Here is a 132,996-nt window from a genome sequence, read left to right as displayed (position 1 = left end):
GGCTGGGGGCTCGCTGCTCGCCCGGCCTGAGCAGGGCTGTGGCGGCAGGGGCCCTGCCCGGCCGGCTCTAGCATTGCTCGGGGTAAAAGGCACGCAGGAGAGGCTCTGGCCACGTCCAGCTGGCTATACAGCAGGTCCCCTGTCATTTAGCGCTGTCCCCTTCCTAAATGTCGCTGCACAGCTGTTTTCTGTGGGTGTTCGCCGGGGCGTTCAAGAGTCTCTCCCAAACTTTCCTGCTAGTGGGCTTGGGATCGCCTCTTATCCCATACACTTTCATTTAGAAGAGTCCTTTTCAGAAACTTTTCAAGATGGTAGCTATGTAAATTCACATTTTTATTTACACATAGTCCCTTTAAACATGCTATTTACACAAACTCCTCAGCAACCTTCAAAATCTGGTACAATTATCTGTAAATGTTCGATTGTACAGCAGTGAAAGTTTACACTGATAGTGCCCTCATTTGTATACCTCGAGGAGACGAAAATTGTTCATTTGCCTTAAAGACCTCGCTCTTAAACCTACATGAACCATTAAAAATTGCCGCCTTCAGACTGTCTTATGTTAAATCTCACATTCAGATTAGGGTTTCTGTTACAAAGATAGCATTGTACCTCCAGATCTTCAGGATTTAACAAGCTATAGGCCTCACAGCAGACCACAGGTATGCAATACAGTGCTAGGTGTGTGTAATGCTGATAAAGTTGTAAAATAAAAAGCTATACGACAATAGTCATAGAATCATTAAGGTTGGAAAAGACCTCCAAGGTCAGCTGGTCCAACCATCCTCCTACCACCAATATTACCCACTAAATCCTGTCCCTAAGCACCACGTCCAACCTTTTTGGCTCTCTTCTGTTTTGTTCTTTGTTGTGCACTGTGTTGTGCCAAGTAAAGTCAGTCCCTAAGTGTACGGTGGGTCTTAAGAAAACGATTTACGTCTATACTTTATCTACCCCATCTACCTCGTAGATGAGCTGCAGTCAGCATCTTAAATTGCATTCTGCAAAATCTTCCATCAGTAATTTTTATTTTATCTTTCAACATTCATGCAGGTCAGATGCATTATGCCTCTTGCTCTCCAGGCAACAGTGAGTAATATCGAGGCAATTCTTTCAATACTGAAGTGTAATAGCCTGGTCTTACTTTTCTTTTTTTTCTTTCAGCTGAACTATTGTTTGTGGAGGAAAACATTATCCATAGTCTGGCATGTCAGTACTACCATAAGGACAACTTTTAAGTCTCCACACTCAAATTTATGTGTTTTGACTGCTGCATTGCCCTTGTAGCCTCTGCCCAGGTATCCCCTCATCCTAGGGACACCTCCACTAAAATCAATACCTCAGTGGGCACTGTCCCAAAATATTTTTATTGCATACAAAATTTATGTTTGCCACTGTTGTGCATAAAATCAGGTAAAACTCATCCTTATGTTGGACAATGTGGACGTGACTAAATCACATACACAAATCTGTGACAGGAATATGGTTGTTTCAGTCTGTTTAGGAGGTCAGTCAACACTTAATAACGATGTAATTAAGGTCTCCTCCGTTCTGTGCATTGCCTAATAGATTGTTGCCAGGAAATTTGATGCACATATACCCACATGTGGTATATGTGGCTCCTACAGACCAAAGTTTTCTGTTCTTACATTCATTGATTGGTATCATGGTGCCTGAATAGTTCAACTGTTTTAAACAGGATCATCTGGGGAGTATGGCATCAAATAAGAAAAAAGGTATCAGCCTGAGCTTGTCTACATACCACCGTAAACCAGGATTTACAGCATCCTTTGAGAGCTGTGTTCATACACCTCAGTTCCTTACAGCAAAGTCTCTAGTGGACTGCTGTGCTGGTTTTAGTCCATTAGGAACATCAGCAACATCACCTCTAGGTAAGCTTCATCATCACAGTAATCCTGCGGTTGCAGCTGTGCTCCAGACTTTTTGGCAGGTCTCCGCCTGCCTTCCCACGCCGTTCTGCACTAAACCCTCTTTGTGTTCTCCGTAAGCGGCACCTGGACGTTACCTCTGTTTCAAGGCCACCACATGCATTGCAACCTGTTCACTTAGCAAAACTATCTTTGTTCTATCCCTGCTTTCTTCCTACTTGCCATATTTTTATCTGGTCCGACGCAGAGGTCTTAGATTTGATTGCTGTCTGAGAGGCCCCGCTCAAGGCAGGAACAATGACGTGCAAGGCGATGGCCAGGTGGGATCACAACAAAGGCATCAAAGTCTTAACACGAAAGCTACGAGATGGCACTTAGAGATGGCAGTGGACAAAATCTAGTCATTCTACTGAGTTCAGCCATAGCTGGAGGGATGCAGGAGGATTTTTGGTATTAAATGCTAATAAACAGGTGCATTTGCACACAGTCACAGTGACTCACAGGATTGATATGGATCAGCCTGCTCCATTCTTTTTGCCAGCCAGTCTTCTCTCATTGACAAGTTCAGATTGCCAGAAGCATCATCAAGTAGTCCATTCAGCAATTTTATAATTTCCTTTGTTACGTAAGCCATTGTTACCATGTGAAACGATACACACTTCATGTTTATTCTTATTCCCAGAACTGAATAATGTTATGTTAGGCAAATGCCAAGTGTTATTTTCATGCCTTGCTCTGTCTCTGAGCTCTTGGTGTTAGCATTGTTCGCTCCTCATCAGTAACACCGAAGAGCTTCTACCCTCTGTCCAGACCTTTTTTTGTGTTGTTCAGCTCTGTTTTGAGTAGCTCTTTGTGTTGCCGAAAACAGCATTTTGAGATTTTTCACTGATCTAACATGCCCTTATTGGACTGATTCTGACACAGAAATGCCTCACAATTGCTTATGCTTACAACAAACTGGAAAATCTAACAAATCCTTACCTCAATATGTGGTGTCTTTATACAACTTCCCTTGCATGCTCAAATTTTCTACCACATTAATCCAGAACACAGTAGTAATTTGACTAGCATTCAGAATAAACTTGCAGCAGCTAGCACAGTCCTTATCACCTTCCTTTCTTTCTTCTTTCTTCCCATTTAAGTTAAGACCTCTCATCACCATGCTTTCAAAATGGCAACCCATCCTGAGCCTATTGCCAGCTTCTGACAGTGGCCGGATTGCCTTGTGCCCACCTGTGTCAGTATTGAGACGTCCCCACACCCTGGGATTCCAGAAAATGTGCCCTGTTGCCAACATCACCTAAAAGACAACTAAGTGTTCTGCAACAAAATCCTGAAGAATGTGTCATATTTTGACTCAAAAAGGAATTTGTTTGAATCTCCATTTTGTTGGAGGTGCTAACAATTGTGACACATTTGTCTATTAGTACCAGTTTTGCAGAGGTGTTGTATATCAGAGAAAATGTCAAAACTGCCACTTTTCATTGTGCAAATGCAGAAACCAACATTACCCTTTCCAATAGACAAAAGTGTAGCAAGAGTAAAAGCTCTTTTGTGATACTTGCAGGGTGCAGGAGTTGTTCCTTTCTGTACAGCACATCTTGGCTTTTAGGGCATGGTACATTTAAAAAGTGTCAGAGATGGATAAGACTAGGAATTTTATCCACAGAGGGGCTTTCTCATGTCCTTCACATCTAAATAGGATGCTTTCCCCTTCTAGCTGTTCATGAGACAAGAAAGTGCCATTCTAGTAGGAACTAAGCAGGTTTCCCCTTATTCTTCATAAGAAGGTAGTTCATTACTCTTTGCAGGTGCACATCATGGTTATGACTTTCAATCCTATAATTGCTTGAAGTAGCTAAGTGATCACTGGTCTGTTCTCATCACTCCCCATCACGTCCCCATAAATATTTAAACAAGCAAATATCCTAGTGCCAGGACTCACCTTGTGCCAGAAGTGCCTGAAAAAGTTCTGGAGAATAGCAGGCAAGCTGTGTCTGAGGCATGTGAAATTTGACCTCCTCTCATGCAAAATTAATCTTGTCTAGCCCTATGAGGAGTTATTTGAACATCGAAACTGCAAACATGCAGGTGGATGCTCTATCTTGTCAACAGCCTGTTGGCCACTACTAGAAACACTACCTATGGACGATTTCCTCAGGCAGAGTTCTAAAGTGCAAAGGGTGAAAGACTGGGTACAGTGTTATGGCATTCAAGCTTGGTAGAAAATATTTCTATTCTGGATTTGTACAATCGTACCAAATCTTTTGACAAAGCTCTCCTTCTGTTCTCTTCTTGATAGAGAAACAGAATGCCGAAACTATGTTTGATTAAATCTTGATTACACTCAATACATTATGCCTGTAGGCATCACATAGGCTAGAAAGTGAGTCTTTGTGAGTAAAAATATGCTAAGTATCTTGGCTTCATTTGAATTGGGCAGCTAGACATATGAAATATGAATTAGGCATGGCTAGGCATACGCAAGAAAAAGGATATATCTGTTTTAGGAAGCTATACCTGAATGTATTTATTTTTACTCTTGTTCTGGAAAAATCAGGAGACTTCTACTTTCTTCTCCAGGAAAACAGGCTCTTCTATAAATATTCGATCCTAAAACATCCCTTGAGAGATGTGCTTGAGTGATAAATGGCTCTATCATGCTGCACACTGTGCTCTGCAATTTTGAAAGCCTAGTAGTTTGGCAAGTAAGTGTAACCTGCTTGCCATATCTCCTTAGGCTCTCCTGCTGCTGAAAGTGCTGAATTATTAACAATATACTAATACAGCCAATTTGTATAATCTGAACAATCTCCTACATAGATAATAAATTGCTTACTAGCAGAGCCTCAGAGCCTCAGCTAACTGGCCAGTAATCACAGTGGGGCTGGGGCTGGCAAGACCCTCTGAAGGCCGCCAGGCCCAAGCCCTGCCCCAGCAGGGCCACCCAGCGCAGGCTGCCCAGGCCCATCTCCAGGCGGCTTTTGGAGATCCCCAAGGAGGAGACCCCACAGCCTCTCTGGGCAGCCTGTGCCAGGGCTCCTCACCCGCACAGCACAGAAGTGCTCCTGGTGCTCAGGGGGAGCCTCCTGTGGGCCTGTTTGTGCCCAGTGCCTCTTGTCCTAGCACTGGGCACCACTGAGAAAAGCCTGGCTATGTCTTCTTTAATGCCCCCCTTCAGATATTTATACTCGTTGATGAGATTATTAATGTATGATAAAATAAAATGAGTTTATCAATGATGAGATTATGAATGTAACATCTATCTTAGTAACAATACTTGTCTCCAGAATTTCCCAGACTGGCAAAAGTCTAAGTGAATGGCCCTCCAAGAGGATGAGAACAACTTCATTGTAAATTTTGATTACTGTGGAAAATAAACAGCTAGTTGATTGTTATTGATCTCATTTTACAGGGTTTGACAAATTGTGTAGGAAATCTGGAGATATTTTTCGAAAGGCTATGTAGGCAGCCAGTTCACCACAACATGGGGAAACCTGAGTGAAGGAGGCAGAAAAGGCTGCATAGCTGAAAGAGATTCAGACGTAAGTGCAGAATGAGGTCAGGTAATGCCAATACTGGGAGCTGTATTTTCCAAGAATAAGCAAACTCGGGCTGGTGAGGACAAAACTTGCCATTGGGCAAGTTTTAGTGCCTCATGGACTCTGGCTAGTAACAATGGGAAGCTCTAAGGGAAAGCGTGCTGGCTCCAACAGTTGATCCCTCTCACAACAGCTCTGCATCTACCAGATTAATGATTACAGTGGGGCCAGGCCACATTGTGGCAGAACGTAAGTCTGACAGCTCACAAGCATGCCTATTCAAGAAGGAGCTGGATGGGGATGATATGGAAAGGGGTGCTTATCTGGTTGACTGTTAGGCTGCTGGCCAAAGGCAAAGAGGAGAAAGACTCCAAAATGCTTGAAATCAAAAGACACAGAGTAGTTGTCAGCTGCTTCAAGATTATCTCAAGCTGTACCCCCAAGATAGGAAAAATCCAAGGCAGATATGCTAGCAGAATCAGCATCACAGTAGTCAGGTCAGGCACAAGTCACCACTTGCACTATTGTAACGACAGGTTTCTTAATATACTGGACTGTCTTTCCCTGTGTGTTTGTTATTTTAGTGGGGAGTATATTTCATTCTATAAAGAAGGCTATTCATGCTAATATTATTTGCGTATTCCCCGTTCCTCATCCTTCTCCAGTTGTGTGCTATTGACGACAAATTCCAAATTTGGGCAATAGAATAGGTAGGATGATTTATTGTGGCCTGGTTATTACGTCCATACAAAGCAGGGACATCTAGCAGGCCAAAGCAGTGTCTGCAAATACCATCTACAAACACATCTACTAAATGTGGAGTATTAGAGCATTTTTTCAAAAGCAGCTTAGATAGTAAGTACATTGCATGACCTCTAGTGGTATTAAGCCCAGGCGCTGTCAAAGTCACTCACAGCAATCTGACACAAGTGGGGAAAAGCCACACTTACAGAAGCACTGTGTGTAAGTTTATTCTGACGTATCCTGCCTTACTGTCAGGCTTATGCCGGCCCAAATGTTGTCCCACAGCCAGGATAGGATTGAGAAAAGATTTTAATTCAGCAGAAATTCCAAACACTCAGCAGAGCAAATGTCTTGCAGCAATGCTTTTGTTGTCAACTAATTACACAGAGTCATTGATCTTCCCTGCTGTTGTCTTCATGCAGAGAAATATGAAACCCGCAACACCAGTGCAAGAAGGAATGGCAAGGAGTACCGGGAGGTAAAGCCTCCAGCGTTTTCTCTGCAGTGACTCAGGAGGTTAAGGATAAATATCATTCTCTTTTAACGCTGGCAGAAGAATAATGTTCTATTTTCCCTGTTTTTGTGGGTCCTATCGGGGCCCTGTTCACTCAAGGAGGAAAAGCAGGACTTCCACTTCGAGGGTCCAAAGTCTCTACAGCAAAAGCAGAAGGTTAGGAATGGCTCCCTGCCTGGGATATGGACATTGGCAGCAGAGAGAAGTAGGATCAGGGCTGCCAGAAAGAAGCTACTGACACAAAGATAAGTTGGAAATGGAAGCAAACGTGGCAGCAGAAGTCGGTGAACATGACTGTGTGATTAGGAAACCACACTTTCTCACAGGACTGCCGGGAGAAGATCAGCCTTTTCAGAGGCAGTAGCTGGCGCAGTCTCGGCAGGGCAGCAAGCAGACTGCGGGACGCCCCAGACAGACAAGTTATGTTCCGTAGAGTGCTGGGCTGGTTCCCATGGCCTCCCTTCTCATCCATCATATTCTGCAGCCTCTGAGTCACGATGAACGTGCAGTGAGTCAGTCACCAACAGCAGAAGGTATCCCGGTGCTCTGTCACGGCTGGAAGAGATGTAGGCACTTCAACAAGGTGCAGGTGCACGTTATGGAAGACATGGGGTGTTTTATTTGCACTACAATTTGGTGTCACTCACATACTGGGGTTTGGAGCCTTTCTCTTGTGCACTGCTATTACGTTCAGGGCAATCGGCTGTTTTCTTGATGTTTTCTAATTATTTGCTTGTTATTTTCTGTGATTTGCTGTGTAGTTCTTTGGTGTGTAAATAGCTACGAAATAGAGAGAGGAACTTCAAAGCAAATAGTTTTTAAATGAAATCATTTTAAGTAGGTGATGTACAAAATTGATCACGGACCAGTTTAATCCAGAAAATTAACATTGTGTTTGCCTTATCTTACAAAACTATTCCAACTCTTTTCATATGCCTAAATAAAACTTTTTAATGGATTTGTTTCAAAGTACAATACAGGGTTATTTACCTGGCATATTTATCTCTCTCTCTATATATATCACCTTCATAATTAACAAGCAAGTGTAATTTAGCCAGTTGTTTGAAGCTCAGTTGTTATAGCAAGCACCTCTTTAATGTGTGTGAGCTGGTTGGGCTCAGCTGTTTTTCAGATGTAAGCTCCTGCTGGCAGGGACTGTAGTTTCAGTTATGTACAGCACCTGTAACATACAGGGTACTGCTAGAAATAAAGAACGATAAGCAGTTCTGCATAAAAGTGTGATTCACCTGAAACAGCTTTGGAAGGTCAGCTTTAGGCAGCTGAATTTTGATGCCTAAGTCTGTGTTCCTCACCCTAGGCTGGCTTTATAATCAACACAGAAAAACGGGTAGTTGAGATGGGTCGGATTAGCTACCCCAAAAAGTGCCTATCCGAGGAGATGAGTTTGCCATCGCCAAAGTTTTCCTCCACTGACTTTATTATAAGGAGATTGCTTTGGATGACAAACTCAAACTGACTTGCATATCTAGCTAGTAGACCTAGGGCCAAGGAAACCTACCCATGGATCTAGTTTGGTAGAGGAGGACCCCAGTTAAGTACTGCCATTTCCAAAAGAAATGTGCTTTTTGGTAGTTCACCTGTACTGAAAACATGCAATCTCTCAGAGGCGTAGAGCAGAGACAAATTTTTCCTCAACTGAGGCAAAACAGAGACAATCAATAGGCTGTTTTGCTGGGGATATAGAGCCTACCGAATACTTCTGAAACACATAAAGTATGAGTCCCAAAGTGAGCCATTCTTATTGGACTTTGGTTACTCTTTTATTTATTTGGCCTTGTCCCCATGCCTCTCTCATTTACAATTTTTTTACAGAGGTTACTGCAGTTGGAGTGACTTCTGAATGCCTAGAAAGAGAGGGGCAGAAACTCAGCAAAACAGCACAGGGTTGAATGAAGGGAGACTTCATTTGCATTAACTCAAAGACATTTTCCATTTTCCCCTTGCTCATCGGCCAGCCGTGCACCAGGTTCTCGTGACGTGACTGTGCTGCCCTTCTTCTGACCTTTAAGTCAAGAGCCATCAGCCTACATTATTTGTAGGTTACCTAGCGTGTGCATACCCCTGCATATGGTCACAGAATTCCTTTGGGATTTCACTTTACAGTATTAAAATCTGCATTTCTACCTCTCTGAACTGAATGGAAGGTCTTTCCGCCTCAGATTTGTCTAATGTGTACCTCTCTCTGGTGAGTGAGTCTGTTTTGCAAGAGAACATATGTTTCATTCCACCCCAGTTTTTCCCGATCTGACCATTTTAATTTATTGATTTCTGTGCGGGACATTTTTGCTCCTTCCGTGCAAAATACATGATTTGAAAACCAGGCTTAGTGCAACAAGCCTTCCTAATACGCAAGCAAGCTTTAGAGTTTAAACTCTTCCAATTAATAATTACTTTGATATTTTCCTTCCACCTGCTGTCTCTGCAGAATCCCTTGCTATTTTGTGCTATCAACAGCTTAACTAATTTATTCCTCGGAGCCTCGCAGTGACGTAGCAGTATTTCCAAAAACAGTGTCTGGAATGTTTATTACACATTCTGCTGACAGACAGGAAGGGAAGAAAAGGCAAAACAAATGGAATCCTGCATTTGTTGACTTTAACAGCAGGAGTTTTTTTAATTTTAATTTTTATTTTTTACAGTTAACACGGAATATTAAAATGTGTAGTTTAGATCTGATTCACTGGCTCAGTATGGTGCTGATGAGCTTCAATAAAAACCTTGACCTGATACCCTAAAGCACGTGGGGAATGTTCAGGGATACAGATCCTGTGTAATTCCCTAAAGTTATGTAGGCAGCGTCCAGCACACCTACAGCCCTTGCGTAGATTTTGCCAGGATTTCACCATGGTTGCAGATAAGTGATGTCTCGTACATTTTTGCAGGAGATCCCACTTTTCTCACTTTTTGCCAGTCTCCCTGGGAACATCAGCCAGCCACTGTTCTCACCCACGAAGACAATAGGCACCACAGATAAAGCCACCCCCAGAAATTAACTGCTTGAAATGGGAAGAGCATCAATAGACCATGCAACAATGTAAAATAAGACTTCAGCTAGACAAATTCTAATGAATTGTGCAAAAGCAAATTAACATGTTGGTACCTCTAACCACCCGCCTTTGATGGTCTGCTGCACCAGAATTAGGAGAATGAGTGTGTACACCAGGCCTCAGCAATCCCTCTCCTGTGCCGTGGCAGCGGCTTGAAACAACAGTGGAAGAGGGTTGATACAATGTCAGATAACAAACAACCCCCGAATACCCCCAAAACAAAACAAAACAAAACAAAACAAAGAAAATCAACTCAGAACCACAAATAGGACTCCTATTTTTCTACAGTTAAAAAGTCATCTGGGCTCTGAAATGATAACATCATAGAACCATGGAATAGCCCAGGTTGGAAAAGACCTCGAAGATCATCAGGTCCAACTTTTTTTGGGGAAAGGGGAGCCTATATGAGACTATGGAGCACCTTGTCCAATCACACCTTGAAAACCTCCAGTGATGGAGACTCTACCACATCTGCAGGGAGGTTGTTCCAGTTATTGATTGTCCTCACTGTACAAAAAACCAAAACAAACAAACAAAAACCCTATTACTATATCAAGGTGAAACCACTCGCAGTGCAACCCGTAACCATTGCCCGTTGTCTTCTCCATGTGTCTCCCTGAAGAGCGAGCCTCTGTCCTCCTCGTAAAGCTGCCCTTTACACACTGGAATGCTGTGACAAGGTTGCCCCTGAGCCCTCTCTTGTCCAGGATGAAAAATAAGATGATAAGTGGTAAGAGAAAGCAACCCTTACTCAGTGTATTTCTGGCTTTCCTTTTCCGCATTAGGACTGTAGTGGAATGAAACTTCCCAGGAGCCTCCACTGGGAGCAGTGCTCCACAGAGCACCCCTAAGATTAGGAGCTCGAGACCAGGATAAAGCACACGGAGAAGCAGCCGGAGACAGATGCTGGCAAGTGATCTTGTCATTTTTAACTAGGACACAGAGGGCACTGGTGCACCTAGAACAAAAAAAGTCCCTGACCTAAGCTTAGGGAAGAAAGTAAGGGCTCCTGGGCTATGCTTCTGCAAGCTGTTAAAGCTCATCTTAAATTCAACCGCGTGCCCAGCTTTTTGCTCTTGCTTAAATCCCACTGAAATCTGTAGGTTTTGGCGCGTGCATACATGCCTTGCTGAATCAGCACTGTAGCTTGTTATCTGAATTGCTGCCCTATTAAACAGAAACCACACAAGGTACTCTCCATAAACTTTATTGTCGTTACATTGCATCTGCACGTAACATTACACTGAGGAGCCTTGCCTGCCTCAGCGAGGTGCTCAGGTGGAACTCAGGCTCCTCTGGTATGTCAGTTAGGCAACTCCCAGGTTGTGGCGGCTCGCTTCTTATCACAAAAAAGGATCTAGGATCTAGGCTCTTGTGTAACAGCTATGAAACTGCAATTGCTAAACAAGAATATGCTTTACAGACAAAAACTTAATTTTGCTCTGTTTGAGAAAGTGCAGTCAAAACATTAGCAGCCCTGAAGCAGACTGTGACCCCTCTCAGCTGCAGAGTTTCTGCCACAGAAACAGCTTGCAGCAAAATTCAGATTAATATGTTGTTGGTTTTTTTTTGTGTCATACATTCTGCTGTCCTAATATTAGGATGCATACTTCAGCTGTATAGGATATATTAAATGATGGCCTACTTTCACATAATTCTTTCATTCATTTGGCCGGCAGTATTTAATTTATGCTTTTAAATTTAGGGGGCCACTTAGATCTTCAGTAAAAAAAAAAAAAAAAACTTCTGAAATGACTTGTAAATAGTATACTCCCTGTCTGTGTCTAATGTACTGCGCAGAACTCTGCTCATCTTTGCCCCAAACACCAGCAATAGAGAAAGGGTTGCGGACACGGTGTAATTTCTTACCAGGAAGTTAATTTAGGTTGGGAATATCAGAAAGGCAATGTCTGAACAAACAAGTTAGCAAAAATGAACCATTCAGTTCAGTATTTGTGCTTTTCCTTGTCGTAGTACGTCAGTTCACAGTGACCTGGGACACAGCCACATGGGTGCATTGTCCCTACCTAACTAACCCCAGCATTACAGCTGTGTACCACACCTACCAGACTCATTGCTGAGGACAGCTACAAACAGCACATTCCCTCGTTGTCCAACACCGTTGTGGTCCAACAAAGTTACTGATGACCAGGGCTGGATTCTGTATGCACGGAGATGCTACAAAGCCATATATTGCTTGAAGAACAGGAGGAAGTTAGTCCAAAATCAGCAGTAACAATGCAAAATAAATTCTAGTACTTTTTATCACAAAATTAGCCATATTATTTGTTCATCTTGGTCTCGAGTCCCAGACCAACTTCTGTTGGTGTTCAGTCTGGCAAGAGACCCTGGCATTAGGGAATCTGCAAGGAGAAACGAAAAAAGGCCAGTGTGATGCGATCCCAGACTATGCGATGGTTTCTGTGTGAGATTACTCAGTATATGTCATCTGCTTCTGTGAAAAAAAAAGAGTGTCTGTTTAGACACAAATGCACAGATGTCTAATTAAAATGGTTGTTTCTCACATTCATCAGTTACCCAACACAGTTTACCACGTCTGTACAAACATTTGTGCATAGGTGGTGGGGGATGCAGATAAGCAGCTGGAGGCAAGGGATGCTTTCTGGTAACAGCTCTGTCATAACCGTGTATCAAAACATAGTCTCAGAGAGTGAGCCCAGCAGTAAATATCCTTCTCTTCCTTTCTGTTGAATACATAAAGAATTGCCCCTCTCATGTAATTTATCTCACCCGTAATTCACAATTTCATATGAGTGTAGGTGAATCTAATCTTAACTAGGAATGCTTTTCAAAGCATAGTCTAGATAAGCGGCCAGTATGTCAAATACAGGACTTGTAACCCTTCCTGACAGAAAACATGAGCTGAGCTTTTAGGAGGTAGCAGTAGTAAAGTTCTTTTGTTCTGTCTTCTTGACTTTCATGTCTTACAGACGATATTTTCAAGGTCTTCTCTATAACCAACAGGATTAAAAACCTGCGTTTTAAACAAGACACTCTCCAGATTTTGTCACAAGGATACGGTTTCAAGAGCTTTAAGGCACACACACGCAGAATACAATGAGCCTCATTAATAATGAGGTTGCGAAAGCTGGGCTCTGTGTGTTTCGGCAAGCTTCCAGCAGCACAGAGAGAGCCCGATCCTGCCCGGTGTTAGGGGAAGTGCAGATGTGCGCACTGGGAGCTTTCACTTCCTCGTGCTACCTGTTGAAGGCCTGGGCAGATTTCCAGGTCCCGGTGTTTACTGAGAACAAGCTCCCTCCCTGCTCCTTCGAGGTGATGCACTGGGGTGCCAAACGAGAAGAAGGAGGGGAAGGCAGCATCCCCTTACACGCAGACGAGCAGGCACTGCAACGCTGTGCGGGGATAAAAGCTAGCACAGAAGGTACAGGTATGCCAAGTCTCCTTCACCAAATCCTTTTTAATACATAACCTTTACAATGAAAATGTCTTATTTTCCAGTTACCTAGAAACTACTGTCTGGGGATCAGAAAGCTCCGTATTAGAGTGTAATTAGGTATATTTCACAACATCCCCAGGAGGCAAGTCACTAATTACAGCAGTTTGTTGAAATTAAAGTAAGTATAATAATGGTCGGTAGTGACTATGATATTATTGCAATCTTATATTACTACACTTCGGGCTATGATTGTATCAAATCTCACAAGCCAAGAGGGTTGGGTCTGGCTGGCGTGTGAATAGAGAAGGAAGAACGGAACCAGGCATTTTCAATTTCTTAAGAAGTCACGTGCTCGTAAGTCACAAGTCATATTAATTTGGTCTGGAACAAATATTCTGGTGCTTTGGTGTCAGGAAACACCCTGGGGCTTTAGAGGTTGTTTTATGACGGAGAGATAAAACCTAAGGCCTGTCTCGATCAGCTTTAACCATATAGGAAACCAGATTTTTTTATGGGACTGATGATTTTGCAAGGCAAGTGTATTGGTTTTGACACCGCTGAAAAATCCCAGCTCAGAAACTTGCATCTGCGGTAATGTAAAAAGTAAGCGTGAAAGGTACTTTCTCCTGCTGCATTTAACAACCTTTGTGAAATGTTACTGGCATTAGCGGTGAGGTATTCCCCCTGCAGAGCTGGCTGCACCTCGGCGCAGTAAGAAGCCGTCTCTTTACACACAGGGACCATGAAGGCCGCGGTTACGACAGACAATCCATTGATGTGAGGTAACCACCTTCTGGTAATGCGTTTTTAGGCTTTGTGTTGATTAATTAAATGGTGTTTTAGCTTTTAAGAGGAACGTATCAAATGCTGTTGCTCCTTCCACCTAGAAGTGACTACCGCACCTCAGACAGGCACGCAGAAAGGGGGAGCCGGCCGCCGCGCGCGCTCGCTTCGGGAGACGGGGGCGGGCACGCGCGCGGGGGAAGCCGGAAGCGGGGCGGGGCGCGGGCACGGCGCTGCGCTGGCGCGCGCGCTCCCGATACTCCCCCCCCCCCGCCCACTCCGCGGGCAGGGCCGGGCGGCGCCAGCGGGCGCGCGCCGGGGCGGTTGGGGCGCGCGGCGGCGGCGTTGGCCGTTAGCGGCGGCCGTTACCGGTTGCCGTGGAGGCGGCGGCGGCTTAGCGGCGGCCATGGGCTGCTTCTTCTCCAAGCGCAGGAAGGCGGCGCAGGGCGGGCAGCAGCAGCAGCAAGCGGCGGGAGCCGACGGGGAGCCGGCGTCCGGCGAGGAGAAGGCGCCGCGGTACAGCTGGGACCAGCGGGCCAAGGTGCGGGGCCCCGGGGCGCGGCTCAGGCGGGTGCCGGTCCCGGTCCCGGTCCCTGCCGTCGCCGAGTGGCTCCGGGCTCGCCTCGGGCTCCCCTCAGGGCTTAGCTCGCCTCCGGCACCTGTTGGAGGGGCGAAACTTGCCGTGTGCTGCGGCTGGCAGCCGTGTGTCTTCTTCCTGAGGGGTTTGCTTGGGGGCTTGGGTTTGCTTCCTATTTTATTTTTTATTTTATTTTATTGGTGTTTTCTTCTTAAATGCCCCCGGGGCTATAGAAGCATCCCAGCAGTCCGCTGTGGAGGGCTGGGGGAAGGCAGCTCCTTCCCGGCACTGTTTCCTGACCTCTTGAAGCCTCAGCACCTAAGTCCCGCATTCAGCACGCTTCGTCCCGGGTTTCATTTCCTAAATGCCCTGCCGTCATAATCCTCCTCGTTCTCTGGTAGCCTCTGCGTGGGCAAGGAGAAAACGGGGCAGAACTTAAACTTAATTCGTGTGGTTTTGAGCAGACAAAATTCCCAAACCTTTAGGCCATGTTTTACAAGTATAAGAAAGAAAATGTGTGAGCTTATTTGAATGCTCAGCTTGCTTGCTTGCTTGTTTTTTTAACTTGGCTGGGTGCTCTAGGGTGTCCCTTAAGTCTTTCAAGTAGATTAAGACAAGCTCTGGTGGAGATGCGCACAAGAGCGTGCGCGTGCCCCAGAGGAATCAGCTCCTCGAGGACGAAGGTTGATCTGTGCTGGGCTTGTTGCTCCGACTTGCTGTCGGACTGTTCTTACAGTGAGAGCGCTGTACTGAAACCGTGTTTTACAGTGAGCAGGATGAATCCCTGTGCAAAAGGATATTGCTAACTGAGCACTTGAAACGGTATCGTTTAACCGTAGAGCAAGTTGATCGGGTAAAGCTTAGCTCATATGAGATTTCTTTTACCTCATCTGCTTACGTGGCACTAACTTCTAAAACTGTAACAGGAGGAAAATCAGGACTTAGAAACACTTGATTTGGAGAACAACCAACCTCCTGGCTAAGGAGGTGACTGTTAACGTGCTGGAAGTAGGTGCGAGTTAACAGACTGGGTTATTACAGCATGAAAAAGCTATCTCTGGGGTGGGAAAAAGCGTGTAATATATTGCGTATATAGCAACTTCCTCTTTGTATAAAAGACTCTGAGAAACGGGAAGAATCCATGAGTTTGGGCTGTTCTGCTGAACTGTGGAAGCCGTCAAATTATCTGCTTAATTTGGTACAATGCAGCCCAAGAACAGCTGTTGGATGTCCCAGCCCACTTCTCTTGCTTTCTGCAGCTCACTGCAGCCGTTGGGATTTTAAGTGTTTACTTGGCACATCGAAGCAGGAGGGCAGTGCTGAGACACTTGGTCTTAGGTGAAGGAATAGTGAGCGCTTACTGCGCTTAATTTGTTCATCCTAGTTTGTATGCAGTGACACTAAGTCAGTGTTAATGTATTAGCTTTAGGTATTCTCTCTGGTATGTTTTCTGTTGCTGTCTTTAATATTTGTGATGCATCAGAAAACATACTTACTCATTTGTATGCAAAGTTAGATTGAAGTCAGTTGGAAAACTTGTGGTATTAAGATTCCTTCTTGTTCATCAACTGCATCAAATTTGTGTTCTGAACCCTGAACGCATCCACAAGCAAACCTCTTGACAGAGTTGTCTTTTGATGTTCGTTTCCTGTTACTTTTAATAATGTGTTGGGTAGGGGATGTTCTAATTTCAGGCTATCGTACGCAGTGATGCAGTTTTGGTTACGTAGCGCAGTTCTGCAGGTGGAGCTGGGAATTGTCTACAGTTCTTACAAGATACCCTCTGTGTTCTTACAGATGGGTAACTCTTGCTGCTCAGATGCTCCAGTTGTCTTCCTGTAAATGAACGCCAGACTGGCATGCTTACGGTAGGCAGAGCAGTGTAGGCACATGCGTGTGCATGCTCCTTTGCTCCTTTGTTCAAGGATGGGAAAAGAGGTGACAACTGGCTGGCAGCTATGCTGGCAGGAGCTCTGAACTTGAGGCGTTCCTCCAGCAAAACTGCTTCTTCTGCATCTGAAGCAAGGCATCTTTATTGTGTTCTGGTGTTAAAAGATCACTGGTGGTACTGACTGGTAGTGTAGACCTAGCCAAAGAGTATTGAGATAAAGTCTTTGTGACTGTATGACTCCCGTGTAATAGTCCTGAAAATGGACCATCTCACAGAAAACTAAATGTGAAATACTATAAGATGCTGATAAATGAATTAAAGTTAAGGAAAGTAAATGGTGGTGCTTGAGGCTACTCAGCGTTCAGCTGTGATTTCACCTGGAACATAAGATTGCACTTCTGTTCTCAGTCTCCCTGTTCCTCTCCTACCTTACGGCATTTTGCGTGACCGAACAGTGTTATGTGCAGGACCAGAATGATAACTCACAGCAGTAACAGAATGTGGGTGCACGCAGAGAGGAACTGGGGTTGTGTGTCTTGAGGTGGCTGATAAAGCCGTGAGCTGTGATCTTCTTTGCAGGAGAAGAAACACAAAAAGCTGCATAGTGGTTTGTTTTCTTTTTCTGCTGTTTTTCATCTTCAAAGAAATAGGATTAGATGAATTAGGATTGCAGTGACGTTCAAAGTTTAAAGGGACTTTCCTTTCAGAATTTTTTTCCCTTTTTGAAGGAACAAGTTAAGATTTTGTTTCATGTCAATTGATTTGCAGATAAACTGCTTTACTTGATAGGGAACATGTAACAGTCATTACTATCAGGCTGTGATAGCTGTGTTCAAACTTTAAACAACAACAACAACAAAAAACCAGAACTTTAACTTCCTACATAAATCGTAGTCTTCTGCTAGTTACTTTATGTTTGAGGATTTTGCTGGAGTGGTCTGAGCTGATGCATCTCCCTTAAGCTTCTCAGTGCACCAGAAAAACTACTGTATTTCTCAAAATGTAGTCTACCAATTGAGAAACAGGCAACAGGTTAATATTAAACAACATTTTAAGTTAAGTCTGATAAAAGTGTGTAGGAGCTCTTTATTTCTTCCTCTTTTTCTATCTGTGGTATTTGATAACAGTTTGTTGTTCAGAAAAGTATGAGAATGACCATTTACTGCTATTATTGGCATGCTGAAAAAGGGGGAAGATTATGAAGAACAAAAGGAAATGTGGCTTTGCGTTGTACTGGTCATGTTTAAAGTCAAGGTGTGTAGGAGATACTCCAAGATTAAAAACTGCGTGCTAATGACTAGATTCTGCGTGTGTTGTACCTCTTTCCACCTTTTCTTGCAGCCTATGAATCTAGACATCCGCCAGAGGTGAGTAACTGCAACAAACCCATTCTCCAGAGGATGTTGCAATTCAGTGCTGAAGGGCACCAATCCCATATAAGTATGAATGCGCAGAAGCGTATAGGCCCGGAATGCACTTTCCTTATTTCCTTTCTGTTAATTCCCCTACTGACAAAACTAGTACGTAAAGCTTCTTAAGTCCATGCACCCACCCCGTACCTGCAGTTTTTAATGTCACCATGTCAGCAGCCAACTCTTATATACCCTCAAGTGCAGACAGGTCTGTAGCTGAAATACTGTCTGTTATGATTTAGAGAGATAGGGAATGATTTTTTGAAAACAATATTTAAAAAAACTTTTGTGTCAGTGGCTTAGAAAGACTTTAAAATTGTTTGCTTTGCAGGCTAGAGACAAGGAACTAGGGGATAACCACAATCCATTAAGAACTGCAGTGCCTCTTTGTATTTGCAGTGGCATATTATTGCTGACTAAGACTCCTTTTTTGATCGACCAGGTGAAAAAGTCTTGTTAGCGCATGAACTAATACCAGAAAGAAGCTGTTGGGAACCTTGGTGATTCTAGGGACAGCTTCCATGGGAAACTGTGAGGGTCTAGGACTTCTTGGTCTTTTTCCAAATGGGAGCTGCCAGGTCGTGGTGCCAGTAAGCTGAGTGATGCTGGGTGATGGTGGCTGAAGAGATGTACTTCATCTGCAGCTTTCGTGTCTGGCCTTTGGCCTTCTTGCAAGGCAAGTGTTTGCAGGAAGCAAAGCTGCTTAATACATCTTTTACTTGCTGTAGGAGAACTAGCTGAGTTCAAAGCAACCATGACAAAGTTTTGCTTGCCTTCACTTCCCTCCTTTCTTTGTGCTTTAAAATCTTCACTCTTACAATTTGTTCTCCAGTCCTTTGTAATGGACTTATCACTGATGCTGTTTCCAACAACCAAAGATGAGATGTCCGCTTCTTCTGTTAAGGGGGAAAAACTAGCAGGGATTTTTTTTTTTTATCATCATATCTGGTTATTTAGGTTACTATATGAAGCAATTCCTGAACCTATGTGTAGCACTTTGATTAGAAGGTTTCAACTCTTGAGCTCTGCCTGTATCTATCAATGCAAAACTGTCTCTCTAAATTCAGATGAAAGCATTAAGAGTAGTTTTAAAGTTGCAACTATAAATACTGTCATTGTTTGGACTTACACCAGGTTGGAAAAAGGAGTTAAAAAAAAATTACGTCTATTAAGGGATGGGGAATAAAACTTGTGTCTGGGTGAGATGGGTAGAATTGGGCAGGGTTCTCTGAAGCTTTGTCCAAATGTGAATGATAGGTAGATGAGTTACCAACCTGTTGATTTTTCTATTGCTGACCTGCCACATGCTCAAGATTTTGCAACAAAAATTCACCAAATGAGTAGGCAGAGAATCTAAGTAGCCCTGGTTATCAGTGTATGAATCTTCAAACGTTATCTTTTGTTGCTTTGTATTTCCTGGTCTGCTTTGTTTGCTTAAGCAATTAGTGCAGTCTGTCTCGGGGGAAGAAAGGTGGATGTACTGATGTAGCATTAACCTGTTGATGGTATCTGTAGACTTCAGTACTGTTAAGCATGAAACTCAGCGGTAAGTGTGTGTGCATCCTTAAAATTATAGTTCTGCTTTGATGCTTGTTTCTTTGAGGTGTTTCTGTTAACCAGGGGAAGTGAAATATTCAGATGCGCTACAGCTGCTCGGGTTACTGTCTGCTCTGAAGGCCAATAACCTGGTGTGGCAGGGAGAGTGCTGAGGTCTATCTTGTTCGGTCCCTCTAGTGCCTATGGCTGTGTTAGTCAATAAATACTCTTGCTCCATAAAAGGAAAACTCAAGGCAAAATTAAAGGAAATTGACAAACTCCCTAGAGTGGTGAACAAACTGAGAAGTAAGAGTTGCGTCACTGCACAACTCTTCATTCACATCAGGGAAATAAAATTGAGCTCCTGAATCAATACAGATTATCGTTAAACACAAATACTCCTCTTTTTCTCAAGTGCTCTCTCCGAGCATCTCTGAGACTCTGTAACATGTGGGTTAGCAGACTAACCAGTGTTTTTCACGTAGGCCTAAATAAAATTGCAAGGTGAAGGTGAAGTTTCACACATGTCTGCAAAGACCTCAGTGTAGGACAAACTAGTGCTGCTTCAGAGGCTTTTAGAAGAGACTGATTTAGGACACAAGTAGTTGCTAAGTCTCAGAAAAGCTGCAAGTTCCGGAAACTTTGAACTTCCCCTTCCTAAGAGAAGTAACTGTTCCTCTGAACCCTGTTTCCAAGGCACTGTGTCTGTCTCCCAAGTTTATAAATACAGACGTGTGCGCGCGTATACACAAAGGTGCGTGCATGTATGTACTAGGAGACGCATGGGAAGAATCTGTCTAACAGCAACTTTGATACTTAAATTCTCTCAATGGTTTGAGAGTCCCTGGTGGATCAAGTAAGTACCGTTACATGAGGCTTGTTTAAGATCTTAGAGGGTTTGACTCCAAATCATACAGCTGGGTCTCCATGCAGTGCTGCTTATTATTTGAGCCTCCCAGTCCTGTGACTCTTCCTGGATGTGTACTAGTGATACTGAATATGGCTGAGGGGAAGATTCTGGGTTGCGTTCATGGAGAAGATTCATCAGCTGCAAACTTAGTCTCGTGTCAGGAAGTCGGATATGATGTATATCAAAGCGCAGTTGGTCAGTTAATCTACACTTAGAGCTTCCAGTAGCTATTCTGGACAAAACCTGCATAGAGGGAGCTGTTTTACTGAACGTCTGACGCAAGCCCATCCTGGTTTGTGGTTTTAGAGACTAGAGACCTTTTTCTGGTCTCTCATCTTGTGTGAGTTTGAAATACTGGGGGGGAGGAATTTCATCCAAATTGAGCTATCCGGGAGCTGTTGTAATGCAGTAACCCCGCTTACAGTGCACAAGCTTGAAGGCCTTCAGACTGAATGAAGTGGGAGGCTTGTGAAGTGATCCGGTGTTAGACTAGTTCAGGTACTCGCATGCTTCCAACTGCTATGTTAATAAGCTTGCACCAGAGGGCAGAGTAGAATCTGCTCTGGGAAGCATCATTGCCGTGACTGTCAAGTAACCCAGCTCGGATTCCTTCAGTGTTATGGCAGCAGCTGCTGTGCTAGCCGTGCTGCATCACATGCCATCCCTTGTGCAGCGCAGCTTCGGTCAGTGCCACGGCTCCCCTCGAGTGTCCCTGCCAGGCGGAAGAATGCTGGGGCGTGGAGGAGGAGAGGTCTGCAAACGTGACCGGAACGCCAGCACTGCCAGCGCGTGCTTGTTACTCATAGCTAACACAGTCATGTAGCTGTTGGTAGCACAAAAATCCCAGGGCCGTTAGCGCAAGATAATGCTGTGGCATGGATAAGCAAGCTCTTTGTTGTTTGCAAACATCATGAAGGGGAGATACTGCTTGGAGGTAGCAAGGTTTCCTTGCCATGTGTCGAGGTGTGGTAACTAAGACCAAGAGAGCTGCTTGAAATACTATCTCTTCCTAGCCTTATGAATCTTTAAGTACGTTGGCCAATTCATTTATTACTGTTATTACCGGAATACCCAGGACAATTGTTCTTGTTGGAACGGTTTAGATCTCTCAGGGAAAGCTCTCTTTTTTCCCCCCCATTTCCTTATTAGAGAACAAGCTGAGTTGTGGTGGGTTTTATTTATTTAATTATTTTGCAATATCTCAAGTTTTGTTTCAGTTCTTTGTTGTACCTCAATAATGTGTGTTCCAGTAACTTACCTAAACAGTTTCCTCCAATCTTTCATCACTCTGATAACCTGTCAGGATATTCTTCAAAGAACAGTTATCCTGTACAGTTCTGTAATATCTTGGCTAATCCAAACCAGTTAACATCTGGAATGATAATACTCTCTGTATGTGAAAACTTTCACTTTTTTTTTTTCTCCTTCCTTCTTCAGATTGACCCAAAAGATTACACTTTTTCTGGACTTAAAGATGAAACTGTGGGTCGACTGCCTGGAAAAGTAGCAGGGCAACAGTTTGTCATTCAGGACTGCGAGAACTGTAGCATCTACATATTTGACCATTCTGCTACAATCACTATTGATGACTGTGTAAACTGCCAAATCTTTTTAGGACCAATAAAAGGCAGCGTGTTTTTCCGCGATTGCAAAGATTGCAAATGCATAGTAGCCTGCCAACAGTTTCGCACTCGGGACTGCAGAAAGCTGGAGGTATTCTTGTGTTGTGCTACCCAGCCCATTATTGAGTCCTCCACAGGTATGAAATTTGGTTGTTTCCAGTACTATTACCCTGAGCTTGCTTTACAATTTAAAGATGCTGGACTGAGTATCTTCAATAACACGTGGAGCAACATCCATGACTTTACCCCTGTGTCAGGAGAAAATAACTGGGGCCTTTTGCCTGAGAATGCTGTGGTTCAGGATTATGTTCCTCTGCCCAGCTCTGAAGAGCTGAAAGCTGTCAGAATTTCTACAGATGCTATGAGGAGCATAATACCAATAACTCGAGGGCGGAGACAGAAAAGCAGCGAGGAATCGTGTTTGGCCGTGTTTTTTGCTGGTGACTATACAACTGCAAATGCCAGAAAGTTAATTGATGAGGTAAGTGACCTTCTTCTGTGTTCAGCTTTATGAATTTCTAATTGAACTTTCCTCTGGATAGCTGTGGTGCTTACTGAAGGGAGAATGGTGAGATTCTGCATGTCTACTAACCATACTAATCAACTGCACTTCTTAAAACCTTATAGCAAGGTAAGAGAATGGAGCTCATCTGATCGAACAGTTATTTTACAGCTGACATCCTGTGGTTGGCACATCTGTCCTTTAATAGTTCCAACGTATTTTTCCAGCACAGCACACCAAACCTACGCTCTGAGGAAAACGTGTAGTTCATTTGGTGAACTTGGCCAAATGTAAACGATTGGCAATGCTTGTGAAAGGGAGATAGCCTTGATAGCTCTGACTTCTGGGGCAATAAGCTAATAAGTTAATTGGCTATCTGTCCTGAAAGCTTTGGCAGTGCTAACAGAGCTAAAAATAACATGTTAAATTTTAACCCCTCTCTATTCCTTCCACAACTCAGTGTTGGATTATTTTTTTTCTGGAAAGGGCGGTGAGTGTTTGTCACAGCTGGTCAGCTGTCTTTGATTACTTAAATAGCTGGTGCTGTCTCTTTTCCTGTCAGGCAGGAGCTCCTAAGCTTGGCTGAGTTTGGGCTTTGCTGGGCTAAAATCTGGGAGTGGCTGGCTGCTTTTAGTGCTCTGGAGTGCCAGGGATGACAGAGCAGAGCCAGTAACTGAGCTACAGCTTGAGAGAGGTATCTGCAAAAGCTGCTGATCCCAGTGGTGTGTGAGCAACAAAACAACTGATGGAGCTCCTTGCCTTGTTTTTTTTAACTACAAAGGAAAAAAAAACAAAAACTCTAGGGTGTTTCCATGCCTCCCCCAGTTAGATTTTCATGGAACTGAGCTACCAACAGCTACTTGAGTTAAGGGAGATATTTTTGGGTATTTTTTCTGAAGAAGGATCGCCTACAGTAGAGAGGGTATTAGAAGTGTTCTCCTGTGTTTGTCCCCTTTAAAAATAATAGTTAAGGAGATTCTGAAAAACTAGTTTAGACAAATGCTATGGCAATCTTACTGCCCTGTAGACTAATTAATGATTTGGAAGTACAAATATACTTGTTTCTTCTTCACGTGTCTTTAGTTTCATACTGAATCTGAAGTAAAAAGCTGTGTGTGTTCGAAAGTTTGTAACCTTTTTTCTCCAAAATGGAAAACTGAGCAGTGGATAGATGAGTGTTTGAGCTAATACTTGTCTGAACTATTGCAGACTAATGAGAACTAACTGCTTGACTCCAGATGCTTGAATGCTTTTAACTCCTATTAGTTTCAGCTTGTGAGGGATTGTGGGGGAGAAAAAACACACAACCTGAGCCATAACATAAAACACAAATTCACGTTTACCCCTCTAGGTGCACTAGGGCAGAGGAGTAAATCTGGATGAATGGAATGAAAATAAACAGAAATGTAGAAAAAGCAAATGATCTTTGAAAGGAGCAAAAAGGGTCCCTTTGCTCTGTGGCTTAATGCATATGGGTCTATTCCAGTGTAGTTTGGATACTCAAGCTGGACTGTATGCTTTAGAAACATTTTTAACTTTATCTGTTAATAGATGACTGGCAAAGGCTTTCAGCTGGTACAGACCAAAGAAGTTCCAATGAAAGCAGAGGATGCTCAGAGAGTTTTCCGTCAGTCTGCATCAGAATTCATTCCACTGCTTGAAAAAGGTGAGATTATGCATTGTTTTGTTTCTCTTCTTGATATAGAAATCAGCTGGCAGTGGAGCATTCTGGAGAAGGAAAGAGAAATCTGCATTGTAAAGCCAGTTGAGGTGAACTTTGGAAGCCTCAGACAGGCCCTGATCCAGTCAAAACTGAAAGCATCAGAAATGAACAAATCCACGTATACTTCGTGGCTCTGCCCCTCCTCTAGTGGCCCAACTGCATAGCTCAGGAGCTGGGGTGCCAGCAGATCTGTTTGGGGTGGTCAGCAAAGGCTTGTGTTTCTATAATCAAAATATTTTGGCTTATCGCAATAGAGGTGAGCCACCTAGAAGTTCAGTGTTTCTGTACACACATTTAAGCAGATCAGTGTAGATGTCTGTAAAGCAGGCAAGTGTTAAATTCCTGTTTATAAACGGTGTACTGTCAGAGTACTTCAGAAGCTTTTTTGTTGATTTGTCTGTAATTGGTTTTTGTCTGTTCCTGTAGAAGTGCTGACATCTTGCCATCTGTTATATGCTGAAGCTCAGTACATGCTCCCAAACATAGCAGCAACATGCGTTTTTTTCATAATAATATGAGGTCCATGGTGCTCGTTGCAAGAATAGGACAAAAGTTACACTTTTTAGATGACAGTCTCGTTAAAGGGCTAGTTTGCACCCATGTGGGAAGAAATAACACGCTCAAAATGAAAGAAGAGAAAGGGGATCTGGAAATAGGGGGGTGAGAACAAGTCTGAAAGTCAGGCCGTTTGCTATCTTGGTACTGAGGTAAAAATGCCTGAATGACTCAGTCGTCCTCCAGATGTCTGTGAAATGGCTCACTATTTGAGCAGTATAGTCTGACTCACTTCCATGATGCCCTCCACTCTTTAGCATTTCTGTGCCATTGCTGCCTTTCAAGAAATAAAACTGGAAACCTGCTAGAGCCTCTGCAAAAATGAGCATGGAGCTGCGGATATTTTCTTTTCAGATAACGCTGTGCTTTGAAGTTATGGTTAAGTGTTTTTATTTTTTATCCTGTATTATGGCTGCTCAAACAACAACAAAAAAAATCAAATGGTTATTGCAAGTTTCACAGTTCCTTAAGGGATGAGAAATCTAGTGTTTTAATGCTTAAAAGTGGCATTGATTCTAGATGAACCTGTCTTCTAGGTCCAGTAGTTGCTTTGGAGTTCAATGGAGATGGTGCTGTGGAAGCATGTCAAAGCACTGTAAATGATGTTTTTAATGGAACCAAGGTAAGCTGGTGTGTTGATTCATTAGCAGAAAATGTTACAGGACATCTAAGATACTTTGTGGTCGAGCTGCAGTTTTGACATACTGAATGTTCTTTTTATGTTTCTGTACAGTAAAATCCAAGTATCCCAGTTGTGAGGTTTTTGTTTCTTTGTTTTACTCAAAACTCAAGTTTGCTTGTAGGGGAGGAGAAAAATTGCCCCTAGGAAAGAGTACTAAATTCCCATATCTACTAAGGAATAGAGTATTTCCACCTAAAACTGTTATTCCACATAGTAGTAAAAACAAATTTTATAAATGTAGTAGGGTAAAGCTCTCCTCCAAGTCTTACACTGAAGTCTGCTTTGTCATGTCCTACTTTATTAAACCCTGACAAAGATACGATGGTATTTCAGCTTCTCTCAAGATTTACTTTTGCTGTGAATGATATTGCAGAATGCAATCCTTCAAATATACTTTGCTTTTTTCTTCTGTCAACTTGTTTTACTGTAGCTTCTTCATACCATACTTCCTTTTTGGTTGCTGTCCCCATTCCTTTCAATGGCAGTGGATTTGAGAAAGTGTCTGGTAACAATTAGAGCGCTGCAAGGAAGCAGCGTTACTGATAATAGGAAAGGGACAAACCCTTTGCTTCCAAGCTGCTCAAAGAAGACTAGAATGTCCTTGGGACATACAGTGTCCATACAGCTCCTTGCTATCTTTCAGTTCCTCTCAAAAGAATTGCTCAGGAAACTAGACTGCCCAGATTCTGGAAAACAGTCTTCTAATAAGTCATAGACATCTGAAATGCAGCTAATGCTTTTGTTTTGGATTTACTATTGCATCAGCAAAACCCTGATGTGTTTGGAGAGTGCAAGAACTACAGTCTGGACAGTGCTATTGCTGATTGTTTCTTGCTACCCAGAAGTCTCTGCAAGTTTTACCATAAAATTCACCTCTTTAACTGGGAGCTTACAGTGGCTTTTTTTGGGTATAGTTAACACATTCTTTTCATACAGAACAAGGCTGATAGTGGGTGGGTAATTAACTTATTCTTCTAGATCTCGGTTTCTCTATTCAGAGGCTGAAGTGATATTAATTATTAGAACATATAAGAATTTATACTTTCCTCACTAAAATGACTGGCATCTGTTGTCATAATGCAGTGAATGCCGGGATCTGAGATGCACCCAGGAAACTCAGACTATGCACTTCCTGCTGTGAAGCAATCATTGTTCTTGAAGGTTACAAATGTGGAATTACTTCTAGCTCGTGGGTTCAAAACTTCTCTTTACAGCCTGGCTCCACAGTAAAGTCTGCCTAACTTTCCAAGCACTTGTTACAATGAATTAAGAATCAAGACTTTGGGCTTCCTGGGAATTAACTATCCTTTATTTAGATAAAAACTTAACCCCAAAACATCTGATCAATGCTGCATTTTTTTATGGATCTCTAGATACTTAAATATCGTGACTACACATTTTTAGGAATCACAGAATCATGGAATGGCTTGGGTTGGAAGGGACCTCAGTCATCTAACTCCAACCCCCCTCACCATAGGCAGGGACGCCACCCACTAGATGAGGTTGCCCAGGGCCCCATCCAGCCTGGCCTTGAATGCCTCCAGGGATGGGTCATGTACAATTTCTCTGGGCAACCTGCTCCAGTGCCTCACCACCTGAAGAATTTCCTCCTAACATCTAATCTAAATCTCCCCTCTTTTAGTTTAAAACCATTACCCCTCGTCCTGTCAATACCTGATTGAGCAAAGAGTCGCTCTCCGTCTTTTTTATAAGTCCCGTTCAAGTACTGAAAGTTTGCAAAGAGGTCACCCCAGAGCCTTCTCTTCTGTAGGCTGAGCAGCCCCAGCTCTCTCAGCCTATATTTGTAGGAAATGTATTTCTTTCTTAGGACATAATTTACAAGTAATTTAGGGAGTAACAAACTTCAGACTTAATACTACCACAAGTTTCAGGAATGCTCTATAAAATTTTTTCACCTCATTGCTGGTTGCCTTTATCATTTGGGCAGTCTGAGAGCTGTTACAGTACTCAGAAAGAAGTGTAGGTACCCTTGGTCACAAAGCAATGACAAAAACTCTTCGGAAGATATCTTATCTTGTAAGACTTAGTGGGAAGCCGGTCTGATTTTTAAGCAGGTAGTTACATTTGCATTTGAAAGCCACAGTTAAAAATTACTGACTTCATCCACTAATAAACTTAATTTTACCAGACATTTGTTTCTGAAATAAATCTGATAAACCTCATGAGATAGGGTAGAAAAGTTCATCAGCAATAGCACAACCGGAGCTTTTAGAGCTGCTTGGTAGACACAATGTGTTACAAGGAGATCTCTATGCTATATATGCCTAAGTGGAGTTCCACTCTGTGTGGACTAGGTAGATCTGCACTGTTTACCTCTGGCATTCTTTCTGGTGTGATCTTCTGCCTTTATTATTATTATTATTTTGCATTTTTTTCAGTACTGTTCATTTGCCTTGTAACTTATAAGGTCTTCTGCAAAATGTAAATTGCAATATCCTGGTAGGTAAGGATACTGAAAGAACATGCTCAGTTCTTAGGGCCGTGGTACAAATTGCTGTTGCACCACCAAACTGCCAAATAATTAGCAGATATTGTGTCCCTTCAAACAGGAGTCTACTGCACCTCCAAGCAGTAGTCTAGGAAACTGCTTGCTTTGTGATGAAATAGGTTTTTTTTTTTTTTTTAAGTTGTTGTTCTGAAACCAGAAATTGGCTGGACAAAAGGATATACATCTTAGTACATGTTAAAAGTAAACCAATTTAAGGACTTGTCATAGTTTATGTTGATAGGGTACTCTGAGCTAAAGCAGAAAAACAGCACTGTATGAGTGTGATTATCTGGAATAATTCGACATTTCTATAATTATCCATTTCTACATTTCCAGTGCACTTCAGAATAGCTCTTTATAAAATGAAAATATAATTGTTTAAAAAAAAATCTGAAGAAGAAGCAGCTGTAAGTTTTTTGGGAATATAATGCAAGGGAGTTTTTCTTACAAACTTTGGTTCTGTGGAATGGAAGTTTAATGGTAGCCTGAGGTTTTGTCATCCCTGTCGTGTTCACTCTCTCCCTACTCCCATCCCTGCAGACAGAGTTTGACTTTACCAAGCAAAATACATCTAACCATATACTAGCTGAAGCTGTGACTCCTGAATAATTTCATCTAAACTTTTGACTCCTGTCAATGTAAGGCTGGGGTTTCTGCAGCTCGCGTGATTGCTAGGAACAGGTCACAGTAACAAGGGGCACGTCAGGGCTCAAAGGATTCAAAGGCTGTTCTAACACATAGTGGAAACCAAGCAATTTGTGCCTCTTATGAAAAGAAAAAAAAAAAGAATCATGACTGGCTCTGAATGAGCAAAAACTACTTGAACTTGTTACTAGTGATGCATAACTATTCCCTTGTTTAATAAAATAGGTTTTTGTGTCGGAGAGCAAGGCATCAGCGTCTCAAGATGTAGACAATTTCTACAACTTTGCTGAAATGCAGATGGGAATGTGAAGTTTAACGCACAAATGCTCACGTATGGTTTGCCTCAACACTTGGATGTCACTTGGCTTGAACACTGCAGTAGTATCAGAGAATTTTTGTCGTTTGGTTTTGTATTTCTCATATATTCCTTTTCTAAAGCTCTTGGAAGTTTTAATACCACATTACCTGAACTGGAGTAAATTTCATACCTCCTTGTGTGCATTATGTTTGAAGCCAGCTCCAGAAGCCATGGAACTTTTGTACTAGTTTTTACAGTGATTTCTAAACTCTTATTGACATTTGAATGTTTCTTGTCAACATCTAATAGGAAGACATTTGACAAGTGCAATGCTGATACGCATTTGATGCATTAATAATTGTGAACTTTAACTCAGACACAGTTTAGGGAGTATAGTTCTGTGACACTCGTTGTTCAAAACTTTCCCGCGTGCAAATTTGCCTTCACTGGGGGGCAGAGAGGAAGCTGTAGTTGACTTTTTTCTGAAAGCTTAGTCTGGAATGGTTCTTCGTGTATATCATGCTTTCAGAAGCAGTGTGTGACTTAAAATGTTTATCTGCTTTATTCTGCTTTGGCGTCTTTTTTTTTTTTTTGAATGAAATTGCTTGCAGGAACATTGAAGCTGAGAGTTGTCATACCGGCAAGCTGGTGAGTGAGCACTTGCTAGACTCTTCTGCTCTGAGGTGAGTACTGAGCGTGAGCGCCCAGCTGGAGATGCAGAGGTCTAAGGTCCATTCAGGGTCTTTGGAGATACTGCTGCCTCTGGTAGTCCCACGTCACATGTGGGATGTACCTGAGGTGCCTTTGGACTCTGAGTAATGACCTTCTGGCACCGTTGTTGTTTGCTCTAAGGGACGTACAACAACCTGGAGCCACAGAAGAGCTCTGATGGCATTAAGAGTATTTTCTTTGCTAAGCCACAAGAGCAGGGTTTTACAGAAAAGTTCAGTAGTAGTACTGAAAAATTGGCTGTGAAGTACTACACTGTGCTGTAGGGTTTACTTCAGATTAATTCTAAAAACAGACTGAAGAAGTGCTACTAACATATAAGATGTGTTTGAATAGCGATCAGTAAGGATGCTTATTTCTTTAGAGTGCATATTAGAGTGCATATCTATGCTGATATTAAATACATGATTAATTCCTTTGGGCATATTTGATCCTCACCGAATTTCATACGGGAACTTAAAGGTTACGTCCAGGTTTACAAGCCCTCTGTAATTCTTGAACAGGTTGAGCATACAAATGCACAAAACCAAATTTATTAATTAAAATTGTGGTTTGCCAATATATGTAGCCTTTACAATCCATTGAGCACATGCTGGCTGTGCTGAGGTGCTAAAGCAGTAATGTCCTCATTACGGTCATCTGTCCAAAAACCAGAGCTTGAGACTCATTTTCAGTTCAGATGCACAATTCATCAGTTTCACAGGTCTAGAGTTCCAAAAGTGGGTGGCTGAGAATACACCTCTTGCTAACCTTTTTTTAGAATTAGCACGTGAAAGAACCTGTTCTCCTGAAATTCATAGTTCTGTCGTGCCCAGGAGATGTTCCGGGCTGTCATTTTGTCACTGCTAGGCAAATGCATACCCTTAGTTTAAACTAGATATCAAGAATCTGTCCTTAGGACCTCTTACTAGCAGTATGCATAGATTAAATAAGGAAGAATGTCTCCTGAAGTCACTAAACCATTAGCATACTGAAGGTCAGAAAAACGTCGCTTCTGTGAAATGTTTTTATTTGACAGAGTGAAATAAAATTAAACTGCCACCTAAATCTGACTGGTGGAAGAAATTGCCGCTTATTTGCACTTAGCCAGCTAGATTTTTTTTTTTATATATATAATGTGTGAGGAGAGGCTGTGAAATCAGCTGCAAATCTTTGGATCTGTCCACAAAGCACTAGCACGGTTTGTCAGTGAATACTGCTGGAATTACTCTGGATACATGATGTAAATACATTTTTCTGATATGGACAGAGTTGTGTAATGTACTTCAAAACTGTCATTGTGTAATTTCTCTTAGTAGTACATGTATTGGACCGTCTTGATCTCTAACCTTTCACATACAATATTTCTAAACTCATATGCTGACACATAATTATGTATATGTTACAGTTTATTTTTTGTATTTTCAACCTGATCTGGAAGCGAAGTGCGAAATTGATTTTTGTGACTACTTTTGATGAAGGACAGGATGATTGATTGAAAATTAATCTAGGCTTGAAATAGTGAAAACCTTTTTTTACATGCTGGGGAAGAGCAGGGTATTGCTTTTTTTTGTGTTGCTACTATGCTAAGCAACATAAAGGGTTTTTAATTTTTAAAAACCTAAATAATGAAGGAGTTTCTCAATCCAATTATTTATCTTTTGAATTCAATTTCTTTTTAGCAGTTGTTAAGAACACTTCTAGCCTAAATAAGAGTTCACCAGGTATTGTATGCATTACAGAATGGTACATGCTTCATGTAGTCTTTGTATGTTTTATGTCTATCTTTTTGTGTAATTTGCATTGCACCGTGAATGTAATTCATAATAAACATTGCAAATCTAAACTCTGGATTCTGGAAGACTTTCTTAAATCGCAAGCCATTGCAAAATATAATTAAATATTAAAACAGAATTCCATGTTTAAACAGGGACTTTAAGTTGTCAGATACTCACAGCTAATTGAAAATAAGCATCAAACTCTGTAGTCATCCATCCACCAAAAAAGATGCATTTTTGACAGCAGTGCAGTCATCCATCCTCCAACCCAGTAAATTTTTGACAGCAGGGATTCTTCCCCAGAGTCACTGAAGATATGATTAACTTTACATTGCAGTTTTCCTGGTAGAATATGCAGGAAGATATTCTTATATCAAGTTGTAGAGTTACAAGTACAGAGATTCAAGGATGAAGACTGTTAAAGCACTTTTTCCTGCTCTGTCACTCTGTGTGCGCGTTTGTTTTGGTCTTGCTTGTTTGTTTTGTTTTAACATGTAGGAGTTTTGTCCTTTTTAACTGTGCTTACCTCTTTGGGTCCTAGATGGATGCTAGCAATGTATGCACGTGAAAAACAGATTGTGGTGTTTATAATAGTAGAATTGCTTGTTTAGAATCTAATTCCTTTGTGTGTTCTACTTAAGATCTAAGGACTCCTGAAAGCAGGTAAACGTTTAATAAATTTCCAATCTCAGCTTTAAACTGGTCAAAAATGAGAATTTTCCTGCTAGAGCTAGTCTAGAGTAACTTTCACAAAGCATAAATGTGTGCTAAGAACATGAAGTACTGTATCAGTATAATCTTCTGTTGAAGTGATTGGGTTCAACTGTGAAGCTTAAAAGAATAAAAGCTTCTGATTTGCACTCGGCTGTTGTACAATTTTACAGTTTAAATAAAATCTTACACCCCAATTAGATTTGAATTGCTTGCTAATATTTTTTTAATGTATTATCTAAGTAATAGTAAAGCTTAAATATTTTCATAATTTTTACCAGTCGCATCCTCAAATACTAACCAGCAGAAGCTTTGTATCTGTGCCCAGTTGCTAGGAAGTCACCCACTTTCCTTTGTCCTATCTAGATAAGTCATGCATAAAATGCATGTATTTAAGAGTAATCCACATACCAGGCTGCACTTACATAACTGGGACAAATTTTTTCCATTCCAAAAAGGAGCTTGAAACTTTGTGTCACAAAATATGTGCTTCAGTCATTCTGACTAATAGGGGCAAAAATGAGTTTTACTGACTTATGCTTCAGAGAGAACTGTAGCTGAATATCTTCTTGTCTTAAATGCTGGCTTTTAAGCATTTAGGCTTTATTCATGCAGCATTCAACTTTCTGTGCATATTCAAATCAGCGTTGCTGATAATATCTTGTAGAAGTTGTCAATTTCCTAGGCTTTTTTCCTAAAGATTTAATAAAAGCTGGAGTGAAGTGAATCTTTTAAGATCTGGAAGCAACCCAGGTGCCTGCCTGAGTAGTTCCTAAACTCTATTAATTCCTGTTTAGCTCCTTGTTGGCTCTTTTGTATTTCTATGCCTTTTTTTCCCCCCCAATTAATAAGTGAGCCTTCTGAATCCATAATGGTGATTGACATAAGTCTTTGGAGGTCTGCAGGAATAGCTCTTCCAAGGCATGTTTAAACCTGGTCTAAAACATCTAAATTCTAGTCTGACTGTATTAAAAGCTACGAATAAGTGCTGATCGTAAGTGTTGCCTCTAGTAAGCGTGTATTTGAGAAGGACGGTGCAAGCGGGCTGCAGCACCATTACACTGAGTGCTCTAATACTGCGTTTTTGCTCCCGTGTTTGTTGAAAAGCAGTTCGGTGGTGGTCCACGCAGTTCCCTCGGTGTCTCAGAACTTGCAATAGGAGCTGTAGCAGTTTGCTGAGGGTAAGTTTCTGAAAATAACAGCTTGCTGCATTGCCAGACTGGCGGTTTTTCTTAAAACCGTCTAGGCTGAGCCCTGCCTCTGTAGGTTGAACAATGCACCCATTCGATATGGAAGACTTGAGAAGCATCAAATCTGGTAAAACCAGTGCGTACAGGAGGCTTCACTGAACGGCTGGGAGTTATGGTCATCTTGGTGCCCATTTAGATAGAAGAATGCTTTTTACTGCCTTTATCAGGATGCGTGACTGCCATAAGACTGTTGCTGGCTATGTTTGTGGTCATGCAGTCTTCCTGATGCGTATGTAATCACTGCTGGTTCTGAGTAAGAGAGGGGAAAAAAAGAGGGGAAGTGAGACACTTTTTTAAAAGCTCTTAAGTTTTCTGAGCGCACAAAAAAATGCAACTGCTCATTCCTTTATTTTTTTACGCGTCCAGTGATGATCTCTGGCTATGTACGACTTCATGGCTGGAGCATCTGAGGTCCTTCCCAGAAGGTATTGCACAATGTGACCAGCATCGGTCAAGCACAAGTCATCCTTTTTCCAATTGCACAAGGCTTTACCGTTGCTAGTGCTGTGAAGGGTCTAATGAGATCTTCCAAATACATGTGGAGTTCCCTCAAACCATTCTGATAAAAAACACTATAGGAAGCTTGTCCTAAAAGCATCACGCGAAGCTGGTGGGTGAAGAAACTTAAGGTTAGGTTAAGGGGTTCTTGAGCAGTGTTTAAACAAGCGTTTGGTGTTGCCAAACTGCAAAGGCTAAAAGCAATGTGCTGTTACAAATTCCACCAAAACGCTGAGCCTAAACTTAAGGCTAACCGCCTCTGCGCTACTAGGAGCTCAAAGGACTCGGTGCTTGGATGACAGTGGTACGTATCTCTCTGCTCTGCCAACTTCACTTTCTCATGAGTATTGTGGTGATAAAGTCATGTGAGAATCTGTGCTTTCATTTTTAGGAAGTTTTGTTCTCGTGGTGATGAAGAAAACTCAAAAAGGTAGTTTTCTGGTTGTTTTTTTAAGCCATTAAGCGTGTGTCTCAAAAATAAAATTGAAACAACCTTTTTCTTTTGGGGGGAAGGGTGAATAGGCAGTTGACTTGTGATTTCTGAGCACTAAAGGGAGTGGCAGCCTTACTTCCTCCTATGCCCATGGATGCTAACCGCTGTAGGGAGATCGTCCGAACGCTAGCGTATATGGCAACGTCGAGGCATCCGGCTTTCCAGCTCTTCTAGGTAAGAGATGCAGTGCTTTTCCTCACTAATACAACCATCAGTTTTGTTATTTGACTCTTTTTTGGCGGGTAGGTACTTGCATGCATTTAAGGTACAGACCCGTAATACTGATAGGTTTTGAAAGCTGCTGGCAGTTCTCTCCATTCTACGCTACTGTCTCAGAAGGAGAGAGATAAATAGTTTTCCTCCCTACGCGCAAAACTTTGAACTTGTCAGATCCTGGGAAGTGAAGCTGGCACACACATTTTGCTCTAAAGAGAGTAGATGCTGCACGGTTGTGGTAGTACTTTTTAGATTCTTTTTGTCTGAATGTGCTGACCTTTTTATGTGGGAAGACCTTTTCCCCTGTTCCTGAAGTCCCTGCTTAAAAACCACTTCAGGTACTTCTTTCAAAAGGGCTCTGCAAATTAAATGGAAGGGCTGTGCTATGACCCGAGGGCATCTTTTGATAGCTGCCCCAACAGGTGCTAAAGGCTTGGATGCAGTGTTAGAGGTAAAGATGATCTTTTGAAGCTCCGAGCGTTCTTTGCTCCTTTTTCTAATAGTGCCTATCAGAAAGGAACACCTTTAGTCACAAGAGGATTTTGAGACAGCTAATGATCCTTAGATGAGACTCTACTTTGCATTTTTTTTTTTCACGCAGAAGAATGAAAGTTACTCCACAGCGATAATTAGCTCTCTTGTTTGCAGGTGGGTGTTTGTGCTTTACTGTAACACTTCAGTAATTTTGTTCATTGTGAAAAGAAAATAAGGGAGGTAAGCTTTTTTCTGTCTCTTGCCAGTAGCTGTCAGTGCTTGCTCTCATTTCAAGGACGTGATATCAAGGCTTCATCAACGGTATCTGATCTACCGATGAATCAGGTTTTATGCAGCATCTGCAGGTTTCAAAGAAAGGAGGAATGGCAGGCTTTGGTATCGGTGTCTTTATTCCTTACCGGGGATAGCTAGGACTGCTGTCCGGGGAGGCTTCCACGTGCAGGCCGGGAATGCTGCACAGACTTGGAGGTAAGGGGTATGCGTTAAATAACCTTGCTTCCCCCCACAACTCCTTCATGATACTGTGACCCGTTTGCTTTTCACTGCTCTGGCATCTGATCAGAGAGACCAGATTTTTGCAGGAAAAAATATTTTCTGTTGAAACTTACTGAAATACTTCTAGGTATTTCAATTATAGATGCTGCTTTTGTGGCTCCAGTCCACATTAAACTCCAAGTGACCCAATTTCTCAGATGTTAAACATTACTTCAGTGTAACTTTCTTAATACACTAATATACTGTGGGCAGCCTTCGTACAGCTGCATAGTGACTCGGTTCAACTCGAGTATGGCGTATACGTACACATTATTTCATCCTGACCATAGCTCTTGTATCCCTAGCTTCCAGAGCATTCCTCCCGTGGGAGGACTTCATGTTTGTGCTATATTTTATCAACACGTTAACATCTGGCTTTGCAAATTCTTCATATTCTCTAGGTGCGCACGAGCATCTGTAGTTCATCCTTTCTCAGGAAAATGTGGAAACTGCGTTGCATATGTTTTTAAAAAGAGCAACAGTGTACAATCTGCTTCCTATTTATTCATTGTGCTGCATTTTCCTATAGAATTGTATAGCAAATGTAAATACAATTCTGTGAAAACTCTTATCAAATGGTAGATAGCTTGCTAGAAGTTATGCAGGATGAGATAATGAAAAATGTATGTGCACGTAAAAGCGTTTACTGAAATTAGTAGCTCTGCTGACTTTCTGCCACAGGTTTTCCCACGTCACACATCTTCTGGCACTCAGCCCCTGTGTACTGTAGAAGCAAAGATTGGGATGTCGTCCTCTCCTGACATGCGACAGCCAGTGCAGGAGTGTGTGTGTGATCCCGGGCATGCAAAATGAAGATAGCTGCCCCACACCTTTCCTGGCTTGGGCTGCATCTGCTCCGGGTGAAGTCCCTCATATAGAAAGCAATCTGGCAGAAAAGTCATCTCAGGAAGGTTTCTTTCTTCCTTGGCTTTCAAAATGACTGATGCTTTAAATACACTCAGAAGATTTCATGGACACACGCGCACACAAATTGTTTTTAATCCAAATGAATATATTCTGAAAATATTCAGTTTAACTGTTAAATATTCATGATGATAAATATTCAGCTCAGTTTAACTTGATCAGATTTTAAATTCCTTTTACGACTAGGAAACGGGTCTTTTTCTATTATCCAGAGACTTGATTTTATTGTTCTGAATTCTCTTACTTCTGGACTTCAGATCTCTTGCCTAAAAATCAGTACTGCCTGCCCTGACACCAAGACCCTCCGGTTTGACACAGAGGATTCCACAAGTGTGGGGGGGGGGGTTGGGGGGGGGGGATTCTTGGCGTTTGACTTGACATTGTGGTTTTCTGAAGCTGCTCAGAGAAGGCTCGGAGTGTTTTCCTGGCAAGTATATATTAATGAACAGAAGGCAAATGAGGTGATCGCTGGTGCGTGAAGGAAGTCATACGTGTCAGCATCGCTGGTTGCTGTCTAACTGCATTTGTAGAAAGTTACATTCTGCATTACCCACAGGAATACTAACCAGCTAGTCAAAAGAAAAGCAACGTGTTTTTTTTCTGCAGCAGGTGGCAGTTCCACGGAAGCCCCTGCCAGCGGTGTTTTACGGTCAGAAGCTGACACGGCCTCAGCGAAAGCTGACTTGTGCAAGTAGCGGAGAAGCGAGCGGCTGAGGGTTACCGAGCAGACGTTGTTGCATCGTGCTCGGGAACTGGGGGGGAGAAGTAGCTTGGTGCCCACTGGGGCTGACGGTGGGTGCTGAGACGGGGTCGAGCTACGCAGACGCCCCGGCCAGCAGCAGTGCCTCCTCCTCTGTTCCGCTCTGTGCCCTCTCCTCTCTTGGCTGCTGAGGGAGAACGCTGTAGAGGAGCAGCGCAGCCCTGCCAGGCCTGCTCGGCGCTGCTCCTGCTCACGCTCTTACCTCTTCACCTCAGGGCTGCGGGAGCCCAGCCTGGGCTCCCTGCCCCGCCGCAGGGCTCCGGCTGCCCCCGGGCAGCTGCCGGCACGCCGGGGCCGAGCCGGGGCCGCGCCGCGCTTGCCGCAGCCGGCGCTCGGTGGAGCGGGCCCGCCGCTCCTCCGCGCGTCCGCCTCCTCCCCGCCGCTCCCCGGCCGGGCGGCGAGGGAGGAAGGAAGGGGAAGAGGCGGAGCCTGCGGCCGGCCGGGCGCCGCGGGGCCGACAATAGGGCCCTTGTGCGGCCGGGGGAGGAGCGGCGGCGGGCGGCGGGCGCGCAGGGCGGGAGCCGCCGCCGGCCGCCACAGGGCCCGGCGGGCGGGGGCGATGCGCGGCGGCGCGGGGCGGCAGCGCCGGGAGCAGCGCCGGGAGCGGCCGCGCCGGCCCTGACGCCGGCCAGCGGGGCCGAGCCGGAGCCGTGCCGGAGCCGGAGCCGTGCCGGCGGCGGGAGGTGAGCGCGGCCCCGGCCGCACGGAGGCGGGGCGGGGGGCGGCCGCCGCGCCGGGCCTGTGCGCGGGGGAGGCGCCGGGCCTGCGGCGGGAGGGAGGGAGGGGAGGAGGCGGCGGCGTTTGGCGCCAAGGCCGCCGCCGAGGAGGAGGAGGAGGAGGAGGAGGAGGAGGGGAGGAAGCAGCGGGTGCGGGGTGCGCGGTGCAGCCGCCCGCCCGCAGGGAAAAGTTGCGGCGGCCCCGGCCCGGCCCCGCCGCGGGGCCGCCCCGAGCGTGCCGACCCCTCCCCTGCCCTCCCCTCCCCTCCGCCTCGCCGGGGGGGGCCCGGGCCGGGGCTCGGCGGCGGCGGCGGCCCCGTCTGGGCGCCCTTTTGTTCGGCGCCGAGCGGCGGGGCGGGGTGTGGCGTGCGGGGCGCTGCGGGGCCGCGCGGCGCGGTGCGGTGCGGTGCGGAGCGGTGCGGAGCCGCCGGGCCGGGCACGGGCCGGGCACTGCCGCCGCCGCCAGCACCGGGCGGAGCGCCCGAGCCGCGCCGAGCCGCGCCGCGGAACTTGCTAGAACTGAGTTCGGCCGCCGCGACGCCTCCGCCCGCGCGGCCCGAGCCGCAGCGCCACGCCGCCGAGGTAAGGCAAGGCGCGGCCCCGCCGTGCCCGCGCGGCCTCACGCGGGGGGAGCCGGCCCGGGGGCTGCCCCGCGGCGCCGGCGGATCCCTCCCCCCCCCGCCCCTTTTCTTCCTAACGCTCTGTATTTTGCGGGAGAGCCGCGGGCGCCTCGCCTGCAAGCCGCGTGTCCCAGCCCTCGGGGGAGGGGACCCCCCTCCTGCCGGGCGGTCCCGCTGCTGGCGCGCCAGGAGCCGTGGAGGTGCCCTGCCTCGGGGGCCCTTCCGCCGACACCAAAACGCGAGGGCACCGGCGCGGCGCCTCGGCGCACCGAACCTCTTATCCGCGGCCAAGTTCCTCCCTCGGGCCGGCGCTGGTCCCGGAGCATCTCCGCACACCTGCGCGCCCGGACGGGGCGAGCGCCAGCCTCGGCCGGAGCCGGCCTGGGGACGCGGGAGATGGAAGGGTTCAGGGGGGTGCCGCCGCCTGACGGAGGGCTCCCCAGCGGGGCGGCGGAAAGGCCTCCGTCACCTGCGCTCCCCAAAGGGCGAAAACGCCGCTTCAGGTCTCTCTGGTGGAGAAGGTGCCTTTTCGAATGCGAAGCGAGTTGGTGCGCCGAGGGGCTGGAGCGCTGTTTGTTTGTTTGTTTGTTGTAAACTGAACTTCTGACCTCCTTCCAGGCTAGACGTGACACGCTCTGCTCTTAAGGCCAAAGAGGAGCGGAATAAAGCTCTCTTCCGAGGAGGCTGGCTTTGTATGCGGGGAAAGGCACCAACATAATTGCAGCTGCTTCTGTTTTACCTGTCATTCATTTGATGCGTCCTCCATCTAGGTTCCGTGCGCAGAACTGGCCTCCCTCCCTTCCCCCCAGCGGAAAAATTTCCCCTGGCTTGGGTCAGCCAGCACAACGTTTTTAGGGTTTTATTTATCTCACGTACACGCGGCAGGTACGTGCAAAGGTTTGTCAAAGAGCGGGAGCACGTGCTGTGGTGTTGCTTACTGGCAGGGATGCATCTTTGTTTGGGAGCTCACTAAAATTATGAAAACCCACTGTGAACGTAAAAGTCTGGCTGGAGGACCTCAGCCCAGTGCTGGGGTAAACCCAGCTTTCCTCTCCTACAGTTCTGCAGGCGTCCTTTCCACGGCCGAAATTCGGGAAGTTGTCACCTCGGATTCACTGGGACACCTGAGACTGCTGCGGGCTTTTTGGTTTCGTGTGGCTTTTGTAGAGGTGGCTGGTTCTTTCGTGGAAAACTTCGAAATAACAAAACAAAACCGTTTGGCAGCACCTGAGTTATTTTTTTACCTGTACGTCTTTATATAAGGACACATCGCGTTGTGCGTGATAGCTACCGGGTGCCGAGTGCTGCAGAGCACGTACCCACAGAGCCTGCTGGAGCCCGTGCGTGGGTTTTGTCAGCCAGGGGCCTGGTCCTTGGGTGGCATGAACGCGGGCGCGCGAGGCCGTGGTGGGCGCCGCTGGCTTGGTAAGGCTGCTGGCGAGAAGCCAGGCGGGACCCCGCGCGGGCTGCCGTGAGTTGGAGTCGAAATCCCGAAGGCGTTTGCTCCCCGTGCTCTCTTGAGGTGGCTGTTCCAGCCTCCGAAATCTGTTCCGGAAGGTCGTGCCCCAGAGGGCGAGGAGCACGGCGTAGCGTCCGTGCATTTTCCGTTAGCTCAGCGAGAGCTGGGCTGTATCCAGGGCGAGAACACGTACCTGTTCTTGTAGCGCCTCTTTCGTGATCCCTAGGCGAAAATGCGATGCCAGCAGCTGTTCGTGCGGCGCGACTTTCTCCTTGAATCCTTGGATGTCGGTGTGCGGGGGCTGCTGCCTGAGCAGCCTTGATGGTGCAGTGTTTTTTTGCCCACTTTTCGGGCCAGTTTGCTAATTAAGAATATTGTATTCAACCAAAGTTTAAAAGCTAATGTTTTATTATCCTTTGCTATCGTTTTCTCATGTTTTTTTTATATAACCAAAACCTTACCTTTCTATCTAGATGAGCGGTGTCACTGCTTCTTGGCTGACGTGCCCTGCATCTCGGACCAAGCAAGGCTTGCTTCGTGCGCTGCAGGCCAAAATGGGCTGAGTCAAAACTTGCTGCTCAGTCACGCGAACTTACGCTCTTCCCACTCCCACTGCTTTTGGGGGAGCTGTGGGCAAGGGAATTCAGCGTCTTGGGAATTTCTGGAAAGGGAAACAGCTCCTGTGAGATTGTGTGGCATTTCTCTTTGTTTTGTGAAGGTTTGAAGTGCTTATAACTCTGGAGGCTTCGTGTAATTGGAGGCATAAAAGCGATTTTGACATACTTTACTTAAAATGGAAACTAACAAGTTAATAATAGCTCTTATCGGAGGTATTTATGTAATGGAAGCCAGCAGATGCTGTTCGCATCCTGAAAGGCTGCCGGGTGTATGAAGTGTTGTGCGGGGGCTCGGTCAGGTGTTGTGCAGGTGGAAGATGGGGCAGGGCAGAGCGAGATGGGGCTGCCACCTCCGGGGAGCCAGGCAGCTGCGTGGCTTTCTGCACTTCAGCACAAGGCTGCGTTGAGCTTCGTGTTGCTCTTTTACAGGAGTCACCTCCCCTCTTTTCAAATACGCTCCTCGCTTTAAAATGACTCTTGTTTGTGTTTGTAGTCCAGGGCCGCGGAGATCTATTTGCTATTAGGGGTCGCAGAGATTTATTACTTATAAACTGCATTTATAAGTACTACTTTTGCAGACGCTTCGAGGGATTTCAGCCGGAGGACGTTAGCCAGCGCAAAGCCCTGCGAAGCGCAGCGTGGCAGCCCAGGTACCGGCTCGTGCGGAGCGATGCCAGGCCCCCGTGCGTCGCTCGTCGCCCTCCCACCCCTCTGTAATTGCCCAGAGCCTCCCTGTTGCCCTGGGCCGCTCGCTCGTTCACGTTCGCTTACTTTCGAGTCGCCCTTCTCCAGGCAGCACCTGCGCTTACGGCGTTTGTGGATCCTGTTGCAGCGTGTGGGAGATGGAGAATGTGGGGGCTGGCATGCCCTGGGACAGGCTCTCGCCTGGATGGGGGGCACTGAAGTGCTCACCTTCGCTCTTTCAGCTGCATCTAAAACTTGGGAGCGCTGTCATTTCTTACGCTGCACTTGTGGGGCGTCTTGCTTATCGAACTGCAGGCTGAGCGTAATGCTTCGTGTCGTTAATGCCTCCGCGTGTTTTAATTAGAGCTGTAGGGAGATGTTAAAAAACAGGTTTATGCACATGCCCGACTGGTTGCTGAAATGAATAAGCTTGTCACACGGTCTGGAGGGGGGTTGTGTATTATTTGGCTACTCTACTGCTGTCCGGGCCTGGTTTTTTTTTTTTCCTCCATTTTTCTTCCTTTCTCTCTTAAAAAGGCGGCCCAAGCGTGTGGTGAGGAGCTGCAGCACCTGACCCGCTGCGAGTCCCGTCCCAGCCGGCCGTGTGTGCTTACGGGGCCCCGGGGCTGGCCGCGGGCGGCTCCCGCTGTGCCGTTCTGCGGCACGGGGCCGAGGAGGGCTGCTGCACAGCTCCGGGCCCCGAGCCGCCTTGCTTTTACCTGCAGCACGGTACTGGGCAAGCAGAGCTCTTCGTGCAGGCGAAATACCTGACATATCTTCAAGTCTTAGACAAAACACTTTTTTTTTTTTCTTTCTAACATAAAGATGTTGCTGTTAGATTGACACAGCTGTTGGGTTGATGCAGGGACACGAGCGCTTGAAAATCACAGCCGAACTCAGAGCTTTCCTTCCTGCCGCTCTAAAATTGCGAGTGTTTTGAACAGGCCAGGCAATTTTTAAATAATGCTTGCTTTAAAGACCGCTAAGATATTGAGAAAATTACTATTTGCAGTGCACTAAATATTTAAAGTCTTGTTGATGTATAGCAGAATGAATTGGCAGTATTTTCTTTCTACTGCCGCACAGGAAGTCTTAGGTCTTGAGCTGCTGTGTACAAAGCATATAGGAGAAGCATGCACCCTGACAGGGGAGGAGAGAAATGTCCCTAGTGGGATTACTTGTGGTTTTTAATTCTCTTCATTGTTCTGCTTTTAACTGCTTGCATTTCTTTAATATTCTTCAAGTGTTGATTTGCAGGCCTTGGTATTGAAGCGGCTGTGGGGGACTCGTCGTTTGAAGTAGGGCCATATCCCACGCAGGTTCGGGCTCTCATGGAGAAAACCTCACGCAGCCAAAACACGCCGTATGCCAGCGAGTTGTGGAAATGCAGGGGAAAGCGGTCAGCTAGGCAATCGTAGGGTGAGGGGGCCCTTGCAGAAGGGCGCAGGAGTCATGCGTCTCCTGCCCCTGTTAGCACTCGCAGAGGAACGAGGGTGACAAATCTGCACTCCCGTGCCTGCCTTGATGCAAATAGGCTCTTCTCCCTGCAGGTAATGGACTGAGGGGAAGTAGCGATAGCAGGTGATCATTTGCAGTGAAAGGTAAACCTTGTTAAGTGTTGTTTGATAGCAAGGAGAAAATGCTCGCTTCTAGCGCAGAAAATAGTTTTCTGTGTTTGCCACGGATGCCGACCGGCATTGTGACAAGGGAAGGATGGCCGGTCGTCAGCGGTGCTGCGCGTTGGTAGCCTTAACCTCGTTTGGGGGAGTCCTAGCTACTCTTCAGTATCAGCTTAATTCAAGAGCGGCTGTGTTCCTCTGAAAAAAATCAAATTGACTGTCATTTAAGCAGCTGAAAGGCAGATACTTAAACCTGATAATGAAGTTGCAGTCTTCCTTATGTTAACAACATAATCATTTCCAGCGTAGCATGAAATGAGCAATCTTAAGAAGTAAGTGAAGCATTTTGCCAGACAAATTTGGACTTGCAGTTCTGTAGCAGAATGTGCTGAGAGTGAGGGAGGAACTGAAAGGCTGATGTTAATACAAGGTGCGTATTTATGAACAGTGTTGTAATGGCCATTGGCATACAGAGGAAGGAAAATTCACTCCTGCTTAATGGTATTGATTCTTCTCTGGAAATTATTTTTGCTGAATGCTTTGTCCCTGTTGCAGAAATTAATTTTCTGTGCTTTCTTTGGTTAGTGCTGCTTCATTGTTTTTGGGCAAAGAAATGAAAGAGGTGAAAACTTGTGGGATGAAATAATTCCAAATTTCCGATACAAATAAAAATAAGGCAAGCTGGTTTTGGGTATTCTTTGCAACTGGTATCCATTCTTTTTTTATTTTTTTTTAATTATTATGATCTCATACTATACTTTTCCAGTGATATTTTATGTAAATTTTGAAAGCTTTTCTTTATTTGGGCATTTTTCATGATGAAGTATGAAAAGTGCCCAAATACGAGTATGCTGAAGTTGGTAGTAAGTGTGATATATTTTTGATCGAAATACTTTTTTTTTAATACAGCTAGAGAATGCTTAGTTTACTTGCAGTGGGAATTGAAAGACTTTGGCAGTGGCTGTCAGGTTACATCCATGTACGCTGCTGCAGTTTTGATGGAGACCTGGCTTGCTCTAAGCACAGCTATGCAGAGGTGAAATAACTGGAAAAGCCGTTGTCAAATATAAAGTCTCTGGTCTGAGATCAGTGAAGGAGGATGAGGTTAGAAATTAGTTTATGTACCAGTACTTAGTACTCTCTTGTCTTCTGTTGCTGAGAGCTGAGTATACAGGGTTCTTTGCTAAATCTGACATGTGGGTTTTCATTTTTCATCCTCTACAAATGTCAGAAAACTTCAGAGAAGGCAGGACGTAAGTTATCAGAAAGCTTGCACTCCTGACAAACAGCGTGGTATCAGTCGGAGCCCATGACTCCCATTACTGGGATTAATCTGGCTTAAGTGCTCTTGGATCCTTTGCCCGGTGTCTTCTGTGTGCATGTTCTAGGTCAGAGCCTCTGTATGTAACAGAAGCTGCCGGGTGCAACAGCAAATGGGTGTGTGTGAACTCAGACTGGCGGCTAATAGCTTTTGCAGGTGCCACTTCATTCTCTTTTTAAGGTTATTGGAATCAATTTGTTTTGTGTGTTTGCTTCTGCATGCTTGACTTCAGCATTTCAAACAGTCCACTTGAGGTATGAATGGGTTAAGAGTTGAAAAAAGGTCTGAAGTAAATTAAAAAGGGGAAAAAAGCCTCGAGTGCACACAACAACTCGAATGTGATTTATAGTTCCTCCTTATCTCTTCCAGCCATGTCTTTGATGCCTTTGTACTCGGTCTTTGGCTGGCCCCCCTTGTCTTTGCCTTGACTTCCCCAACTTTTTCCTTGTTGCTGTAGAAAACAGGCATTTCTCGTGAGTGTCTCACAATTTTCATGGGACCCTATAAATCAGCTAGGTCACATTAAATTTGTCTCCTGTACCAAACTCCAGACAGAACGGACTTCCAGATTATTTGTAGTCAGCCTGAAAATATTTTTGGCAAACCTCCGGGGATTTTTTTTGAATAAGATCTGTGTAGGTTTGGTGGGTCTGATAGAAGATGGTGTTTCCCCTCACTGGTGTTTTTATGTGAGAAGGTATTTGTGTGTGTTTACATATGGATTTATAAAAGGATCATCCACTGAAAAATCAAGTTGTATTTTTTAAAATTCATGGAAAGTAAAACATGTTATAAAATGTGGTTTTTTTTTTTTAGTGAACACTTGCGTTAATTAGTATTTTGCTAATGTATTTCACACAAACTTCTGTGGTCTTATGCCTGTACATATGTGTGTTTTGCTTGGTTAAGCAAGTTGAATCTGTGTTTGACTTAAAACACACATCAGTATCATTTACTTTGCACAGATAATGTGTAGTCTTCAAAAGAGAAAAAGAAACTTAATGTATCAAGAGGAGCCGCTGGAAAAACAGGACAGTGGGAAAGCATTGACTTAGCTGAGAAACTTTCAAAACACTTCAAAGTGACTTCAGATGTGCTTGTTCTCAAAGCCTTTTCTACCAATTTTCTGCCCTATGGTTTTTTTTTTGTCAAAATGCTTCTTTCTTTCCTCTTTGAAATCACTTTAGGGAACATATTTTACTCTCCTTCTAGGAAAGTTACCAGCTTTTCTAACAACTTGGAGGCGTCATGCTAGAGCAGTTATGTTATGGTGGTCGAGCTGGTCATATACATTTGATTTTGAAGAAACAGCATTGGTGACGGCCCTTGCACAAGTTGAGCTTGCTTCGCTCCCTTACCCGGCTTCTTTGGCCGTAGTGAAACATCTCCAGATCTTTTGGAGGTGTTAGGCCACGTCAGGGTGCTCTGTGCCACCTCTTCATAGTCTTTTAGGGGCGTGTGGAGATTCAGTCAGCCAGAGTTGAGAGTTCAGCTGCACGACGGTAATCCTCAGAGGACGAAAAGCTCCGCTCCCCTGTTTACCCTCTCTGTGGAGAAACTGACAGGATTATGTCAGTAAGAACAGATTTTTGTGCTTCAGGTAGGCAGGAGTGCCAGAAGACTCTCAGGGAGTAAACCTACTGACAGAATTTGCTTTTTCTTTCTGCCTTTGGGTCACCGGTGGAGTCCGGCGGGCGCAGCACCGAGGACCTCGGGGTGCCTGTGGCACGGAGGCGGCTGGGGCTGAGGGCGGCCTTCGGCCCTGCTGCGCCCCTGGCGTAGCCCTTCAAAGCCTAAAAAACCTCAAAAGCCTCGCCTCCACGAAGGTGACAGCTTTGGAAAGCAGGAGTCTTGCTAAAAAGGAAAAAAAAAAATCAATAAATTGTAAAAATCTCGGCGTTTTTAGATGGTTTTGTTGAAGGCCCTGTTTTTCCTTTTGTCAGGCAGCTCTCCTGGCAGCAGGTGCTTAAGAGGAGTCGTCCTCCTGCGTTACAACTCGATCTTGACACCCTCCCCCCCGGCATGCCTGCATCTGGAGATTTTGAGAAGAAATAAATACAGTTTTCTCCCACGGGAGTTCGGCTAACAAATTCATTAGATAAATGTCTTGCTGATTGCTGGCTTCGTTCTGGCACTGACTTTAATGCCTGTTGACTCCACTGAGGCCACGTTTTCCCTGCTTGTTTCTCAGAACTTGTCATTTGTTTTGTCTGACTGAGCGGGAATGGCTTTGGAAAAGAAACCTGTGTCGACTAACAAGTCTTTTTTCATAGCATTTAAAAAAAAAAAAAGGAAGAAAAGAAAAAAAACACAGGCAAACAACCCCCAACCCTTTCTGACGATTTAGGATCATCTTCAAGGAAGAATTAATTTTTGGTCGCTGCTTTGGAATTTGCAGCCACAAAGGATGAAGTTGATTAAGCCTTGTTTAGCACGCTTTCTGGTCTGCTGCTTCGGTAATTGTCTCTTGATTGTGCTCCAGCCCTGTCTGTGCCGTCCCAGTGCACAGCTTGGGTGCTCTATTTATTCGTGGGGTTTCTTTGCGGGGGGAGGAGGTCTGAACGCCGACGTGATGGCTAGATGGCTGACCGAGGGGGAATGGGGGCCTTTCCTTATAGCACCTCACAAATGCCCATGTCATGAGTTTGATGAGGGGTGTGGAAAATACTCTAGATCGCTGTGGTGAGCAAGTGAAGTCAGCACTATTATTTGTCTCTCACCCTTCCTTCTCCGGGAACCGACTGTCATTCGGTTAAATATGGCTAAACCTTTGGATGTGAGGTGAGCTGTTTACCTGGATGATGTTTCGGTGGGTGCTGAGACCACCTTCAAGACCAAGAAGAAGTAATTGTTTTTTCCTAGGCGTTTAATACACTAAATTAGATCTAGCTCGGTGTGAGTAGCTCAGTGGACTAACAAAAATAACATGCAGCAACTGGTAAGCGTCAGGTGCTGACAGCTTTCTTTTGGTGTAAGCTTAGTTCTTGGGGAGCTTAGTAAGATGAAAGGTATTCACCATATCCAAACTGTTTTACATACTCGGACTCTAGCGTCCTTGTACCCAGAGCTCTTGAAGAAACTTGGGAGCATACGCGCTGTAGTCTCTGTGAACCTGGGAGTTACACAGTGGTGAGCACTACAGCTAAGCTTATCCAGAACGCTTTCTTGACAACTGCCAACCAGCTGTGAGTTAGCTTTCCTACTGTAATCCAGAGATAACTTATTCTTGATCTACCCGTCAATCAGTGACCATCTCGCACATAAGTGGTGGAAGCTAGCGGGCGTGAAGTCGAGGAGAGGCTCGTGCTGGCCGTGGGTGATCTGTGGCTGGCTGTGGGTGATCTGTGCAGGCAGTGGCAGAGCCCTGCAAGGGCGAGGGGTTGGGGTTTGGTGGCTGGAGGTGGGTCTGAGTCTCTGTGGATGAGGGAGGAGGGCTGGGAAGGTGAGCTGCAGGAGGAGGGATGGGCTCTGCAGGTGTGGTAGCTGCCAAGGCCTTTCGTGATGCTGAATTGGGTGCGTGAGGTGAGGAGAGGAGGAAGAAGGGTCCTGGTGCAGATCTGATCCCCAGAGGCATCTGTTCACAGGGCTGCAAATCAGCACTTGAATCCAAGCGAGGGGAGAGAGATCTGACGTGCTTCTCTCTTCAGCGTGTGAACTGGCTGTCCTCAGTATGCTGGGTACTTTGAGTCCTAGTGTTCAGACCTTTTCATTTGCTTCATGGGGAGTTAGAGCCTGATGGGTTTTGTTTTCTTGTTACGGAGCCAGAGATTGAATTTGAAAGCACTGAATTGCGCAGGTCAGTATCACTGCAGTCCTAAATCTAAATCTGGCCCTCGGTCTCTTACATTGCCAGTGTCTGGAGGATCCAGCAAGAAGCAGTGATGCTGCTTTTAGCGTTTGTGACTCTCTAGTGTTTGTTGTGGGGTCATGAGACTTTCTGCAGAGTGTATGAGAACAGCGTGGCTGTGCCATCAAAAACATAACATCTGTTACCGTGTTTTAGAAGTTCTCACACTTGGTGAACTGTTCCATTTTTTTTATTTTAAGATCTCTGCTAAAGATGTCCATAACTGTGCACAAATATAGTTGCCTTAAATAATGGAAATTAGCTATGGGAAAAGATGCTTCTAGGTCATCTAGATTATTGCTTCTGCAGTGTTCGCTTGTCTCCCTTCAGAATATGAGATGAAATAGCACTGCCGTCACCCTGCTTTAGGAAATGCACATAAAAGTCCCTCTATTTAGCACAGGATGAGCAAGTCGAATGAGGTGGGTTGATGGTTAAAGCCCAACTTGTCCCATTTGTTTTCTTGCCCTCGGGCCGGTTTGAGAAACGCGGAGCTGGAGGATGTTCTCTTGGCAGCGTAGGCACCAGCGCTCTTGTCCAATCTTTGTTTCAGCGTCAGGAGCGGCAGCTTCCATTCCTCCCCTTGGGGATGCAGACCAATAGCTCTTACTGTCAAGAAGCTTCCTTAATGCTATGCCGAAATTATTTGTTTCTTTGGTTTCATCCCGTTGCGTCTGATCTCTCGCAGACTCGTTCCTTTGTTTCACCCGTGTTAACATCCTGCCACTATATGAAGAATGTAAATGACTTAAACGCCCACCTTAGGGTGCACGTAATGTCGAATCCCGTGTGTATTTTGATCTTGGTGGCCTTCCCCTGCAAGGCAGTTATTTCAGCCCTTGACTCTTTTTTTTTTCTTTGCTTGTATATGCTAATTACATTGTGAAACAAGTAATTTCAAGCAATAAATGAGAAGTTTTGAGCATTTTGCAGAATGGCTGGCGTTATACACACGCCAAATAACTGCTCCGTTGGGTCACCATCCGAGCGCCCGGGGGCCCAGGGCTTCAGAGCAATTCATAAATGGGGTTGATGGTACTGGTTAGTCGTCTTATGAAACCTATCATTCTAGACATCCCGTTGCATTGTTCATCCAAAATGGGCTAAGCCGCTGTGGGAAATTGTTTTCCCAGCAAATTCTAATTGGTTGCTGAGAGTTACGGAGTTGCTGGTTGTAATTAGCAGTAGGCTCGCCGCTGCGTGAAGGTGCAACGAAACGTTTCTGCGAGGGTGTGAGGAAGTGAAGGTGCCAGAGAGTCGCAGGCTTTATTAGATGCTTTCTGCATCTCTGAGCTTCCTTAAGGTGAAGTGGACTATCTTTAGGTTTTTACAACGAGGTTGTGGATTTATACCAGATGATTTTCATGGTTTTCAATGTGGAAAAGGAATTTGCATGGTTTTTGATGTGGAAAAGGGGTAAAAATCGAGCAGCTTCTGAATGTTCATTGTAGTTAGACTCTTAGAAGCTCAGGAAGAAGCATCAGATTGCAGTTTAAAACAATCAAAAGTTCAACTCTGTTATGACTACCGAGTAAGGATTCAAAATACTTTTGTCAAAGCTTGGTGACTTTGTCTTTTCTACTTTGTGTCCCTGTAGGATAAATATAGCCTGGAAGCATCTTCTCAGTTACCCCAAAACTTTATCCGGTGTATATCTGGGTTCTTATTCTTCTAATGATTCTTTCCCCTTGTAGTTATGAGGGGAAAAAGTACCATTGCCTTTCTGCTTCATATTATCATTGATCTGTAACCTTGAAAACAACTGGCTTTATTTTCAGTGCTACCTTGGTAGCATAAAAATCTCGATCTGCCTTTTCTAAGGTGCCTGTGTAATGCTATTGGTAGTCTATGGGGAGCTGGTTACATGTGTTAAATATCCGAGGCTGTCTAAAAAATTGGAAATAATAAAATGGTTTTCTAATAACTTTCCCGGCTCAGCAGCTGTTATATCTGTGGGATTATTTATTGTGAATGAAGCATCACAGGACCAACTTTCTAATATGCAGTCTTGCAAGTCATTTGTGAGGTGGGAATTGCACGTTAGGTGATAGAAGTTATCAGACAACGCATGCTATCAGAAGCAGCTGAGAAGATGTGGATTAAATGAAAGTGTTCACAGGAATGTCAGCAGCTGCTTAGAAAACTGGGAGGATGGTTACTAATTAATTTTTAAACTAGACAAGTGAATTTAGTGAAGTTTAACAGTGGTCTCTCCTAGGTCCAGTATTAACTAATTGATGGTGTGGATGGAGGAGTAAGGATTATACTCATTAAATATCCAGCTAAAACTGGATGGAGCTACACGTCTGTTTGGGAAGATGCCTTGCATTTTACAGGTATCTTGACAAACTAGAGAAACAGTCTGGAAAAAGAAGTTGGATGGAGTGCAGTAGGGGCCAAAGAGGCTGACAAAGCTGCAGTGGCTGTTTACCAGCAGAACAGGAGGCAGCAGGACCACGTTGTTGCAAAAAGCAAATGCACTCAGGTTTGTACATCGTGCCTGGAGCTTGCATAATGGGAAAGAACAATTTCCTGTAACAAGAGGAGAGCGTTTTCTGTGCAGGGAAGGGTTCAGCCTGAATACTTCGCCCAGCTTTGGGCATCACAACTTCCTATTGTTTTTTGTGGACCAACCCTGGAAAGGGTGATGTAGAGCAACTCAGAAGGCTCAGAAATGTAGGGAACGTGGCCTCTGAGCAGAGAGTGTAAGAACTAGATTGTATTTGGCCTGGGGAGGGGACTGAGGCATAACAAAAGTGGTAAGAGTAGTGTCCAGGATGCTAGATGTGTAAAGAAGAAAGGATGAGCTCCTTCAGCGTCCGGTGCTGATAGAGGACTGGTGATGAGCTGGAGCTGCATCAAGAAGGATGCTCGCTGTGCTGCCAGCAAGCTTCTCCTGCTTGCCTGGAGAGGTGGCAGGGTCCCTGCTCAGCACAACCTGAATGGGCGTTTTGGGCGACGTCGCAGGCTCTTGGTCCTGTCTCAGTGCCCTTCCCAGGCCCCTGGCAGACTTTTTCTGTGGCTGTCTCTCTTGTTGAGAGTGGCAGCAAGTATCTGGGGTGGTTCTGGAAAGAAGCACGAAGCGCTGCTTTTGTCCAGTGCCGTTCTTGGTTTGGGGGCTTGGCTGTTGGTGAGTATTATGGTAAATTACAGCCTGGCAATAGCGGTTAAGTGCAAACCTAGGTCTTTAATCCAGTTTGCTTTCTGCTGTTAAAAGTTGGATTTTAAGACAGAAATCTTCATTGATGCTTCTTCCCCTGGTGATGCTTGGTTTCACAGGCAGCGTTTATGGAAAGCTCCCATGAATTTCAGAGCTTTGTTTCGTATGTCTACGCTGTGTTTAGCTTCTATCAAATCTCTTTGCTTTTTCTTTTGCACCGCATTGCATTTCCTGTCGCTTCCCTGTTGCTTTTTATCAACCCAGATCCTACTGGCACGGTGTGTGTCTCCTGTTTGTTATCCCTTGTCTCCACTTGCTCGTGAGGGGTGGCGTGGGGGGCTTGTGCCTTACTCTGCTGGGGGCTTGCCCCCTACTCCTCAATTTGAAGCGAATCAGCCTAGTGTTTCTGAGTTGGTGTATTAGGACTGGCCTTCCAAAAAACACCTGAAACCCCCCCCAAAAAAAAATATGGTATTGGTGCCAGCTATATCCTTCATGCTATTTTGTATATGTTTGTGAAATAAACAAAACTGGTGCTGAAGGATGTATCTATATAGTATAATGGTTAAAGAAAGAGGGGAAGATTTTTAGTCGAACCTTTTGGTATTTCGGAGTTCATCCTGGCATTTAATTGAGCAAACAAATGTGTTTTTAATGAAGAGTTCAAAAATATATTAGTCTTGTGGTTCAGCTGGGAGGCAAAAGCTGTGGTTTTATTCATACTTAAAAGTTGTGAGCTCTGCTGCATTTTAATGATGCCATTTGAGCTGCCGTGACCAGGGCTTCGCTTGTGAAAATTTACATTAGAGGTGTTCAGCGGGGACATTAAGGAATTAAACCCTGTAATGAAACTTCTCGTAAGAAAAAATGAGGTTTGAGAAACGGATCTGAATGCTCCCTTTAGCTTCACCTCTCCCTCTAACCGCGTCCCCAGCCTGTGCTGTGGGCGATGCTGCCGGCCCTCCTCAGCCGGAGCGCGGCCCGGCGCTGCTGCGGGGTTTTGCCGCAGAGCCTGGGCGGGATTTTGAGGCGGCTCCCTCAGGTCCCACACCTGCTCGCCTGGCTTGGCCTCATTTTGGGGGCTGCAGGCCGGATTCCCCTCAGTGGAGGCCGGAGGCTCGGCTCCCAGCTTGCGCCTGAGGCGCCTGGGCCGGCAGCCATGGCCCCCAGGTGGCGGGGCTGACGGCAAGGCCCCGGCCTGCTTGCGGCCGTCACCCACCGTGCGGCCACCTCAGCTCGAGCTGCTTCGTCTGCCCGGCACCAAGCTGGCTGCTCAGCCTGCCTATAGCCAGGGACTGTCAAGGAGGTGGGGAAAGGGAACTGAGGTGGTTTAAAAATAAATAAATAAACAAACAAACAGAAAGCTCACACACAAACACAAAACCCCCAAACCTCAAGTCAAAGAAAATGAACGTAGCTAAAACTTCAAAATGTTGTCAGTCACAATAGAGGAGCATTGATATATTGTGTGTGGGCTTTGGGCTTTTTTGCTTGTTTGTTTTTTCCCCCTCCCAGCTTCTATGGAAATGTTTTCCTTTGATGCCACAGCCGAAGTTGAGCAAGGCTGGCTGTTAAGTAAGAGGATGCCTGCTGCTCCTCGGTGGCTGCGGGGCGCTGGGACCCCGTCCCTCTGCCGCAGGAGGGTGGGGAAGCAGAAATGTGGTGCTGACACACAGGCCAGAAGCTGCCTTATTTCTGCAAGACATTGCCATCCCCACCCCCCGCCCCTTCTTCTTATTCTTTTTCTTCTGGCAGTATGCGTAGTTATCGGTTCCTCGTTTTTAACTGGAGTTTCTGCTCTCTAATACTGTGCTTCCCAGCTCATAGCGGCTGACATCCCCAGGAGCATTGTCACAAATCTGCTGGGTGTAACGATTTTAATGTTTTTGTCATGTCCATTACAATAGGACACAAAACGTACATGTGCATAGGCCCACAAGAGGGGAATGCGGGCAGCTGGTAGAGGACAAAATGCCTTCTCTTCCCAGAGTTAATATTGCTCAAGGCGAGTTACTTGATTAAAAAGAGCAAGTAAGCAGAGTCCCTGCCAGGGAAGCTGAGCTGCCCAGGATCGTCACGGAGAAGCCTGAGGAACGTGGTGAGGAATCCAGGCAGGAGTTACACAGGCCTTTCCTTCCAGACTTATTTTTTTAATTTGTCTTTGTGTGAATTTATAAGCATACTCAGTTCATCCAAGACCTTCTAGAAGAAAGCGAGCATCTGTGTGTTGGAAGAAAGCCCTCCAAATCAGCCGAATAACCTTGCAGTTACCTGGACGTTTCATACCCCCCAAAACAGGATAGAGGATATTCTAGTTTTTGTGTTGCTGGTATTGGTAAAGGCGATTCCCGCTCGTGCTAAGAGAATGCCAAAGTTGACTTTTAAGATTATGCTTACGAATTTACTTTTCGCTGTAGTACTTTGTGTTTTCGTATTGTAGTACGTGTACACACAGTTGATGTGTTTAATTGTTCTGTGTACACACTGAGTGAGAATTAGGGAATTTAAGGCTTTGATTTATATTATGGTAGTACTTTTTTTTTTTTTAAATTGCAATAAAAACATAACATACCCTTCACTTACTTGCCAAAAATGAAATTGTAGCTCAAACATACAATGCCTGATGTCACTCCTACTCCCTAAATAGCACTCCTTTCATTTTTTAGGAGCTTGTGATGTCATCAGCTGAAGCGAAAACATCTACCTCGTGACCTGGCATGTAAGTGAAGGAGGAACTGATATTTAAAAACAAAAAATGTGTGTGTTGGTGTTTACAATGTGTAAATTGAACCTATATACCTTCAGCATTCAGATACCACCTTTTAAATGAAAGCTTTGTGGATTTTAAAGGAATATAAAGTCTTTTAAAAGAGAGGAAGTCATAAAAGCAGCTGTTAACAGTGAGAGTCCAGCTTGCAGAGGTCCTTGTAATAATTTCAGTTAAAATCTGTTGTGATGTACCCTGTAATACTTGGAAGTTGGTAGGCTTATGGGGAAAAAAAATGATACCATTCCAATATTTACATGTGCTGATTCTACTGCTTTTTATTCTGGTTTTTTTTTTCCTTTTTTTTTTCTGGGTATGAATTTTGATAGTTGTGATGAATACACGTTGTGTATGCTGTGATACCCTTCCTAAAAGCAGAAAGTCCAGTTATGCAGAAGGTTTAGGCTCTTTTGCGTGTTTGGATACTTCACAGTAGACTTCCCACAGTTTTGTGGCACCTTTTTTTTTTTTTTTCTTTCCCCTTAAATAAGCAAAAATATTTCTATCCTCTGCATGGGCTTTTTTTTTTCCCGTCTGCTTGCTCTCTGCTTTTCTTTTTTGTAGCTGAAAGGATTAAAGTGCAGTCACTGCTTTGAGGGCTGATGTCAGCAGCGAGCTGGGTATTCCTAATTAGTGCCAACACCTGTACCTCATTATGAAGCCTTGTTCAAGCTGCCCAGTGAACCGAGGTAGCTGGTCTCTGTTGCATGTCTCTAATGTGATTATAAACCCCTCTTCTGATGCAAGTTTTATTACTTATTCTACTTTTGGACTGATGTGGAAAGTGAAGCTAAGCTGAGCCATTTGGCTGGCTATCAAAGATTATAAGGAGGGGCAAAGAGAGATGATGCAGTCATCTCAGTTTCAAGACTTTTAGTTCAAAGCTTGCTTCTGCTTTGACTGTTTAAAAAAGAAAAGAAGTGTTTTTTCTAGTTTTCAGTGTCAGATCCTCAGAGTTTAGAGACCAGATCTACGGATTCCAGGTGGGCTCTGAACATGTGAGTGTGGCTGCTGTTGTGCATAACCCACTGATTTTCTGCAAATAGAGCTTTGGCCTTGACTACTCTTGTACCATCCCTTTGTCTTCAAGGGGTTAGGAGCTAGCAATTCTTCTACAGACAAAAGCGAACTCCTTCTCTCCTCCCACCTGATTCTGTATTGTTAGCAGGGCTAAAATGTAATGTGTTTTGCCCTTGCAGTTGAAAATTGTGTTCAACAAATCATGTTGAATAGATTTAACTAATTAAATTAATGACTCAGATGAGATCACTGTTAGCCTTTTTTAAACAAATAAATGTTTAAATTTGGTTACTTTTTTCTAACTAGTTCAAGTAGATTTTTAAGAGGTTATCTTACAGAATTCAAACATAGGACAACAAAATTCTGGCTGTGGCTTTGGGTTACTTCCCTCTGAGTGAGGAGAGAGGCATAACAACTTTGAATTTGTATCTTGGAAAGGTTTGAGTTGATAAACCTGTAAGAATTCACAGGAGAACACCGTGCTAGTTATCCAGACTTGGAAAAATGGAAGGAAATAGAAGTGTAGTGGATTCTTAAACTTCAGACATAGGATTGGAAATGTTGTTAGTGAAGGGATCACATCTCTGTATAGTAAAAGCTGGGGGGCGGAGGGAGAAGAGGAATAATTAAACAGACTTCTATGTGCATCTCCTTCAGCTTAGAGTTGACCCAGCCATTTTTAACTCCTTGCAGCACATTCTTTTAATTGTTCTCTTACTTTGCGCAAGCTTCACTGCACAACCTGGAAAATGGAGTAAAGGCTTGTTGCAACTACGTGTCCCCGCAGGTATTTCTGTCAGATCCTCACGACTTTCAGAATAGAAATAAACAGATGTATCTCTGTTACTTTGTGGCAGAAATTAAAATGATAAGAAATGCCAGAGTAACAGATTTCAAAGCAGCTGTTTTCCTAAAACAATTCTTTGATAGCTATGTGGAAGTTGTGGAGGTTTCACAAATGAATTTAACAATTCTTAATGGTGATTTTAAAACTGAAGTGTTTTAATGTATACAAGGTAGTACCTGTGCCTCCAGAGGCAATAAGGTAAGGCAGAGACTGTTCTTTGCATGGATTTGGGATGCACAACAACAGTTTTTATAGCTACACACACATACATACTTGTGTACATGTGTGTATATATATACCCGCACACGTACATACACACATACGTTTCATGTTATTCCAGGATGCTCTTTGCTTCTCCTTCCATTCTTTTGCATTCTCCAAAAGAAAATTCTGAATCGATAGTACACTAAGGTGCATGTAGAATATATTTGTATAAAATGTTTATTAAATTTGCCTTAAAAACAAATACTGACATACTCGAAGTGACCCAAACTTTTACTTAATCATTTTGACCAAAATAACTCTCTACGGTGAACAGGGGTTGATAAAGTCAGCTAGGGCAGCAGCTATCAGAATCTTATTGTTGTGCTGTTCGTAGTCAGAATTTTATCTGAAAAATACACTCATTTCAGTATTTACCATGGTCCTGTAGACCACTTATTTCACCTCTAGTCCACAGAGATCAGGTTGGGAACTGATCCATTTAATACTAAAACCAAATAATAATCCATCTCACAGAGGTGAATTGTTACAAGTAAGCCTGGTTTCACAGGAGATCTGTTAGGGAATTAGACCAGTTACTGTATCTGATACCGGTCAACAGTGGGCATCTAGGGAAAGAAACCATTTTAAAGCTCTAGAGTGTGCTCAATTTCTTGTAAATTTTTGACTTTGGGATTGTGGGGATGGCAGGTTGATGTTGACACATTGTGTTTTATAGCCCTTGTCATCCGTTTGCCTAATTCTCTTCAGTCTGTTTACTTTTCAACCCCTGCAGCATGCCATAGCAATTTTGTATAAAATTACTCTTTTTGCGTTTAATGACTTCTGTTTTAAGTTTGTCTTGTAACTGTGTGTCACCAGTCTTCGGGCCATGAGGAGCAGTAGTCTCCTCATCCTGTTCGCTGTTCTTTACCACTTGTGGTAGATTTTTCCTGCTCTGCACCGTCTTCTCAGCCTGGCAGTCTCACTCTTTCATCTCTTACCCTAAAGCCGTGGCACGCTCCCCGTGCAGCTGGAGCTTTGTGTTCTGCAAATACTTTTTCTCCAGCGGTGCCAAAGGGAGGGAGGAGACACTCCCTTGCTCTTAGGAAAAACGAGTGACCTATTAGTGTTGCTCATCCACAAAGGCTTTTCCATCTGGCTCTGTGGGTGCCGCAGTTGAAACCAGACAGTCTTGTATTAGTGCTCTTCACCACTGCTCTGGGGCCTTGTTGGAAGGATGCCTCTGGTGTTTCAACGTACAGCAGCTCTGAGGGGTGTCCTCATAAAGTAAGTGGTGCTACAGCTGATTTGGGAATGCCCAAGGACCCCATTTTCAGAGGTGTACAACTAACGTGTTTATTTTCATCCACTTAAGACCTTTTACAGCTGTCCCTCAGGCTCTGTGGCGTGTCTGGGTGCCTGTTGACTTGGAGCTGGTGCTGGTGCAGGCACCTGCCTTCAGCCTCCCTCACAGGGACCGGCCCAGGCCTGCTCCGCTCCTGCAGCACAACTGCAGTCCGAGCAACCCGTCAGTTCTGCCGTCCCTCGTGTGGGGACGTCGGTGGTGGAGGAGGAGTCTCAGGTGGCATCAACAGTACAAGGAGGATCTCCACATCTTTTATTGGATGTGAGGGCAATCATAGCGATGAAAGATGAGGCTAAGGCTGAGGTACTCGATGCCGTTTTTGCCACGGCCATTATTAGTAAAGCCAGTTGTTCTCAGGGTACCTAGCCCACTGATCTGGAAGATGATGATGGGGAGCCAGATGAAGCCCCTGTAATCCAAAGGGAAACTATAGGTCACCTCCTACATGTTTGAATGTTCTGTATGGGGCCTGACCCTTTCAATAGTTGCCCAGCAGTCCTGGCTAACTGAGGAGGTCCCAGTTGACTGGAGGTGGGTGAATGCCGTGCCAACCTACAAGAAGAAGGGCGGGAAGGAGAATCCAGGGAATTTACAGGCCTGTCAGTCTGACCTCGGTGCCAGGGGAGGTTACGCAGCAGATTATCTTGAGTGCCTTCACATGGCAGATGAAGGACAATCAGGTGATCAGAAACAGTCGTCGTGGGTTTATGAAGGGCAGGTCCTGCCTGACTAACCTCATCTCCTTCTAGGACGAGGTGACCTGCTTAGTAGATGAGGGAAAGGCTGCGAATGTTGTTTACCTGGATTTTAGTAAAGTAAGTGAAGTAAGCAGTTTCACGCTTTCCCACGGTATTCTGGAGAAACTGGCTGCTCGTGGCTTAGCCAGGTGTATCGTTTGCTGGGTGAAGAATTGGCTGGATGTCCGGGCTCAAGGAGTCATAAAGAATGGAGCTCAGTCCGGTTGGTGGCTGGTCACCAGTGGCATTCCCCAGGGCTCAGTACTGGGGCCAGTTTTGTTTAATGTTTTTATCAATGATCTGGATGAGGGGATTGAGCACACCCTCAGTAGGTTTGCTGACAGTACCAAATTAAGCACGAGTGCTGACCATCTCGAGGGCAGGAAGGTGCTGCAGAAGGCTCTGGATAGGCTGTCTCAGGGGTCCGTGTCCAACTCCATGGCATTCGGCAAGGCTAAGTGCTGAGTCCTGCACGTGGGGCACAACAACCCCATGCGGTGCTACAAGCCGAGGGAAGAGTGGCTGGAAAGCTGCCTGGCAGAAAAGGACCTGCGAATGCTGGTTGATAGCCGGCTGAACGCGAGCCGGCAGTGTGCCCAGGTGGCCAAGAAGGCCAACAGCATCCTGTTCTGCGTCAGAAGCAGCGTGGCCAGCAGGGCCAGGGAAGTGACTGTCCCATCATTCATGGCACTGGTGAGGCTGCATCCTGAGTGCTGTGTTCAGTTTCGGGCCCCTCCCTACCAGAAGGTGTGCAACAGCTGCAGCGTGTTGTGGGCTCTTAGCTGTGAATAAAGATGTGGGGAAACACCTCCCTGCTTCCCTGGCTTGTGGGTGTTTCTGTTCATCCCTGTACAGGAGCGGATAGTGGATGACGGGACTTGCTTTGGAGTCAGATTTAATGTCTCGTAACCCTGCAGCTTTGGCAGATCAGCTGCAATAGATCTCTATCCTCATGGGATGGAAAGGATGTTCCGCATTGTCTGACGCCTTGTATTCAAGTGCGGGTGCTATATAGAAGTGCTTCGGTCTCAACTTGGCTGTTGGGTGACAAACTGAACCTCGTGGTCATTTTTACCTGTGTCCTTACTGCTTTCTCAAGTTGTGATGCTTTAGAAACCTTGAGCAGGTGCAGTTGTCCCTCGGTCCCCCTTTCAGAGCAGCGTCAGCCCCAGTGGACACCAGTTGGGCTCTTCCAGGATGTTGTCTTCCACTTGAGATGGGTGATTTATAGAAGCCTAGAAGGCTAATTATGTTTTTATAAATCTGTTTAAATCTGACTAAAATGTCTTTGGTGTCTTGTGTATTACAGATTGTAGCACATAACATTAAATTAGTTGTCTGGCCATTAAAAGTAATTTGAGTTTAGCGGTTGTTAAGACAAATTTTGTTGTCTTTTTAAACATTTTTAAGACCAAAAAGTGCGTTAACAACTCCTTTAAGTTTTTGTTTTGATGTTTTGACATAGAGAACTAATAACTGCACATAAACGTGTCATAAAGTGAAATAGGAGAAAATATAGTAGGATTTCAGTATTCAGCTAAAGGTTTGGAATATTCCAAATATTTTGAGTTCTGGCTGTGACAGTACGTTCCCTTTAATTGTATCTAATGATCCCCTCGGTGCCATTTTTTATTAGGAAAACTTAAGCATCCAGATTGTTTATTTTAAACTTGTAAATGAAAACCGTTTCTTGTCAGATGAGGAAAGAAATGGTCAAATTAACGTTTCCTAATAGGAAAATGTGTTGTTGCTTTCTCTCATCCTTTGAATAGGATATAAAGACACATCTTTATGTTTTCTGCCTTTTTTGCAATCCATTAGGTTTTGTTAGTGATGCAGAACTTTGCAGCAAAGCAGTTAGCCTCTTTAAAGCATTATAGCAAGAAATAAACGAGTCAAAACAGATAAAATATTTAATGCAGGTTACTGTCAGTGCTTTTATCGCTTGAGATTTAGAAAAACAAAACAAGAGCGGTGAAACCTACTTTAATTTTTTATTAGCAAGTACAAAAAAATTACCGGATTATTTTAAGAATCTTGCAGCATGTGAGAATTGTTGCCTACGCTGTTGACAGAAAAAACAGTTTTTTCTTAATCCCAAATAGTGCCTGTATTTCTGCATTCTTCCTTCGGTGATAGCACCTAGTCCCCTGTCTGTGTTTCCTACCTGAGGCTGTGCCCTAATTTTTTGGCATTTTGTGTGGCTGTGAGCAGTGCCGCGGGGTGGCGAGGAGCCTGCCCTGGGGCAGCCAGGGGAGGCACCCACTCAAACTCAATATGCTATTTTGGAGGAAATCGCCTTTTTTGTCCAAGTCCCAGCTGATGTTTTAGGAAAAACAGTAGTTCTGCTGTTCAGCAAGTCAGTGTAAAAGTGGCACTGCGTGCAGCAGTGGAAGCTCACCGCAGGGGCTGGAGTCGAGGGGAGTGCGGCCATGTGCACGTTTGTGTGTTTGCTTGAATTTTCATCCGTCTGACGCTGTCTGTTCTTGAAATGGATTCTGCTCAGATTCATGTCGTCTTCAGGCTGGTTGTGCTAAAGGTGTACGTGTTTAATGGGCAGGAATATGTCAGTGCCTGCCCAGCTCACCTGGCTGGGCTGTGTGCAGGCCGACGCACGTAGGTTTCTTCAGAGAGATGAACATCAGGCTGTGCTTTCGTTGCCGTGCGTGAAGAAAGCAGAGAAGAGAGCGGGATTTAATTTCTCCCCACCTCTTGGGGAGCTCCTGCATGGGTGGTCTACGGACTGCGTGCCTTGCTAGCAATGCACTCACCCAGGGATGGATTCTGCTCTTTGCAGGCCATGTGGCAGGAGGAGATGCAGGCAAAGCCACCGCTCGCCCTCCTTCTGTACTCACGGGGCACGGTGACCACCAGGGGTAGGGGCACGTTACTAAGTTATTTAATTTTCAGGTTAGAGAGAAATAAAGAAGCAATGTTACTTCTTTCCTGAATTCCCTTCCCTCTGAATTGTTTAACCTTTCAAACCTTTTCATTGCGGCAAATATTGCCAGCCCAAGTTCTGAGTAGGTGTTTTCTTTTTTTTTCCAGTTTATATAGCCTTTTTTGTGAGATTGGATAGGATATTAAAAAATAATAATAATAAAAAACCCAAACACGAGTGATCTCTCTTCCTCTAGTTATTTGAAAGGTTGTATTAACTCTACTCATATTTCGTAATTTCCTTGGCAGTTGACTATGAAATTTGACCTATTTAAATGGTTTTACTGTACTACATTTCCTGGAGACCTTTCAAGATAATTTGCTTCCTAATCTAAATTTAACAGTTACATAAACCACATTTTGGAGACTTGGAGATTTCTACCTACTGCCTCTGCTTTTTTTTTTTTTTTGCACGTAGACAGGCCATATTAAGTACAAAAGTTTAGTCTGAGATTTGCATGTAGCTTGTCATTTTTTTTTTACGTACTTAGATGCTGTTTTTCTTTTTAACAAGACAGAGAAAGTAGGTTATTTTTCATCCCACTTGAAAGTTTCCTTAGAAGCGTGGCCAGTTCCGTTTTGATCAGTCTATTTTAAAACGTAAAGAAATAGAATCTCACCGCCCTAGTGTGTGTTTGTGTTACAGCTCATTGAATTTCTTGGTTTCCTCTTCCTTCTGTACAGGTCTTCACAGGTACTGAACCTCTCACGTACGTGTTGAACCCTTCTATTCGACAGAGTGAAGCCGGGAAGGAAGGACTTATTCCCTGGAGGTTCTGTTTTGTTCAGAAATCCCATATGGATTTAAGGATTCATTTTGTATGCTTGTCTCTGGTGTCTCTCGCGTAATCTGCCGTGTGAGTTTGGGCTCAGTGATACCTCATCCTTCTTACTGGTGCGCGATGCCGAGAGATGTGTCAGGACAAGAGGATGAACTCCTAGTGCTTTATTTGGTAAATGCAGTTCGCTCTGACACAAACTGAAAAGGGAGAAGGGCTTGTTGCTGGTGTTTCTGCAGGTGTTTGGGGCGCTGAAATTTTGTTAAGTGTCGGCCATTTACATCTACTGCTTGACTGATTTCTTTGAGAGATGTGCAGTAACTAGCTTTTTCAGAAAGGGGAAGTGCTTTTAGTCAGTGCCATGCTGATTTTCCTCGGGGAGAGAGTGGTGGCAGAAGCGAGTGGCTGTGTCTTGGTAAAATACTGGGGTTCATGTCGTGAGGCGGTGCCAGGGAGGAGGGTTCCTTCAGCTTTGCTAATTCTTCTTTTCTGGAGTTGTGGCTCTTCTCCGTAGCTGTTGGGGATGGATCAGGGATGCGTGCCCAGCCCTGAGTGCACAAGGAAGAAGCTCGGCCGATGTGGAGCGTGGTGCAAGTCAGGAACTGTCCTGGTGACTGGCATCAAAAGTGATACCAGAAAATGTTCCTCTGCAGTAGTTGCCTGGAGAGTCAAGCACCTCTTTGCTTGAGATGTGGTGATTTTTTTAACGTTGCTCTTGTGTTTTAGTTTTCATTTAAAAGATCCCTGACGGTGAGCATCTTTGGAATCTGTATTTGTTGTCGTAGAAGTGATCCATCATCTGTTAGTCCTTCTGTTGACTTAAAAAATAAATAAATAAATAAAAATTAAAAAAAATAAAAAAGCTTTATATCAAAGCATGTTATCTTCCCATTTTTAGTGCTCGTTTCTAAGGTGATCTATGCTTGACCATAAAGCTTGAGCACATTTTGAGTCCGTAACCAGTGCACCCCTACTTCCTTTCAGGGTAGTGAGAGTTATTGGTGGCTGAGAAATGAGGTGTATGGTTGGGTTGGGTTTTTTTTTTTTAAGCCACTTACCTCCTTCGTGCTGTAGTATTTAATTTCTCAGTTGCTTTACACTCATGTTTCTTAGCTTGTGCATGGGAACTACTGGAAAGTTTGAAGTCTGAAAGTAAATTCTCAAGATCCAGACCAAAAGTTCCACAGGCAAATTTGCAGAATGCCGGAGTAAATGCCTGACTCCACAAAGAGAAAGCAATTGGAAAGAGGCTGATGGCTTCAGCTGCTCACCGTACGGTATTTCCATCATGTTCTTAATGACAGCTCATCTCTTCTCATCTCTTTTTTTCTTTGTAGTAGCATCTACTTGAGGCAGTTTTCTAAATTATTTTTGAACTGTTCTGTGAAAAAAGGTATTTCTTATACGTTACAAAAAATTTAAAATGGTTTTTTATTTTGTGTGTAAAGATAATTTTTTTTGTTCTGTCTTTGGCATGCCGCATGCCATTCATTATAGCTGGTGTTCGGAGGTTGGGAAAGGGCATTGGCATTCTCCTGAGTTTATTTCTCACCTTCGTATTTGATCCTTTCCTGATCGTTTGCTCTTCCCTTCATTCACTCTTGAGGCACGTGTTGGGGGGAAAATGAACCATGCCCTGTTATTCCAGGCCTGTATCACCATGGTTTTCAGGGGTGCGGTTAGAAAAGGGGCCGAACCAGGCCGTACGGGAGATTCAGCCCCTCTCAGGGGGACTTTGGTTCTGCTTGTTGGGTCTGGGCTTTTGGTTCACGTGGTTTGCCCTTTCTTCCTCCGTTTAGCCGCGACTCGCGTAGGTCGCTCCTCCATTTGGTGGTCGGGGCGCGGTGACGGGGGCTCTCCCGATAGCAGCAGAGGTGAGGCGCGAGGGTGCCAAGTCCTGAGCCAGGCAGGGACCCAAGGAGAGCACGGAGCACGTGGATCCCCTTCATAACCTGTCCTCCTGGGCACGGCGCTCCCGTGATTTGCTGTAGCTCTGTGTGCACAGTTACTGCGGTTAATGCTGCCACAAAAAAAAATCGGGCTGGATTCCGGCGTTATTGCTACGTGGGGCTCTTACCCTGGGTGACTGCTTGTGCTGCCGCTCTCTGCTGTGACGGAGGTGTAAATCTCTTGCCTGAGCTGCTACAAATCCACTGCCCAAGTACAACTTCCCTAAACGTTTTTTCATCACCGTGGAGTGGTTGGCAGAGGTGCATTTTCTATTCATAGGTTGTTTTTTTTTTGTTGTTAGTTTGTTTCTGCGTAAGCTGCCCCTGAAGCAGCCATCTCCTGCGTCTGCTCTCCTCTCCGAGGTGCCCAGGCGCTCCCTGCCGCGCCGTGCGTCTCGGCCCCGTGTTTAGCCCCGCTTTCGCTGGGCGCTGCCTGTCTCCTCAGCTGGCCGCCTTTAAGACGGAGTGAAGAGGTTTTATTGCTGCATATGTTTATGTAGACTATAAAAGATTAGAGTCGCCTGCCATAAGCTTTCAGCACCTTTTAACAGCTGCTCAAAAATTCATCTGAACATAAAAACGGAGTGCTCGTGTTTCTTGCTAAGCAATGGCAGTGAGGAATGCTGCTGTGCACACCTACACGCGTCCTCTCAGCTTGTCCCAAGGTCCTGTAACGTGCCCGAAGGTTTGGAAGCCAGGCTGTTCAGAGCTGAAGGCTGCTGGCAGAGAAGGTGTCGGCATGGGCAGAGCCTGCTCCTTTCTAGGGAGCTGTGTCCTCCAGGTCGGGCTGCTGCGGCACACCACGGCTTTGCGGGGGAGAAGCTCTCAAACAGGCAATGCCGTTTGAGCTGCTCTTGGCTGAAGCCTTTAAACTGCTGGAGTCGGCAAGATGAAACTGGTCATCTTCATCCCTCATTACCTAGAGCTTAATTCCAAGTCTGGTGCCACCAAAACACGCACAAAGAACAGCCCTGCTGGCCCAGGTCCTTCCTGCCTGTCAGACAGCTTTTGCCCAGATCTTTGAAGTTTCTTACCTGACTGCTGCCTGCACGGTGAGCGGTGGAAGCGAAACCCCGCAGCGCTTTGGGTCCTCTGTTTTCAACGTAGCTCTTCCTGTGTGGTGTGGCTGCCTTGCTTCCCCGGCTTGCTTGAGCTCTGAGAAGGGGAATTAACATGAATTAAGTTGTTTTCTGGTGGGAGTTTGTAGGTGATTTAAGGCTATTAAAGTGTCGCCTTCTGATGCCCTGTCCTGTTAACCACGGACCCCCCTGGTTAAATACCTGACTCAGAGGCGCTGTGTGTATACCCAGCTGAAAAATACATGCATCGCTTCCCTTTTCAGCTTCCAGCAGTGTGGGCAATGTCTTTCTATAAAATATAGATCAAAGGATAGTTTTAAAGTTTGATTACTGTATCTAAATGCACTGATCAAACTCATGCTCTTAAGTATAAAGGCTGCAGAAAATTTCCGCTAAATTAAACAATTCTGCTGCAAACAGTTCAGTTGCAATCTTCAAAGCCTTTGGATAGGCTTTTCTTATCCGGAAATCCTGTTTATCCCACGGTCTTTGGATAATCTCAAGACCCATTGTACAGTAACTAATGTGCAGGGTTTAACAAGCGGGCTATTTAGCCGTGCTTTTTTTTTTTCCCTTTAAGCAGCGTGGGGTTTGGTTTTGTTTAAGAGGCGCAGATCCTCACTGATACCCTCCATGGCTTGTCAGACTTCTCAGAGCCAAACTCTTAGGTCCCCCAAGTTGTGACCGGATGATTTCAGTGCCGTAGGTCACCATTTTGGGGGATTATCCCCCTTTAACGTCTGCCTTTCACTTTACGCGGGCGCCTTCGGGCTCGGTTTTCCTCCCCTTGCAGGTGAGCTGCGTTTTGCACCCACGCCTGGCCGTGCTGCGGCCGCCCAGCCAGCTCTGCTCAGCAAGGGGGCTGGAGGGCGCTCGCTGCCGCAGGCACTGCTGCGGTTTCACGCCCGACAGCTCTCCTTTCGGGGGACTTCTGCCTTTGGGGTGCTGGGGTCGTGCGAGTCGGCAGGGCCCACGCAGCCTGTCGTCTTCTGATGGTCGCCATCAACTCTTTTTTTCTCTCTAGGATGCGTCAGGATGAAACGCCACAGGCATCTGAGCACCAGTGACAGTTCAGACAATGAGAGTAAGTAGCGTGTGCTAGTTTTTCTTTGGTCTGTCACCCCCTTGTGGTTTCCTTCTGTGGTTTGAGGGCAAACTGTTTCACCTCCCATAATTAAAACAATGTTTCTTGCTTGATTTCTTCTTGCCTTCCCTGTTCTTCTGTGTTCTGAATCCTGTTACGGGAGGAAAAGGAGGCGAAGGATCCTGTAAACTTGGGGGGGTGTTAAGTCTGCTTAGCATTTGAGGAGAAATTTGTGTGCCTTTCCCTTTCAGAGCTGCGAAAAATAAATCTGTAATTCAAGAGAAGTTTTGCTGCCCAGAGGAAGTTTTCGTATGGCTAGGGCCATAGAAAAGTCCTGCTGTCTCATGCGGTACAGACCCTCAGCCTTAAGTCCGAGCTGTCTGAGCATTTACATGTTGCAGTATCTTACACTGGTTCTTCATCTTTTACACCGTGGCCTGGTAGACAAGTCAGTGAAGTTCTGTTTTAAAAGTTCCTTGGCACATGTCTGGCTGAGGTTGCACCTTCCTTGTGCCTGCAAAGAAACTCTACGTGGCAGGGTCTCTTGGTTCCTTAGGAACCCGTGCCCATCTAATAATGCTACACGTAACGAGGATTCGTTGCCATATTTGCTACAACCCAGCAACGTACTGAACTGGCATCGTGCCCAGGAACGTCTAGACATCACACTGTACTTTTCTGCATCTCTCATCAGCACCCTTTAGTATCGTTGCTTTTTTTTTTTTTCACTTTGTTTTTCTAGCACTTGCAAGCTCTGTCCTCGGTTTTGCTCCTCCTTCCACTTCTGTTAGAAAGGAAATGAGGGAAGGTGGTCTGCATGCTTGTTTCTGTTTACTCGCACTTGTATCGGGCAGAGCAGAATGTACCCATAAACTCGGTGTGCTGTGGTTTTACGAAGAACAAGTGGAACAGGAGGAGCTGTAATCAAGCCTACAGACTGCAGAAGAGCTTTTTGCCCACATCTTGTCAAGAATTATCATAATTCAGGAGATTGGAGTGCCTTGTGTTTCACCGAGCAATTAAATGAATTGAAGCGAGCTGTAATGATTCTGTTTCTTATTTCTTTTCTTTTTTTTTAACAGGTCCTTCCACTTCCTTTTCTTCTTGTTCTAAATACAGGAGCAAGTCAAAAACACCAGCAAATGAACAAAAGAAACCTGCTGAGGTAAGAACCAGGGTTAAAGATTGGTTACCGGTAGTTTTTTGTCACGTATTTTTCAAGTTTCTAAGGCTTGAAATAGCGAGCTTTGAACCGGTGCCAGTGCGTTAGTTACCTGTCAAATTCTCCGTGACACTGTTTTTCCTCACCATGTGAGTAATGCAGGAGCTCCAGTGTTTGATGTCCCAAAATGACTTACGGCTTTGCAGATGGTAACTTGTGGTTCTTTATTCCCCTGAAATACAGTGTCTTTTTGAAATTGAAAAAGCTGGGATGGTCTTGTGATTTGAGAGCGAAGGAAGTGGTCTGTGTGTGTGTGTATGGGGAGGCTTTCTTCTTTTTGCTATAGGATGAAACAAGAACACCCCACTGGGCAGGTTACATGTGAACAGTGCTTAATCATCATCTGCCACTTGCTCACTCTTGTGGTTACCTTTAGTAAGGATTTTAATTGCCATCCCTACCCGTTACGCCTATCACCACTGTCGCTGGATCGATATTCACTACTTGAGTCCCTTTTCCTTCAGCGCTTGTGTGCAGTACAGTGCTCCGATCCGCCCTAGCAACCATCACCACCGATTGCCCTTTTTGGGGAGGATTTTGTTGTCTGCTTTTTCCTCCAGATTTGATGCTTGCTTTCTCAAGGACTGAATTCAGATAACAACTGCAAATGGGAAAATGTTTCTTGTAGTTAATTCCCCTTGCTTGCTGTCACGTCCCCTCCAAATGCATCCTTCAGCATGCTGGTATGACTGTTGATGCCCGAGGTTACTGAGAAAAAGACTGACAAAACATACTTTGCTTCTGTAGAATTTAAAACCGAGAGTTATGTCCCAGAAGTAATCTTTTGTACCATAACAGCAGCTTTTTAGCTGCTTAGATGCTACTGTGAGAGGCTGCATAAACATAAAGGTTGTGTTCATATAGCAAAAGCTATTCAGCAAACATGCTTCATGCTTCCTTTTTTGAATGCTGCTTCCCAGATGAATTTGGTTTGGTAGGAGCAAGGTTTCAGAATGTGTCCTTTCTTTGGAAGCTTAATTTTTATCATGAGTTGTTTGAAGAAAACACGCTGATTCATTCCAGAAAGGGAATCTTGCGTGAGTGTTTCCACACAACCAAAATTGGCCAGAACTAGCTTTATAATGTCTGTTTACAGCCACCACGAAGGTAAAGAAAAACCTACTACGCTTTTTACCTTTAAAGTGTTGGTCTTTGAGGATTACGGTTCTGTGAGAATTTTAATCTTAAAACAGCTCGTGGCTACGGAGGTCTTGAAATTGTTGCTCACGTTTGTCGTCACAGCAGCTTTGTTGCTTGCCAAGCTGGGCAAATGGGGACAGAAACAAATACATTGCCAGCCTCGTGCTGTTTCAAGTACACCTCAGTGCCCAGTCCCTTCTCTGTGCCCAACTTTCTTCTCTCTCTTCTTCCTAAGGATGCTCCCATTACTGTTTTCTTTCGCTTCGCTCCATTCTTTCTTCATGTATGTGTGTATGTATAAACAGTTATGAAGATGTGGTCCATGTATACAGCTTACAATTTTTTTATTTACATAACTTATAGAAATTAAAAGGAGCAGTGCTTTCAGTTCTTCTTCTTGTGATCTTCTTTGCTGCTTTCTACCTATTCCAAGATAAAATCTTGAACCCTTTATTGCTTGATAAATATGAAAATTTGAAGAACGAAATTTGGAATATACACTTTGAATAAAAAAAGAAATGTAATTTATAACATCATCATTCCAATAATGGTGGCATTTTTCTGGTGTCTTTTGTTTGAGAGTCCCCCTTCCCAGTTTTAAAGAAAAATAGAAAAAAAATCTTAGATGATGTCCTCTTCTGGAGGAGTGTCCTAAGTGCAATATTGCAATATTCTCCCCTCCCCACAAAAAAAAAAGGATAAATAAAGAAGAGTGGATGGGGAGGTGGTGGTAATAATTTATACCCCTCATGCAGAAAACTCCTGGCTATCCTTCCAATTTTTCCTTTCCTCGCGCTGGAAGCAAGCGCTCCTTCCAAGCCCTAGAAAAACATATGCTGGAGATTTCATGCAACGGCATACTACATGAAATGCTGTTGTCAGCAGAGCATTGAAATTGATTGTTAATGCACCAACTGGTGACGAGGGTGTAAAGCAAAGACTGACCCTACCACATACCCTTCAAAAAATCAAGTTACAGTAATTCTGCAAGTTTCTTTGTGGTAATAGTTGTCTAATATCTACTGGATAGAAATTGAAAATTTCAGGCTGACAGCATCCCTTTAGCAAGGGATCTCTTTAGCAAGTTGGCAGTGCTCTCCTTTCATTCACCTCTGCTTGCCAGGCAGCAGACGTTTCTTGAGTTAGTGATGCAGAAAATCTAAAAGGTCAAAGCTATAAATAGCTGTTTGGGAATATTTTTGCTCGTGGTCTTCATACATTAATTTTTCTTTCGTGCCAGTAAGCCTGGCTTTCTCAATTATATTGTGTGTGGATACATAGGCTTTTTTTCTACTTTCTCAGCCATCTCCAGTCCAAGTGTTCTCCAGTATTTGGGTTTCCTCTTCAAATAAAAGCTCATTTTCAATATTGTGACCGACAGGTTAGTATATTTGTCAGCTGCTTCACAGGAGATGTTTGTAGTGGCCGTGCTCCTCTGTAAAAAAAAAAAAACAAAAAAAAAAAAAAAACAAAAAAAAACCACAAAGTTGGCTGTGGCTGAGGACTGCTCTGCCTTGCATTTCCTCTCATGGCTTCAGGAGGGAGGCAGGTGGACGGGACATTACTGCGTGGGACCTGAGGCCCGCTTACCCCACTCTTCTCCTTGAGAAGCTGGTGAAAGTAAGGCAAGCCTGTGATGGTGCTTCCTCAGAACACGCTGTTTGCCTTGGTGATTTCAGAAGGGAGACTGCAGCTCTTCCTCTTGTGCTCCTCTTGAGCTGTAATCTATGGCAAACAACTGAAATGGTAACTTCAGGCTGTCTGCTGTAGTGTTTACTTTGAATAGCAAAACAGTGTTAAGGTTACGGGCACCCCAGTAGCATAAGTCAGAACAGTTTTTTCAGATCTTTGTGATGATGTTGGCCGTGGGCAATGTGCAGAGTTGCCCCTTACGGGCTCGAAGCCGGACAGGAGGGACTCGCAGGTCTGAACGGTAGGCTGCGTGGGAGTAGCAGGGTAGGAGGCATTTGGATGCCTGGCTCAGCATGAAACGTGTACTTTGCTGTTTCCTGTCTCCTTGGAAGCTGCAGCAGAAAACGATGGCAGAAAAGTTGAAATCATTTTTGCAGGGAAAACCTATTAGCTGGCCCATGCTGAATGACTGACCATTTCTTTTCCCTCAGGCTAGGGGGGGGCGCACAAAAGAGCCAAAGAGATTTATGTGACACTCAAGCTTATGTTTTGTTTTGTTTTGTTTTCAGTCTTCCCACCCTCTCTAAACTGTAGAAGACGTAAGTTAGGATTGTGTGGTGTTTTTTTTTTTTTAAACCCTGCCCGTCTAAGGTGGCAGTATTTTACCTCTCCTTGCAAATACGGTTCCGAATCCCACAGCAATAGTAGTTTTTAATCCCTCGTTGCTGATAGCGACAGCTGTGTTATGTGAAATGTAGCTTGTCTTCCCCAAGTAAATGGTCTGCTTTCATTACTGGGGTATGTGAAACTTTTTTTAGTGGCATTTAACTGTCACATAAATTGTAGGTCTTGATCCTGAGGAGCACCCTGCAAGATTAGACTCTGAGCAGAAAATGGATTCTTTTTGCAGTTGGAAAGTGGTTGGTTTTGTTCTGTGGATGAATGGGCAATATGATTAAATCATATCGTTTGGCATGTCCCATGCATAATAGAAGAGGAGACTGTCACCTTTCCATGCGTGCTTTAGAAGATTCTGAATTAACTGCGACAGCTTGGACATCTCTGCGGGCTTCTCAAGACCTCTGGTCAAGATACCTTATTCGTTTTAATGAGCTGGTTTTTAGCCTGCATGGGTTAATTGGTTAAAAAACTAATAATGCTTTCATCTAAATAAGAAAATCAGAGGTGCAACCTTGCTGGTTTTGTTTTGTTTTTTTTTGATCTTTTTGCTTTGAGATACCATCTCAAGATACTTGAACTCCTTAGCAAGAGGTGGCTGGAATGCACAAGGGCATGGAAAAGTTTGCTTGTGATAAGGCTGAGCTGTTTTACCTTTGGGACTGAATGAGCAGGCATAATAGTAAAGTTTGGATGGTCTGGAAAAAGCAGAGGTGGAGCTCTGGTCCTGCCTGTCCTCGTGACGGAGGAATGGGGGAGGAAGGGTGGGAGAATATGAATGAGGCCAAAAGTTAGGAAGTCTGCTGGAATTAATAGGATGTCCTTTTCCGTGCACCATGTAATTAGACTGTGAAGCTCATCTGCATAGGAAGTTGTTGAGACTGAGAATTAAACATGATTAAAAAAGGAATTAAATGGATGGTAACGAGTACAGATTTTTCTAAATATCTGGTTTAATTAATACCATTTTTAAAAATTGATTGTTGAGATGAATCCTCAAATCCAAAGCTTACGTCTGATTAGCAACCAGAGGGAAACTTGATGTGTTCTTACACAGTTCTCGCATGTTCTTCTGGCTCATGAGGTGGTGCTGTCGGAGATACCAGAGAAATGACATTAGGTGGGGTTGATTTAGTGTCTGATTTCCTGGTTTTTCCTATAAACACTTGTAAAGGAGGCTGAGAAGATTAATGGCTGCTCCAAAGAAAAGTGCAATATTTCATTTGCTCGAGTCCTGGTTAATCCTTGAAAATAGTTTTAGGGAGTAGGAATTTGAAGATTAGGATTTACTGCAGGACACGGCCAAATTATTTAGATGTTTGAGAAGTACAAGTTTAATGCTACATTTCTGTCTGCTTTAGCTGTTTTAACATCATTAGTTTTTCGGTCCAGTCAGTGTATATGCCTGGAACTGTAGCTTCATTGCTGTTTTACAATTATTTTGACTTCTATTTGCTTTGCTACAATACAAACCAACCAACCCTTCCTGTCTTGAGACTCTGGTCTCCTTTGTAATAAGGTGCCTTAAATTAGAAATTAACGCCCAGGTTGCAATGTATTAATGAGACAAAATCTACCTCGCAAGGATGAGCCCGCTAAATTTTGGAAAGTGGTGTGTCCCTTACAACTTCGTCCTCTGTAGGTGGGCAGTCTTTGGCAGATGTGAAACTTCTATGCAAAGATTAGGTGTATTAGATTAGACTATCTGTACTCAGATATTATGTGGCTGCGTTATGCTTGTATTAGGTCTTACTACAATTTGTCTACCGTGTTATTTATGTAGTGATTTTAGGTATAAACTGATGCTTCTTAAGCGTCTTTAGTTTTTGCTGATGGTGTTAAACGTGAGAGTTACAACAGGACAGTAAGCTTTGCTTATGGGTGACTTTGGAATGAAAAAGAAGATAATTGTGGAGGTGTATAAAAACTGACTGAAAACCTGATGGAAAACTTGTGTTCTTATGTAATTCACTCTGCATTTTGGAGAACATGTCTCCTGTTGGATGGGTAGTTGGCACCTGGAATTTCATCATTGGCCTTCAAGATGGGTTGTGAAGGAGATGCAAAAATAGGAAGACTACTAGCCATATTTCAGCTTTCTCTTTTAGAGAGGATACTGAGGATATTTCTGAGGTTATGCTTCTGGGGGAATCTGGGTGGGGGGAGGCATATTTTTTCCCTCCTGCCTTTTAAAAATCACTACTTTTCTGGGCCAGTCTTCTTGATTCTAGACAGCAGGCATAAGGAAATGAAATGTGTACTGCTGACTCCTTAGGGGCTCTGCCAGGCACCAGGGGAACCCTAAGGAGTGAAGCACTTAGATTCAATCCAGGAGAAATCCTGCTTTAATTGTAACAGCAGCAGAGTGGTTAACATGTACTTTACTTAAACCTCTGCCACGTGGTTCCCGGTGGTGGCCTACATGGCCATGGGAGCACCTTATCGTCATGACGTTCTGTAGGTAGGTGGTCACATACTGAAAAGCTCACTGTCACAAGAAGAAATAGGATTTTTCTTACCATTTTTAAGAGGTGACCCAATCCATTCGCTCTCACTGACACATGCATTTGGACAAGATAAGTTGAATGAGCAATAGGATCAGTCACTGCCGGTAGAAGCTTGGGTGGGGGTATTAAATTAGGTCTTTGACTCTCATGTTGTTGTTGTTGTTGTTGTGTGTGTTCTTTTTTTTGAGGGGGGAAGGAGGTTTTGGTTCCCCCTCTCTGCCCAGATGTGGCTTTAGGTTTGCATTAATCACAAACAAAACGTTCCTGAGGTCTGTGCAGATCTGATATTTGCGTGGCTCAGTGAAGATGGAGGTTGTAGAAGGCTGTCGTGTGGTTAAGACCCAGTCTCTGTCTTTGATGCTAATGTTTCACTATAATTCTTCATAGCATTGCATGTGCCCCCTCGATATCTTTAGCAGATAAGGATATTGCACAGAAAGTAATATTCTTTGGTGGATAGCCTTGATTTATTCCCCGAGTCAGCGCAGGGGGGAGGGTCCTGTGAGGAAGATTATATGTCGAATTTTCATAGTGCTTGCAGAAGGAGTTCATGTTGAAGTCAGACAGCTTTTGGTGCCACATTTACAAGCTCCTGATTCAAGAAGTTCATCTTCCTTAGACATACTCTTCTAGCATAATTTACAAATAGGACTAAGAAGTCTGAAAAACAGATAAAATACATGAACCATATCTTTCCATCCACAGGCCCATAATCTCACTGTAGCTTGGTGTTGGTGCCATGGAGGAGCAGAGCATGCTTATTGTGGAGAATTTTTGTAGGATTTAGTCTGGTAAAGGCTTAGAGACAACAGTGTGTCTCTGCAGCAGTGCCTAAGTTGTTCTCATTGCTTCAGCAAATCTTGTCAGACTTCACTGCAGAGCAAAAAGACCAGAGAACAAGGTTTCTTCTTCTAAATTGGAGTCCCAGCTTTAAAGTGTGAAAAAAAATCCTACAGTTTCTCAACAAAACGCTTGGTATTTTTCTTGTGACATAAGCAAGCGTGTTTTTCATTGACTTCATTCAGACAAATTGCTGCACCATTTTCAGCCGAAACTTTAAAGCTCCTGGCAGCTACATGACAGGAGAGGTTCAGACCAAACAGTCTCGCACGGTAAGGAGGGCTGAAATTCATCTCTTCCTTCACGCTTTCAATTGCCAAAAACACTTTTTGAATATCCCACTGTCACAATAACTTCCGAGGGGGCTTCGAGCAGGTGGATGACCTTGATCAGCTGGCTTCTGGCAGCTGTAGCTCCTCTGGGCAGAGACCTCCTGCGTGAGGTGCAAGACGTGTGGCGTGGGCCAAGCCTCCTCACGCGACGGGTCACGCATCCTCCTAGATGGATGGGGGCGCAGTGCTAGCCTAGGCATGCTCATTATTGAGCTTTTCTCAATTTGTGTGATATTACAGGTGATGCTAAAATACAGCTGAAGGCTTGTGTTTTATGTGGGGCTAGAAATGTAAAAGTTTTGGGGTGACTGACGCTCACTGGTGTGACTGAAAGATGAGCACTGCCCTTCGTGGGCTGACTGGAAGTGAAGGGGGTTGTTGCCGGGAGGAGAGACCGTGCTCTGGGTTGCACTGGCTGTTGCCTTATGGATGCAGTAAGCATCAAAGAAGCGTCCAAAAAGACACAACCATGAGGAGAAGTTGGCTGTCTAAATCCTGAGCGCGTTTCAGCCCTTTGTTGAGCTGGCTCAGCTCGTAGCCTTGAGGCCAACTGCAGGAGTAAAATTTACTTAATTGATAAGAAAGTTCTCCTTGGTCCCCTGGGTGTTTTCGTTTGCTTCCATAACAAAATAAGCACAGAGCACAAGTGATAAAGACACACATTCTGAAATGTTGTCCTCTGAGAGTGTTTTACTGTTGGAAGATGGGCTGCGTGAAGAAATGATGAATGATGAGAGCTAGAGATTGCGGTGTCTCTGTAAGGATTCCAGGTGTCTGCAGGAAATACTCAGTTGTACTCGTGCTGTAAGTATGAATGGCAAGGAAAGCACTCTTAGGGAAATTTGAGTTGAATTTGGAGTTCCTTAAGGTTTCAACCATTACATTTATATTGCTTAAATCTTTGACCTTCAGTGGTACCACTACTGTAAACTTCAGCAACCTGAGGTGGAGAACTTAATACTGCTGCATGGTGACTGTGTGGTCAGGCAAAAAAAAAAGTTCGTGCTCCAGGGGCTTTGTGCTCTGAAAATAGAGATGGTATAGCTCACATACATAATGGATGATCAGAAGATGAATTTGCTGCTAAGCAGTGTAGTTAGTTGTAGTTAGAGTACTGATGCCTTTCAGAGCATTTTTAATTTAGTGCTTAAAAAGTAGTGGTTTTGATATGTAACGCTCTACGTCTGTGTTTCTCAGTGCCTTAAAAGGTAGTTTGTAAAGCACTTAACCTCAGATAAGGTTTGAGGAATATACGTTGTAATGATTAAACCATTGCATTTCTCAGTTATTGGATTATTTCTTCCTTACAGGTTTCTTTGGCCCTGTGCCGTGTTAGTGTCCCTCACAAACCTGGCTCTGTATTCATATCAAAGAAAATTAAATTTTTTTGCAATGGCATAAAACACTGCACATTTTATTTTTGCTGCGTAGACGTACTGCTTGGGTTAAAATGGATGCTTACGGTGTTAATGCTTTCACTCGTGTCACTGAGGCTCTAGTTGCTCTGTATTTTTGAGTTCCCAGGTTAACTTGCTCTCCTGGCAGCCTACGAGCCATGCAGCCGTAGTGCATAGTGAAGCAACTCCTGTGCTCTGAGCTACCAGCAGCCTCTTTCAGTACCTGTTTCTAGTTAAAAGTGTAGTGCCTTTTTTTTTTTATATAACTATTTCTTGATGATTTCCAAGAACAGCTGAGAATTTTTGCAGTAGGCATTAACCGGTCTGGTGCTGTCAAATTGAAAAGGGTACGCTAAGATATTTGGCTCTGAAGTATTTCATTACTGTTCTGGCTATAAAACCGAATTAGTAAGAAGAGTTCAACCTGCCACAGCTTACTGCAGGGATATTTTCCCTTTCATTTTATTGCCCTCTGAGGATTTGATTTCTTGTTACGATAATACAATTAATTAGTTGCCATGTCTCCCCAACACCAAGCCGCAGTCGCTGTTCTGCTTTTACGAATGTTAAACTTGGGCAGGGTAGCAGTGGGAAGGGGGGGGAAATAAATCATGTGCCTTTTATTTAAATTTCCTGCACCTGTAGTTGACAGGCATTTACATTAAGTAAGCTTTGAGACAGCTGATAATCCTGGTTGCACGTTCTTCAAACTGGAATCCTCTGCAGCCAGCAGCTGAATGTTAGAGCTGGAGGTTTGTCACAGGTGGATTTGTGGCAGCCTGTATGACGTGTTTCACCACACAGATTTGCTAAAGAGTGCTGAGGCTGGATTGCATTTCTGTGGTGGCATTGCTGGGGTTCCGGCACAAAGCAAGGCAGAATTCGTGCTTCAGTGTAGGCAGCTGTTTGTCTTCGATCCTGAAGATCCTGACCAGTAAAACTTCAAATGGATTTAGCAGATGAGCAAGTGCCTGTACATCAACTTTGCCATGGCAACTGCTCTTAGCTCATGATGAATATGACAATTAGAGGGAGCTTCAGTGAGCGAAGGAAAAAGATATGCAACCTTGTACCTAAGTTGGGATGAAGCACGCAGACTGGCAAGTAAAATGAGCTGTTTGAAAGTGATATTATAAATAAACTAGGTACAGGCCTCCTTTTCCCCTTTCCCTTGGTAACCTGCAGCAGCTTGCTTTCTTCCTTCTGATTAGACTTCAGGCGGCAGCGTGGTTTTGAGTTAGCTGAAAATTCTTGTCATTAAGAGTTAGTAATCTAGACGATTTCAAATTAATGTGTTTATGTGTCAGCACTCTTAAAGAAAACAACATAAGTGCATTGTTTCAGTGTAGATTAGGAAAAATACCTACTAGTTTCTCTGGTGGAAGTCTTTTTTCTTAAGCCTCTCTTCTCCTTGGGTTTTCTTTGCAGGTGTTCCGCAAGGATCTCATTAGTGCCATGAAACTACCAGATTCTCACCATGTTAACCCCGATGAATATTATGTCTTTGCGGACACATGGAAACAGGAATGGGAGAAAGGAGTCCAAGTTCCAGCCAGTCCAGAAACAATTCCACAGCCTTCTCTCAGGTAACAGAGATTACACTTAAAGCATGTGTGCAGAACGTGAACTCAGAGAAGGTGGCCTCTCAGAAGAGAGGTGGTCTAAACACAGTCACATTTCCTTGTTGTTACAGTTAAATCTCCAATGCAGCAGCCTCCAGGCATCCTTTTAAGCCAAACAAGCACCAATTTGGAAGACATTTCTGTGGCACTTCAGACCTGATTCTGTCTGTATACCATGATGGTATCTACATTGCAAGTGTTAAAAGGGGATTTTATATTTTCCTGAGTCACGTGGTGCTATGGGTTAAATCTGTTTTCTCTTTTAAGTGTGGAAAGTTAAATTAAAAATAAACCTAAATCTTGCGTTGTTTTCATGCTACTTGAAAAGCCTCCCTATAAAGCATGAAGAAATAGAACAGTAGGCACTCAGGAATAGCTGGTACCCGATAAAGCTACTCACTTGTTCACATAATACAATTTTTGTTGCTGTTGCCAGAGCTTTTAACTCCTTCTGCTATCTTTTTCCACAAATAGCTGCTGATCATTATACAAGTTCAGTGATGTCAGTTTCAGGAGACAGATTGTTTGTCCTCTCTTGTTGTTTTTAGACCGGGAAAAGGTGACAGTGTAATCCTGTAACCTTTCCTGGTAGAAAAAGTGTGTTTTAGCGTAGAAGTATTACTGCCAGCATGGTCTTCAAGACGAAGATAAATGAGTTGTCCAGTGAAAGCGCTGATGCCAGCATAATCTAATTTCCACTGGGGCTATTGTCAGTACCAAGTTATTAAAAATAAATATATTGCATCTCATACCAGTGGTATTATATTAGAGTTAAAAATTGATATAGAATAGGCTGGACTAGAGAAAAGAAAAGCTCACAAGGGAACATGAGGAAAAAATGAGCGAGGTGAAGGGGGGAAGAAGAATGGCAGAGGAACATTGTTTGTGCTAACATTGACAACCCACATTGTCCAGTTAGAATTATGTGGGATACTGCTCAACTGCTGCCTGATCCTGCTTTCCTCCTCTTGCCTTGTTTCCCACAGCTTTTCTTTTCTCCTGGTGCCGGGGAGGGCGAGCTCTGGAAAGCATGCAGAGCTTCTCACGTATGGCACTGTTCCATTCAGTATCTCCCTGGCTTCCTTTCACATGCAGGGCCTCTTGCATTAAATGCAGAGAAAGACAGACTGACTTTATCTAGCTAGGGTCAGTCTCTCCGTTCTCATAGGCTAGTTTACTAGGCAAACGCTAATTTTTATCTCTTAAAATAATTGAAAGGTTAAAAACACCAGTATTTTTTCCCCTTGCTTCCTGGATGATTTTTAGCTGTTTTTTCCCCTTTATGTTTTTGCTCAGCAACAGAATTGTTCTTACATAATAAAAATAATACATTTGTAATGTGGATGGAGTGTGCCATGTATAAAATACGGGTAGACTGCTTAACCCAAATGAAGAGCAAACATCTCCTCCTCCTCCCCCTAACTGCAGCAGAATAAATCAAGCTTTCCTGAAAAAGCTGGAATCCTGAAGATTATAAGCTGGCAAGATTTCCTTCTATCGTTTAGGAAGAAGATAGAACAAAGATTGTAGGGTTTTTCGTGCATAATACTTTCTGTGGGTTTCAAAAACATTTGCATCGCCATGCTAGTAGCATTTGTTAAGTTGAAAATATTATGCACAGGCTTACATTTTAAAAATGATTCTGTATACGTAGCAAACCTTAACATATTTCATATGAAGAAATGACATTTACAGAATCCTGTCTTCCCACCCTGGCTTCACTCACAGGCTAGTTTAAAATCTGTGAGATGCTAGATTTCTTTGCACTTGATAACAAATATTTCATGTCTTTCAAGGCTGAATCTTAAAAAGCTGTAGCTAACTCTCCATTTCCTTTTTACTTTCACGTGCAGGGTTGTAGCAGAAAAAGTAAAAGAAGTACTGTATACACGACCCAGGAAGTACATCCACTGTTCCAGCCAAGAGCCCACAGAACCAGGTTACATCAACATTTTGGAACTGGCAGAATCTGTGTGTCGCTATGACTTGGATGATATGGACATCTTTTGGCTCCAGGAGCTAAATGAAGAGCTTACTGAAATGGGTAATTTCACAACATGTTCTAGTTTTTAAAGCAGCAGTTTGCTGCTGCTGGTTGAGTAGTAGTCTGCTGTGTGAGATTTCTTAAAGATCTTTGAATGAGAATTTGATGGAAATGCTAGGAAAAACGAGGTAATGAACATCTATAAAAATGTTTAAAATGAGTTACTGGATCAGTTAGTGTTTGATGTTTTACCTGTTGTGCCTAAACACTTCTTCACGTCCAAAATCGTGTGCAACTTCTGCAGACTGATACAGGAGGGAAAAAGCCCAAACCAGGTGGAATTAATTTTAGGGCTTTAAAGGTTAAAAATATTGCGTAGGAAAAACATATGCTTCCATTTTTTAAAATTGAACATATAATTGCTACACAATACAGAGTTCTGAGGAGCTTACATGCTGGGTTCTTAACAGAATAATTAAGTTGCACACATGCTAGCCCATTTAAAATCTGCTAAATAAACTTTCTTTTTTTTTCCACACAAGTTGTGGGTATAGAAGGCTTTGAGGGGCAGTGAACTATGGAAAATAATCCTGGAGATATTGCTGGAATAACGGGGTTGTGGTGGGATAGTCTGTGCAGCTGGTGCTTTTCCATGGATGAATGCAGCTCAGTGAGCAAAAGGGAGATATTTAACATCCCCTGGATCTGCTTGACAAAGAAGGAGGAACTAGATGGGGTGGGCTAATTGATAATGGCACTGGCTGTAGCAGGTATGAAATAGTTGAGACTGAGATCCTGAGGTGAGCAAAGAAGGGAAATAGCCTTCTGCTCCTGGGCTTATGGAGAGTAGGCTTCTGCTTATTTGGGAAGCTGCTAGGTGGGGTCAGTGAGGCAACTCTGAAAGGTGAAATTGCTGGAAAGAGCTAGCAAGGCTTTAAGGACAACCTCCTCCAAGCACAAGAGTGATCATCCAGGCACTCAGGAAAACGAGTAGTTAGATGTGTCACCGGCTTGGTGAGGGAGGGAATTCATGACAGAGCTCCAGAGCCTTCCTTATGTAAAAGGAGGATGCAAGGACAAGCTTCCTAGGCATACTGGGTGCTGTTCCTAAACACAAGGCTTTTCTGGGGCTGAAATGGCCATCCGTGGAGATTTTCAAGGTCTGACTAGGTATGTTTGTGAGCAACTTAATCTGGATTCAGTGCTGACCCTGCTCTGAGCAGGGAGCTGGGCTGGATCCCTCCAAGGTCCATTCCCACCTGAATGATACTGTGATCCTGTATGTTCAGGGAGTGAAAAAATATCCTGGCACTGGAGAGAACAGTTTAATACCAGAAGGCACTTTGTTTCAGCAGTCATTTATCTTTTCCATCTCCCTGTGTATCAGTTGCAACAAGAAATCAAAATCAGCAGCCATCTTCTTGTGCGTAGTCCAGCAGTTAGAGTGATGTCTTTTGTCTTATGTACAATCCGAACTTCTACTTCAGTAGTAGTTCTGTTTGTATTTATAAAATCCTGCTAAAATTAGCCAGTGAATGATAAAAGACCTTTTGTTTATTTGTTTTTCATTTAAGTCATGTGTATGCTGCTGTAGTTGCTGGAAGTTGTTCTCTTTTTCTGCCTCTCAGACTGGGTCAAAAGCACCTGACTGTCTCCCAATTCCCCTTTCCCCGTTCTGCACTGTAGGATGCGGGCCCCTGGATGAAAACACAATGGAAAAGACGATTGAAGTGCTGGAACGGCACTGTCATGAGAACATGAATCATGCAATTGAGACTGAAGAAGGACTGGGCATAGAGTACGATGAAGATGTCATCTGTGATGTGTGCCGGTCCCCTGACAGCGAAGATGGGAATGATATGGTGTTTTGTGACAAGTGTAATATCTGTGTCCATCAGGTCAGTGCCTGCAGAGATGTTGACACTGTCCTCTGATCTTTGTTTACCTTGGCAAGTGTGGAATTTGAGCCAGTGTTAAATGTGAATGTGGAGGGCTTTGTGATTTTCTGGGTAAGGAGGGTGGTGCAATACCAAGCTCAAATTTTGTACTCTGAGAGTTACAGTAGATAAGTGGCCGAGCACAGTCTGTGTGTGGACCTCTATCATCCAGTAGGAGCATGAAGCGTCCTCAGGACTTGCAAGTGCTTTCTCTGTGACCATAAACCCCTTTATTAACCCTCCGTTTGAAAATAAACAGGGTGGAGAGTGCTGCCTGCCTACATGTAAAGAATTCAAAGATCGCTTGTTTCAGAGCTGGGGTTTTTCCCTCCTTGATTGAGTTGTTAACTGGCCAAACAGACTGTCCAAATTTAGCCACCTGAAACCACATGTAGGTGCTTTAACAGGCCGATCTTTTTTGGGAGGCATAAGCACCTGCAAGGGCCGAGCACTTGGTCTGAATGCTGCTCGTATTTATGGTGTTTCAGATGTAGCCAGGGCCTCGCTCCAGCTGAGCTCAGCCTAGACAAGCAGAGGTATCCTTGTAACCAAAAAGTGGAGACGAGTCCTGTGGTTTCTGGCATGTCCTGTTTGAGAAGGGATTTTACAGCTGGGGTGCCAGCTCTGGAGGCAGCCTCTGCTCGTGCCTCTTCGTAAGTAATGATGAATTTGCAGCAGGAGGCTCGGGGTTGCCCACTAGCTGGGGCTGGTGGCCTGCTGCCTCCTTCCCCTGCCCCTTCCCCAGCCACAGGGGCCAGGCCTGCCCAGCGTGAGCCGGGGAGTGTGCCTGGGCTAGAGCTAATCCTAAGAAAGCCTGGCAGCAAGCAAGCCACCAGAAAGAGTTATCAGTTTGATTTTTAATCTGGATGGGCCCTGGTTCACCAAGCAGCCTCATCAGGTCTGTTCGTCATCACGCCGCTTGGAGGCGGGGAGGAGGAGTGCGAGAGATTTCCTCCTTCACAGTGCCCTCTCATGCCAGCTCAGACAGATTGCCAAGTTACTGGTTTGGTAGCCTAGGCCGCCTCCACTCATTAGCTGGATTAAATTAGGAAATGGTTTACGTCCATTTCCAGCCTCCTAAATGTGATCTTTTGGTATAATGCCACTTCTGCATCAGTAATAGAAAGAGTGTTGGTGGGAATGTGCCTCAGAACAGGAAAAAAAAAATAAATCACTTGTAAAATTTAGATTACAGCTCCCCCTGTTGGGTTTTTACAACAGTCAAACATGAAAATAGCATTTAGGTTAGTCTGTCCTGGTGTTTTTGTGATGCGGGATTTCTTTCAGGAAAGTCCCCCTCTCTCTAGGCATGACAGGAATGTGCAGTATTTGGTGATACTGCTTCACAGTAAGGACCAGGGTCTTAGAACCAGAAGGCTGGGGGAGCAGACTCGGGGATTTTATACTAGATTTGAATCTAAAAGGCTGGTTACAGCTGGCAAGGCTTTCAGCCTTACTGTTCCCAGGTAGGGTGTTGGGAATGGCGTGATTTCCTTAGAAAGCAGCCCTGTTGATAATGCTTCTTACTGTGAGTGGTTTTGGATACACTCAGCTTTAATATGTGTGTATATTCAATAGGGTACATCTATGTACATATGTAGTTTGCCATTAGGAAAGGCTATGAATCTGAATCAGAAAGCAAGCTACATTTCTTCTTTTTTTCTTTTTAATCCTCAAATTTAGAAAAAGGTAAGAAATTCCTCAATTTTCAAGGGGTTAAACGCAATATTCAGGGAAATAGGCCTAAAACCCAGCATCTCATAATTCCGCTATATACTGTAATTTTTCTTGCAATATTATATATAAAGTCAAATGATTGTCAGAACTGTAACCACAAAGGTAATTTAATACTGTATGCAAAAATCTTCAGAAGAATCTTCAAAAACCAGCTCATTGCTTCACATCTAAATAGAATTATGTTAGAGTGTAAAGTTGTTAATGATAGGAAATAGTGATTTTTTTAAGGCAGGGTTACATGCAGAAGCTAATTTAAAAGAGACGTCTGCGTTGTTTCCTTCAGAAACTTAAAAAGTCACTAAATGCAAAGATGAAGGTTCTTAATGGCAGTGTTTGTTGTTCAGTCACAATGGCTGTTTTATGCTGTGAACAAATAATACCAAGACACATACTTTAAAAAGAAGCAGGCATAGAAAGTGTTTGTTTTATAGGCTGTAAATCTCTTTGATCACCTGACTCCTTTTAAGGTAACAAAATTGGAGAAGGATTAAGCAAAGGCCAAACCTTGCCTTTAGGATCTGAAAGCTTTGTGCCGTATGAAAATTAATGTTTGGATGTGAAATCCTATTAGTGCAATGATCTCGATCCCTGTTTTCTTCCCAGGCGTGCTACGGAATCTTAAAAGTTCCTGAAGGGAGCTGGCTGTGCCGCACCTGCGTTCTGGGGATACATCCTCAGTGCCTCCTGTGTCCCAAACGAGGAGGTGCCATGAAAGCCACCAGGACAGGGACCAAGTGGGCACACGTGAGCTGTGCCCTCTGGATTCCAGAGGTAAAGCCGAATTTCTGCCTCGTCCTTTTGTATTGTGGTCTCTCCTCTCCTCTTCCTTCTCCTCCTCTTCCTCCTCCTCCTTGTTCTCTCCTTTGCTTTTTCACATTCTCATGATTTTAATGTATCTGTATGGCTTAGTCCTGGGCTTTCTTCTGATGAGTCTGCAAAATCTGTAAAGGCTGGGAGAGAGTCCAGCTTACGTTCCATTAATTAATCCCTTTGTCGTTCGTTCCCCCCGCCGATATACTGAGCAAGCACTTCTCGGTATCGTTAAGGTATCTGAGTGACCTGCTGGAAAGGCTCACTGATGTAAGGTAGCGTTCGCTGCGTAACTGCAGCTTCGTCGTCTCTCTTAGCTCCTGATAAATGTGTGAGCTCTTGGTTAGGTGTATAATTTGCACGAATACATTCACTTTTTTGGTCTGTTCTGTTTTTTAAGAAGAAACCCGAACATATTGCATGATTTGTATTGGATGGTCTCTGAGGTGGGGAGATGTTTGTAGTTAAGGCTTTTTTACACTGATTTTTTTCTGAATGGTGGGGAGAAGAAAAATCTCTCATGTTATATTTTATAAGAAAAGGCTTTTTAGTTACATGGACATAAATAAAGTTTAATAATGAAGCTGTACACTTGTTCTATTTAGAATCAAGTTTAGCATGACATTATAGTTGTGTAAATTGGAATATTCACTCACATATAGATGGGCTGTGTGTTTAATTTTGTGCTCAGAATGATATTTCTGATTTCTTTCTGGTAAGATCCACAGATCCATGACAGTGGATGGTTTAGTGTGAGGCTGTAGCCACATCCATTGGCACTGTGATATCAAGGGGATGCCTTATTTCTCAAGCCTTCTCCTCCGAAGCAGCCAGGCCTTGCATTTGCAAAACTTCACGAGGAAGATGTGAAGATTCTGGAAGTTTTTTTTTTTTAACATGGCAGCACGATGCAATGTGTGTTTCCTAGCTCTGTCACAGGCATATATCTGATTTGCAAGGAGGTTATCTTTGCAGTTCTGCTTTCCCTTCAGGCCAGCGTGTACTTCCTAGTGTCTCATCTACCTTTAGGGAGAAAGGAGTAGAGGGGAAAAAAACACGAAAGATTAAAATAAATAAAAATCTCCTGACTTCTGTACTTCTGAAGCGCCTGTCTCTGAGCAGACTGGTTTTCCTTAGAGGTCCTTTATGCATGCGGTTGCCTTGATGTCCTTCGCAACAGAAGAGGAACAGGCAGGTTTGGAAAGCAGCTGACTACAGGACGGGGAGCCAGTGCTGCCTTCTTGCCTGCCCACCTCCCTCCGGCTGAGCGAGAGAAGCCAAGGGAGTACCCAGGTGGGAGAGCTGAAAGCCAGCTGCTCCCACAGCCGTCGGCCACTCTGGGCCTCAGGCACCTCCTCCCCTCTGCACCAAAGCCAAGTGTGTCAGGCGTAGCAAGGAGGTGACACCTGCCAGGAGAGGTGGGAAACGCCTCTTGGATCCGTTCATCCTCTCTGTCCCCTGCATTGTTGTTTGTAGGAGGGAAAAAAACTAATCAGTCACCAAGGAAGCCAAAGAAAGCTTTGGGAATCTCTGTGAAAATGTTGGGTTCCTATCTGGAGAATCACTGCGGCCTTATGTGATCAGTGGACTGGAAAGGTGCAGAGCTTGAAGACCTGGAGATACTTTATGGCACGATGCATATTCCCTTGGAACTCCCCCGGAAGAAGCAAACGAATTATAAAATCACTGCTACTTCCCACTGTGCTCCCAACAGAACAGAGCAAGGCAGAACACAGAGAAAAGTGAGCCATGATCATGTTTGTGGTAAAATGTTCAAAGAGGGACTTGATGAGTCACCAAGTGTAGGCTAGCGTGTTGCATGCAGTTGCACTGGGTATTGTCCTTCATTAATTCATTCAGCACTCCCTTAAAATGTGTTTGTTTTTTTTCTTCTCTCCCTCCCCCAGTAAGCTAATGGTGTCAAAAGGCTTTGTTGACCTTCACTTGGCTGATTGAGACATTTGAAGGTTTTTACTTTACAAAGTGCCGTCGTCGTTGGTTTATATCCTTTTATTCTTCTGCCATTATTGTCTTTTAGTGTAAATGTCTCTTCTATGTTTTCTTAAAAGACGTTCTTTGACAAAAAAAAAACTTTGAGATCAGAAAACTTGCACTGTTCTGAAGTTCAAGATTTTTCTGCCTTAGAGGACCCGCTGCAGGCACATCTTCCCTCAGTCAGCGTGTTGTCAGCTGGAGCACAAAGCCATTTCTCCTTGCTGCAGCTGGAGAGGTCTCAAATGCTTTGTCCTTTGCTGCTGCTGCGCGTGGCTGCGCTCCAGCCGCTGGGCCACCGATGCAGATCTCTCATCGCGCCCAACGCGTGGCTGCTGGTGGCAGGCTACCAGCGGAGAGCAGGGTGATGACGGAGATGTCAGCTCACTGCGTAAGTCACAGAGAAGAGGCTTCAGCAGCCTGGTGTTCTCACTCTCTCCCACTCTTGTAACTTCTTCGGAGTACGGCAGTCAAAATGTAACCTGACGCAACTTGAAGGAGTAACAGAGAAGCTACATGTTAAGGCAGACAGTCGTTTCTGTCTTGGGAAGGGAGGTTTGGGGAAATGGAAAGGCTGGCCTCTCAGCTCTCTGGATCCCTCGTGAACAGCCAAGTTCAAACAAACTTTGCCTTGACTTCTCTCTTTGAATATTAGAAACATGCAGGCAGCATGAGGCCAGTATAAATAAACTGCACCTGACTCTAAGCGCCTCTTCGTGTTTTTACAACGCGGGGTAATGTAAACAGGCAGCATGGCAAGCCAAAGGGACAGTATTTCTAACGTAAATATTTCCTGCCCTTCTGAGTCCCCTCTGGGGAAGCAGCAGGGAGAGCAGTAAAGGGGAGCAGAGAGCGAGAGGGAGGTGTGTGTCAGTTCCCAGCTTTGGCTGGGACACACGGTGGAAAGCTGGTGCTACCCAATGTCAGAAGAAAATCACTGAAGATTCCTTTTTGAAAGGAATAAAGACAGCATGGCAAGTTGATGCAACCCCTTAATTCCCACGGGAAGTCTTACCTGTTGATTCTGGTAACTGGGACAAGAAATGTGGTCAGTCTCTTTACAATATTGTTTCAGAAACACCTGGGCAACATGTAACCAGCTCTGTTTTGAGCAGCATCAAGTTAGGTTGGTAAAGGGTCTTTCATTATGGAAACAAAAAAGCTGCTTTTGACATTTAGGAGTGCTGAACATGATTTTGTGGAACAATTCAAGAGTTTTAGGACAGCTTTGTCCCTTTCCTGCTGATTTATAGAAGTCCACAAAAGATGAAACTGTTCCTCATCTCTACCTGATGAATGCATCACATACTGCCTCCGCATTCTCCTTCTTGTCCTCTCCGGGATCTCTCTGGAGCATCCCGCTACCTTTCTAACAAAGATTTCTCAGAATTAGGTTTTAGTTCTGGCAGATGGGTCGCAGCTTGTTTCTTTTCCTCATCTTGCTTTTTTTTTTTTTTTTTAAATGATTTGAACTGGTGGTTTCTCCCGGTATCAAAACAGTGATTGATACTGCTGGCTTCTAGGTGCAAAGTCTTGTTGGTTTTCCGCACCAATCTTTCTGACTCTGGTTTTGGTCCAAGAGAAGGCTGAAGCACACCCAATGATGGGACTCGTGGGTTCTGGAGTTCAGTGACGTGTGCTTGTGCCTGTCACTGGGCTGAATGGAAACGTCACGCAGCACTGGCTGACCTCGGCATATTCCAGAAGATGTGGCTTGCAAGCGGAGGATTGGAGGTTGAATTACTATAACAAATATAAATCTTATTTGAGTCAGTTTTTGTCATTAGTCTATGAACTGCCGATCAACTTCCTAAAATGTGAAAATGATGAACCAAGTAATCTCTTGCAAAGCTGTCTTTCCCACCTACTTGACTGATGCTCAAAACAATGCAAAAGATAAGGAAAAGTAACAAAAATACTCAGTTTGAGCATAGTGGCTCTGACTCTCAGACTTGATCAGCGTGGCGCTGCTGTCTTGGAAAAGTCTACCTCACAGAGGATGTCTGCCTTGCTTCCTTAGGGATTAAGCAGGTTTTAAAATGAGTGTGTGCATCAGGTGATTGCTGAAATACCCCAAAAGGGAAGCTAGCATACCCAGCTTAGTTTGTTGGCCCTTGTAAAGGCAACAGTTTAATTATCATGTCTTAAACTAATTGTATGATGTGGATTTCCCTAGAAGAGACTTATTATGTTGTTGGAAGAATAATCTATGAAAATTACTGTAATGTAATGCTCTTAAGCTCCTCTTAAAAAAAAAAAAACAAAAACTTTTCAAGTCTCAGTCTTGACTACTTTCTTAAGGAATCAGTTTTATTCTGACCTCACAGTGCCACAGAACGTGACCTAGAAACCTCCTTTCTTTGAATTCTTCGTTTTGACCCTTTTGCAAAGAGTTCCTTATCCCACCACCGGTCTGCTCTGCTCAGGTCAATCACTCATATGAAGCATGGAGATCTTTCTAGCTAGAATTGCACTGCATTTCTGTTTCCAGCAGGTAGCCTTCCTTAGCACACAAACGCTAAATTCTAAAAGTGTTTCTTCTTTGTGTAAGTGTCAAAATCCAAGCTTTTAGAGACTGGCATCGAGACTTAGGAAAGTGTTTTAGAGTCACCTCTCGCACTGGGAGCGCTCAGTGGAGGTAAAGCCAGAAAGCGAGGCTTTCCCTGGCTGCTGACTGATAGATCTGGTTCTGCCCCAAATTGTGAGCTGGCAGAAGTAGCTCTTGTAGTGGATCTGTGGATCTTAAAGAAGGAAACTTTTCAGGTAAGTGTGAGTAAGCGTTCCTGTTTTGTTCTGACTAGCTTGCGTTTTGGTACTTTTTAAATCAGATCTGTTTAAGCAGCACAGAAGAAAAATACAGAATTGAAAGGGAATAAACTTTGCTATCATTTACTGTAGTCTCTTAAATGGTTCATAACAAGACATGCTGCAGATGCCTAAAATCTTCTGAAGAGTCACAACTTCTAGCCACCAGGTTAAACTAATTGTATTCCTCAACATGGTTTTCTTCATGCAGGATCTTCTGGGGTCACTTGCTAAGAAGCACGAGCACATAGATATCTGTGAATGAGATAAATATGTGGTCATACTTCTTGTTCTGGTATTAGCAGAGAGCTTGTTTTTATTGCCTTGGTAACTGTTTTCCATGCCGTTTTTTGTTTTCAGGTTAGTATTGCTTGCCCAGAAAGGATGGAGCCGATCACAAAGGTGTCTCACATTCCACCAAGTCGATGGGCTTTAGTGTGTAGTTTATGCAAACTGAAAACTGGTGCTTGCATTCAGGTATGTACTTGTTTTCCTGTGACTCTTGAGCCTGTGAGATGGGGATTTTTTTTTTAATTTTGTTCTTCCTGTATTTGGAGATGTTATGATGAAGACAACTGTAGGATAGCTGCCTACTTTTTCATAGCTGTTTGCTAACAAATCAGTTCCCTAAGCACTCCAGCGTAGAGAGTTAGGAGATGGTCTGAGTTGCCTTCTTTTGAGCAAGCCTGAGAAGTGCAAGTACTGGTAGCATGTAGATCAGAGGTGGATCCTTCCACGGGACGGTGTTCAAAAATGAGAAAATACAGTCACATGATACCAACTTGGAAGAGATCAACAGATACTTCTAAGAGTGCTTAGGAGATATGATTTGGTAGGGATAAACTTTGATGTAATGAGGATATATTTTTTTCTGGTTCATTGCTAGTCTTAGTGACTTAAGTGTTGTTTTCTTTTTTCTTCCATTTGTAGTGCTCCGTGAAAAGCTGCATCACTGCCTTTCATGTCACCTGTGCCTTCGAGCATAGCTTAGAGATGAAGACTATCCTGGATGACGGGGATGAGGTCAAGTTCAAGTCGTATTGTCTAAAGCACAGCAAGAACAAACAGAATTCGCTGCCTGACGTTGATGAGCATCCCAAAAATATGTCAGACCAGAAGCAAACGGAGAGCGAGAAAACCAGTTTGCGAGCCCAGAAACTCCGAGAGCTGGAAGAAGAGTTTTACTCACTTGTTAAAGTGGAGGATGTTGCAGCAGAACTGGGTCTTCCTAAACTTGCTGTAGACTTCATCTACAATTACTGGAAATTAAAGCGAAAAAGTAACTTTAACAAACCATTGTTTCCTCCCAAGGAGGATGAAGAAAATGGCTTAGTGCAGCCAAAAGAAGATAGCATTCATACTCGCATGAGGATGTTCATGCATTTGAGGCAGGACCTAGAGAGGGTAAGAGTTTAACTGGTAAAGTTTTGAAAAACTGCGTGCAGGTGATCAGCAGCTTTGTCTTTGGACAAAAGTGGGAACGGGAGGAGCACAGGGAGATGATTTTTAAAATAACAGTAATAATAAAAGGTAAGGCCTTCAACTCCATTCGTGTGATACACTGCATTGCACACTGCAGAGACTTTGAGGAGCTGTCCCTTTTCAGTCCAGTGAGATCCAATGTGAAAGCCATGCTTCCTGACTTGCTTAGAGGTTTCTCCTGTACATATTTTAAGATGCATGTTTCTGCCCACAATGGGCATATTTGGTAATTGACTCTTTGGTTTCAATATAAATAGAGTAAACTTATTTGAATGAGCTGTGGTAGTTGCTAGTGATACTCCTTAGGTGTTCAGGACAAAAAAAAAAGTTACTTTATGAAACAAAATAAGTTCAAACAGTGAAGGAATGGGGCAGGCTTGACAAATTCTTCTCTTCTACGTTGTCGTGGCATGGAGGGACTCTTGATTTGTACTTAAAAATGTGATTATAATGGTTAAGGTAAAATGGTAAATGTTAGCTAATTCTGGATGTGGAAAAATCAATTTGCATAGGTAAAGCAGCAAGTATTTTTTTTTTGGTGAGTGTGCCTTAAGCTTTTGTAGAATTCTAAAAATACATTAAAACATCATCATGGTTTGAGGGCGATTGGGTGAAGTTCTGGGTGGTTAACTACCCCAGAGGCTTCTTGGCTTCACGGACAAAGAAGAAGAATGCTGGCCCGTGCTCAGACAGCTTCCCGTGACTTCTGATTCAGGTCCCTTACTCACCTCTCCTCTTGGGCAGCGTGCTGGTGTGGGCTAGCCTAGGTAGCGGGCAGGCTGAATCACTGCTCGCGCTCTTGAGCTGGGCGATTTCCCTGCCCATGGCTGCCCGAGGTGCTGCTGTTGGTGAGCAGCTGGAAAACAACCCGCCGAGTCTAGCACTGCTTGTGGCTTTGCTGAGCAGGATGAAAAGGAAATTATCTTTTTACCAGTATCTAGTTGGGATCTTGGAGATGGCTAGCCAGCATTTGGAAAAGGTGGAGTTCTTGAGGAAAATCCAGAGTAGGTATTTCTTCTGGCAGCCCCACAGAGTGCCGCCTTCTGGCAGCTAGCTGGCGGCGGAGGAAGCCAGGCTTGTTGCCACCTGGGGCTGCTGATCACCTGTAGTTTGCAAGAGCTTAGAGATGGGTAGTGAATCTAAGGCGTATTCAAGCTTGGATCTCTTTTTCCAGGACTTCAAATGTGGGTCCTTATTTTAAAAAAAAAAAAAAAAAAAAAAAAAAAAAGCTTTGAATGGAGGGTTTGGTGGTGGTTTTTTTGTTGTTGTTTTGTTTTTGTTTTTCTCTTTCAAGAAAGCATTTCAAGCTTTTCCTTGTGTTCAAAGAGTGGTTGGTTTGCGTCTAATTGTGCTGAAATTGATGCACTTACATGGAGTAGAAGTGCTTCATAGTTTGAAATGTCTTTCGGAGTTTCTGAACGACTTGTGTCACAAAATTTCCAGTTCAGTTATGTCTTGGGATGAAAATAAATTTGGGAATTTTGGAATTTCCTTCATCGGGAGAGAGGTTCCAGTTTCTGAACAGCTGAAGTTAGGTGTTCGGGGAAGTACGCTTGGCAGATATCATTCAGCCAGCCCCTATGTTTATTCTGTGTTGTGCCTGCTCTTTCGGGTCAGTATTACAAACTTGCAGTGCCTCTTCCTGTTTTCCTTACACGAGGTGGAAATACTGCTGTTAATTCAAACAAGTAGTGAAAGTAGAACTATGTGGATCTGCCATGCAGTCTGAAAATAAACTGCTAAATGCATCAGCCAAATGTGTGAAAGTCACGAGAAGCTGCAGTGTTCTTTTAGGGGTGATCCATGTGTTAATTATGGTCTAAGCTGGCCAGCTCTATTGGGTAGCTTTGTAAAAAGGTATACTTTCAAATGTTGCAGTAATTCTAGGAGAAACAAACTTAGTTTAGCTCTTGAAAATCATTCTGTAAAGAATTTCACAAGGAAATTCCAGGAGACTGGAGTACTGACTGCAGTAACGTCCCCAACATAGCGTGCGGCTGAAGTAGGCTTACCAACAAGCAAGTCTTAGAGATTACGTGCTTTTTCTTTTGACTAGCATTTTGTTTGCTTACTGTTCTCGTAGGTGAAAACACATTCTGCTGTCTTGCAGAATACGTTCAAGACGTTCATTAAACTGGTAATTAAAAAAATTCAGGATTTGTTTTAAATTCATGGTTACATATGTTTAGTATCATTCATGAGATATTTGCCAAGGGATATTGCTCATAAAATGTTTATAATTCTGTTGTGGATACATTTTTTTTCCGACAGATTTTTTTTTTTTTTAATTTGATGCTAAGTCTCCTATTATTTCTCGGTAGGTAAGAAATCTCTGCTACATGGTAAGCAGGAGAGAGAAACTGAAGTTGTCTCACAGTAAAGTACATGAACAGGTCTTCAATTTGCAAGTCCAGCTCATTAATCAGGAAATTGCTGCAGGTAATCACAGAAGTGTAAAATATGTACAAATTATAACTGTGTATAAACTAGAAAATTCTGTGTTCTCATTATGTTCTTGCGTAGTGTTTTAACATTTGAGAGCTGCCTTAAAAATTGTCTTCAAATATTCAGTCAATGAAACTACCAACATCCACGAAAGACTTTAATGTTTTAACATCTTAACTTGGATCTTTCATTCTTGGGCATATGCCTATAAGTTATCAATCACTGTGGAATCCGCATAGCAGAAATGAGCTGATGGTGATCTCTAGGTTTTTGCTTCTTTGGGCTGCTGTTTTATGGTGCTGTTTCCTCACAGCAAGCTCTGCTCTCCCACCGAGAAGTTCTTTTGCTTGCTGTAGTTAATTTCCTCAGGCAAAAGAGAAGAGTGACTGATAGGAATGGCTGTTCTCGTGTTGCCTTGAATACTTGATGAGCAACATGAAGGGGCATTTCTTAGCTTGTGATCTCAGTTACTGTCCCTTCCTTCAAAAAGAGCCTAAGCACTCTGGTTTTTAACAGCGAGCAGTAACTGTTTTGGAATGTTGATGTACCGAAACCAACTCTGCCCTTAATTTTTACTAAAATTGTGCCCTGAAATGAGGAACACAACATTTGGAAAGAGGAATAGTATATGTTACAGTGCAATTGCTTTTTTTTTTTTTCTTAATTGGGAAGTCAACTATTTCTGCAATTGTGAAATAATGATCTTGATGTTCATTCAAGATACACACTGTGTTTTTCGTAACCAATTTAGAGTGAAGCCATTGTGGTTTTCTGTCTACCCCTGAAACATGGATAAGTTTCATTAGTACTGACAAGGTGGTGGGTTTTGTTTGTTTGTTGTTTTTCAGCTGGTTTAGATCAGACTAGCTCTTTGCGGAAGCAGCAGTACTCTGCAGCACTTTGATTTTGTGTAAATAAATTTTATGAGAAATGTGTACTAAATTTACGTCTTTACAAAACCAAGTGCTTTTTTTAAAACTTAGTAAAATATTTTGAGAGATATTTTGCAATGGCAATGTGTGTGTACAATATAATAAAGACTCACACATCAGAGTGAAAAGACTTCTAAAGCATAGAGAATTTTAGAATACAAAGCAGAGCTGAACCAAGTCCAAACTGCAACTCAGTTTGAAGCATTGTTTCTTCTCTATCCAAAGCTGAATGTGAACCTTTTTTATAGCTTTGTTGGAACTACTTCTGTCATGTCTCGAAGCTGGTTCAATTCACTGGCTTAAAGCCCTGTAAAAGGGCACGCTGTTGTTTTTTTAATCGAAATGCTAAAATGCTTACCTAAATTTTGAAATGGTAGACAATTTGGAGCAGTCTTCATTATTCTGACTTGTCTGCAATGTCCTAAAATAATTTCACACTAATTGTTTGCAGATGCTTCTTACTGCTGAATAACCTTTTAATGCACTATAAAACTCTACAGGTGACAGTATGATTACCCTCTTTTTTAAAAGTCTTCTCTTCTTCTGCTCCCTCGTCTTTCTCTCATACAGGCCACACCCTGACAAGTGCACTAGAGAACACACTGTTCTACCCACCTCCCAGGATCACCCTGAAATTAAAAATGCCAAAATCAGCACTAGGAGATTGCAAAAATAACTCGCTGAAGCCTGGCAACAGACCGCTCTCTCCTGACAACAACAGCACTGTGTACAGCAAAAGGAGCGTGCCGATGTCAAAGGAACCCTACGAAATCAAAGCGAAATCGTACTCCAGGTATCAGCACGACAGCAGAAGCAACGGGTTGCTTGTCACGGCGGGGATCGGCAAGCCTCGCGGCGAGGCGAAGGATTCCGGCCCCGTGCAGGTGCCGGAGTTTCACCGGGGCCAGCCGTCCGGGAAGCCCCTGGCGCTGCAGGCGGCCCTGCACGGACAGGCTTCCATCGGGAACGGGCGGGCGCAGCAGGAGAACTCGCGGCTGGCGGCCAAGTCCAACGGGCTGATGCTGGGCAGGGCTGGGGACGTGAGCCAGAGGGACAGCTCCAGCCAGACGCCCTACGAGCAGGAGTCCGTGCTCGCAGCTCATTTGGCCAGCCAGAGCGGCTTCAGGAAATCCACCATGGAACATTTTAGCCGGTCCTTCAAAGAGGCTACCAACAGTCTGGTGAGGACCACGGAAGATCTCCGGTGCTGTGAAAAGCCAACGAGAAGACTCGCGACGAAAGAGCGCTTGTGGAGCAAGCAGGCGCTCGAAGGTGCTCCGTACCAGGACAACGACGGGTACTGTCCCGACTTAGAGCTGAGTGACTCTGAAGCAGAAAGTGACGAAAATAAAGAGCAAGTGAGGTTACGACGGAGTAGCTCGGAGAGAGAAAGCCCAAGTAAGGACTTCGGAAGAGATTGTCACAGTAGAAACAAAAAGAATATGATTTCTCACGGTTCGGTACAAAGGTGATTAGAAGCCCCCGCGGGGTAACTCAGCCTTTATGTATTCCGGTGTACCAGTGCAAAGCTCAGCATCAACAGGTTCCAGAAACCAGTACAGGACCTACGACAGGAAGAACTGCAGGAGGGGATGGGGGAGGGCGGAGCAATGGGAGTCGTTTTGTTCAACTGTGAATTGGCTTGCAGCCTTCGCGAGGCTAACCGAGTTACTATAGAGTCGCGTAGAAATGGATGGGGTTTATTAGAGGTTAACATCTGGGGAAGCGTGAGGCGGTTGGGCCTTGCGTAAATTCAGGAAACTGCTTCCTCCTTGCCAGCGTGCGTGCGAGGCAAGGTGCTCACGCTACGTCAGCCGTGTGGCGCTGGACAGGTAATAGAGGAGTCCTTGCATTGCTCGAGCGCGCTGCAGGGGGCTGCAGACGGAGACGCTAAAACCGCGTCCTTACAGCACCTGCCGCGTGGCGTTGATCCAGCAAGGCACTTGGGGACGCGCGAGAAAGCTGAGCGCATGAAAAACCCTGCTGCTTTCCCTCGGGTGGCCCAGCCCGTGCCCAAGCGCTCTGCTGGATCAGGCCCAAAGCGACTACTAGGCGACGGCCCCTTCCGCGCGGGGCCTCGAACGGCGGTGGCGTTTGCGGGCTCCTCGCGGAGGGTGGAAGCCGGCGTCACTGGCGCTGCCAAACTCACTGACCTCTAGACGTGCCCCCGGTCCCTGCTCTTGCTGAAGGTCGTGTTTCTCTTCGCAATTATTTGCTTATTTTGTAAATATACAACTTCTAGTACTTCATTTTTTTTTAATCTCTGTACATAGTTGCTTGTTGTGGGATGCACTTGTAAATATTTTACCCAGCTAACAAGTACAGATGGCTAATTTTGTGGATAGTGTTTACAAAAGTAGATGTACTACTTCAAAGAAAAATGCTATTTGACACTTACATTTAGGCAATCACCGGTGATGCCAGGTTCCTCTTGAAACTGAAATTTCACATCCGGAGGTGTTTGTACCTGGTGTTTTTAAAATAAGATGAATTAGAAATAATTTTGCCTGAATTTTTTATTTAGGCACGAATTTTCAACCCTAGCTGCCTCAATGTGGGCTTAGGAGCCTCACTTCTGGCATCTAGGCCTGTGAAATTTTAGCCAGTCATCATTTGGAGTATGTTTTTTTTATTGCTGAAAATTTATGGTTACGTTAAGCTGCTTTTCAACCTCTGGATCAGTTGCTGTTTCCCAAACTAAAACTTTTTTTTTAACGTGCTTTAAAATCAGTTGTTAACCAGCGTTTAAACTTCAACCTCTGTTGAGGAAGCGAGAAGGGAGGGGAAACCCTTTTCGGTTTGTTTATTTCGTCTGGGATTTCTGCTTGAATGCGGACAAATTTCTTGTGTTCTAGACCGTGTTGTGTTGATCAACAGAGTAACTGCACTTTTCCTCTCTGAAATGCCGTACGTTCCATAAATCCGCAGCATCCTCTGTCCCCAGTCACCGGCTGAGCTGGGACATGGGCTGCGTAGGGCATCCCGCACGCCTCTGTTCAGATGGGGGCTCATTTTCCCTACAAATGAAAGGTCAGCACCCAGTGTGACGATGACTATGCAGAAGCCAAACAGCATGTTTTTCTTCTCCATTATCTTAATTTACTGCTTTTAGTTTGGGAAATAACAACGCTTTTAGATTTGGTTTAAGCTTTGAAATCTCCCTCGTTGCAATAGGACTAGCAAGTCAGGGGCTGGAGGGCTTTAATGAAATAAAAACACGAAACGGCATCCTTAGCAATCCTGCTCTATTTGCTTCATGCAGTTTCTTTTTTTTTTTTCTCCCCACTTCTTGATTTTATGTATATTTGTGTAATTTGTCTTTCTAGAGCTGTATCTTCAAAATTATTTCTTTTGGTGTAAATATGCAGTAGCATTTTAGGTTTCCACATTTTATTTTAATGGGAAATGCTTTGTGTTCTAAGCCATGGGTCACTCAGAATAAGTAAACAAATGTTTGTTCATTTGTATTCCAGTTCTGACTCTCTTAGTTTTCCTTCGATATTTATTAGTAATCCTCTTACTGGTCACAAAATTTTATGAAGCTTGCGTTGGAAACACTTACGTGGGAGGCTGGCAAAGCGTTCATGCCATTTTGTGGCCAGAAGCATATGGCGGAGGGGAGGAAAATGGTGCTTCAGCAAAACTCAGCATTTCTGCTCTTCTGGGGTTATTAATTCAGTTGTTTCCCGCCTGGGCAATGGTTTTGCTAATTTTTACATGATTTTAATAGATATATGAAGGAGCCCTTGGTTACGTAGTTCTCAAGTATTGTCCCCAAAGTGCATTTGCTAGTTTTTATTGTGTGTTCGGTGGCTAACTGTTTGAAGTATTACCTCTTAACCTTATTTGTCTTTTTTTTTTGTGTTTTTGCATTTTGTTTTATATATATAAATATATATATATTCAATTTTCCAAGATGGACTCGGTCTTTTTCAGATGTCCCCTTTTTACAAGTACTTTTTCATTAAATTATGAAACTGCTAACAGTATTTTCATTTGTTGTGATTTATTCAGGGCTTTACCCTCCGTGTCTGGGAGGCTGTTAAACTAATGGGTCTAACAGCAGTGCTGTGTCCATCAGGAGTGAATTATTTCTGCAGAGCTGGCAATACTTTAAGTTGAAATGTCAAGGAAAACCTTTCCCCTTCAGCCTCCCCGAAGAAGAGTCAGTGAGCACCGATTTGCTGTGTTTAGCAAATAGTCCGAGCCTGGCTTTTGTTTCTGCCTAGCCCAGCAAATGTAACAGACCATTTGCTGCGCTGCTCTCACTTTCTAATATATTTGCTCGTGTTGTAGCACGACAGTCTGTCCCTGGTTGTACAAACCAAGCTGTAGAGGGGGAGCTGCAGCCTGGCCTTCCGCCTCACCCTGCTTCTCATACACCAGCACGTGTGCACGGCCGACATTGACACTGCCGAGTAAAGGAGGGTTCAGGACAAGCACGTTCCTGGGTTTGATGGTTGGTGGTGTTTTTTCACGACCTGTTGCTGTAGTTCCCCTTGCTCCCACAGGCCGGTGCTGTGATATACCGCGCTGCTGCCTGCCCGGGAGCTGGGGAGGAAGCAAAAGAAGGCAGCAAAAGCAAGGATGGAGAGTGAGGAGCGGGTGGAGCTGCACAACCCTGCTGATAACATCCATCCTGCTCTGGCCAGCCGCCCTCAGGAGGGCTAGGGCGTTGTGATGCACGTGTGGGGCTGAGTGAAACAGGGCGGCAAGTCCTTGGCTGGAAAGAAAACCAGAGGGAAAGGGCACTAAAGGAGCATATGGAAGAGAGGGGGTTAAAAAACCAGCATGAGGAAGAAGCCGTAAGTGATGGATTGCCAGCTGTTTTTCAGGACCAGGATTTCTCCTTCCCTAAAATCTCCTTTCAGTGACTGTGACTGGTGGTCTCCCATCTCCTTTGAGAGCAGTCTGCTTGTGCCTGGGATGTGGGAAAAGGACGGAGCCAAGGAAGTAAATCTGTACCCCTGTTTGTTTCCTTTGGAAACAGCTGCTGCTGGTTTGCACAGTCTTTACAGAAAAGTTGCAGACAGCCGCATAAGTCTGGTTACTTGGTGGTAACTCAGGCCAAATTCTTACAAGTTTGTGTTCTTACAAGGTCTGTATGGTAATTCCCAACACCATCTTCTTTGGGTTTGTCTTTGTCCAAAAAGAAAACGCTTCTAGGCTGCAACTTGTGCTCTGGCTCTGCCACTGTATGCATCGTTTGCACGATGCTCTCTTTGCACCGTGAGTCCCAAACCATAGAAGCAGAAATGACAGATGTGTGGCTATTAAAAAGCAGCCTCAGATGTTCACACTTGATGTGATACCTCACTGATACCACAGGCGATACCTAGGCTGGGCGTGCAGGCTGTGGGGCAGAGAGAGGCGTGTGGTAACCGTAGCCTTCAACACCGAGTGTTCAAAGCCTGCCTCCGCGAGCTGCAGGTAATCTGACAAAGCAGTCATCGAGATCGGTGCGAGCTTGGGTGATCCGAGTGCTTGTTATGGTTTAGCACTGCAGGGAATTGACACATCTATTGAGAAAACATGCTTTTGATGTGAATTAACGAGCAAATGGAAGCTGCTTGCACAACCTGGGAGCTTGGTATGCAAGGGAAGGATTCCAGGGAAGGGCAGAGATGGAAAACAATGGAGTGCCTCGGTGCTGCTGCTGTAGGAATGAGCGAAGACTTGCAGGGCTCTGGTTTCACGAGGTGCCATGCTGCTGTTTCCGTGTCCTCCTTTGTGCCAGCATCACGGCTGAACAGACTTTCGCCCCCACGGGGGTACAGTTCTGCAATGTTACTGCTTGTCAGGACCGTCCTGGGATAACCGCTCAGGCCAGCGCACGTCTCAGCCCCCGGACTTGTCTGTGGGGATGCGTAACAAGCGGATTGCCCCGACAGCAAGCACAGCTTTGTGGAACAAAACGTTTGTTTTTTCCTCCAGAAGTTTCACAGCAGCTGGGGAGTTGTTTTAAAACAGCAGATGCGTGTGCATCTTTCTGTTCCCGGAGTTAATCCCTCCGCACCGAGCCTAGATAAGCCTGCCTCGTTGTGTAAGGAGAAGCGGCCTCAGATATTGGCCCATTAGTTTCCCTGCCTCTGTGAGTAAAGCTTCCAGGTAATCTCTTTTTCTCCGGCGGGCTTCTGGTGGCTGGGGACCTGTCCTGGATCCGCCTCGCCCTGCCCTCTCTGCCTTTTGTTCTGCTCTGGGCTGGGCCGCCCGCCCCGGCCATTGTTTTCCCCAGAGCCCTGGCGCGGGTACCTGCCTCACCTGGGCTGCCTTATCTGAGGCATTGTTTGAAATCTGCTGGGCTCGCTGATGACACCTTCACGGTTTCTTTTAACCCAGCCATCCTCGAGACATTTTTACCAGTTTCTGTCAGTTTTTCCCCGGGTGCCGCTCCACCCGCCCTCACGGCTGGGATGAAGGGCGCATCTTTGTGGGGTGCCCCAGTGCCTCCAGTTCGCTCGGCTGGCCCAGCTGGCGGGCCAGGGTCCTGAGGGAGGATTTCAAGCCTAACACAACAGCAGCGTCCAAAGGAAGACGTCTTCAGGAAACCCAGTCAGCCAAAAACCTTTGAGCTTGTGACTGACATCAAAATAGGCCGCTCTTTTTTTTTTTTTGTGGCCTCAGCAGCCACCAGAAGCCCACTGGGGGTGGCACCTACAAAAAGAGCGGGTGTTGGGTGCTGTTTGGGAAAAGGGCTTTGGCTGTTCCTTTAGAAATGCAGGTCCTTGTGAGGGGATGAGATAGCTGGGGGGGGGGATCATTAAATGAGCCTGTTCTTAAAAAAACGGCCACTGCCACCTGAAATGGCTGTGTCTGGTGGCATTCCTCTGCGGTTTCGCCTCTCTTATCTCGGGGTGGTGCTGCTCCAGCATCACCGGTATGTTAGGCCTCCATTTGCATCTGGTTGGAGGGAGCCAGACAGGTAGTTCCCCTCCTCCGAACCTGATTCCTCAGCCATTGTTCTGTTATCTCCTCTAAAAAGGTGTCTGGGCATTGCCTTACCCTCCCGGGCCCAGCAGTCCTCCCTGGCTTAAGGAGGAAAAAGGCAAAAAGCTGGGCAAGCGAGGTGCTGCAGAAAAACCGTAAGCAAGTCCTAGTTTACGCTGGTCACAAACAGCTAACACAGAAACCAGACTTCTCTCAACTTGCCTGACTGAACGCACTGAATTAAGCTTAGAGCTGTTGTCCCAAACCTGCAGTTAATTTGAGGTTTGCTTCTGACTTGGGCCTGAAGAAGGGCTTGTGTGCCTGAAAGCTGCAAACACTGAGGGCACTGTTGCCGACTGAGGCCCTTGAATGAAAGATGCTGCCTCTCCCTGAAGTCTTGGCTCCCTCGCACAGCCTCCATTGTGCCTATCGTTTTGCAGCTGCCACGGAACAGATCAATGCTCTTTTTTTTTTTTTTTTTTTCCTGAGGCAAGCAAAATGCAAATGCGGGGCACATGGGGTACAAAGAGCAGGAAAGTAAGACATTAACGCAACATCTCTTGGCCAGGCTCCACCGCAGAAGGCTTGCCCTTTCTGAAGCACGCTATTTCCTGCTGCTCGGAGCGCGAAGCAGGGGGCTGGAAAGGCACGGCTGGACACTCGGGCTTTGTGAGACGGCCTAGGATGGCAGGAACTAGCACAGGCAGGTGCTGCGGCGGTACTGAAGCTGGAGGAGCACGTGTGAGGGATGTTTGAGAAACTGCAGCGGGAAGGGCCACATAACGTCTGGTTATAGCACTGCATATACAGTGTGAGATGCTTTGTCAAGGGACTGTGTCCAGCATGCACGAAATGCTCCTCAAAGAAGCCCGCATAATGCATGTTAATAAATCAAGGGTACCTTTGCCAGTTCTGTGAGAGAAACTGGACTTTTAAGGATAAATGCTCTGGTATGACTTCATGGTAATTTGGTGCAATCCCCTTTAGAAAAGATTCCCCATTTAAGACTCATAATCCATTCTGCATTAGCTTCCTTAACAGTACACTAGCAGTCTGTGTTAGACTTGATGTATAAATTTGTCAGTGGGCACAAGTCTGCTGTTAACAGCTCATGCCACCTTCTCCCAAGGAGAAGCTTGCAAAGCAGGTAAATGCTTTGGCAAACGTTCAAACCCAGTGACCATTTGAAGACGTGATTGTGATCACCCAGACCAGTAAATGCTTGTGACTTCTCAGCAGTTGCTCTCGGACCTACCTGATGCTAACAAATAAAACCTTGATGCAGACACACGAGCTCCTTCCAAGAACTATACCTGGCAGAAAACAAGTGTGTGGCAGCACTAGCTTTTGCTTTTCAGCCAACAGTTCACAGTGACTGATCTTAAATTTCTACTTCTTGCTTGCTTGTTTGGTTGTTTGTTTATTTGTTCTCCTAGACTGTGGTGTTAACCTGTAGAGGCAAACTCCCAGGTGCACGCTGTGGTTGCCCTTGTGGGTGTCACAGCAGGGCAGGATTACACACAGCCTTGGGAAGCGGGACACTTGTGGCCTTGCCATCCCCAGCTGTAGAAGAGGCCTGATGTGGGCTCAGGTGCTCGGGGGGAGCTGTAGGAAATGGCGGTGCGATCTGTGGCCTTTGAACTTTGTGCCGGGCGGAGGTAGGGCCTGCAGCCTCCCCTCCTTTTGGTTAAAGTCACAGGGGAGCACCTGCAAGCAGGGAGGAGGAAGGATGAGGAAGCAAACCAAAGGAAACTAAAGATGAACGTAAAAAGATGGAGGAGGCTCTAAAGATGAAGAAATAACGAGCTCATGCTCATGGCAAAGAAGGAAGAACTGCAGCCTTCCAGGAACCTGCATAAGCAAAAAGTGTTTTCTTTTTATAAGCCTTGAAAGTGCCTACCTCCCCTTCTTGCCTTATGGCTGAGGGGATTTCTGTGACACGTGGGGCCGTCGCCCAGGCTTGCGGAGCATTTCCTGAATGGTGAGGAAGGTAATGGCTGGCGGCATGCTGGGCGATGGCTGCAACCTCACCTTGGGCGACCTCTCACGTCACAGATCTATTCCTCGTGCTATTAGTGGCCGTGATAATACAAATGCATGGGAGGGGGGTCTGTGAGCCCCATTGAGCCCTGGGCGAGGGAAAGGTTCCCCTTCCCCTGCTTCCTGTAAAACTGGAGGAATAAGTGTGTGAGGAGCCCTACCACGTGGATAAAAGGTGGGCCCGCTGAGCCACCAGCTATCCCCTTAGGAGGCCACAGAGATGCCATGGGCTCCTTATCGCTAGCTGTGTGGTAAATGCGGTGGTTGTGACAAAGCAGTGGGAAGCCTTTGGCAGCCACCTTCCCTGCCCTCTTCCTTCCCCTGGTAAACCTGTGCTGCCAGAAGGACCCAGCTGTCACGCTTTGTGAAGGCTTTCATGAATGAAGGAACCCGTGAATTGCTCCCTGTTTTATTTTACCTTCCAGCGAGCCTGGGTTAGCTATTACAGCAAAGGCAAAAGAGAGGAGTACCGTGCTGTGTAACTAGAGATCTAAGTTCAAAATACTTGTCACTTCGGCAGAAGAGAGAGTTTGTGTTGTAACCTGGAGCTCACAGGAGCTGTTAATTTTCTCCCAGGGTGTGTGCCAACACACAGCTTGTTTTGATGCCTCCAAACCATGCTGGCAAATGCCTAAGTCAGCAAGGAGCAGAGACCCGCCAGGTGGGTTGCGGGTGTGAGCATCTCTCGCTGGTGATGTCAGGAAGATATTGCATGAGCCGTGCACATCCCAAATGGCCTTGTGGCATGCAAGGACACTGGGAGAGCAGCAAACGTGGCTGAGCTTTTAAAAAAGTGGCAATTGAATTTCACTGTACTTACAAATTATCCATTAATTCCTTTAATTTATTCATTTTTAATACCTCTTCTTTCCTTGTAAATTGTATGCAAACAAACAAAAACCCAGCAGCTACTGCAGTACTTTCTCTCTGGATGTGTGTTTTCTGTGCTGGCAGGCAGTACTAATGCGCTTGCCTCAGGTCTGGGATGAAATCCTGCTGTGTGTTACATGACACCACAGCAGGGACAGAAAGAGAAAAACTGATGCTTAGCATAGGCAGCAGTAATGCTACACGAGCCCATAAAATAAAGAGCCAAACTACTCAGGCAAGATGACAGTAGGCTGATAGGCAGCGTATCGGTGTTACACTGAGGGAAGCCTGCATGAAACACGTCTTGGTGAGGACGTGTCGCCCGTCAACTTCCCAAACAGAAAAGCAAATGGAGCCGAATGAAAACCAAGATGCGAGTGCCTGACGCATGGATAGAGGTAACCCAGTAACTGCCAGTAGGAAGATGTATGATTTGTGAGGAGCTGATGAAGCCTGTAATGGGGGCTGTGACCAGGCGGGAAGACCTGTGTGGGTGCCGCTGGAGTAGCGGGGCTGCCAGAAGGGCCGGAGCCCGGTGAGGGGCAGGCTGTGGAGCAGCCACGCTAACACTGGAGCTTGTGGAAAGGAGCAGCTGGCACTGCCAGGAGCCACGGGACACGCAGCGCCGCCAGCGGAGCCATTTTTATATCATGGATCTCTCCGGGGGCGACTGGACCCAAGCCAAAAGGTAATCCACCGTGTCACGGGGCGCCGGCGCTAGCACAGCCGGGCACCCCAGCCACAACACCCACAGGTTCCCCAGGGCCACGGAGCCCTGTCGTGATCCCACGGCCCCCACAACCCCCATGGGGCCGGGGGCAGCCTCAGGGCCTCGTGTGGGGCCGCGGGGCCTCGGGCCGGGCCTGCGGAGCCCCGGGGAGGGCCCCGGGCCCCGGCGGAGCGCGGCCGCCCCCCAGCCCCCGCCTCCCGCCCCATAAAAGCGGCGGCCGGGGCCCGCGGCGCCCTGCTGGCTGCAGGTAGGGCCGCGGCTGGCGTGTCGCTTTGTTTTCTACTTTATTTTTTATTTTATTCCTAACGACGGCGCCCCGCGGTGGGTGGGAGGAGGAGCGGCCGGGGAGGGCCCGGTGAACGGGGGGCGGCTGCGCGGGTCCGGGGCTTTTTTTTTTGGGGGGGGGGGGGGGGGTTGGTGTGGGAAAAGGGGGGCACAAAACGGGTCCGTGGTGAGCAACCGTGCGCCGTGCCGCCCCGCAGGCATGTCGTCTGTCAGGGTGGAGTGTGTCGTGAGCGGCGGCTACGGCATCGGGGAGTCCCCGGTGTGGGACGAGAGGGAGAGCGCGCTGCTCTGCGTCGACATCACGGGCAGGAGGGTTTGCCGCTGGAGCCCCGGCACCGGGCAGGTGCAGGCTGTGCCCCTGGGTAAGGCGCTGCCGGGCCGGTACCCGCTTTCTTCCGTAAGGTAACAGCGATAGCAGCCAGAGCCTCGGTCGTGTATTTGTCCCTGGAAGGAGCAGGCGCGCTAACCCGCGAGAAGAAAGAGCCGCAGGTTTGCTTCTCGGTGTGGTGGCGTAAATGCTCCTCTGTCTCAACAAAATCCCTTAAGTACTTCAGTTACGTGGCTTTTAATATTTCTACCATTCTGTACTTTCCTCGCATTCAGCACCTCTTGGTGAAAACCCCTTGCTTTTGCCCACCCGTAAACTGTTCGCATTATCCACAACAAACTGATCCAGACTTTCCGCCCTTAAAATTATCCCAGATACCAGCCTTCAGGGAAAGGGAGGCCTGATTTTGTTGTTTCCCAAACTTGCTTCCTCTTACCCTGGCCGAAGGAGCACCCCCTAACCCAGGCCTTCTCTCGGAGGTGCAGTGCCTTGTGCGTGGCCTCTCTGGAGATGCAGAAGGGATAACTGAACAGGGGGAGCTGAAGTAGCTACTTCTCTTTTTTTTTAAAAAAAATTCCTTCAATTTCCTCTGTTTAGTAATAAAACAGTCATAATTAATAGCTATGCCTTTGAGAATAGTGTGATTAACAGACATAGGAAAAAAAAAAAGAACATTTGCAGAGTGCCATGTGATTAAAATAGTGGGTTCTTGTCCGAAGTGGGAAACGAGAGGGAAGTGACTCGTCACTGAAGCTTACGGAGAATTACGACAGCCCCATGGTTAGCAGTACCTTCAAATGCCCTTTTCTGCTCCGCAGGGAAAACACCGCTACGCACATACCCGTGCTGGGGGGAGACCTTATGGTCACTTTTCTGCCCGGCATAAAATGGTCTTGCAAAGAAATCCATTCCTGTGGATGCTGCTTAACAAAGCCCTCTGCAGGCTGAGCCAGGCACCAGGGCTGGTACGCTCACTTATGCTGCATTTGTGCAGTGACCGGGGGGGTGGCCGTATCCATCTTTCCAACCTGATGCACCCCTTCCCCTTGTGGTGCTGTGCTGTGAAGGGGAAAGAGGCACCCACTCGCCCAGCGTAGGTGAGCCCAGACCACCAGCAGCCTCAGCAGCGTGCTCACACATCTCCTGTGATGGAGTTATCCAAGTTAGACCCAGAATTAGCGGTGCATCCCAGCTGCTTGGGGAACTGCGTGTGTCCTGACAGCTGTCCTCATGCATAAGCACGTATGCGGCTGGGCAGTGCCTGCGTTGGATTTCTAACACAGAGGTGGCCTGCTAGGGCTGCACAGCAAAGGGGCAGCCCAAGCCACGAGCAAGCAGCAGGAAGGGAGCAGCTCCTGTCATCAGCAGCAATGGGTTAAGGGGGTTATAAGCATTAGTGAAACTATTACCTAATTATACCTCTGTAAAGCTATAAATGCAAGTAATGTTATTTGTCTTTTTTTTTAATTAAAATGTTGGGGATCAGTCCTGTGCATATTCCTAAGTCTTGTCTGGTAAATACTATCCCAGATTTTATTGCTCTATTTAAAGTTGTTACTCCTTACATTATACCCGATTGAGGCTTTTACAGAAATACTATCTTCACACTCATTTCTTTTTCTCTCTCTCTCTCTTTTTTTTAAAACTAATTCCTTTATAATAACCTGCAATTGAGGTTTTACTGCATAATAGTGTAAACTAACCGTGGAGCGTTTACTAATTTTCTGCTTTGCTTTAACCCTTGGAAAGCTCTGCCACTCCTCAGCGTGTTTTTGGTGCTGCTAGAGGCATGTCTGAACTGCACGGCATCGTGACCTGTCGCAGTGCAGTTTTGTTGATAGAAAAGTAGGTTGTTTCTCATGCCTGTGGTCTGACTGAGTCCAGCGTGAACTGCTTGCATGTCTAAAGTGAGCGGCAGCTGGGCAGGAAAGAAATGTCTTCACAGCACGTGCCTCTCGTCCATTGCACCCTGTTTTTAGATGCCCCTGTGAGCTCCGTGGCTCTTCGGAAATCGGGGGATTATGTCGTCACCCTGGGAACCAGGTTCGCTGCTTTGAAATGGAAGGAGCAGTTGGTAACCACCATCGCTCACGTGGACAAGGATAAACCAAACAACCGATTCAACGATGGGAAAGTGGATCCCGCGGGGAGGTATTTCGCAGGTATGCTGGGTCTGCTGCCTTTCTCCTGCTGCTCCCTGCTTGCCCTGCTCCTCCCCTTAGGTTTTACAGACCACATGCAGTGATCACTTGTAGATGCAGTAAGCGTTCATTCCTAGTTGATATATATATATAAATACGAACTACATAGTTCATGTTATATATTCATATTTGTAGCTTGTAGATCAGATTTTATTCTTCAAGCAGAGTTTAACCCCATTTAGAAATGCATTTGTATCACCTGGCCAACATCTTATCAGGACTATTTTTGTAAAAAGAGGCCTGCTATTAGGAGCCCACCTAGTTTCAGGCACTGACCTTGTCTCCTCCTCCCTGTTGGTGTACTGGTTTTGAGTGCTGGTAAAGAGCCAACAGAAACACTGGAGAAGAGAAGGCTCAGGGTATCTTATCCGTGGGTATGAGTACCTGATGGGGGTGGTGGTAAGGACGACAGAGCCAGGTTCTGCTTGGAGGTGCCAGTGACGGGACAAGAAGCAATGGACATAGAAGTTAAGGAAATTGTGTTTAAATGTAAGAAAGCTCTTTTACTGATCATCTATTAGGATAGTCAAACAGTGGCACAGGTTGCCCCCAGAGGCAGTGGAGTGTCCATCTGTGGAGGTATTAAAGACTGGCCACGGCCCTGAGCAACCTGCTGTACCTGACCCTGCTCTGAGCAGGGGGTGGGACTGGATGATCTCTAGAGGTACCATTCCACCTCAGCCACACCCTTATTCTCTCTCTCTCTCCTCCTGTTTTTAAAAACACCGTTCTGTACATCTGCTGTGTAGTTAGGTCCCCGGGTTTACTTTAACTTGCTTTTACAAAGCTTCTCAAGAACCAGTCTCAGGTGACAACCTAGAACCACAAAGATGAGATTTGTTTTTGAAAAGGCTTTTGCAAAGCTAGTTCTAGGTGACAACCTAGAACCACAAAGATGAGATTTGTTTTTGAAAAGGCTTTTGCAAAGCTAGTTCTTAGGGAGGAGGAAACTTTTTGCAATGTCTCTTCTATATAAAATGTTCAGGTATGTTGGAAGATAAATGCTGCCCACACCTTAATTTTTGAGTGACCAAGTAAAGCATGTTGCAGAAGTCACACTGCATGCCATTTCTGTCACAGTTCAACAGACAAAACAAAGGCTCTGTGTTGAAATCTGCTAAGGGCAGCACTTCTGAAATCTGCCTTTCTCTTTTGTTTTTAACTCAGTTTCTTCCTTGATTTTCTGAAACCCCCCTTCCTGCTGCCTTCTCCTTCTGGCAAACCCTGGGGAGAGCCCACTCGCTCTGAACATGCTTTCCTCCCCTTTGTCTCCACACAGGTACGATGGCTGAGGAGATTCGACCTGCTGTGCTGGAAAGAAACCAAGGCTCTCTGTATACACTTTGCCCTGACCTCTCCGTAGTGAAGCACTTTGATCAGGTGGACATTTCTAATGGGCTGGACTGGTCGCTGGATCACAAAACCTTCTTTTACATTGACAGCTTGTCCTACTCAGTGGATGCCTTTGATTATGATCTCCAAACTGGAAAAATTGGTATGAATCGTCCTATTTTAAATCACGCACTTGTGCTTGAAGATTGTGGTGTTAGTTTTCATGCTGGTTATTACCAAGAAGATGAATTGTGATCTGAGATTTGAGAGCACTTCTTCAGAATCCTCTGTAGAACAAAGGAGCAGAAGCCATATCAAAACTCATTTGTGCCCACATAGGCTACCGTCTCAAACTAGTCAGAAGCTGTTGCTAATATTATAAAATATTTAAATTGCATGATAGAATTTGAGTAGTAGTCTGGAGTACTGTTATTAAACATGATGTGTATCTGATCTTCCTGTGTAAAAAGGGCAAAGTGTTTCTTGTTAGATTTTGTAGATGGTTAGATTTCTGTGGCTGCATGAGCCTGTCTTTTGCAAAACCTCTGCTAGGCTTCTTTAGATTTTTTTTTCACCCCATTTTGTTTTTTAAAACCTAAGCTCTTAAATAAAGATCGTGCAGACAGAGCTAAGCAACAACTGGAGAGCAGTAACTCAAAGCTCTTCTTCCTTCATTTATTTAAAACAAAACAAAACATGCCCTTAAGGGCTTCTACAAGCTTGGGCAAAAGAAAATTCCAGTGACTTGGACTAAGAAATTGCTTTTGAATACATGGGCTGCAGAATTTTGCTTTAAAAGAGCCCTGTAAATTTCAAATTCAGTTAGCTTTAACAGTGTGAATTCAGCGTTATTTTAGGTATAGCATCTTGTCCTGATGTCTCTGCTATGTTTTTGGTTTGCAATTGAATTTTTCGTTAGGAAGTGGTGTGGTCCCCCCCTTCTTTTTCTGTGGGCAATCTGATAATCCCTAGGAGCACAAGGGAAACTCATTAAAAGTATTGCAACATATGAGAAACATTGAGGTTGTCAGAGCATAAAATAAACAGTGTTGGAAAGTTGGTTTTAATCTTCTTTAATAACAGTGGATAAAAGTTCAGATAGAACTATTTGTTTTTAAGCTGACAGTGTGCCTTTGAAGTTGATGCTTTTCCTAACTCTCTGTTTATATAAACTCTCAGTTTATATATCTGAAGGTCAGCTTTGTGTTGGAACAGTGATTATTGGCACGTTCCAGCAATCTGTTTGAAAGTCTTTTCTGTTTGAAAGTTCAATTTCTCTGACTGGAAGCAACCCATACTTCAAAAAATCCAATCTGCTTTTAGAATACATAGCTCATGTTCTGAATATATATACATGTATATATATATGACGTTAATTTATTCAGTTACTTATTTAATTTTGTAAGTAGGGAACATGAGTGGTACATTAGAAAAGAGCATCAAAAAAAGGAACTACATTGTGTAATTTATTTATTTATTTATTTTTTCTATCTTGCAGGCAACCGTAGGAGTATATACAAACTGGAAAAAGAGGAGAGCATTCCTGATGGGATGTGCATTGATACGGAAGGCAAACTCTGGGTAGCTTGCTATGATGGTGGGAGGGTGATTCGTCTTGACCCAGAGACAGGTAAGTCCTTGCCAATGGTGGACTTGAATTCTGCAGAATTTAAACAAAGAAAAAAGATGCAAGGAGTAAGGTTTTGTTTTTTTTCTTCCCTCAACACAGAAATGGTACGACTGTTCTTTTTAAATAATTATTTTTTTCTTTATTTATTTTTTCTTTTTATTTAGCAGTTTTATGTCTCTGCTCCTAAAAGTTAGCTTTGTAAATAAGTCTCCATTGTTCCCAGCCTCAGTTGTGTTGGAAAAGATAAAGTTGCTGTTGGATTACCATTATATGTGCAAATTGTTTGAGTTAGAATAGAATAATTAGTTGAATTGGAAGGGCCTTACAAAGATCATCAAGTTGAACTGCCTGACCACTTCAGGGCTAACCACAAGTCAAAGCACAGTAATGAAGGCATTGTCCAAACGCCTCTTGAACACTGACAGGCAAGGGCAGCAACCACCTCTCTAGGAAGCCTGTTCCAGGGTTTGACCACCCTCATGGTAAAGAAATCTTTCCTAATCCCAGCCTGACCCCCCAGCACAGCTCTGTGCCGTTCCCGTGTGCCCAGGGAGCAGAGACCGGCACCTCCCTCTGCGCTTCCCCTCCTCAGGGTGCTGCAGAGAGCACTGAGGTCGCCGCTCGGCCTCCTTTCTCCAGGCTGGGCAGCCCAGGTGTCCCCAGCCTCCTCACAGGACGTGCCTTCCAGCCCTTCTACCAGCTCTGCTGCCCTCCTCTGGATGCTTTCAAGTACCTTAACATCCTTTTTGTGTTGTGGAGCCCAGAACTGAACACAGTATTCAAGGTGAGGCTGCACCAACACTACACAGCATATACTGTTTTATCTCACAGCTGATAATTTGTCCAGGATGCTGTGAGGGACGGTATCAAAGGCCTTACTAAAATGCAGAAATGTTACATCCATCGCCTTCCCTTCATCCACCAAGCAGGTGACCTTATCATAGAAGGAGATCAAATTACTCAGGCAGGGTTTTCTCTTCATGAACCCATGTTGACTAAGCATGATAATAGCTTTGCTCCTTAAATACCCATTGATAGCACCCATCTTCTTCATGACTTTTCCAGGGACTGAGGTTTGACTAACAGGTTTGTAGTTTTCCAGGTCTTCTCTCGTACCCTTCCTGTAGATCAGTATAATGTTGGCTGGCTTCCAGTCAGCGGGGACCTCCACAGACTCTCAAGACCCTTAGTAAATTGTTGAGGCTGGCCCAGCTATTACATCTGCCAACTCGTTCAGCACTTTGGGGTGAATCCCATCAGGCCCCATGGACTTAGGAACATCCAGCTGATACAAGTGGTCCCTGACAGTTTTGGTGGCCACAAATGGAAAGACATTGCTCCTCCTGTCACAGTCCTCCAGCTGAGGCCACCTACTGTCACCTCTCCCACGAGGCCTTCTCTATTCTCAAACAACAGGTTTAGGAGGGGCGCTTTTCCTTGTTGGCTCACTAAGTACTTGTGACAGAAAATTATCTTCAGCATGCTTTTGGAATTCCCCAGACTTCCTTACTGTGCCAGTATGATACTCCCAGTTAGTGTTAATGTCTGGGAACTTGAAATCTGCCATAACGATAAGGGCAATAGATCCAGAGACTTCTGGTTGCTTATCAAATAGCTCACTCATGCAGTCATCCTGGATGGGTGGTTGATGGTAGACACCCACGATGACATCCTCTTGCATCTCTCAAAGAGTTAGCATCCTCTCACGTCCAGTGTTCGCCTTATTGATGATAAATGACATGGAAAAATATGGATAAGCCATGAAATTGCAAAGATGACTTAAGCCATTTCATGTCTTGCTTTTTTTTAGCATGGTGTTTTTTTGGGCTATTTACCTAAAGTTAATTCAAGCCGCGCATGCCACTGATGCCAGAAACATTTTTTTATTGTTGAAAATTATTTACGTGATAAATTTTGCAACTGAAATCATAAAAGTATATTTAATAGACTCCGTGGCATTTTATCATTCCCACAGTAATGTGTCTTGGGCACACCCAAGACATTATTGAGCCCGTCACGTGTTGCTGCTCCCATTTCAACGTTGGTGGTCTGCCAGGCATCGTTTAGTCTGGGTATAAATACTTGTGAAGAGAGAGAGACTGCACCACACTGTCTGCAAGGGGCTGGTGGGTGAGAATGGGAGCTTGGTTTTGACAGATTCCAGACAGCACAGGCTGCACCGAGCTGCGTTTGGGGTCTCTCAAACCCAGGTCCTGCCCTAACAGAAGTTGTGGGGTTTTGTGAGGCTGCAGGCTCAGGGATGCCAGCTTCCCTTGGTGCGTGCCTCTTCCATCCACAGCACGCTGCAGACCCCGGCACACGTGTCAGGCTGCCACCTCTCTTCCAAATTCTGCAGAGCCTCTTAACTGAGGCTCAGGCAGTGTTTTTCCCATCGCCGTTTTATTTATACCCATTGAAGGCCCTGCCAACCTGTGGGACTTCCTCCTGTCCTGCAGAGCCTGCTCCACAAGCCCGGTAGGATGAAGCTTCAGCTGGGAGATCCCAGCAGCTCTGGGACCTGTTTCTGGTCCCTCCTCCTAGAGGGCAGAGCACACCTGGGCAAGCTCCAGCAGCCCTGTGAATACCCTCACGGAGCAGTGGACTTTACCATTTTCCTCCCTTGTTCCCTGTTTGTACCTTTTTCCTTGTAGGCTCTCACCTTTTTTTTTTTTTTTCATTTTTTTTCCCTTTCCTGCTCCCTTTTGGAGGGAGGTAAGGTGTTTTTTTAGGGGAAAGCTAATAACAGTAGTGTCCATAAGCAGATGCATAGGGAAAATGTAAGAAGAGGGGAAGTGGGGTACACAGCCTAATGCTCTCCCAGCTTCCTCCTGTTTTCATCTCAGGGTCTTCCTGAGCTGGATGTGGTGTCTGGTGCACCTCTAACTGCCAGTGGATTTCTCATCCATGAACTCGTTCTGTCTCCCTTCAACCGTGTGAAGCCCTGAGCACCCATGGCGAGCAGCAGCAAGGAGTTTCACAGGCTGCGTGTCCGTGTCAGAAGGAGCCTTCTTTCTTTTAAAGTAATCTGTAAAATCTGCAATTTGCAGAATTCTGAGGGAATTGTAACTACTTGGGGAGACGATCCAGACAGGTTTGAAGATAACTCCTTGAAAACCTCTCTTGCAGCACAATAGCTAGCAAGCACAGCTGGGATGGCTGTCAGATACATCCACTGATACAGGGCTCAGCTGAAGCTTGTGGGGGATTTTCAGGTCTCACTGATAGCAAAGCTTGGATTATATTTATAGGAGGATGGGCGAGGCGATGTGTTTGTTTGGCATCTTTTCTAAATGAAGGCTCTGAGGGTCAGGGTGAAGTGGCTTTTCAGTTCGGGGCTTCTTTAGCCTAGATGGCTGCCGCCCTTGGATTCAGGCTGTGCTGCAGAGAAAGGCTGTGCTGGCTGACCCCACTGGCTGCGCAAAGGGCTTGAAAGGGATGTCTAACTTGCATGCTGCCAAGTCTTCTCGTACCTCTGGTCACGTCCAGTGAACTTCCAGTTTTATGAAACCGTGCCTTTGAATGAGGAATTAGATATTTTCCAGTTCTTCCTCATCGGTGTGTTTCATATCCCTCAATTGTACGGGGTCCAAAGGATTTGCTAAGTGTCTCTCATCTATAGGTACCAAGCACAGGTAAATAATTCTTCAGGTGGATTTCAGGGCATCCAGGTGCAGATTTTCCTGCATCTCCAAGAAGTTGCTCATCTCAGAGTTTTGTAAACAATATCTTCTAGGCTGTCTCTGCTAAGACCACTCTGCAAGCACAGTCAGGGTTTCTCCCCTTATTCCAGGGGTCATGCCTCTTCTCCTACAGCGCATGTTTTCTCTCTCTGAATGCCATTCTTGCTCCTTTTTGCCCAGACTTGCTGTCAGCCAATTTCTGGGGTGGCCTCTGGAGTGTTTTATAAGACACCGTGTAACCCACATAGCCATGTAATCCTTCTACTTCCAGCTGAGTGGATAACCACAAAGTGCTGCTGGTGCCAGTTGGCAGGAGCATTGTCTTGGAACTCGGTTTGGTCCTCGTCACTCCCAAGCAACGGACAGGACTTTCTCCTTCCCAAGTTTCTATATATTTTGAAAAATTTGCTCTTCTTAGGGGAGAAAAGGAGGTAACCAGATATGCCTATAATCTCTGACAATCTAAGCACCATTACACTGATTGTGATTGTGATTTTTTTTTTAATTTTGTTTTTTACTTTGGCCATTGTGGGTGGGTCAGTGCCAAATAAGCTTGTTATACAACATCAGGAATCCCAGAGTCAGACTTCCCTGGCTATTACATACAAGAGGCTCTTTCACCGCTGCTGGCTTGCTATTTTCTTTCATTTATTTTGGAGTTAAAAGCAAAGCAAATTAAAAGTACCCAGCCCATGTGTCAGGGCATTCAGCAAGACAAAGACAATTCCATTCATCCTTCCCAGTCCCGAGTTTTGGATAGACTGGTTACATTCCTTCTAGCAAGTAAAGTGGATCAGGAGATCTCCCTTAGTCCTGCACCAAGTAACTTACTGCAGCTTATGTTGCACAGCCAGGCTGTCTCCCCACACCAAACCAGAGCCCAAACTGTCCGTTGGGAGCAGCAACCCCAGCTAGGTGGGGTCTGAGCCAAAACTGAGCCAGGACTGCACCAACAGCTCAGTAACAGGGCCCTGTGCTCACCCGTGCTTGTGCCCTGCTTAGTGATCTGGTACAGGTGAAGCCATTTGGGCTGTGCTTATGTACATTCACTGCAGTGCTGCTCATTGCAAAAGACCAAGGCACAGATTGTTGGGTGAGGCAAAAGGTTTGGGGCACGTAAAAGGAAAGACGAGGATACTTTGATAAACACACCCTAGGAAATGGTGCCCAGCTCTGGAGAAGACCAAAAACTTCTCATAGGTGTTAAGTGGACCAAACTTTCCGTTTTCTTTCTCATATCAAAGTTCCCATTATCAAAGTTTCTGTCCCGTCGTTTCAACATGCCGTTGACCAGTTAGTTGCTGTAAAGGGACCAAGCCTTGTGCACACATAAATGGGGGGCCAGGGAAATCACATATTTTGTATGTGATCACATATTTTTGTATTCATGTGCTTTAGTGTATTTCCAGAAAGAGAAAGTCAATTGTAGGTAAATAAAGCAGGCGTAATGGGTACAAGCCATTATTATATTGCCCAGGTTTGGGAGGAATTGTAGAAAAATTTGCTTTGAAGCGTCTCAGCAGTCTTCTGGTTGATGCCAGGGGCAATCCGTTTACTGCTGTCATTAGGATGGTAGTTATTTGTTGGTATAATAAATGCATAATATTGTTTATGGTTGCCCCGAGTTTTTTTGTAAACTTCAGACGTGTCCCATGATCCCTATTTTATGCAAGCTTAATTTGAAAGGCTATTGAAATTTCAAGAAAATCTTCTAGGAATTAATCTTCCCTAACTTCAGGCGGTAGAGGCGTAGTGAGAGTTGCACGAGCTCCGCTCGCTCCGGGCTTCCTTTGTAGTTAAAATAGAGAAGTCAGCAGGTCTAGGGCGTGTTTCGTGTGACCTGTTTTAAGGAGGAATTAAATCCCATTTCCATTGCCTGTATGGGCAGCCTAGATGATGAGCTCAGATGTAGATGTCTGTGCTGTGGATGTTAGCATTTAATTAGAGGACACGCTGGGTTTTGGGGCGGGATTCATTTGTGATAACTGAGATTGAAACTTGTCAAGTGATACATGGTCAACAACCATGTGGTTTACAGAAGTCTGCCTTCTTTGTCGCGGTGCTCATCAGTATGCTGAAGCACAGCATGAGACCTCCCTAGGCCCTGGGATTCGTTTTTGTGGAGCACCTGGCTCCACATTGGTTATTCGCAATAATTTGTTTAAGTTCCTTGCTGTAAGTAGACAAACAAGAAACAGCATGAGTGTTTTTCTCCAGGAAAAAGAATCCAGACTGTGAAGCTTCCTGTTGACAAGACAACTTCCTGCTGCTTCGGAGGAAAGGATTATTCAGAAATGTATGTGACTTCTGCCTGTGACGGGATGGATAAAGAGTGGCTTTCACGACAGCCGCAGGCTGGTGGGATTTTCAAGGTGAATGATTCTTTTTACTTTCGTTTCGGAAGGCCATTCTTTTCCTCCGGCGCTTAGACAACAAGTCAGTCGGAGTGGTGGGAAGTGGGAAGAGGGTGGCTGTTAGAACATCAATAATACACGTTAAGCTATTCTTCATATTTTTGGTTCTTGTTGCAGAAGGAGAAATTTAAATGTGTTTAGAGATTTGAAAATGCTTTTTGGTTTGAAATTTTTAACTGGTTACATCCATACTAGCACGTAAAATGGACCAAGAAGTGCCCCGTAGGTCCTGCAATATGTGGCATATTGTAGCTGATACTGCAAATTTTCTATGCTATCATCTCTTTCTACTGCTCCCCCTCCCAAGAGAGAGTTTTCTGTTTGTTACAGGAAGAAGATGGTTTGTGTCCTAAACAATGGCAGATAAAAACGTCCGCTTTTATTTACTCTCTACTTAGTTTTAACTAAATTCTCTCTTTAAAAAACGTCACTTTGGTATTGTTTTTTTTTAAAGCCCTAGTCTTCCATATAGGTACATACCAAAAGTTACATTGTAAAGTGCAGAGTTAAGGCCTAGCAGTATCTGAGAAGAGGCTCTGGGGGAATGGACGATGGACTGAGGAACAGACTGTGGCCTGTGATTACTTAGCTTTAGAGAAGGAGCACAGGTTGAAATTCCAGGCTGTGATGAGCTGCAGTATACAACGTACAGTAGCATGTCAAGTTGGACACGGTCCGTTTCTAAATTAAAGCATGCCTGGTTTTGAAAGAAAAGCGAGCGTTTGGTAGTGGTGACTCATTGCATTTATCTTTTTTCTTCCCGTCTTTTTTTTTTTTTGATAGATAACTGGGCTAGGGGTGAAAGGAATCCCGCCGTACCCATTTGCAGGTTAAATGCACGCTCTTCAGAATGGAGTCCAGAAGACTGACTGACTTAAGCAAGACAAATCAGAAGGTCTTATGTGGGTGTTCAGCATCTTTTGCTTGAAACCATGACACGATTACAATATCTCATCAGGAAAGGATGAAAAGCTAATGAAATACATGGAATATTTTAAAACTGATCTTTTTTTATTTTAAAACTTTTTAAACTCTATTACTTTAAATATCTGATGGTATTTTTTCTGTTGTGGTAAAAAGACTCTCACCCTAATAAACTATGGAATATTGTAAGTTTCTTCTCTAATGACATAATTTGTTTCAGTAGTTTTTATTGTTTATTCTCCTGCTTCATTTGCAATTATAGTATAGTGATTTATTGATTAAACTACTTGTAGTGACTCTTTTACGTATTTTCTTGAGTTTCTCATAAAATATCCATTTTTCCCATGATGTTTCCAGCAACAGAAACATCAATACTGATTGCCGGGCATCTGCAGCTTCCTTTTTACGTTACAGTTTTACAGCCCTCAGCTGTGGTTGTGCTTAATTGATCTGCTGGAGCCCATCATCTCTCCCCACCACGTCATTACGTTGCTTATTTTGTTTCAGATAAAACCAAACCTTTGCAATCGAACCATAACTTTGCCCATCCTTGGAAGATCTCATCCTGTTTTGGGGAGACCTGCGGTGATAAAAAGTATCAGGTGTTCTTGGCCATTTGTGTTTTGAATAAAACCTTGCCTGCACATACCTCCCACCCACTGGAACAGACACTCCCAGAGCAGCTGGCAAGGCTGGAGCCCATGTGCCCAAGTGGCAACTGCTTCCAGCAATGTGCAGGAAAGGGAAGTTTTGTTGTAATTTCCTCACAGTATCTTTTATAGATGGCAGCCTTGCTGGATTTCTTTTTTGCTGGTAACTTCAGGCTTGCCTGTGCTGAAACGACTGATTGAATCTCGGGTTGTAAGCTGCAGATTTTGCTCTCGACATGCTATATGTCCCCATGCTTGTGTACTGTCACCTGCAGGTGAAATAGCAATCGGTTCTGATTCTGCTGTGTGAGCTTAATCCACCGACTGTGAACAAGAGAGCCTGTGGCTGTGCGTTTTCTCTGCATCTAGCTCCAAGAATGGGCACACCGTGGTTTTCCACTGTGTCTCTCCAAGTCTGTTGCAGTTGGCTTCTCTCTGCTGGATCTGCGTGTGTCTCCAAGCCCCCTGAGCGTGCAGTGGGTGACTCGGCAGCTGCCCGGCTGCTGGATCACACCAGGTCTTCAGTGCTGCTTTTGACCGAGGGGCATGCAAGTCACCCTTTTCCCTCACTAAAGTGTGTGTGGGGTAAGTCTCAGCTGCTGGAAGAGCGGGAGGTTTAAGCAGCTCACTTCAGGGCAGGTGAGGAGCAAGGTGATGAAGGAAGCTGGGGCTTCTTCAAGTGTCCACTGTGCCTCCACTCGCTTTACACGTGGCAAGGTAAACTCAAAACAGAGTAGAGTGAGGGCGTATGAGGTGAGGGAGATGGAGCGTGTGGCTAATTTAGGGCCGTGATCTCCGAAGCCATGAACCTAGCGATAGCGGCAGCTCGGGAACTGTGCCGTAGGGCAGCTGTGGTTGAAGGCTAATGGATGGCCGGAGATGCAGCGGAAAATAAATAGGCACAAGCACAAGTAAGCTCCCTGTACCCTTACTACCACGTTGCAGAGGTTCCTGCACTTCAGTTTGTATCTCTCGGGTGTCTGACTCGAGTCTCATGACGGAGCACCCGATCCCCAAACGGGCTCAGCAGCTGCCGCTCCCTGGCCTTTCCCTGCCGCCTGCCGGTTCCCTCGGTGGGGAGGCTTCCCGGCTTTTGTTTAATCCCTGCCCTATTAGCGGCACGTACCTCTCTGAGCAAGGACTTATGCTGATTTAAATTGGGGTTGAGCAAGAGCGCAATGACAGGAGAAGCTGTATCAGGAGAAGCAGCTGCTGTGCCCTGAGGGTTTTTTTTCATCCTCGTGACCAAAATCTATAGTCATAGGTGAAGCATATTTATGCCCAACCAACCCAAATAATCCTTTGCAGGCAAAAGAGCTCTACCTACATAAAAGCAGGAGGCATTGACTGCCCAGGGAGCTCCTGCTCCTCCTGACTGAAGATCAGGGAGGGACCAGGTCCTTCCTACAAAAGGGCGAAACCACAAGAAGATAAGCCTTCGCTTGAGTTTTGGGCAACGCCATTGAGTGGGCTATTGCCGGGGTGAGTAGCTACACCTGTGCCTGTCTGGAGTATTTTAATAACCGTGTCCCCATTAGCTCTAACCTTGTCTGTTGTTGTTGCCAGGAGGGTGGGAATGATAGCTGCAGAAGATGACTGTCTGGCTGAAGGATGGCTTTAAGGGCTGGAGACGGTCAAATTATATGCAAAGTAAGGTTTCCAGAGAGAGAAAAGTTGGGCTGGAAGCTCAAGGAGAAGAAGCTACAGAAGGGTAACCTGGGGAGCTGTGGAAAAGGAGAGGGGTGACAGATTTAGTAAATACTTGCATGGTGGCGGTAACAAATTCAGCGCTATTGTCTGAGTACATGCCTGTAGGTAACAGAAGACAAACAGCAGTATTTAAATACTGCATTAATATGTATGGCGCGCTAACGCGCTGATACACTCCCCCGACTGCGCTGCTGGGAGAAACTTAGGGACTATAAGAAGCAGCAGGAACAGCGGCACCAGAGGAGCGCGAGGCAGCGGGAGAGGAGCGAGCCAGCCCAGAAGGAAGCACCACTGAGGGCTGGGGAGCCCTCAGACAGAGGTACAGGGGCGCGTGGCCACCATTGGCCAGCTTTGCTCTCAATTTCTGCTTTGCAAACCAGCCAAGTTAAAAACGGGTGAAGTGCATGGTGGTGTAGGCTCTTCGAGTTGAGGAAATTATTAAGATAATGACTGGCTGGGTAGGAATAAGCGTGCACCCGTTGCTGCAGGTTTGCACCGCTTGTCCCCAGGGTCCCCGAAGCCTTTAAGAGCAGCCTGCAGGAAGGCAGGCACGGGGGATGTCTAAATGGCGGTTGGGGTGGGAGGTGCCATACCAGTAGACCAGGAGTTGGTGGGACAGGAATCAGAAAAACCCAAAGAGATGGTGCAGAACGGGGTGGGATCTGCACTCTGCCTGGCACGACCGATGGGGTTGCCTCCGAGCTGCTCGCCGGCAGGGTGGCACGCAATGTATCTTTTATTGTGGCCAGGTGTTTCCTCCCATTGCGTGACTTGATTTTACTCCACCATGGCATGTGGTGAGGAAGTAGCTCAAGTCACCTGAAGAAAACAGTTGACTGGGAAACATGGTTTTCTCCATTAAAATTCCTGTAGAAAAAAATGCTTTAGGATGTATTTTGTAGGAAAAAAAAATGGCTTCTATTTTTTTTTCCTTCAAAGTTATAATTTAGGTGGCAAGAAAAAGTGTAGAGCACTGGGAAAAATGCTGTGAGGGTGGGCAGAGAGAGAGGGGCCGTGCCGGCAGCCTGGGTGGCAGCACAAGGGCAGCCCGCGGCTGGTGCTTACCTTGGGCACGACCGCTCTGCCTGAAACGCAGGCATTTGGCAAGGATTTGGGTGGGAAGGTTTGCCAGCTTTTTGCCGAGAAATGCTGGAGTTTGGCTTAGGGCCGTAGGTTTTTTAATCTCTGCATTTGACTAGATGATGACTACGTCGGGATAATCCTAGGTCAAATGCGGTTATTTGCTTATCTGGGAGAAGCTTTCATCCCGTGAGCCACGTGAGCACCAAATTAAAGCGTTTGCTCGGTTCTCACATGGGCAGAGAAATGCGTTGCTGGTTTGGGACGGGCCCTGCCACCACCCCAAGCCCCCCGGAGCTGCGGCCGCCCGGGCTGGGCACCTCGCAGGGCAGCCGGCGGCACGGCCGGGAGCAGGAGCCAAGGCTCGATGGCGATAGCACAGCTTCATCACGGGAATAATTTTCCCTCACCATTCAAAGCGACTTGCGCTACAAAACCCTCCCCTGCGTCTTTTATCAACCTGCCCTTTTTATCATCCGTGACTTTCATTTGCCCCTAAATTTGGGGAGACCGGGCTAACCCCAGGGCACCCGCGTGGTGCAACGCCTGTTTTCCTCAGCTGCTCTCACGACAGGAGAAAAGCGCTGAGCCAGGGCTTTTCCCTATCACATGCTTCGCTGCTGGCAGTGCCAGCCGGGCCGTTCAGGAGGGGCTCGGTCCGTGCCTCATCGCTCAGCTGACTGCTGACTGAATGGGAAGCGCAGCAGGCTACCTGCTCGCCACAGATAACATCAGCGACTGCGCGTTGTTAGACGGCTCCCAAAACGGCAGCCGGTTTCATTGGACCGGCGCTGGAAAAGAGACACCAACCCAGGTCTCGCAATACTTTCCTCGGCAGGTGTGTTGTTTTGGTTAGCTGAGGAGTTTCGCATTGGTGCCCTACGGCTTGAGAGAAATAGTCAGCTGCCGGACCGAGGGGAAGTTGCGCTTAAAATTCCTTGGTTTGCATGGGCTACCGTTCCCTATAAATGCATTGAAAGCTCTAGCTGCCTCTCTTCTTGCTGAAAGCTTCAGCTTGAAATTAATAATGAAATGATGTGTGCTGGCACGGGAGGGAGAGAGAGAAACAGCAAAGAAACCTTTTAATGCCAGTCATTCGTTTGTGTTTTACCTCTGTCTTAGGGGTATCACAATTACCAGGTTGTGTCAAGATCAGTTTTTAAAGCAATGTGTACTGAAGATGGGAATGGCTTATTTTTAAATAATTACCAGAAAGATTTTATTTTTATTTTTATTTTCTTTCAGAGTGGATATTTTCACATTAGTTTTTCATTCCTAGCAGGAAATATTCTTCTCAGCCTCCAAATTCTGACAACTTTAAATAGTTTAACTTGGAGAAGGTGGCAGTGACACCCGTCAGCCGTGTAAGGGCTTTAGGCGTGATTCCAGGAGTCTGAAATGCCAATAAAATTGTGAAAAGTGGATGCAGCCAGGGTGACCGTGACATTTTTAGCCTCTTGTATTTCTTTTGGGGAGAACATGGCAGGATTTGGTGGTTTCTGCTTGGAATTGCTATGTTTTTCCTGCCTGCACACTCATCTCTGATGCATTGGTGCTGTGGCCAACAGGCTGAGAGGTGCTGCACAAAAAGTTGCGGGGCAAAACGACGCCTCGAGGTGATGAGCCGGGGGTGTTTTGAACAGCAATTTTTGGGGTAGGTTCATCACTGGTGGTGGGACTTGGTGCCATACGAAACAGCTGGTGGTGAGGTGGGTGCGTGCGCCTTGGGACGGGTCTGTGAAACTTGTGGTCCCTTATCTGCTGGCCCCCGCTTTGCTGCAGCAGGAGGTGGATCCCGTGGAGGTGAGCGTCTCCAGGCTCTCCAAGCCACGGCTCAACGACACGGTGAAGTCAGTGTTAAAAGTCTCTGAGTGTCTGTCAGGTCAAAAATATTGCAGCCACATGGCACCAAACTTCAGCCCCGCAGAAACTCACTCCTCCAGCTCCAGCATGGCTTAACAGGTTTTAGAGGGTTCATTTTTGCTGGCACCTCGTGACACAGCCTCATTTATACTTCAGAGCCAATGTTACCTGAGCCTTCCTATGCTGGCGCCTGGCCATTGTGGCTGGTGTCAAAGCGGAGACCCGGAGACGCTCAGCATGTATTGCATATAAATGGTATGTAGACGTGGCACTTGGGCAAAAAAAATGATGAGGTTGAGAAACTGCCACCCCATACCATAATGCATGGGTGCAAAATCACTTCCTAGCCTGCGTGTTGGCTTTGCGGCCTCAGCGTGTTCTTCAGACACCGTTTTTGGGAGCAGGTGAATAGATCTGGGGGGAAACATCAAAGCTGTGTTGTCTGAGCCTTGCCTTGCTGTGCAGAGAGCAGAGCAGTCCCCGGTTCCCATGTTGTGAGCATTTTCACTCCTGGTGATTGCTGGCTCTTCCCGCTTACTTTGAAGCATATTAGTGCTAATTAATTATCTGCAAATCTTATCCTTGCCTCACCTGCTGGGAAACAACGCCCGCACTGGAACAGTAAGCTGTAGGAAGAGCATGGTGTCAGGAACTGGCTGGCTCCCAGGGAATCTCTCTCCCATCTCTGGTGGGCGGGTGCAGCGGCGGCATCTCCATCAGCGCTGAATGAGGGAGCCACCGAGGCCCCTTTTGTTTTGTAACAGCTGAGCTGTGGAAGTTATTGCTCAAATCGCAGGTGGGGCCAGCGCCAGGCAGCGGCCGAGCCCCGAGGAAGCAATATGGGGCGACGTGGGGCAGAGGGATGCAAACAAGATGGATTTTTGGAAAGGATCTTGGGGAGGGGGATCAGCCCCCTGTGGGAGCAGGGACCTGGGATGGGAGCTCCACAGCGCGGACAGCCTGCAGATGGCATTATGCACAATTAGTACGTCTGCGTTGGTGAGGCAGAACTTTGCTCCTCTGCGACGAGGCTTCCCCCCACCCATGCTCAGCTCCTGCCCAGGTCCCCTCCCACAGTCTGGGGGCATCACGGGTCCCCAGTCATGGCTTGGCATCCCCAGGCAGCCCGCAAGCCTGGGAGCATGGCAGCATCATAAAAACCCTCGTGCTGAGGGGGGAAAGTGCCCTGAGTAAGTGTAGGAAGCTCACGTGGGGAATACATGTGAGGTGTGACATTGCCTGTCTTCTGGGCTTTCTCCGGCACTTCTCGCCTGAGAGAGGTTTGCTCAGGAGGAGCCTTGGCTCCCTGAGCTCAGCCGCAGCCCAGGAGGTGCTAGGGTAGGGTAAGAAGAGAGGCCACAGAGATGTCACAGGGGCCTCCTAAATCACTCCGTTTTGTGGGATTTGGGGGCTTGCCGTTCACAAATTCCTCTTTTAAGCTTTGTCGTTATGAAAAAACCCTGGAGCGAGAACTTTTCATTCAGTCTGTTACTGACTCTTCCCTTCAGGCCATGTCCTCCTCCATCAGAATTGAACCTGTCGTGAAGGAGAAGAACAGGATGGGAGAGTGCCCGGTCTGGGAGGAACGGGAGGACGCGCTTGTCTACGTCGATATTAACTCCCAGAAAGTCTGCCGCTGGAGCGCGGTCACCGGCGAGGTGCAGAGCGTGTCTGTGGGTAAGGGGCCGCTGCCTTCAGGGCTATTTGCTGCTCCATCTCGTGAGTCTTCTCCGTGTCTGCAGAGGGAAAGGTATGGTCCTAAGGGCTGTGTCCGCCCAGGAGGGGGAGAGAGATGGACAACACAGAGATGGCGAGCTGTGCTCCTCAGGGGAGGAGGACGTTGCAGAGGCGACAGTCCACAGAAATGTTGGCCTTGCTCCGTTCACATCAGCTCAGCCTTTCCTGGGCCAGGGATGCCCTGGGCAAGCCCGGATGCCCTCGGTGAGGTGGGGCTTGGTAGGGCCCACTGACAGACCCAGAGGTGCCCATCGTCTCCCGTCCCTCTCGCCTGCAGATGCCCGCGTCGGCTCGGTGGCACCGCGGCAGTGCGGGGGCTACGCCATCGCCCTGGGGACCAGGTTTGCCTTTCTGGACTGGGACACCCAGGCGGTCACCACCATCCTCGAGCTCGAGCAGGATAAACCCAACAACAGGTTCAATGACGGGAAAGTGGATCCAAAGGGGAGGTTTTTTGCTGGTAAGTCGCTGGCAGAAATTTCCCCCGGACCAAAGAGGAACTAATGAGGGTGTGTTGTACACAGTGCACTTTCTTCCATGTTCTCGATTCCTTTGTTGAATTCCCCACAAAAACCACTGCCGCCAGTGTGAGCCATCTTGTGAGTAGTGTGCTCAGCTGCTGCTTCAGCCTCCAGTCACCCAGGAGAGGAGGACAGGCGGTGCTGGATACTTTGATCTAGATGAGGGCAGAGGCTGCCCAGAAAGGCCATCAGGCAGGCAGGCTCTGCTTCTACTCAGCAGATGGCGTTTCCCAAAAGTCTGCCTGTGCAGGCAGTGGAAAGCCATCAAAGGGCTTATGTGGGTGGGAAGGTTTCTGGAGGTGCAGAGGAGGATGTGGCTCCTGGACCAAAGCAGGCGCTGAGGCTCGCCGCCTTCAAACGCAAACCCTGCTCAGCCCATAGGACATGGTGCTGGCAGAGCGAGCGGGGCCTTTGCCACTGGCTGCAGTGCAGACAGGGACCCCTGAGGTTTTCCTCCCGTACACAAGTGGGAACAGAGCAACTGATGTGAGTGAAAATGGCCCTGCCAGCCAGCCACATCTTCTTATTTCAAATTTGCCAAAATCAGCGAATTCGTTTGGCTTCTGGTTGTGCTTTAGGGCTCATGTGTCAGTAGAATGAGAATAGGAGAGAAGTTAAAGTACACCTGTTTGTACACTAGTGTGCAGTAGATCAATGATTTCAACAGTGGTTTTGGCCAAATGTTGTAAAACAAACTCAAGAAATCTTATAAAATGGGAGACCAACAGAAACAGATTGCCCCAACTGAAAGAAAATTTCAATGTCTCCTCCAGGGGTCTTAATATGTTCCAGAGCTCCCTCCTTGGAGAAGGGTGAATCTATAAGATTCACTTTTGTAAGACTGAATCAGAAATTAAATAATGAACGCAACACTGAGGCATAAATTAATTTAAAAAATTATCTCACCTCTGTTGTTCTTTACTTGTAATTTACAGCACCTGTATTTTAAGGTCACAGCCCATTTAAATAATAAAAGTAGCCTATAAACAACAACAACGAGCATATGATACTTGCCTACATCCTTGCTTCCTCTCATTGTGAGCAAAACCTCAGCTCTTGGCGTCTTGTGGCTTTCTTTGTCTTTGGTGCCTACGACTGAAACCACACGGAGATGCAGAAACTCGTCCTGCTGTTGGCCAGGATCACTTCCCCAGGAGCATCTGCTCCTGGCCTGTTCCTTCTCCATCTCACCAGTCTGACAGCACCGTGTTGGTCCCATTCTCACTGCCATGAAGAGGGCATTTTTCTCCTCTTCTATCGTTCTGCTGCTTCCTGTGGGGCCTTTGCCATCCTCGGGTGTGTAGGACCTCTCCAGGCCCATTTCTGCAGTGTCTGTCCTTGCAGTGGCTGCATAGCTCAGCTGCTTTGGCACTGGGCAATGCCTTGGGATGGAGTTGTTTTGTTTTTTTTTTTTTTCCTATTTTAGTCAGCCTGGGAAATACAAACTATTGCACAGAGGCATTTACTATCAAATGAGTAGTAGGTCATATCATGTAAGCTTAAAGAGGAGTGTAGCAACAATATCTGGTGCTAGGACTTCTTATTAAAAGTTAAGGTTTTCTGACAGAACATGAGGAAGTCAATCCTGTGGGAGCAAGCTGCTGCTTCTTAATCAGCACTCCTGCTTTCATTTCAGGTACGATGGCTGAAGAGACAGCGCCGGGGGTCCGAGCGAGACGACAAGGGGCTCTCTATACTCTTTTCCCTGATCTTTCGGTAATAAAACAGTTAGACCAGGTGGACATCTCCAATGGTCTGGATTGGTCCCTGGACCACAGGACCTTCTTTCACATCGACAGCCTGGCATACGCTGTGCATGCCTTCAGCTATGATGTGCACACTGGAAAGATCGGTACATGCACTTTTCTAAATTTGGTGACAAGTAGCATTATTGCTCTTTCTGCAGCAAGACCTGGGTGTGTAGTATGTTGTGATTTATCTGAGAGATCTTGTATCTGGTTACAGCTTCTCAGCAGGCTGACCGTGATTTTTCTCAAATTTAGTTATAGTGCAGGTGTATTTGGTGAGCAATCTTTTGACAGTCCTTCAGCTTTGGCATTTTCGCCCGGAGATAGATTGCTCATATTTAGACCAGTCCAAGGAGTTGCAGGGACAAAGCCATTTATGCCGAGAATTAGCCTCTGTGTTGTTGTTTATTCTCGAGTGCCACCTACTGGAATGCCTCAACTGTATTCGCTTCATAATTGCAAATACAGGATGAACATGTACATATCACAGAAATGTATCTAAAAAATCAAGTTATCATTGTGAATGAAGCTTCTCAATTCTGAAGTTAAGGTTGTCTGCAGATGTTTGGTGAATTTCTCTTCAAGTCATTTTCTGGACAAAGATTTATTATCGTAATATCTGCAAAAAGGAAATTCAAGTGAGAACGCAACTGATGTAGCCTCATTTTAAAACTGTGGAGTATTTTTGTGCTGTCTCAACCTCTTATACTCCATAGGAATTTAAGTGGCTGAACTGCCTTTCCTTATACTGTAATCTGTGTGAACTTGGTGAATTGATGGGTGAAAACCATACAAAATAACTGCAATTACTCAGATTTCTGTTTTCTCCGCTAAGATTTTAGGAGATAAGATTTCTAAAGAAGATATAATGCAACTTCCCTTCTCGAATACAAAATCCTGATGAGGACGCACTCCCCGGGCTTGGCCCAGTGCTGGTGTCTATATTTTTGGGTGGCGCGGTGACTGCAGGGCCTGCACCACAGCCCAGCCCGCCAAACATGGTTCCCAGGTCTAGTCAAAACAGGGGGCTTTGCTGGCCATGAAAATAAGTCCAGTTCTTGATCTTTACCCATGAGAGATGCCATTATCTGTGGATTGCATTGCCCGCAACGAGATGCCCAGGCTGCCATGAGCAACACAGCCCAGGAGAAGCGGCTGCGCCTGGGAGGTTTGTCACGGGGACAGGGCCTCTGGTCCTCGCCCCTCGGTACAGGGCAGGAGCGCTCAGAAATGCCGACACGATATGAATTTTACAGCACATTTTTCTCACAGAACGCGAGCTTGTCCGCTGGCAAGAGCGGGGAAGCTGCCGGACGGGGACCTGCTAGAGAGCTGGTGGCAGCTCCGGTCACCCGGCTCCGTGCCTCTGCCTGCAGCCTGCCCCAGGCTCGTGTACCGCTTGGAGGAGGAGGAGGGGATGCCCGACGGGATGTGCATTGACGCCGAGGGGAAGCTCTGGGTGGCCTGCATCGACGCCGGGAGAGTGATCCGTGTCGACCCGGAGACGGGTGAGGCCTGCCCTGGTGGCACCTTGTTTGTGGGGACATGGCCTGAGTGGCTCGGGCTGTGTGTGGATGGGGAAGGCCTTCCGAGTGCATGCCACAGCCATGACACCTTCACTAACAGCAATTTCACCTTTGCATCCTCCCTGCAAAAAGGGAATTGGGAAACAGTCTCTTTTTTATTTTGTATTTTTTTCCCTGCAGGAAAAAGAATCCAAACTGTGAGGCTGCCGACGCCGAGGATCACCTCCTGCTGCTTTGGTGGGAAAGACTACGCAGAGCTGTACGTGACGTCTGCCTATGACGGGCTGGACGAGGCCACCCTCGCCAAGGAGCCCCACGCGGGAGAGATTTTCAAGGTGATGGGATTTGGTTTATTTTTTTTTTTTTTTCTTTTTTCTGTAAATCAGACCTGTCAGGCCTCACAGCTCCTATACTTGCATGTCTGTATAGCATATTCTGTAATACACTGTAAGGAACTGGGTGTCGCTCCTGTTTCTTACTATAATTTTATCAGTTTCAGAAATTTCTCTCCCTTAAATCTCAGTTTTCAGTTGTCCCAGGATATCTAAATATTTACATCACAGATTGGTAGTTTAAAAGTTAAATGCTTACATTCACCAGGGCAAAACATTGCATCCCCATCCCAAAATTTCTGGGACTTTTTTAGTCTGTTAAAAGTGGGTGCTCCCTTTTAAATAATTAATAACTCATATTTTTGTCTAGGGCTCTTCAAGTCAAAGCTTTTTTCTCTCATCATTTTGCAGTCCATTAGCAAAAAGGGAATTGGGAGAATAAAATGCTCCTCTGAAACAGCAGTTACTGTCATTGAAAGTTGACCATAGCATGAAAGGGTTGGGCTGTTAGTGAAGGGAAATGGAAAAAAAATTAAACTGTGTTATCAGTTTGGCAATAGGATGAAGACATGTTCCAGGAGGGATGGGGATCTAATCTGGGATCTGGGAACTCCTAATTGAAAGGGCATCCAGAACAGATTTCCCATGGCTGAGAACTGATAGATCTTTCAAGTGGACAATTTTAGGAGGCCACAGGAAAACTAATACTAAAAGATCATTATGAACCTTGACATTTTTTAATCTCTGTTCCTCAGTTCTTCAGCTATAAAAGGGAATTGGTATTTTCTAATACTCACATTTTTCTTGTATGGTCAAAGTAATTTAAAAGTTACTATGGGTTGTTTGGATAACACAGAGCTACGCACCACATGTAACAGTCACAAATACCGTGTAAATTAGCAAAATTAATGAGCGGTGCTTGATAATCTTGAAGATCTTAATGGTAAATGTTTCTAAAGAACTCCATGTAATGACTCTTTTTGGGTTCTTCTTGAAGCAGGGGACCCTTGATGTAGAGATAGGTTGCTATGATATATTTTTGTACATTTGAATGTTTCCATTGTGCTCAGAGATTTATCTGCTTCCTTCCCTCCTTCCTTCCCTCCTTCCTATTTTCCTCTCTCCCTTCTTCCCTCCCTCTCACTTTTTTTTCCTCTCTTTGTTTAACAGATAACAGGCCTGGGCGTTAAAGGGATCCCCCAGAATTTCTTTGCTGCTTGAATGCTAACACTAAATAACAAAAATAACAACTGAGAAGTGCTTGCATCTTGTAGTAATTCTGACAAGGAAAAGTCCGATGAACTACAGAACTCATCTGTGTGAGGATTTCTAAACCCATGTTTGAGAATGTGATTGGAATTGAAGATATTGCTATACGATAGGTTGGAGAGGTAAAGTTAACGTGTTACATTTTGATATCTTTTGTGACTTCACATAAAATGCTTCAAGCTCAAGCTTAGGGTGTTTTTGAGCTTTCTGACGGCCAGCTCTGGATTTTTGTGTCCGTGTTGTTCCTGAAGCAGATCTGACTCCCGGTTTGTCTCTTCATGATACAGTGATGAAGCAGCAATGATATGGCAGATTTTAGTACATATTTTGAGTGTGATGCCTGGAACTGGACTGCTCCTCTGCTGTGGAATTTCCCCCATGGTATTTTCTTAGTGCTCAGACTTATTTTATTTGTAGTATTCAGGCTCCAATTTTAGATCCTTGCTGGCCTGCTTCCATTTGCTTTGTCACAATTTTTTCTGTCTTGTCTTTAGGACACCATTTATGCACTGAAAATAAACTACACAGCCGTATTTAAAAGGTGTCTATGGACTTTTTTGCTCTGCATTCAGTTATGAATGCAGAAAACATGGTGACCACACACGGTCAGGATGCAAACAGGTTGTGAGCTACCAGGATGGCCTATGACACTAAAAACTGATGCTCCATAGAATTGTCCTGGCAGAGGTCACATTCGTGCACAGCCATGGACTTCCCTTTGCTTTCCGTATCTTCTTATTGAATGCACAGCTTATTTCTTCCTCTCCTGTTTCACGTCTTTACATACTTTTTCTTCCTTTTCCCTTCAGATTTTCTCTTTCTTCTCTTCACCCTGAGTTTCTATCCCCACTTAGAGTAATCTCACTTTTTGTCAGCTTTCTTGTGTCTCTTTGTGGTCCGTATTGCTCAGCGTCAGGTATGAAACCCTTGTCCTTGCCTTCAGTGCTGTGCATATCTGCTCAGGTTTCTGGCTGCATTACCCTCACCTCCTCTTTCTACTCTGGGAGGGTAAAAGTGGCTTATTGACATTTCTCCCTCTGCTGAAGATGTGCAGGGTTTTCTCCCACACTAATGGTTGCACCAAAGCAGAGACTGGCTTCTCAGGATTCATGCAGAAGACCTTTACCCTAACCTTGCTTCTTACATGGAAAATAGGATTACACTTAAAAGTGAAGAAAATTGCAGCATTTGAAAGTGTTATGAGCTGAATGAGACTGTTAAAGGCACTACCTAGATGTGGGAAGAGGAAGTGTTGCATTTAAAAGATTGTCTATTAAACAGAGGCAGTGTTATTTGTAGTTTGTTAATCGAACTAACTCTTCCTTCCAAAATTTTCAGATAGAAAAGTGAACTTTCCGTGGACTAATCTCTGAGCTGTACGAAGCCAAACTGAAATGAAAAAAACAAAGCAAACAAACAAACAAACAAAAACAAAACAAACAAACAAACAAAACAAACTTCCAGTTTCAAGAAGAAATGAGGAAGGTATCAGTTTGGCAATACTTGAATTTGATGGGGCACTTTCAGTGCTCTGGGTCCAGGTGCTCAGCTAGTTACTTCTGCCAGTTTGGTAGGCTGTTCGTTTTAAAGTCTTCTGTCAGAAGCATACGCTGCTTAGTTATTATTTTCACTGAAGTTATTTTAACAACTATAGTAGATCTTAGCCTTACTATAGGCCATCATGATTTCAAGGAAGTTTATTTTTAAGAAACTTGTATTCAGAAGTTAAAGCCGAAAATGGTAAGAGGCAGTTTTGGGAATATTTATTATAAGTTTTATTACTTTTGCTCCAGGAACGGAAGAGAGAGATAAGGAGAGATCAGTACTTTTGGGTGTCGTACTGTGAATTCTTCCCTATCATTCAGTATTTGTCAGATACGATTGTTTTCTTCTTCGATGCTACCCTTCATTGTAACTCCAATAGTGTCTGACAGGAGCTAGGGACCCTGTAGGCTTAGTTGAAGGGTCTCCTGAATATGGGGTTTTCCCAAAGGCCTCAGCACCCCTGCAGGGAGCCAGGCCCTGTCCAAAACCTGTCCAGACTGATCAGGTGGGAGGTGGAAGTGAAGTTGTTCACTTCTTCCCTCTGCTTCTACTGCACATCCTGCAGGCAGGGCAAAAAGAGCTTCTCGCATATGAGCAAGTGAGATGCACTTTGGAAAAAGCTGACAGACGTGGTGGTGGGAAAACAGAGAGTGCCACGGGACAGGGCAGGGGATCTCCCAGTGTTTCCTGGGTTTGTGCAAACCTGGGCCCTGACAAAACTCTCCTTGTCTCCTACAACTCCATGAACTATATAGTTCATTATCCTGTGAGCAAGAGCTGATTATACCACAGTGGTATGGAATTCCCAACTCAAGGTGTATTTTAGAGGTTATTTAAATGAGAACCCAGTGCTGTGCTGGATTCACTGAGCCATTGTGACCCATTTGATCCCAGCTGGGGCAGCAGATTCTGTCCCATCTGAAGATACAGCTCTGTGGAGATCTGCTTCATCTCGGGAGGAGCTCCAGAAGCTGTTTTCAGGAAAAGCTTAGTGCACATGCAACAACTCTTCATTGAATCAATTCATTTTGATCTGTCTTTTGCTTGTTTTCTTTAGTTACTTTCTAGAGAAAGATTTGTTTCTGTAGCTAACCTGTACATAGCTGGTGAAATATAGTCTTTTAATTGAATTTGAAATCTTTATACTGCCTGGAAAGATGGACAGCACATAATGCATTTTCAGATCCTTAACGCTGACACTGTGATTTTACGAAGAGCTCAACAGCGCTCATCGTTCACCAGATCAGTCATTTCAGTGCCTTTCTCTGGGGTATTTGGCCATTCCACCACTGCTTCTCAAAGCCTTGAGTTACCTCTCAGACACCCAGCACGCAGCCTGACTAGGGAGTAAGAACTTGATGTCTCAGGAGGAGGATCTCCCAAAATAACTCATGCATGGAGCAGCAGGGAAACTGCAGTTAGTTGTTTGGAAATGTCGAGCAGGATACACGGGATAAAGGTTCTTGGCCCATTGCTCTGCTTCACCCTTATCTTGGTCTGGGAGGTAGGTGAGTCCATATAGCTGCACAAAGCCAGCTTAACCGAGAAATGTAATATTCAGCTCATTCTAACATTTGCTCAATCACCAGGCTGCTGTTTGTTTCCCCAGTTATGATTCCACTAGTAATTAGGCTGATGGGGGTTCTTACCAGCAAAGGTGTTAAATGCCTTCTGGCACCATGCCTATGCCAAACTGGTATAAAGAACATGGACAATTATGCAAGATTTCCTGTTTACCCACTCTGGAGAGGAATGTGAAGGCAGGATGTTTGGAGGATAGTCAAGTGTCTTAATCTTTAATAAAATAAAAAAAAAGTAGGAAAAGTATGCAGACACTTCATTTAATAAAAAATATCCAATTATTTACAAAATTGTCTATCTTATGTCTATGCCTATGTGCTCTGCCAGAAAATAAAAGTAGATTGTTTTGAAACAATATGCACATGAGAAAATCTTATTACCCTGATATTTTTTCTAGAGCTTCCCTGGGCATGCAAGCCAGGCTCTCTTGTTTGCAATTCTCTTGCTCTCCTTCCCCCACCTCTAAAGGCAGATACTCTGTGCGCCACTCAAACTCCAAGCTCTGAGTGCTTTGGGATCTCTCTCAGGTCAGCAGGGCTTCCCAAAAAGGAAAATCTTGAGGGTGAATTTCTCTCTG

General features: G+C 45.1%; 4 protein-coding genes across 18 annotated transcripts in view; all 4 read left to right on the top strand.

The window, feature by feature from the left end:
• Positions 1-14,196: 14,196 nt before the first annotated feature.
• On the top strand, positions 14,197-31,374 carry RP2 (RP2 activator of ARL3 GTPase). Its single transcript, XM_080585213.1, has 5 exons — positions 14,197-14,499; positions 21,722-22,387; positions 23,960-24,074; positions 25,223-25,308; positions 28,748-31,374. The coding sequence occupies exons 1-5, from the start codon at positions 14,365-14,367 to the stop codon at positions 28,829-28,831; spliced, it is 1,086 nt and encodes a 361-aa protein (XP_080441339.1). The 5' UTR covers positions 14,197-14,364; the 3' UTR covers positions 28,832-31,374.
• A 6,344-nt stretch (positions 31,375-37,718) lies between these two features.
• Positions 37,719-97,485, top strand: JADE3 (jade family PHD finger 3). Of its 8 annotated transcripts, XM_080584991.1 has the most exons (13): positions 37,722-37,870; positions 53,897-53,949; positions 65,943-66,002; positions 66,254-66,351; positions 67,085-67,167; positions 77,179-77,336; positions 79,226-79,416; positions 81,043-81,254; positions 83,634-83,801; positions 88,998-89,114; positions 89,568-90,041; positions 92,441-92,558; positions 94,067-97,485. In XM_080584991.1, the coding sequence occupies exons 6-13, from the start codon at positions 77,206-77,208 to the stop codon at positions 94,966-94,968; spliced, it is 2,313 nt and encodes a 770-aa protein (XP_080441117.1). In that variant the 5' UTR covers positions 37,722-37,870; positions 53,897-53,949; positions 65,943-66,002; positions 66,254-66,351; positions 67,085-67,167; positions 77,179-77,205; the 3' UTR covers positions 94,969-97,485. The 8 variants fall into 8 exon arrangements, with proteins under 8 accessions (XP_080441111.1, XP_080441110.1, XP_080441117.1 ...); XM_080584984.1 differs by lacking the exon at positions 66,254-66,351 and having other exon boundaries at positions 37,721-37,870; XM_080584987.1 differs by lacking the exons at positions 37,722-37,870; positions 66,254-66,351 and adding an exon at positions 38,379-38,485.
• Positions 97,486-103,554: 6,069 nt separating this feature from the next.
• Positions 103,555-117,161, top strand: LOC308192081 (regucalcin). 4 transcript variants are annotated; one of them, XM_080585258.1, is made up of 7 exons: positions 103,555-104,021; positions 104,546-104,710; positions 106,656-106,838; positions 108,157-108,372; positions 109,708-109,839; positions 115,737-115,891; positions 116,717-117,161. In XM_080585258.1, the coding sequence occupies exons 2-7, from the start codon at positions 104,548-104,550 to the stop codon at positions 116,765-116,767; spliced, it is 900 nt and encodes a 299-aa protein (XP_080441384.1). In that variant the 5' UTR covers positions 103,555-104,021; positions 104,546-104,547; the 3' UTR covers positions 116,768-117,161. The 4 variants fall into 4 exon arrangements, with proteins under 4 accessions (XP_080441384.1, XP_080441383.1, XP_080441382.1 ...); XM_080585257.1 differs by lacking the exon at positions 103,555-104,021 and adding an exon at positions 104,102-104,310; XM_080585256.1 differs by lacking the exon at positions 103,555-104,021 and adding an exon at positions 104,303-104,384.
• A 1,621-nt stretch (positions 117,162-118,782) lies between these two features.
• Positions 118,783-132,996, top strand: part of LOC308192043 (regucalcin-like) — a 24,692-nt gene continuing 10,478 nt past the window's right edge. Inside the window, exons 1-7 of one of the 5 annotated variants that reach the window (XM_080585176.1) lie at positions 120,938-121,135; positions 123,669-123,837; positions 124,175-124,357; positions 126,055-126,270; positions 127,543-127,674; positions 127,873-128,027; positions 129,195-129,833. In XM_080585176.1, coding sequence (XP_080441302.1) covers positions 120,989-121,135; positions 123,669-123,837; positions 124,175-124,357; positions 126,055-126,270; positions 127,543-127,674; positions 127,873-128,027; positions 129,195-129,245 — 1,053 coding nt within the window. In that variant the 5' untranslated portion in view covers positions 120,938-120,988 and the 3' untranslated portion in view covers positions 129,246-129,833. Of the gene's footprint in view, positions 118,990-119,060; positions 119,537-119,808; positions 121,136-123,668; positions 123,838-124,174; positions 124,358-126,054; positions 127,433-127,542; positions 127,675-127,872; positions 128,028-129,194; positions 129,834-132,996 lie in introns of those variants that run through there. The other 4 variants (XM_080585177.1, XM_080585178.1, XM_080585179.1 and 1 more) reach the window with 4 other exon arrangements.

Source organism: Anser brachyrhynchus, assembly GCF_964034855.1.
Source record: "Anser brachyrhynchus genome assembly, chromosome: 1".
Lineage (NCBI taxonomy): Eukaryota > Metazoa > Chordata > Aves > Anseriformes > Anatidae > Anser > Anser brachyrhynchus.
Note: the sequence above shows the minus strand (reverse complement) of the source record. Positions and strands in the feature narration are given on the sequence as shown.

What these genes read in the sequence shown, in the direction of transcription:
- RP2 (XM_080585213.1), top strand. Translation starts at nt 14,365, where the DNA reads ATGGGCTGCTTCTTCTCCAAGCGCAGGAAGGCGGCGCAGGGCGGGCAG. An exon ending in CCAGAAAGTTAATTGATGAG is followed by an intron (nt 22,388 to 23,959) that starts GTAAGTGACCTT and finishes ATCTGTTAATAG; the next exon opens with ATGACTGGCAAAGGCTTTCA. An exon ending in CATTCCACTGCTTGAAAAAG is followed by an intron (nt 24,075 to 25,222) that starts GTGAGATTATGC and finishes CCTGTCTTCTAG; the next exon opens with GTCCAGTAGTTGCTTTGGAG.
- JADE3 (XM_080584985.1), top strand. Translation starts at nt 65,954, where the DNA reads ATGAAACGCCACAGGCATCTGAGCACCAGTGACAGTTCAGACAATGAG. An exon ending in GTAATATCTGTGTCCATCAG is followed by an intron (nt 81,255 to 83,633) that starts GTCAGTGCCTGC and finishes TTTTCTTCCCAG; the next exon opens with GCGTGCTACGGAATCTTAAA. An exon ending in TGAGGCAGGACCTAGAGAGG is followed by an intron (nt 90,042 to 92,440) that starts GTAAGAGTTTAA and finishes ATTTCTCGGTAG; the next exon opens with GTAAGAAATCTCTGCTACAT.
- LOC308192081 (XM_080585258.1), top strand. Translation starts at nt 104,548, where the DNA reads ATGTCGTCTGTCAGGGTGGAGTGTGTCGTGAGCGGCGGCTACGGCATC. An exon ending in GGTGCAGGCTGTGCCCCTGG is followed by an intron (nt 104,711 to 106,655) that starts GTAAGGCGCTGC and finishes CCCTGTTTTTAG; the next exon opens with ATGCCCCTGTGAGCTCCGTG. An exon ending in AGGCTGGTGGGATTTTCAAG is followed by an intron (nt 115,892 to 116,716) that starts GTGAATGATTCT and finishes TTTTTTTGATAG; the next exon opens with ATAACTGGGCTAGGGGTGAA.